This window comes from Dicentrarchus labrax, unplaced genomic scaffold (genome assembly GCF_905237075.1).
Source record: "Dicentrarchus labrax unplaced genomic scaffold, dlabrax2021, whole genome shotgun sequence".
In the NCBI taxonomy this organism is placed as follows: domain Eukaryota; kingdom Metazoa; phylum Chordata; class Actinopteri; family Moronidae; genus Dicentrarchus; species Dicentrarchus labrax.
In genome coordinates, this window is record NW_026136720.1 from 24,765,200 (window position 1) to 24,909,378 (window position 144,179).

At 40.2% G+C, this 144,179-nt stretch overlaps 4 protein-coding genes across 4 annotated transcripts; 3 read left to right on the forward strand and 1 right to left on the reverse strand.

The window, feature by feature from the left end:
* Nucleotides 1-9,193: 9,193 nt before the first annotated feature.
* LOC127352868 (myosin heavy chain, fast skeletal muscle-like) lies at nucleotides 9,194-21,478 on the forward strand. The gene is made up of 41 exons (XM_051381607.1): nucleotides 9,194-9,248; nucleotides 9,439-9,472; nucleotides 10,072-10,293; nucleotides 10,368-10,511; nucleotides 10,596-10,752; nucleotides 10,840-10,867; nucleotides 10,946-11,045; nucleotides 11,152-11,244; nucleotides 11,331-11,394; nucleotides 11,474-11,572; nucleotides 11,667-11,770; nucleotides 11,896-12,034; nucleotides 12,172-12,290; nucleotides 12,520-12,669; nucleotides 12,772-12,942; nucleotides 13,033-13,333; nucleotides 13,470-13,540; nucleotides 13,640-13,727; nucleotides 13,872-13,989; nucleotides 14,073-14,196; nucleotides 15,380-15,516; nucleotides 15,607-15,862; nucleotides 15,939-16,181; nucleotides 16,260-16,436; nucleotides 16,516-16,661; nucleotides 16,759-16,849; nucleotides 16,948-17,337; nucleotides 17,446-17,572; nucleotides 17,663-17,781; nucleotides 17,864-18,060; nucleotides 18,478-18,661; nucleotides 18,771-18,936; nucleotides 19,032-19,156; nucleotides 19,256-19,564; nucleotides 19,658-19,861; nucleotides 19,968-20,093; nucleotides 20,172-20,342; nucleotides 20,451-20,555; nucleotides 20,647-20,742; nucleotides 21,111-21,242; nucleotides 21,372-21,478. The coding sequence occupies exons 3-41, from the start codon at nucleotides 10,087-10,089 to the stop codon at nucleotides 21,390-21,392; spliced, it is 5,799 nt and encodes a 1,932-aa protein (XP_051237567.1). The 5' UTR covers nucleotides 9,194-9,248; nucleotides 9,439-9,472; nucleotides 10,072-10,086; the 3' UTR covers nucleotides 21,393-21,478.
* A 10,592-nt stretch (nucleotides 21,479-32,070) lies between these two features.
* On the reverse strand, nucleotides 32,071-107,559 carry hydin (HYDIN axonemal central pair apparatus protein). Its single transcript, XM_051381606.1, is given in 93 exon segments — nucleotides 32,071-32,541; nucleotides 32,947-33,228; nucleotides 34,013-34,237; nucleotides 34,367-34,597; nucleotides 34,684-34,834; nucleotides 35,239-35,402; nucleotides 35,564-35,773; nucleotides 36,543-36,765; nucleotides 36,961-37,070; nucleotides 37,361-37,531; nucleotides 37,697-37,849; nucleotides 38,200-38,398; nucleotides 38,513-38,682; nucleotides 39,021-39,242; nucleotides 39,343-39,550; nucleotides 39,819-39,966; nucleotides 40,995-41,160; nucleotides 41,764-41,890; nucleotides 41,989-42,189; nucleotides 42,527-42,755; nucleotides 42,916-43,010; nucleotides 43,222-43,382; nucleotides 43,478-43,702; nucleotides 44,209-44,351; nucleotides 44,505-44,744; nucleotides 45,113-45,221; nucleotides 46,526-46,727; nucleotides 46,881-47,029; nucleotides 47,119-47,351; nucleotides 48,071-48,278; nucleotides 49,017-49,122; nucleotides 49,447-49,599; nucleotides 49,871-49,953; nucleotides 50,575-50,743; nucleotides 50,929-51,022; nucleotides 51,240-51,333; nucleotides 52,879-53,077; nucleotides 53,254-53,426; nucleotides 53,580-53,739; nucleotides 54,871-54,990; nucleotides 55,611-55,793; nucleotides 55,901-56,103; nucleotides 57,146-57,352; nucleotides 57,472-57,675; nucleotides 58,365-58,523; nucleotides 59,239-59,342; nucleotides 59,459-59,552; nucleotides 59,691-59,847; nucleotides 60,460-60,601; nucleotides 60,744-60,927; nucleotides 61,061-61,135; nucleotides 61,325-61,515; nucleotides 61,845-62,018; nucleotides 62,153-62,323; nucleotides 62,511-62,651; nucleotides 62,766-62,895; nucleotides 64,067-64,306; nucleotides 64,456-64,605; nucleotides 64,740-64,820; nucleotides 65,446-65,559; nucleotides 65,646-65,773; nucleotides 66,350-66,486; nucleotides 66,846-66,973; nucleotides 67,647-67,777; nucleotides 68,324-68,498; nucleotides 68,598-68,759; nucleotides 69,942-70,151; nucleotides 70,591-70,759; nucleotides 75,332-75,552; nucleotides 75,829-75,921; nucleotides 78,635-78,778; nucleotides 79,303-79,446; nucleotides 79,524-79,547; nucleotides 79,549-79,822; nucleotides 79,936-80,174; nucleotides 83,041-83,193; nucleotides 83,377-83,541; nucleotides 84,528-84,663; nucleotides 85,313-85,413; nucleotides 86,066-86,304; nucleotides 86,508-86,575; nucleotides 86,648-86,871; nucleotides 87,903-88,021; nucleotides 89,555-89,654; nucleotides 90,525-90,702; nucleotides 91,028-91,229; nucleotides 99,924-100,048; nucleotides 101,283-101,482; nucleotides 103,192-103,326; nucleotides 103,640-103,759; nucleotides 105,602-105,727; nucleotides 106,898-107,011; nucleotides 107,463-107,559. Coding segments are annotated over 92 exon segments (14,877 nt in total). The 5' UTR covers nucleotides 106,985-107,011; nucleotides 107,463-107,559; the 3' UTR covers nucleotides 32,071-32,331.
* Nucleotides 107,560-109,237: 1,678 nt separating this feature from the next.
* pnp6 (purine nucleoside phosphorylase 6) lies at nucleotides 109,238-120,047 on the forward strand. The gene is made up of 6 exons (XM_051382471.1): nucleotides 109,238-109,420; nucleotides 112,869-113,047; nucleotides 113,156-113,259; nucleotides 115,749-115,924; nucleotides 116,010-116,200; nucleotides 117,779-120,047. Exons 1-6 carry the CDS (start codon nucleotides 109,386-109,388, stop codon nucleotides 117,973-117,975), a joined length of 882 nt encoding a protein of 293 aa, XP_051238431.1. The 5' UTR covers nucleotides 109,238-109,385; the 3' UTR covers nucleotides 117,976-120,047.
* Nucleotides 120,048-124,194: 4,147 nt separating this feature from the next.
* calb2a (calbindin 2a) lies at nucleotides 124,195-142,596 on the forward strand. Its single transcript, XM_051382428.1, has 11 exons — nucleotides 124,195-124,396; nucleotides 128,781-128,857; nucleotides 128,953-129,042; nucleotides 130,526-130,606; nucleotides 132,815-132,871; nucleotides 136,168-136,245; nucleotides 137,642-137,697; nucleotides 137,831-137,870; nucleotides 138,031-138,084; nucleotides 140,815-140,886; nucleotides 141,805-142,596. The coding sequence occupies exons 1-11, from the start codon at nucleotides 124,303-124,305 to the stop codon at nucleotides 141,919-141,921; spliced, it is 816 nt and encodes a 271-aa protein (XP_051238388.1). The 5' UTR covers nucleotides 124,195-124,302; the 3' UTR covers nucleotides 141,922-142,596.
* The last annotated feature ends 1,583 nt before the right edge of the window (nucleotides 142,597-144,179 follow it).

The window sequence follows — 144,179 nt, forward strand, 5'->3', positions numbered from 1 at the left end:
TTAACAACTTGAATACAAGACTTCTTAAAAAGAGGTCGGAACAATTTAACATTTTGAGAAATCCTTTTGTTCTCTGTTTTCTCCAGTGTCAGACGGAGAACAGCTTCACCTCTGTGCACCCTGATTCTCCAATTAACAGGTCTCAAAAAGTGGATACTTCACATAATAACTCAATATACATAATTTGCTCTCCTACAACTATACCACAGTATACCCACAGTACTTGGTTATGTTTAAAAAAGATTGTGCTCTTTGTTAAATATTAAAAACTGCAATTTATTCTGAAGCACAAGGCATTTATTACATAAAGTAATGATGATTTTAGGGTGAAACACTTCCAAACCCTGGTTATGATTAAAAGTTTTAAAATATTTTTTTAAATTACTGCTACACCTCTGTAATAAAACACACAAGGAACAATTTAACAATTTAAAAGTACTAAGAGGTCAGCTAATTTTCTAGTATGTAGGCCTGCGTATATGGCACTGCATCATGTTTTCTCCACTGCAGTGAGCACTTAATCATTTTACTTTATTACCTTTTAACTGAAACCACAATCTTTCACTAACCTTAATCAAAATGCTTTTGTTGCCTAAACCACAGTGGATGTGTTTCTGGTGTCATGAACTCTGTACTCCCACCATCCATCCTGACCACGTCCCCATAACACCTGTTAAAATAAATATGCACCTTGTTTTATGAGAAAAAACGTTCCCACTAAACATAATCTTTGAAGCAATAATCAATGATCTATTACCAGTTATTATTCCTTGTCAGGACCCTCAAAAAAATATTGTATTGGTTACAAAACCGACAAGGGCATGCAAACCTTCGGAACATACCCCTTTTGGAGAATACTTTGATCACCCGTGAAAACTTCTTGCACTTTCAATGAACCTCTGTAGACAGGTCTTGGCTAACGGTGAGTTTAGCATTACCCTCAAGGATTGTTCCTTTGCAGATTGTATTCTTTATCTATGAACCATAAAAAGAAGATTAAGATTTGTCCTGGATTCTTTCTCTGGATGTGATCATAGAGAGCAGCAAACTTGCTACAGCTCAAATAGTTGAGCTAGGGAGAGTCTAAGCCAGCTGGGTAATATCTGTTGAATATATTAAAGTAGTATTTGACTGCCATTAGTTTTTCAGCTAGGTGTGAATCCCATTTGGTAGTAAGGTAAGTTGAAATCCTCTTTCTGCTTTGTCCATGTGCTGCTATTGGTTCTTATGTACTTTGTTTGTTCAGTCAGAGCTTCTTTCATTGAGCAGTCAGAGCAGTCAAAGAAGTTATTTTTAACAGGTAAATCTGGCCATGGCCAAGGAGACTTTTCAAAACTCTCTCAACTGCATTACAAGATAACGATGACATTTCTTGCCTTGACTAAATATTAACTGTGATGAATTATCTCTGCAAAAGGTCCTCAGTCATTTTTCATTATAATTAACTAAAAATGATGGTGGCCCTAAAGGAAAGAAATCAACCAGAAAACTGACCAGATGAACATTTTATAGCAATGGCTTCGTTCCTTCTTGTCATTGATTTACACCTGATGCAACGGTGTTATTTCCTCACAGGCCGAGCCCTCACAAACTTATAAATAAAGTTTCCCTCAATTCAGTTTCAACCACTGGCTCAGATTTTTTAACCTCACCATAAACGACCACACCACCCCCTCCTTTATCTGAGCGAATATATTTGCATAATTTACTCTGGATTATCTCTAATTTATGCAGAAACTGCTTTCCACTTGTTAGGTTGAAGGTTTCCAAGGGGGCTAATAAAATTAGTTGTACTCCCACAGAGCACCCATTCAGGGATTTTTGGGAGCTTCCAGATAGTTTTCCATGACTTTCCTACAAACTGCACTCAGGGTGAGAGTGATTTTTCCCTCCAACACAAGCCTCTGACCTGAAGTGATCTCTAGAGGAAAACTAACAGGTCAGCTAGTGAGACAGATTTTATTTTCTCTTTCACCTATTTACTGTGTGACTCATTCAATAGAGCAGATGCCCAGCCCACATGATCAAACAGCAGAAACAAGAGCACAGAATATTTCCAGGACAAAACAAGCTTCTCTAAAGAGGGAGAAAATGGTTTGGTGGTTCAGAGTTTCGAACAGTTGTGCACAGATTATTGATCCTGCAGGGAGAGGAGAGGCAAACAGTCACTGATCAATCAGCCAATGGGCACAGGAAGTGAATGTGGTGCTGAGGCATTTGTGATGGAAGTGTTGCAGGTTTAAATCCTGTCAGGTGCAGACCTTTACCCTCCAGAGACCTAATAGAACAATGACCAAGCATCAGGGAAAAGAAAACACTGAATTTGTCAAAATAAAGAATCCTATTAATAATTTATGATTGTTAAAAATAAAATAAAAATACATAATACAGACAAAAAAGTGTATAAAAAAGTTCCTAAAATTTGAATATGATATGAAATACCCATAAAAAATGTCACTTAGTCAGTTTACTCGATGATATAAAAAAGGTCCCTTAAGGATAAAGGTTGGGAACCGCTGTTGTAAACAACAGGACATAGATGTAAATAAGTCTGTGTTGAGATTGTGATGCAGTCTTGTCCAGACTGTCCACAGTTACGGTGAACCAGTCGGTGAGTCAAATGTATTTGACCTGATTGGTCGACTGATAGATGTTTCTCGAAATGATGAACATAACTACAAAGGTAAAACTTGGTTTATATAAGTTGTAAATAAAAAGCAATAATACATTGTTTCAGTTGCCTTTTTTGGATTTCGTGTACAAATTACCTATTTTGTCGTTTAGGTATCACAACCTTTGGCCTTCTGGTCTACAAGACAAATCAGAGACCTTCCATCTTTGTTCCATTGCTACTGCAAGAAATAACATTGAAGTGATAATCAGTTTCCTTTTACAGTCACAGAAAAAGCAACAGCAAACATCCCTTTCAGATCCACAGGTTCCACCCTGATGATGTTACGTGGGAAAAAGTACCGGCCATTGAAACAAACAGACAAAAACAAATCCCCTGAGGGAAGGTTCCCAGGGCATTTTTCAGGACATCAGATAAGCACATCCAGTTTTTATTGTTGATGGGTTTCAACCTTTATTTTTACATAGAGGTTTGTCTTCAGCTCCGCCCTGCTTTAGGTTAATGCAGGTCAACACATTTACACAAACAAGCCAGATATCAGGATGGTACAGAGAAAAGTTCTTGGTGGTGAAACTTTTCCCTTAAAGGTCCAGTGTGAAGATATTTTGGCAGAAATGGAAAATAATATTCATAGGTATGTTTTCATTATGTATAATCACCTGAAAATAATGTTGAACCACTCCTACAAGTACGGACGCAAGTTCAGTTAGTTGCAATCTGCAACTTCACCACTAGATGCCACTAAATCCCACACACTGGTCCATTAAAGTAAATGTTTGGTTATTACAGTCAGTCCTGTAGGTTAGTTTTCCAGCTTCCTGTTTTTTGTGGATCACATGATCTTAATTATGTGATTCCATTTCCATTTCTTCTTTTCAAGTATGTAAATTTAAATATTCTAAAATATATTTTACATAATATTATATATATTTTTCTTTTTCTACAGTATTTCATGATTTGATTTGTACTGATTTGTTTCTGTCATAAACAGCATACTCATAGCACCTGTCCAAATATTGACAAAACAGGGAAATATTTGAAAAAATCTGACAAAAAGTGAAAAAACAAGCAAATAAGAGTGAAAAACAGAAAATACAAACATGGGAAAAAACAAGAAAAGGGTAAAGAAAAAACAAGAAAAACAAGCAAAAAACCCCCTAAAAAAACCAACCAAAAAGGAAGAGAAGTTAATGTATGTTACTCACAGCCACTGTCAGCTGCTTTAACTGGAGCGATCCACTGGAGAAATATCTGTTTATCATTTTGTGATTTGAGTGAAGTGACCCTCTATCAACAGCAGCAGTTGAATACGCTGTCAGACTAAGGATAATCTCCCCCCTCTATCAATACATGGATTGAGGTAATGAGGTCATGTCACACATAACAGACTGGGTGTCGTTAAACCCCCCCTTCCGTCCCCTACCACCCCCCTGCTACCACAATCACTGTAGGTCAGAGGTCGGGCTCCGGAGCTGGTAACAGTCAGGAGGCAGGTTCAGAGCCCTCTGGGGATCCTCATCGAAATCCACATGGTGTTTCTGTCACGTCACAAAGCGTGAGTCAAATCCATCGATCACATCTGCTCTCATCAAATACAGATATCAGTACAGAACTCCACCGGCTGCTTTAAACCACCACATGTAGTGAGCTTTTAAATTCATCATGTGTGAGCCTTGTATTGACAGGTACAGTATGTAATAGTCTGGTGGATTGTAGGAATTATGTGGGTTTTTTTTGTTTTGTTTTATTTTATGGTTATTATTATTATTTTTCTCACAGTCGTAATAACAAATAAACATGAAACTTAACATATATGTGAGTCATCTTTAAAGATTTACATCTTCAGTAGGAACCAATGGACTTGAGAGCCACAGACATAGTGGGCATGTCAGGAAGAATAGAGAGACTGACTAATATATTGTTGTTTTTGGCCTTTTTATGGGATTTGTTGACAATAACAAAAATATAGAATAACTCCACCAGACCTGTGCTTTAAGGAAGTCCTTTACAGCTAAACACAGAAAAACACACTATAATTGGATGTTAAATTAAGGTGTAAATGTCTGTTGTGGCGGCTTCAAAACAAGCTGTAACATCCGTATGGATGTGACTCCGTCTGTTAACTGCGTATGTTTACTTTCTGCCAAGGCCTTGTTGATTTAGGTGATGGGAACCGGCCGCTCTGCGCTCCCTCCGACTTTGAAGTTTCGTTGCCATTGTTGAAACGGCTCTGAATCGCAGCCGGCTGGTTGGTTGGTTGGTTAGTTGGTTGGCAGCCATTGAACCTTTGCAAAGATTAACTGTTATTAGCGGCGTCTTTGTGCGTCCAGGCTGCTCTCTGCATACCAGCAGTGAAACAAAACACTCCTCTCCAGCCTCTCCAGTGGAGGAGGCTTCAGAAAGCAGCAGGTCTGATTCGCTTTTATGTGCACACTGACAAGAGTATAGGAGCACTAAGTGGTCTCTCAACTGACAACAAGTTCCTTTTTAGGAGAGAAGAGGGCCGATATGCACTGTATTAGCCTTGACCACCACACACTCACACACACACATACAGACACAATGGAAAAACGTTCTATTCTGGGACAGACAGGGTCACAGATCACCTTAATAAAGAGGCAGGAATGTGTTGAGGCACTTCTGCATTCACTTCAACAATACGATCTCTGACTCTCCTCATACAGTCTGCTGCAGCACTAATGAGCTTTGCATTCAGCCGTTCATTCATGCAGTGCTGCTTGTATTCGAAACACATGGTGAGTTACATGCTGCCAACACACGTGACCTCTGACCCCTGCTGCACTCCACAACACCAGCATAAATGTTGTTTGAATCTGTTTGTGCTCAAGCACGAGAAACTGCAGCAGCTTGAAGTCATTTTATCAGTTTACAAAAAGCATAAATCAGAGCTGCTGTCACCTGAAGTTTACCTGGAAAAAGGTCAAATATTTAGTAGTTCAATGAGTGAGTGTCAATAATCTACATGGAAGTGTCTGAAAGAATTTTTATTTGTAATATGAAAATTTGGCCCAAAATTATATCACCTTTTACTGCCAAAAGTGGCACATAGAACCAGATTATAACACACAAATAGCTAAAGCAAAAGCAGTCTGATGCAACGGTCCTGCAGTAAATCTGCCTTCCTATATCATGGTAATAATGTTCAGTTTTCAAACTACGGCAGAGATGTGTTGATTCAGTTGTTTGATCATTTTGGAGGGTGCAGTCTGTTGTGCTGTTGAACTGTATTGTATTTTACATAGAGGTGTTTCTATTATTTAGTATACCCTTTGGTTCATCAAGTTCAGACTGCAGGCCAATGTAACTCAGATCAGATTTTTTCATGACAGTGGGAACAGTCCATAATCATATTGAATCTGGTCTTTTCAATTCTAAAAATCTGATTCAGGTCGAATTCTTTGCACTATGACCTCAGTGTTATATCATAGTCATTTCAGAATTCACTGTCACTCTAGGTTGACGTTCGTCATGTGGGTCACTTCAGGACCATGACCGGTTCAGACTTGAATAGGCCACATTAAAAAAAACAATATGAACAGCCAAACACACAAAAAAACAAACAAACAACAAAAATTGACAATATACCAGCACAGAATATGTCACAGACATGGAACAACTATAAATATAATTTTATATCAAATATAAAACTCAATACTTCCTGTATCTGTTTCAGATTAAAAGCTCTCTGGCCTTTCTGTGGACAGAATCCATTCATATGTTAACAAGGCTTTCATTGTATGGTATTTATCAAAGGCAAACTCAGTATAGAAAGATAGTGCTGGCAGCAGAAAGGCAGCTGACATGCTGCCGCTGTAAACACCACGCACGTGCCAGACACAGCTGTTAGGCACTGTAGCCGCCACTCGCTGCTCAGGTAGGCAGTGTGAACGTAGCCTTAAACTGAATCAACTTTAGCCAGGTGTACATTATAAACTGCCATCTGAGTGTTGATTTCTTCTTGATTGACTAAATAAAATACCTTTTGACTAAAGAATATAGAACATTTTCTTTCAAATAAAATCCATGTCCTTTTCCTTGACACTAAGTGTGTTTCCATCCACCTGTTTTATTGTGCATTTCAACTTATGCATTAAAAAAACCTCACCTCATTATCTCTTTGAAACAGCTCCTAATATTCAACAGTTGGATATTCACATGTAATTATATTTTAAGTTTCTGGAAAATTGGTTATTGTATTACATTCAGATGGTTACTGTCAAAACAGAAAACTAGTGTAGTGTGTGGTGCGGATTTGGACTAGCTTCAGTGTGTCTTTAATGGTGACCTCATGCAGGTGACCTTAAAATCATATATACTATATTTCAGAATATTCTTTAATTCCTAATCAATGCTAACTTGTAGTGAATTTATCAAAATTGAATCATTTGGTAGGTCAAACTTTCAAACGTCTCCCCTTGCTCACCTAATCATTTTGAGAGTAAAAAGCGTGTTCATCCTTATCTGCCAGAGTTTTTCCAACTTGAAATGGGATGGGGTTTTTTGAAATTTGTATTGCAACCCCATGTTTTGCAGAGCAGTACAATGAAAGTCCATTCACAAGTAAGGTCATTTTTAGCAGTTGGGTCTTGATTCCCTTTCCTGCTAACTGTGTCCCTGAGCCAAGTCCTGAAAACAAGAACACAGAAAGAATGGGGGGCACAAAACAAAACACAGATGGAGAGAGAAAGAAGATGATAAAAAAAAATAGAGAAAAGAAAAAGAAGAAATTTGACCCTAGCTCCATTAGTGCTACCACTTCCCATAGGTAGCTTTTGGTTGTCCACGTATAACTAATATGGATGTTAGGGTCCTTAAAACTTTGGTACCCTTGTCGGGGAAATTCTTCCATAATATCGAGAGTTGCTAGTTCTCTGAAGAGTTAAGAACCCAGTGTGATGAATCAAATTCCTTTACATAGCATAGGTGTTCCCTCTAGACTTCTAGAATCCGCTGCCTTATATGCCATCCAGTACATCGATGGGTGTGAGGTCTCTCACAGAAATAGTCCTGTGAACTACTGACCCTATGTCTATGACCATCTGCTGACCAGTCATCCCCTTCATTAACCCTCTATATATACATCAACTGCCCATCCAACATTTTCATCTACCACACCCTTCCCTTGATGAAGAACAAAACCACTTACAGCACATTTGGCTGATGAATATGTTGGATGAGCCTAGTCTAATCCTTTCCCTCAGTTTATTTCCTCTCATAAAATCTTAAATAGTAGAAACAAAACAAAGCAAAAACAATAAGAAGTATATAACCTTATCTAGTCTACTGTTTCATGAGATAAATAAATAAATGAACAATAAAGAGATTGCTATGTAATAATACAAAGGGAACTTTTAGTGACTTAAATGCAGTATATACACAATACAGAAACAGAGAGAGAAAAAAAGAGAAGGGGGGGCGCCAGGTTTGCTCACCTCATGTACCGACTCCTTGCTGCAGCGACCAAGGGTTCGAATCTGACCTGCAGCCCTTTGCTGCGTGTCGTCCCCTCTCTCTCTACCCCCCTTTCCTGTCTATCTTCAGCTGTCACTCTCAATTAAAGGCAATAAAAGACCAAAAATAAATAAATAAATAAATAAAAAAGAGAAGGGGGATAAAGATCATTAACACTCCCTTCCTTACATAGCAATCTTCCATTGAACTTAATTTGTTTATTAAAAATACAACACACAGAAACAAAGGACCTCAAAAGATTATTCTTAGTCTTTTCTCCCCTCCTTCCTGACTTAATTTACACCAAATTTTATCCTTAGATTTTTTAGCCTCCTCCCTTATGCTGAAGAATGATCAGTTAACTAAATAATAGACATTTTTAAACTCACTTTTTGGTGTCATACTGAAGACAAAAAAACCTCAACAAAAAAAGAACAAACAAGGCTCATATAGTTAAGAGACGAAGAAAAAGGGGATAGCTAATAAAAATGTATAATTCCCCCCCCCCTCCCAGGACCTTTTCAGCACCTGTTGTCTTGTGTCCCAGCTCCGGAATATGTGTGGGTGAGCTCCTGGATTGCTTGAGTGCACAGGAGCAGAGCGGTGTGCTTGGGTTATTTTTAGCACATCTTCACCTATTCCCAGTTTGTCCAGTAGAAGCACTTTCACAAAGTCCACTGTGTCATTTTCATCAGCTCCTTCTTATATGTTAATTAATTAATTAATTTCCTCTCTAGATAGTCCATCTTATTAGACATGTCCTTCTGATTTCTCAGTAAATGGTCTTCACACATATCCAATCTCTCCTCTGCCTCTTCCACCTGATCCCGGGTCATTTTTGAGCTCTTGTTTGAGTTCTTTTACATCACGACTCAGATCAGTAAAAGCTTCTTTTGTCTCAGTCTGGAATACTTTAAAGTATTTCCTGGAATGTTCAACTTCGTTGTTCGACGCAAAAACTGTCCACACTAACTGAAACCTGAGACATCCAAAGTATTTGCAGCACGTTTCTACTTTTGCTTTCTGTCTTGCCATATTTGGCATTATCCACATTTAACTTTGCCTAACTCAGCTAAACCCTATACAATATAAGGAGTTCTTGAGCAAATAACAGGGAGTCACAGACAACCTGTTGCTGCTTGTGGTAAATATGTCTTCTCCTATGCTTTAGACCACTTGAATGTGTTTAGGAAATTATCTCCATTTAGTAAATGATATTAATGATTCAAATGTTAGTGGAAATGTAAACATTTGATTGAATGTGTGTTTTTTAATCCATACTCTACATATAACAAACTGTTATATGTAACTGTAACTATAATTGTTTTGAACAGGACTGGTGAATACTGTTGGCAGAGAGGGGGTCAGGTAATGACAACTTTAAAATTTGAACTTTTATTCATAAGTGTGTAATATATGTGCAAAGGGTTTCTCATTCTGTTACATCCAGACCAAGAAAACTGGACTCAATAGCAAGACTCGACACACAAATACATGTGTAGGACAAATCAGTTTACTAGGAAGGTTTCAGTACACAGGTGATCCAACAAACACAGGCAAACAATTCAGGCAAAGGCAAAAAGGCATGTTCAAAAGCAGGCAAGGAATCTAAAAAAAAAAGTACAGTAAATATAAGAGACAATACTGGAACGCTCGGCTAAATAGACAAAGACAAAAAAAAGGCAAAGATGGGAGAAAAGGTTATTCATCCAAACTACATGTTAGTATTTTTTCTCAGGAGCAACTAAGTCTGAAAAAGACTTGGAATAACCCACCTGTAACACACAGACATGGTTTAAGTGTGAATATGTTTATTGTTGAGCAAAATTTCAAGCTCAAGTGTTGTTTAATTACATGGACTTACATTAGTCTAATATTGCAATGCACCTAAGTGATGTACAAAGTTTATTTTTATTTTTATTTATTTATACTTTTTTAATTGCAATAACTTTGTATTTGTGTAACAGACATAAGCCGCCACCATGAGTACGGACGCAGAGATGGCCCTTTATGGGAAAGCTGCTATATACCTTCGTAAGCCAGAGAAGGAGAGACTTGAGGCTCAGAGCAAACCTTTTGATGCCAAGGCTGCCTGCTATGTGGCCGATGTCAAGGAGCTGTACTTGAAGGGACTGATCACCAAGAAAGATGGTGGCAAAGTCACTGTCAAAGTCCTGGACACGGAGGAGGTTGGTATCATTAAGTCAGAGTCAGTTGGTATTCAATACAATCAGCCCTCATTGTGACAAATGTCTTGTTCCAGGAGAGGACAGTGAAAGAAGATGACGTCTCTCCAATGAACCCTCCGAAGTTTGACAAAATTGAGGACATGGCCATGATGACCCATCTCAATGAAGCCTCTGTGTTGTATAACCTCAAAGAGCGTTATGCAGCATGGATGATCTACGTAAGACAAGCTGCCTAACATTGAAAATGGCTATACCTGTACGAAACATAGAGTTAACTGCTGGATTTCTATGATTACTTTCAGACCTACTCTGGGCTGTTCTGTGCCACTGTGAACCCCTATAAGTGGCTCCCAGTGTACGATCAGGAAGTTGTAAATGCCTATAGAGGCAAGAAGCGTATGGAGGCTCCACCCCACATCTTCTCTGTCTCTGACAACGCTTATCAGTTCATGCTTACTGGTAAGTTGTTACCATAACAATATCGATCAGTATATGAAGTTTCTGTTACGGAAAAAAATTTGAATTTCTTTATTTTCCATTTAACAGATAGGGAGAACCAGTCTGTTTTGATCACGTAAGTTTCACATTTGTTGACTTGTTAACATAATCAAATATATTGATACAATTTTTATAAGCCTGTGTCTATACCTAGTGGAGAATCTGGTGCTGGAAAGACTGTGAACACCAAGCGTGTCATCCAGTATTTCGCAACAATCTCAGTTGGTGGAGACAAGAAGAGGGACACATCAAAGGTGTGTTACTGTATGATGATTACAGAATTCAGTGTTCTTCAGTTTTCTTTAATATAAATGACATATACATTCATTTTCACATATCATTTTTAAACCTGGATTATAGGGGTCACTGGAGGATCAGATTATTGCAGCCAATCCTCTGCTGGAGGCCTATGGTAACGCCAAAACTGTGAGGAATGACAACTCCTCTCGTTTCGTAAGTATGGAAGGGTTTATTTTGTGCAAGAGGCATTACACACTGATGTGTAACAACATTGGTAAAAATGAATGTGTTCCAAACAGGGTAAATTCATCAGAATCCATTTCAAACTGGATGGCAAACTGTCTAGTGCTGATATTGAGACATGTAAGTAACAATTCTCATAGTAATAACAAATGATTGGAATTGTATAACAGCCACACTGACCTATGAGCCACTTCTGTAGATCTGCTGGAGAAGTCTAGAGTGACATTCCAGCTTCCTGATGAAAGAGGCTACCACATCTTCTTCCAGATGATGACCAACCACAAACCTGAGATTATTGGTAAACAGATTTAGTTTCCCCACAAAATTAAACTTACTTACAGTTTAGATATGCAACAGTCTATTGAATTTGTCACTCCTTTTTTGATCTCCAGATCTGTCACTCATCACAACCAACCCCTACGACTTCCCAATGTGTAGCCAGGGACAGATCACTGTGGCCAGCATTGATGACAAAGTTGAGCTAGAAGCCACTGATGTGAGTCATCTTCACTTCAAAATATCGAAATGTGTTTTGTGTACAAGTGCAATATCAAAACTGTTCTTTTATACCCTTTTTTTTTAAAGCAGTTATCTTTTGTGTGGTCACCTTTTTAAAAACAGAATGCTATTGATATCCTGGGCTTCACTAATGAAGAGAAGATGAGCATCTACAAGATGACTGGTGCTGTGCTCCACCATGGTAACATGAAGTTCAAGCAGAAGCAGCGTGAGGAGCAGGCTGAGCCAGATGGCACAGAGGGTGAGTATTTAATGTCAGCTCAAAGTGAATAGCTTTGGAACAACAGCGGAAAAGTTCTTTATCTGGCTGGGTTCTGTTACATCATGATGGAAGGTCACAGCCCAAGACCGCATGTATAAATCACTAAACTTTTTCAGATGCTGACAAGGTTGCTTACTTGCTGGGTCTGAACTCTGCTGACATGCTGAAGGCTCTGTGCTATCCCAGAGTGAAGGTCGGAAATGAGTTTGTCACCAAGGGACAGACTGTACCACAGGTAATTCAGTAATAGTTTTTGGTTTCTATGCATTTACAAGCACTACATTTACATGTAGTACATGTGCATCTACCTTAAGAAAAAGAAAACTGAGAAAGTGAATTAGTCCCTCTTAGGTTCGTAACATCAGATGCATTGTGCAAGTTAGCTCTACTTTTGTATATCAGTAATCCAGCATTTTACAAAACATTTGACTGACTTCAATCAAATCATCCGTCCTTGTTTTTAGGTGAATAATGCAGTGCCTGCTCTGGCCAAGTCCATCTATGAGAGGATGTTCTTGTGGATGGTCATCCGTATCAACCAGATGTTGGACACCAAACAGCCAAGGCAGTTCTTCATTGGTGTCCTGGATATTGCTGGCTTTGAAATCTTTGATGTAAGCTATATTTTAAACGAGTCATCAGCTGATGGATCTTTTCATGACAGCATCATTCTTATTGTCTGCAAGATATGACACTAAATATTTCTCCCCTCACAGTACAACAGCATGGAGCAGCTGTGCATCAACTTCACCAATGAGAAACTGCAACAGTTCTTTAACCACACCATGTTTGTCCTGGAACAAGAGGAGTACAAGAAGGAGGGTATTATCTGGGAGTTCATTGACTTTGGCATGGACTTGGCTGCCTGCATTGAGCTGATTGAAAAGGTAATCATTTCATTTTGTGATTCTATGTGACTGTTCTTATTTTCACTTAATGTATGACTTAAATACGGAATTTTTTCTACTTTTTTCAAGCCCATGGGTATCTTCTCCATCCTTGAAGAGGAGTGCATGTTCCCCAAGGCCACAGACACATCCTTCAAGAACAAGCTGTATGACCAGCATCTTGGCAAAAACAAAGCATTTGAGAAGCCAAAGCCTGCCAAAGGCAAGGCTGAGGCCCACTTCTCCCTGGTGCACTATGCTGGTACCGTGGACTACAATATCAGCGGCTGGCTGGACAAGAACAAGGATCCACTGAATGACTCTGTTATTCAGCTGTACCAGAAGTCCCCAGTGAAACTGCTGGGTCTTCTCTATCCTCCTGTTGTTGAGGGTATGATAGAAACTACAGTAAATTTAAAAATATTTCTAAGGTTATAGATAATATATTTTTTACCTAACTATATATCATGTGTTCATGTAAAATTAATGAGTCTCGCTCTAACATGTCTACTTAAAACCATTCACAGAGACTGGTGGTGCCAAGAAGGGAGGCAAGAAGAAGGGTGGTTCTATGCAGACTGTGTCTTCACAGTTTAGGGTAAGATTTAACATTTCAAACTTTGGTATAAAATCTTATCTATGTTGAATTTTACAATTGTGATATTTTATGACAAGAGTTACCATTTTGGATCTACAGGAGAACTTGGGCAAGCTGATGACTAACTTGAGGAGCACCCATCCTCACTTTGTGCGCTGCCTGATTCCCAATGAATCAAAGACTCCAGGTACATAGAGACCATGATCTCAATAGAGTGTTTGAGGGGTGGTTTTGTTTAGTTGGTATGGTTTACTTCAGGTTGTGTTGCTTCAACAAAGAGAGTAACTACTATATTCATTTAAAGAAGTAATTAAGAAATATCCTTTTACAGGTCTGATGGAAAACTTCCTGGTCATCCACCAGCTCAGGTGTAACGGTGTGCTGGAGGGTATCAGAATCTGCAGAAAAGGTTTCCCCAGCAGAATCCTCTATGCTGACTTTAAGCAGAGGTATCAACAGATAGTCTAACACGATTATGATGCAGACTATTCAAAGAAAATGTTATCACTGACCACTAATTCTCTTATAAAAGGTACAAGGTACTGAATGCCAGTGTCATCCCTGATGGCCAGTTCATTGATAACAAGAAGGCTTCAGAGAAGTTGCTTGGATCAATTGATGTTAATCATGACGAGTACAGATTCGGACACACCAAGGTAAGCAATGTGATGTTATTCATATGCTTTAATGTGCTTACCAAGGAGCATATGTTAGTTTGTAATTTGTTTCTCTGTGAAATAGAACAGTATCCTAAAAACTTAAACCAGTTGTATTTCAATTAGAATCAGGCCAATATTTCTAAGAACAAGTGAAGGATCCAAAACAATATTGGTATCATAAATATTAGATTTTGCATTGTAACTACTTGTTTAGTTTTTATTTAAAATAATTTCTTCCAGGGATAATGTGGTTCTTTCTCACCTACTCTAAATTGAAGAGAAAATATTTTCTTTTCTCTTACATACTTATTTACTAAGAAACAAATTTAAATCAGATTATCCCCAAATACATTAATTATATAGGTGAGCCTGTAAAACATTTATTTATTTTCACAATTTTGTTATAAAATAAAGATTATGTATTAATACTAGTTGCCTTATTCCTGTATTGGCTATTTGGCCAAATTGTAGTACTTTGTGCATACATCAAAACTACAACCACATTTAGAAGCATATGTACACTAAGTGACCTTGTAAAACTTATTGCATTCTCTCAAAGGGGGTGCTTGTGGTTTACTGTTTACACAATGTTGATATAGAGTCTGATACAGATCAAAAAATAAAAAATAATGTACTAAATTTAAACTTAATGCTGTAAAACTAAAATGAATACCCTGTGCTTTTAAAACTCTTGCTCATCAAAGATGGGAAATAGTATTGTTTATTTAACCAGTATGACTATTACTTTTATAAAAAATTGACTATTGAATAACATATCAATTACAAATATTCCTTTGATCATTTGATACTTTGGTGGTGATGGTTTCTGTACAATAAATTGAACGACTGAATTGTGGAGAACTGATATAATGATGTGTGGTATGTCCATATATTCATATTTGTGTCGGCAGTCTAAGCAGAAGATGATTACAGAGTTCAAGTGGGCGACCCATTGATCTTTAAAAGATTTTATAAATCCAAAAAATGCATTTATTTGTCAAAATGTATCGCCGAACCAAGCTAGTAAAGGGGAGCTGCGTCTAATTGAGACCTACTTTTGACTAAGAATTAAATGTATACAACATTATGATGATTGTGTAGCGTACAAGAGTCCTTTCTAGTTTAATGTTTATTATACTGTATACTGCAGACAGTAAATTTAAAATTTCTGTTTATTTAGGTATTCTTCAAGGCCGGTCTTCTGGGTACCCTTGAGGAGATGAGAGACGAAAAGCTGGCATCTCTTGTTACCATGACTCAAGCTATATGTCGTGGTTTCCTCATGAGAAGGGAGTTTGTGCAGATGACTGAGAGGAGGCATGTTAAAAACAGCTAATTCTGAGTGCACAGTCATAGTATAAATAATGAAGAATTACTTTGTCTAAAACAGCAAATTCTTGTCCACAGGGATGCCATCTATACAATCCAGTACAATGTCCGCTCATTCATGAATGTGAAACACTGGCCATGGATGAAGGTGTACTACAAGATTAAGCCTCTGCTGCAGAGTGCTGAAACTGAGAAGGAACTGGCTCAGATGAAGGAGAACTACGGGAAGATGCAAACAGACTTGGCTACTGCCCTGGCCAAGAAGAAGGAACTGGAGGAGAAGATGGTGTCCCTTCAGCAGGAGAAGAATGATCTGCAGCTCCAAGTAGCATCTGTAAGTACACCTCAACAGCTGCTTTTTATGTTTTCAGTGTTGATCGGCTAACGTCTATTTTCATAAAACCAACTAGGAAGGAGAGAATCTGTCAGATGCAGAAGAAAGATGTGAGGGACTTATCAAGAGTAAGATTCAGCTGGAAGCCAAACTCAAAGAGACCACTGAGAGACTGGAGGATGAAGAAGAAATCAATGCTGAACTCACTGCCAAGAAGAGAAAGCTGGAGGATGAATGCTCTGAGCTCAAGAAGGATATTGATGACCTGGAGCTTACCTTGGCTAAAGTGGAAAAAGAGAAACATGCCACAGAGAACAAGGTTTGCAATTATTAATATTGAGCAGATCAAGTAACATTCATAGATTGGCATGTAATAACATGTTTCTTGCGAATGCAGGTGAAGAACCTGACTGAGGAGATGGCTTCTCAGGATGAGAGCCTTGCTAAGCTGACCAAGGAAAAGAAAGCCCTTCAGGAGGCTCATCAGCAGACTCTTGATGACCTGCAGGCTGAGGAAGACAAAGTCAACACTCTGACCAAGGCCAAGACCAAGCTTGAGCAGCAAGTAGATGATGTAAGTTTGCAAAGTCATTTGGATTGGCAAAACAAGATTGCTCTTGAACATGTAATAAAATACTCATTTTAATGTTCAGCTTGAGGGCTCTCTGGAACAAGAGAAGAAGCTGCGTATGGATCTGGAGAGAGCCAAGAGGAAGCTGGAGGGTGATCTGAAACTGGCCCAGGAATCCATCATGGATCTTGAGAATGACAAGCAGCAGTCTGATGAGAAAATTAAAAAGTAACATTGACTTTGAATTCGTACAACAACCATTCTCTTTAAAATTATGTTCAACATTAAGAAATCTTATTATTTACCAAATCTATTATTCTCACAGGAAGGACTTTGAAATCAGTCAGCTCCTCAGCAAGAATGAGGATGAGCAGTCCATGGGTGCTCAGCTTCAGAAGAAGATCAAGGAGCTTCAGGTGACACATTGTATTATGTAACAGATTACTGCATACATTTCCAATTTTGTGTATTACAAGAAAGAGTTTACTAAAGACAACACACCTACATTCAACAGGCCCGTATTGAGGAGCTGGAGGAAGAGATTGAAGCTGAGCGTGCTGCTCGCGCCAAGGTTGAGAAGCAGAGAGCTGACCTCTCCAGGGAACTTGAGGAGATCAGTGAGAGGCTGGAGGAGGCTGGTGGAGCCACTGCCGCTCAGATTGAGATGAACAAGAAGCGTGAAGCTGAGTTCCAGAAGCTCCGTCGTGACCTTGAGGAGTCCACTCTGCAGCATGAAGCCACTGCTGCTGCTCTCCGCAAGAAGCAGGCTGACAGCGTTGCTGAGCTGGGAGAGCAGATCGACAACCTCCAGCGTGTCAAGCAGAAGCTTGAGAAGGAAAAGAGTGAATACAAGATGGAGATTGATGACCTCTCCAGCAACATGGAGGCTGTTGCTAAAGCAAAGGTACACAATACATGAAATAGTATTTTAACACAAAAATGAATGTAGTAAATAAGAAAATGTATATTTTACATACAATCTGATCACTGATCTGATGTTTTTCCTCATTAGGGAAATCTTGAAAAGATGTGCCGTACTCTTGAGGACCAACTGAGTGAACTGAAGACCAAGAATGATGAAAATGTCCGTCAAATCAATGACATGGGTGGACAGAAAGCACGTCTCCTGACAGAAAATGGTATCTACAAGTTATCAGTGAATAATCTGTCGTTTATTACTGAGAACTGTGACACAAACTAATAAAGTATTATGACATCTTTCACACAAGGTGAGTTCAGCCGTCAAATTGAAGAGAAAGAATCTCTTGTCTCCCAGCTGACCAGAGGCAAACAGGCCTTCACACAGCAGATTGAGGAGCTGAAGAGACAGATTGAAGAAGAGGTTAAGGTAAGAAAACTTTAGGTCAGTAATAATGAACTTTATGTGTTAGTTACACATTTTGCACACTGAATATTAATTCTCACACCAGGCCAAGAATGCTCTTGCCCATGGACTGCAATCAGCCCGCCATGACTGTGATCTGCTGAGGGAGCAGTTTGAGGAGGAGCAGGAGGCCAAGGCTGAGCTGCAGCGTGGAATGTCCAAGGCCAACAGTGAGGTGGCTCAGTGGAGAACTAAGTATGAAACTGATGCTATCCAGCGCACTGAGGAGCTTGAGGAATCCAAGTGAGTACTTTTTTTTCACAATTAAGTGGACAGAAGTGTAACACTATAATATAGCTTAATTTACATGAATTGGTATTGCTTATATTAATACTTGCATTTAAACAAATGTATTCAAGCATTACAGTTTGACATTCGTGTCATATTTTATTTTGGGGCAAACATTTTAGATCGCAGCTCTGGACTCAGTTCTGTTATATAACTCCTGTTGTGAATACATGAACATCTGGTTCTCAAATAAAATATGAGCCCCACCTTTTAAAATGATATTTGCAGAAAATCTATTGTCTTATGATCAAATAAATACAGTATATGTATTTCATATATGGTTTCAGGTGACCGATACAAACTGTGGGTCTTGTTACAAAGGCTTCAGGTGACGTTATAGTTTTCAGTGAGTGAAAATTCTATTTCAAACAGGAAAAAGCTGGCCCAGCGCCTTCAGGAGGCTGAGGAACAGATTGAGGCAGTGAATTCCAAGGGTGCTTCTCTTGAGAAAACCAAGCAGAGGCTCCAGAGTGAGGTTGAAGACCTCATGATTGATGTGGAGAGAGCCAATGGGCTGGCTGCCAACTTGGACAAGAAGCAGAGGAACTTTGACAAGGTAACAACGTTAACTATGTGGCTAAGCAGTACAAACAATGAAATGCATGTCTTTATTTGCCCTCATCTTGCTCTATGACCAACTGAACTGTATTAATTCTGTAATTTAGGTCTTGGCAGAGTGGAAACAGAAGTTTGAGGAGGGTCAGGCAGAGCTTGAGGGAGCTCAGAAGGAGGCTCGTTCTCTCGGCACTGAGCTCTTCAAGATGAAGAACTCTTATGAGGAAGCTCTGGATCAGCTGGAGACCATGAAGCGTGAAAACAAGAACCTCCAACGTGAGTTCTGACCACATTATTATTACTACATTAAGTTAAATTTTAAGACTTCATCATATAAAACACATCTTGTAACACAAGACATCTCTCTGCAGAGGAGATCTCAGATCTGACTGAACAGATTGGTGAGACTGGCAAGAGCATCCATGAGCTGGAAAAGTCCAAGAAGCAGGTGGAGACAGAGAAGTCTGAGATCCAGACAGCTCTTGAAGAAGCTGAGGTACATCTTTTCTGGGGCTGTCTTCTGAAAATTCACAGACAAATGTTTTACAAAAGGTTAGAAAGCAAAGATGAATGTTGTTTTCTTTGATATCATTAGGGAACTCTGGAACACGAAGAGTCTAAGATCCTGCGTGTCCAATTGGAGCTCAACCAGATTAAGGGTGAAGTAGACAGGAAGCTGGCAGAGAAGGATGAAGAGATGGAGCAGATCAAGAGGAACAGCCAGAGGGTTACTGACTCCATGCAGAGCACTCTGGATTCTGAGGTCAGGAGCAGGAACGATGCCCTGAGAATCAAGAAGAAGATGGAGGGAGACCTAAATGAGATGGAGATTCAGTTGAGCCATGCCAATCGTCAGGCTTCTGAGTCCCAGAAGCAGCTGAGGAATGTGCAAGCACAGCTGAAGGTATTGTAAGCCATAAAGTTGTTTCACAGACTATGGTCAGTGCACCTACATTTTGGCTGTCATGTGAATATTTTGCTGATATTTCTTCACCAGGATGCACAACTGCACCTTGATGATGCTGTCAGAGCCCAGGATGACTTCAAGGAACAAGCTGCTATGGTAGACCGCAGGAACGGTCTCATGGTGGCTGAAATTGAGGAACTTAGAGCTGCTCTGGAACAGACAGAGAGAAGCCGCAAAATTGCTGAGCAGGAGCTGGTGGACGCCAGTGAGCGTGTTGGACTGCTGCACTCTCAGGTAAACAAGCACTGTCATTTCTTCAGTCATTCAGAAATCTAATGAGTTTTGCAAATAATGTGAAAATGAAGCATGTGATGACTTCAGTGATCTTTTCATCTTTTAGAACACAAGCCTTATGAACAGCAAGAAGAAGCTTGAGGCTGACCTGATCCAGATCCAGAGTGAAGTGGATGACACTGTTCAGGAAGCAAGGAATGCAGAGGAGAAGGCCAAGAAGGCCATCACTGATGTATGTTTAACTTTCTGATGTTCTTTTTTTCACGTCAAGTAGATATTTCTAATTAACATTTTATGTTGTCTCCTCTAGGCTGCCATGATGGCTGAGGAGCTGAAGAAGGAGCAGGATACTAGCTCTCACCTGGAGAGGATGAAGAAGAACCTGGAGGTTGCTGTTAAGGACCTGCAGCACCGCCTGGATGAGGCTGAGAACCTGGCCATGAAGGGTGGCAAGAAGCAGCTCCAGAAACTTGAGTCTAGGGTAAGACAATTCTGTTAAGATCGGCACAGTCGAACAAATCTAAGAGAACATGTCAAATAAATATTATATTATATCTAAACATTATCTTCACTTTCTGGGTTTCTAAAGGTGCGTGAGCTGGAGACAGAGGTTGAGGCTGAGCAGAGACGTGGAGCAGATGCTGTTAAGGGTGTCCGCAAATATGAGAGGAGGGTGAAGGAGCTCACCTATCAGGTACAGTCACTTTGACATTTAATATTTAGCCTAACATATGTATCGTTTAAAACAAAGATTTGGAAAAATTCCAATTTACTTTATTTCCCAGACTGAAGAGGACAAGAAAAATGTTGCCAGGCTGCAGGATCTGGTTGACAAACTGCAGCTCAAAGTGAAGGCCTACAAGAGGCAGGCTGAGGAAGCGGTAAGGACAACACATTCATTTTAAATACTGATAGGTAAATAATATGTCAGAATTATTTTGTGCAAACAAACAAACCCTATCCACGGATTCATTTATTAAATTAAAATAAAGAAAAAAACACACATCACAAATGTATGATATTGGTAGTTTTGTTTTTGCACTGCTAAACTGTTATATTTAAATATCATTTTGAATAATGACCAAAAAAATGACAATCAGCTATAAATTACAATAATGATATCATCATGAAGCAAGCAAGCCATTAAATGTTTGTGAGTGAGAGTTTGGTCATATTTATGTAATACACCCAATAGTGAATAAAACCACTCTCATTGTATATTAAAATGTCTATAACTATGTTTTTTCAGGAGGAGCAAGCCAACGTTCACCTGTCCAAGTGCAGAAAGGTCCAGAATGAACTGGAGGAGGCTGAGGAGCGTGCTGACATTGCAGAGTCCCAGGTCAACAAACTGAGAGCAAAGAGCCGTGACTCTGGCAAGGTAAATATGAAATTCAGTTTAGTCAAAAACAAATCAAATTCAGATTCAAATCTAATCTTAAAGAAAGTTATTATGAGTGAAAGTTGATTGAAATTAACCGGATGAAACTCAATTTTGTGTTTTTTTCAGGGAAAAGAAGCAGCAGAGTAAAACACACTGGAGGATCAGATGTTTCTAATCATATAATATGATGTGAAATATGCTATCAAAATAAATTATTTATTTTCACCCTTAAATTGTTGTCTGGCTGATATTTCTCATTTTATTGTGTCCTCTGAGAGATTCAAACTGGAATAATTGACTATCCAGAAATCACTCATAATTGTGTCCCTTATTGGAAGTGCTATCATCATATTTGTATAAGAACTAATATACTACACAGCTGCTCAAGCTTTATCAGCAAAAATCCACAAATTTGAATGAAATGGTTGGCTACGGCATTAAGTATGTTGATTCTCATTGTTATTTATGTCTTAATTATCTTCTACCTTCAAGTGACTTCTTTGACCCTTTACGTGATCAAATTTCAAGTCCAGTCAACATAGTGAATTTGCATGCAGCCATCTTGATCTAAAAAACTGGATGGATGCATGGTTTCAGAATATTTCTTGTTGATGTAACATGCTAAACTTGACTGGGAACATTTACATTCGATGTTTGAAGTTTATACTTCAGAAAACATGTATGGTTCTGTAGGTACTGTAGGTTGCTGTCTTGGTTTGTAGCATACCCACCCAACTATTCCAGTAAAAACTGTCCTACTATGTGTCTATACATTTAGGTCTTACTGTGATGATGCAATAATGAATCATGGCCAACTAGGAGAAATAATTATTAAGGTTCACCATTAATACTGTAACAACCCGGAATAATGGGCTACAAAGCACGAACTGGTTTAGCTGGTCTTTATTCTTCAGCTCGAACACAGGCTACTGTGGGCCGTAGCCAACGCCAACACAATAAATAGTCATATAGCTTTTGTAACATCTCTCCCCATACACACACACACACACACACACACACACACACCGGAACAACCACAACAACACAACACAGGTCCTCCGCCAATCCCAGGTGGCTATCTCACACCCATCATTGCCATGGCAACTGCCATGACTGACAAGCTTCACAGCCTCTGACAATGCCATCTGTCAGACGTCAAACCCATACACTTAGTACATCTTAACTGAATACAATCCAAACAACCACAGTATATACACGGCCCATTACACTACCCCCCCTCCTCAAAGTACCTCGCCCCTGAGGGTGCGAACAAAGTCTTTCAGGTGGGCAGGGGGTCTGCGATTTCTCCGTGGCCGTGTCGGACTTGGGTTAGGAGGGGAAAGGCCCGGCATGTGGATTGGTGAAGGGGAAGAGGCAGGGGCAACAAGTTCAGTTTGTGAGGGCCCGGATGACACATTCAAGTCACCAGAGGGGGCTTGTTGGGGGCTCTGGGCTATGCCCGGGACCCTTGTGTCTCACTTCTAGATCCCAGTGGAGCAGGTGCGCCCTGGTAGGGAGCCAGCCTGTCCCAATGTAGAGCAACTTTCCTTCCTCTTGGTGGTAACTGCACCCTGTACACGACCTCACCCAGTTTCTCTAGGACCCTGCAGGGCGCCATCCACTCACTGTCCAGCTTAGAGCATCTGCCCTTCTTCCTCTGGGGGTTATGTACCCACACTGACTCTCCAACCGCAAAATGGCATCCTCTGGCACGCACGTCATAGTTCCTCTTCTGTCTCGCTCCTGCACTCAGAAGCTGACCTCTGGCAAACTCGTGGGCGGATTCAAGGCGGTCCTGTAGCTTCCTGGCATACTCTGGTCCCGGGGGAACCACAGGGGTGTCAGGTGGTTTGCCTACCATCATCTATGCTGGAGTCCGGATCTCTTTGCCTAACATGAGGAGGGAAGGGGAGCAGGCAGTGGAGCCATTAACACCAGGGGGGATGTGTGTATCCCAGTCATGTTGGTGTTTAGCTGTCACAATGGCGAGCTGCTGTGCTACTGTGCGGTTAAATCTCTCCGTCGCTCTGAGGGTGGAGGGGTGTGGTGCGGGTCTTGTGGGAGCCAAGTTTTTCCACATATCGCTGCAAACACACGGAAATCAAAGTTCCTGCCTTGGTCAGTGTGGATGACCTCTGGCACCCCAAACCTGCTGAACATCCCCTCTACCAGTGCATCCATGATGGTCTCAGCCTCCTGGTCTGGCAGACTGTATGCCTCTGGCCACTTGGTAAAATAGTCCATGGTGTTGAGAATGTAATGGTTTCCCCTGTCTGTACAGGGAACATTAATTCCCACCCTTTCCATGGGGCACCCTGCTGGAAACTGCTGGAGCTGAGCATGTGATCTCTCTGTGGGACCCTTCAGTGCAGTGCAACTGTTGCAGCGACGACAATAGTCTTCCACGTCTCGCCGATGCTGGCCCCAATAGAACCCCTGTTGGAGGCGGCGGAGGGTTTTGGCTACCCCAAAGTGACCACATCCAGGCGCTCCATGCACTGCTTGGAACACCGTCTCCCGCAGGGCTTTTGGCACCACCACCTGCCACCGTGTCACTCCTGTAGCTCACTCCTTCCACCCCCTCTGTAGCACTCCATCACACAGGCACAGGGCTCCAAACATCGACCAGAGCCCCTTTGTGGCTCGGGAAAACATGGCAACATCTTCCCATGGAGGTTGACGCTGTGCCGCCACCCAAGTGAGCACAGGTCTGATGTCCACATCATTCCCCTGTTTGTGTGCCCATTCTCCATTCTATCCACAGCTGCCTCTGCTTGGTGGTCGGCCCCTCTACACCCACAGCCACACATTTCACATCAGGGTGTAGTTGCTCTCCCTCTAGTATCTCTCTTTTCTCACAGTACTGGCAGGACTCAGTGCTGCAGGGGCCTCTGGTCTGTGGACCACGGTGAAGTCATAGGCTTGTCGCTCTTCGATCCAGTGTGCCAGCTGACCTTCTGGTTCTCTGAAAGACATGAGCCACTGCAAAGCAGAGTGGTCAGTCCTGACCATGAAGTGGAGGCTGCCCAGGTAATACTTAAAATGCCGTATGGCACTGACCATGGCGAGCAACTCTCTTCTGGTGACACAGTTGTTGAATGTTCTGCTATAGAATGCCGCTACTCTCTCTCCTCCAGGCGTTGCCTGAGCCAGCACAGCCCGAGCCAACGTTGCTGGCATCTGTGTCGAGGATGAAAGGCAGAGTGGGGTCAGGTGGGGACAGAACCAGGGCCTCCACAAGAGCTCTCTGTAGTGCAGTGAATGCTGTATGGCATTCCTCTGTCCATGCAAATGTCTCCCCTTTTTGTAGGAGATGAAACAGGGGTGCAGCTATGCAGGAGAACCCCCTCACAAACGTCCTGTAGTAGGAGGCCAGTCCCAGGAAGCTCTTAAGGTCCTGCACAGTTAGTTAGGGTTGGGCCAATCCTTCACAGCTTGCACCTTCTCATCTGCGGTGCCGACACCCGCTCCTCCCAATCTGTGGCCCAAGAAGGTGACCTCAAGCCTCAGGAAACAGCATTTCTGGGGATGTAGTTTTAGTCTTGCTGCCTCTCTCCAGCACCTGCCTGAGTACCCTGAGAGCTGACTCGAAGGAATCACCATGGAGCAGAATGTCGTCACTTAAACCTTGACACCAGTCTCTCAAATTTGGCTGGCGCATTGCAGAGGCCGAATGGGAGGAGTTTAAACAGGTCATTAAGGCGGTCTTGGATCTGGCCTCAGGAGCGAGGGGGACCTGCCAGTACCCACTACGCAGGTCCAGAGAGGAGAACCAGGACGACCCTGCCACAGTGTCGAGGTCTCATCCTGATGGGCTGTGCATCTCCAGTATCGATGCCGTGCTGGATCAGGTCTGTCTGGCCCACATCCTCCTCAGACAATGAGAAACACAGCAGTAGCTGCCACAGCAGGCACCGTTCACTAGGGGTCAGTCCATCACATTGTTTCTGCCAAACCTCCCTCACGGCCAAGGTTCTTTCCCACCCGTCTGCTTGTGAGAGAGGAGGTGGATGTGTGTGTGGATCCGCTGTAGCCAGGGTGGAGGGTGGCAAGGGTGGTTGATTGGGGGAGGTGCAGCGGACGGCCATGTTGTTTGTTGTCGCAGCTGCTAGAACTGAGACAGTGTGGGTCACGGGGCAGCCAGTTTGGGACGGCCGCTTAGACATCTGGAAAGGTGAGTGTTCCTTTCCTGGTGTTAATAACACAGTCCAATGCCTCAAGAACATCCAGTCTCAGAATACAGCCCTCAGGGCTCGCCACCGACAGTGGGCAGCGAACCGACTGTTTCCCCAACCCCAGAGCCTCTAATGCTTCCCCCACCATTGGGGACGTTTCTCTGGTGACAGTCTGCAGTTTCACTACGGTGGGGAAAACTGATATCCCTGCACCCAGCACATTGGGTTTCACCGGTGTCATAATCCGGCTATGACAAATACGGCATAGGACACAATAGATGGCCAGAAATTAGTGAATTTATTATATTAACTTAAACAACTGGGATTATAAATACAAATGTGAAGTGTGTCAGTCAGTAACATCAGTAATATAAATGCAGATGTGTGAGCAATATGAAGTTTAAATGTTGCCAAGTGAAAACAAAGCAGAAGCTAAGAATGTGCTGCAGCTGCTGCTGCTGCTGCTGCTGGCGGGGATGCAGCCGAATGAGAGAGAGACAGTTCAAATTGTACATAAAAAGATTCCCAGTCAGCTTTGCCATCATATCTGGGGGTTTTCATTGTGGATGGGAGGGCGCCTCCGTGCCGCTCTACCTGTCTTCTCATGTCCATACTCTCGGCTGCTGCAGTTTTCCCGCGGTTAGCATTTCCCTCTCTGGAGCGGTTAGACCAGCCCAAGCTAGCCTCTGTAGCCATCTCTCTCACCCACTCTTCATGTCCTCATCAGATCCCTCCTCCCGCTTGATCTTGAAAAGTTCCCGCGGCCACATGTTGTTCACCCACAGAGACACTAAGCAGCAGTTAGCACGTCGTCAACCAGCTAGCGAGCGGTGTGGTAAGCTCTGTCGGCAAAGTCTGGTCACTTCTGGTTGTAGCGACCCGGAATAATGGGCTGTGAAGCACAGACTGGTTTAGCTGGTCTTTATTCTTCAGCTCCAGTCATAGCCAACGCCAACACAATAAAACAGTCATATGGCACTATCAACATTAGCCTTTGTAACGTCTCTCCCCATACACACACACACACACACACACCGGAACAACCACAACAACAAACACCCACAGGTTCTCCACCAATTCCAGGTGGATATCTTACACCCATCATTGCCATGGCAACTGCCATGAATGACAGGCTTCACAGCCTCTGACATTACCACCCCTCAGACGTCCCGCAAACCCATACACTCTGTACAACCTAACTGAACACAATCCAAACAACCACAGTGTATACACGGTCCATTACAATACTTTCACTTTGCATTGAGAGCAACATTATAAGTCATATTTGCCTATGTGGTGTCTCCTAAGACAACTTTTACCTTGCTGACAATAAAATCCATTGAACTCATGCTAGCTACTTATTCTATTCTTTGAACTGTAGCTAGCTAGCTGCAGAGAGATAACATAGGGAGGGTATAAGAGACTGGTTAGAGGTTTGTCTGATCTGCTCCATTTCTGTTTGTCAAACATTTGTTTACTGCATCCACAAAACTCCCAAAGTGAGTTAGAATTGATTAAGTTTTCAGCGTGTGACACAGAAACCTGTTTTACTGCTGACCACTCAGTTCACTTCCTCCTTCTCCTGTCGGTTTCCTGTCATCTGTTATGTTGGTTTTTTTCTTTTTAGATGAGTGGGTTGAGCTGGATCGTGCAGGTACAGGTTTGGGGAGTGATGAAGGTTATACCTGGCGACTAAGGATCAATTCCCAACACAGGGCAGAAATGATTGAACTGTTGTGAGATCCTTTACCAATTAATTACTGACTCTGGTCAAGTGTCCCCACAATGAACCAACACCTACCTCTTGTGGGCTTTCAATGTTGGTTCTTCTTTCAACCACAATCATTCTATAACCTTGGCAGCGAGGAAGTTCGGCTAACCTTAACAAAGTAACCCAAAACATGATCTTTTTCTAAACCGAACCAAACCTTAACCAGTGTTGAGTGGTGCTGACAAATCATGTTGTCCTGTCAAAAGGGTTTCCAGAACGAAGAACACGTACAGTATATGTGTCATTCAGAAGGGCCAAGGCAACACAACAGCCAGCTCACATGGACACATCATACATAATCTGGTGCATTCGGATGCTCCTTGGATGGTCCCATTTCTTGGGTAGGGAAGTTGTCCTTCCGACTTTGGTGTGTTTATGACCTTTAAAGCATTGATGTGGGAAAAAAAATGAATGCTACAAAGAAGATGTGTTTTTCATTGCTCAGAGCCTTTAAACAACACTTTAATCGCTGTTTCCACTAAAATATTGCTTTGCAGAATTTTTATCCAGAAAAGATGATGATGGAAAAATGAATAGGTGGCGCTTCCAACTTGTTCTTTACCGTTTTTTAGATCAGGATTGAATTATTGATTACCTAACAAATAATATAACCAAAATGTGTTTTAAGTACTTCACAAATGTCATCAATAGCCTGAAATTTGACAGACATACAGTTTGTCTTTTGGCCACCAGGGGGAGACCCTGTGATACCACGTTCCTCTGTCTCAAATGTGAGATTCGGTTGTAAACGAGGCATGAATTCCTCCCAAACAGAGCAATTTTTCAAAGCAGTGTTGGCTTTTTCTGAATAAACCTTCTCCCTGATCCAAAAGGACCCATTTGCTGGTGACTCCGAGCACAACAGAGCCACCTGACAGAGCCCCCGGCCAGTGGAAATTCACCTCAATGCCTTCAGAAAGCTGCTTTATGTGTGTCCTGCCGGCTACTGAGGGAGGAGAGAGGAGAAAGGCCTTAAAGAAAAAGAGTCTGCAAAGTGCAAACTCCGAGCTGTAACTGAGAGTTTCCTAGCAACATGCTCTGCAAGATGAAACTGAGAGATTTGCCTACCGCTCTGGATCAACTTTTTTTATTCAGCGCTGTTGTATTGTCTTTTCACTAAAGACACAAAGTTTGGTTTTATTCGGTAAATGCTTGTTTTTTATTGCCCCTTTAAGTGTTCATAATCCCCTGAAACTCACATCCAACCACACACACAAATTTCTCCCTCAATGAATTTCCAACAGCAGCATTTGGAAAAGCATTTGCATGTGTTGTTTTTTCACTATAATCTCTCTCATTGCCTCAGACCTGTTGAATCTTAAACCTCACATTCTCCCCTACCAAGAAAAAAAAAAAAACAAGACAAAAGCATGAATGCATAATTAATATAGTGAAGCTGCATTTTTAATTGTTACTGGTCTTCAAAGTTGCCCAGCGGCATTGTCTCTCGGTTCAGGCCGGCTGCTTCCGATGGCAGAGCTTCATTCAGGTCCTTTTAGGGCTCGAGCGCTGCAGAAGAACCGGCAGACAACGGCTCCAAGCTCGCCTCTTTTCTCAGGGTGTCTGCCCGCACAATGGACTTCCTTAGCCTGCACACAAAAGAGGCTGGCGCATGAAAAAAACATCCAAATTCAATGGCATTCCTCTCCACAATGCACTCCGAGAATATGTGCTTGTCCCTCGCCTTCTCCCTCTCTTCTCTTTCAGCACTGGGTGATATATTAGGATGATGTGTGACCATCAGGAAGGGATATATTCCTGCATCAAAATGAAACAAATTGTGTAAAATTGAGAATGGAGACTTGAAAGAAGACTAAAAGTCTACAGCCAAGCTAGCAACTCCGTCAGGCCGTACTTAGGGACAGCAATGATTTCAGCTAGTCAAGTGCTAATATCAGCATGCCAACATGACATTCAGATGGTGTGATGTACCTTAGCATAGCATGTTAGCGTACTGACATTTCTTACTTACTGTGAGTAGTTCTGTTGGACAAATTGAAATGTTGCCCTGATGATGGCACTAGATGAAAAGTTAAGGGATCATCAAACACTACAGTTTGTCCTGAGTGACACCAAATCGACTCTAAGTGACTCACTTGAGGCAATGTATCAGACTTCATACGCTGGAGACACAAAAGACTTTTAACGACCTTTTTCACAGACACGCAGAGGCACTCCCCAGCAGCTTTAAACAGACTTTGATGTATTAAATTAGTGGAGCTTTTCTTAAAATTGAATGTTACCTTGAGGGGTAGTGGGTCCCCACAGGTTATTGTTCTCACATTGTTATGGATCCATCAACACACACTGCCACACAGTTGATGGTCAGATGGTGTGACATTAGCTCCCCTATCACATCCTCTGTGTGTAGAGTTGCAGTGGGTGGGGAGGGGTTAGCTGGGAGTTGGTGGGGTTTGGGGGGGTTACTCCACCATTGTTGGGCGCACATTGAGCACCATTGGCACGCTGGCCAGCAGCTTACCATCCCGAGGCTGCTGGGAGTCACAAAGGGCCACGGCGGAGTGAGAGTCGAGCCGGGTGAACGTCACCAACACCCGCAGCCTAATCCTCCTGCCCTGTACATCTGCGCCGGGCCGGTTTCAAAAGCCAGACCCCCCCTTTTTGCTCTAAAATCCCCCCTCCTCTTCATCATGCACCACCTCTTTTCTTTTCTCTCACTGTTATTCTGCAGCAAGAGAAAGGATGGGCTTTTGTAGTGGCCCATAGTGTCACACAGACACAAGACCTGAGGCTGCCAGTCGTCAAATGGAAGCTCTCTCTGGGCTTTTCACAGTGCTCACTTTGCTCATGTCGACTTGGGGAATGAGGGGAAACTCTTATTTTAGCACGTGAAAAGGCTCCAGACGGGGACATGAAGGCCTGCTCTTCACATCGGACACAATTGACTTTGAAAGCCAGCGTTTCTCTGAGAGTAGTAGGGAGTGTTTGCCGAGATGTTGGCATCATGTTTTAATTGAATTTGACTGTCAGCAGGTCTCAAAGGGGCCCAAACAAGCTTACTATGAAAACGCTCTTCTAGGATCCTGCTGAAGCAAACCAGGGACAAACATGAAAAAGAAAAGGTCAAATAGATTTCACACACTGCTCCATTCATTCAAACTTTAGGCAAATAAATAAACAGTAAACAAATTATTATTATAACTATAACGTCCTTTCTATTTCATTCGATTAGCCCATGACTCTTGTCTTGAAGAATTACGACTTTATTAGGACTTTATTCTAAAAATCTTTTATACAAACAAAGGCCCTAATACTCCATTGTAGAGATTGGCAATTCTGAGCATTTTCAAGCCATAAGCCACCTACACAAACAGTAAAGCTGAGGTCCAGACAACTTTACAATGATCTGAAACTCACTAGAAAGCTCTATAGAGGAGGAGCTGCAGGTTCAGCTGATAATTCTTTGTATGTTCATCACTACCAGAGACACCTTTCACTTTCATTTGATATTCTGTTATTGTAAAATATTGATTATAGCCTCGTAGTAGAGAAGGACACGCTTGAAAGTTTTTGAACCACAGAGCAGAGCAGATGTTGGCTAAGGTGCAATTTCAAGTCCTATCTGGGAATTTTGGATGTTACTACCCCCTCTGTTAAATGTCTCTGTGTACATCAAAGCAGTGGTATCCTTGGGGAAAATCTACTTGATATTTCAAAAGAATATCAGAAAAAGTAAAAAAAATGTAGACATTCCAGACATTATAATTGGTTTACTCTATTCACCCAGATATCCACTTGTCTCCTGCTGCATGTCATCCTCTCTGATAGCGTGGCCTCAGCCAGCGCCAGGCTGTCTCTGACTTAATACAACAATATAACAAGAACAAAACCTGCAGCAGGAGGTCAATGCTTCTCTATAATTCATCTGTTTTCCAAACCCAAACACCTGCATGATGTATGAGTTTTGGAAGGAAAAGGTGGAACCTAAATGGACTGATCATGTGTAATGTAAAGCTTTTGTTATGTTTAGTTATGTTTGAGAAGGTGAAACCAAACTGGTGTTTGTGGAGAATAAATGACAGCTGAGGACGCCCTCTGGTGGAGCCTATAACAAACTGCAGCCTGATGCATGCTTAAACTCAAATGACTTCACTTTTTTGATTTTCAAAATCATTCATGGAAATAAAAGTGATAATTATAAATAAAATAAAGCTTTTATTAACGATCCCCTCCTCTTTAACTTTAACATTAAAAACATTTTTTGGTTAGAACTTATACGTTATACAGATCAGTGCTGTTTAAAGCTAGCGATCAGCAATAACTGACCTAAGTTAGAACTCTAGCTGGTCCGTTGCTCGGTAACTAAGGGCAAAGTTACATAGTTCACTAACTTTTTGTAGTTTTAGTTGACCCATGTAAAAAAATAAAAAAATCTCTCATCTACCCTATACTGACATGTGGAAAGTGATGCCAGCCTCCCTGGTCTCTTTGATCCTTAGTAACACAATTAGGTGCTGCATAGCTGACAACCAGAGTTGCTGCCCATAGGTGGCCATTGTAAACAATACCCAGGTAAGATGATCCCATGAGTTATTATGTAATGTCTAGGTGTCTATGGTGAGCATGTGTGTGCGATGTGACAGATCTAACCTTTGGCAATGAGTGTGTCCTCCAGCTCTGCCCTTTCAGCTGAGTAGCTAGTGTTGCCTGCAATATGTTGTAGGTCTGGCAGCAGGCTAGTTTTGACAAAGTAACTCTGCGTGATAATTTGACACTTTGACAGACAGGTTATTGGAATTGCCAGAAGGCACAGAAGTAGGGTAAACAAAGTATCTTCCCCCACCGCATGAGCATCAGAATTGGTAAACTCATGTGACATGATTGCATGAGGGAATAAGTGTCCAATGACAGAACTGGAAAGATTTTCTCTGCAGGATTTATTCACTTTATCAAAATATTTATGAACACATTTGTAAAAAATTAAATTTTTAATGAAACCACATTAATAAATACACACAGGGCAATGTATGCCTATATGGCTTTTATTTTAGTATTAACATGGAGATCAGGCATTAAATAATTTGTCTACTCTTATTTTGGCATCTAGAGTATGTTCCTTTGTGTGTACACAGCCAATTGCATGTATGTAAAAGTGTGTGTCTGTGTACCATATCTCTCCCTAAGATGACTCTGGGCGGTAGCCCTTCAGGTAATAGACCCAAGAACAAGGTTTTCTGTGGCCCTCAGAGCGCTGGCTGGAGATGATCAGCTTGCCAAACCACGGCCCCGGAGAGCCTCCTGGAGGGACCTCAAAGGATATCAGGATGTTTTGGGTCTTTTTGGAGATAATGGAGTCCACCCCTTTTACAGTGAAACAGGAGTTGTCCACCTAGTAGCAGAGTAAAAAAAGCTTAGATTATATCAATTACACATATTAAGTATATATTAAGTGAAGCCAATTAATCAAAGCAGAGGGAGGTGTGAAGAATCATCAATCACATGAGTCTGAAAGCCAGACTGCACCGCTCTGTTTACTGGAACTGGTCTAGGCTACACTTAAAGCAGTTAGCTTCACGCTAGTTGGCGGGACACTCTGTCTAAATGTCTGAAAGAAAATGATTTCTTTGGATTTAAAGAAATATATAAGCATTCTGCACAGTGATTGTATTGGGATGTTATGAATCACTTTTGTTCTCGGTTACAATAATGTCCCTCCAAAAATATCACATTTTGACCTTTTGTTCCACTCTTCAATCTGGTTATTTCTCTGGCCCTCAAGTAATTGGTCCTTTACCTGAAAAGAGAAAGCGGTGGTCTGCAGGAAGACATTTTTGAAGGGGATACTGATGTTGCGACCAGCCCTGATGCTAAACGGGCCCTGGGCTTTGGGAGAGAGGCAAATCCCATGTAAGGGAAAGATGTATTCACCACCGGCTGCTGAGAACAGGTTGAGCTGGCTTCTCACTTCCCCTAGCTGATGAGGTTCAAAACAAACTTCCACGCTGGCCTCTGACCCTGCCTGGAAACCCGGAGAAGCACAGACACGCTTGTCCACAGTGAAATCTGGGCAATCAATCTACAGGAGAGAGATAACAAGAAGTGGTTTTGTATGGCAGCATATAAATCACTGTAACTGCATTGGTATTTTTGTCATTTTGAAACTGCTTTTAAATGAGAATTTCAGTCACCACAACTCTGATATCCTAGGTTGGGTCAGATTTTTTTCCCTCTCCAATTTAAAGGCACCATTTTAAATGAAGCAAATCTCAACATGCGAGTCCTACAGTATATTTTCTGCAATTGATCTGCAGTTTATACAGTGCCCACTGCTCTTTTGAACTGAAACTGAAAACAGCATAATGATAACTAAGGCTACGTTCACACTGCAAGCCTTAGCGCTCAATTCAGATTTATTGCTCGGATCAGATTTAGTTTGTTTGGCTGTTCGCATTATTTTTTGAATAAGGCCCGTGTCAGATTTCAGTGTGAAAGGAATTGCTGGTATGACTATATTAGAGCTATATCAAACTTTATCAGAGCTTACGGCTTAGTATATCTATCCTGTATCTGATTGGGACCACATATGAAAGTGACTCAATCAGATTAAAAAGATCAGATTCCATGTGATTAGTGCTGTTCACACTCCCATGTCTTGTCACACAAGCAAAAAAGAGCAAAAAAACCCCATCTGATTTGGGCCACTTGTGAACACAGCATAATACTACTGCATTGCATCACAATTACATACTGTATTGTATACTGAAGAAACATTCTCCTTTTGTGTGTGCACGTAAATAAAACGAACAAAAGGTTTTAGACACAGTTATGGCTGAATACAGAATAGATTAAAATGTTCTTACCTTGCATAAGTACTCGGTTCTGAGGTGGGAGTAGTTGATGAATTTGACAAGAGTGGAGTGGTTGCTGCCCAAACACGTGCTGAAGTAAACGGTTTTCTCTGGTGCTGGGGGCAGAGCTTTGAGAAGGAGATCGTGGTGGAAGTGGCCCAAATCACTACTATACAGAGTCAACCGGGCTGTAGACTCGCCTGCATGTAGGGGCTGGTACTCAAAGCTCAGAGAACCCTAAAGAGAGAACACCCACCCACACAGACACACACACACACACACACACACACACACACACACAGAAAATCAATTAAATTTTGTTTGTGGGCACACAGCAGTTAGCGAATTGATGTACTGAGTATCCACCTTGGACTGTTCTGGCACAGTGTGCTGAGGTGGCACACTGATTTCGGAGCATTTACACTCAATGGTGAGGCATGCAGCTGTGGTCAGGGGGTTCTCCACCTCTACGGTGCTTGTGGTCTTCCGGCGAACAGCGGTCACCATATCTATGGTGGTTAGTGCTCCTGGGGATGTGGCTTTGAAGGTAACAAGGTAGAACAAGTATTCATCGGAGACCACATTACGAAACGTCACCTGAGGAGAAGAGTTCAAGGCTGACATGAGGACAAGGCTCTCAAATATACTCAGATCTGGTCACAGAGATGCGCGTGTTATCAAACCTTGGTGTTGTACTGCCCCTCTCTGTATGTAAAGAAAGACATCTTGTAGTCTCTCTTGGCCAAAGCAGGGACATCAATATATTCTAGACCCTTGACGGACACTGTAGCATCTGTCTTGTCAGGTTTCAGGATCTCTATCAGCACATGGAACCTGAGTACACAGACACACTCATGACTCTAATGTACTTCTGTCTTGACCGGGTTTGTGTATTTCCCTCATCACATTTACCAGTCATTCACATTTTTACTGTTATGTCCATTTTCCTATTGCTGGTGTGCAGCAATAGGAAGAAAGCATGACAGTTTAGTACCTTAGCTTGGAGAACAGCGAATGTGGCAAAATGAGTTTCAACTCTTTGTTTATCTGTTTGGCACAAAACTGTACTGTTTTGGTTCACTCTCACCGCTCTTATAGTTTTATTTTGGGCCTGTTTTCACCATAAAAGCTCTAAAAATGTCAAACATCTATGTCAATGTTGTGTTTACAACTTGTTTCCAATCAGTTATTTCAGGATGGTTTAAGACTGGTGACTTAAAGGTGTCAGTGTGTTTTACCGCTGTTGCTTGGAGAGCCAGTTGTGCACAGGGAGCAACTGTGTGTGGTGAGTCTTGGCAGGCAGTTCGTTCACAATGGTGTCCTCTGCTTTGGGAGGCTCAGCAGTTCCCTGTAGGGAGTACAGCATGCCTGTCCCATCAGGGAAGGAGAAAAAGACTGATCCCTGAGGCAAAAAGAAGACAAATTAACGTCTGAGATTAAGTTTATGTCACTTCATAGCTTACATCATTTTGTTTTGTTTTGTTATATAGAATGTACTGCACTGAATATGTGCAAAGGAGGTTACAGATGAATAAGTGTTTTTAAATAATAGGGCTCCTCTACCACATGTTTCTTTTCTTCAGCAGTCATGGTCAGTGGTCGGTAGGTGATCTCGTAGGTCTTGTGTTGGAGGGGTTCAAGGCTCACAGATAGTGCCGCGCTCCACTGGTCGCCTTCTATGACAGGTCTAATGCTGCAATGCTCATTTGTGGGGTTGCACACGGGCAGGGTTTGGGTGTGAGAGCCACGTACTGGGCAAACAAAATGTACTACCTAGAGACAAGATGTGAGAAGGAGGAAGAAGGAATTATGCAATAGTTCAGGGATAATCAACTACAGTATTTATCACATTCAACTTATTCTAAATACAGTAGAGTATCAGCCTTTTCTCATTCATTAGTGGCTAATCAGCTAATTGAAACTGACTAAAGGCGTTTCCAAATTTTCACTGATCTTTAAATCTGTCAACACTCTCTGCCTGTTCCAAAAAGGAGCCGAATCAATACCTCACATTATCTGATGCTGGCCTTTAAAACCTTCTCTACAATGAGAAGCTATACTGCTGACACGGCAGCTTTTATGCCTACTGGAGAAGTCTTGAAATCAATAACCAAAATACTCATTTACTTTTAAAAACCTTTTCCTTACATTACTTCGTGATATATGGTACATACAGAGTACATAAGATTGGAAATTAAACTCAGGTCTTTTGTTTTGTTTGCCATTGTTTCTTTTGTACCAATAGTCAAAGAAAATAGTACACTCTTACTGTTATAGTTTGATAGTACATATAGATATCACTATAAATAATGGTAATCATAATGGAAATAACCATGGGGACTTAAAAAATAGCTAAATAAGTGAGTTGTGTTTCCCTATTTTGGTGCCAGAGCACACACACAATACATAGAGTAAGTGTGATGCATCATTTCCCCTACTGTTCATCAGACACAAAACCCCAAATAAGCAATTTTTCGATCGTATACTGTAAATTTATTTTCTTCTCTACCCAACATTGTGTATAAAAGTGCTATAATCAAACCTCTTTGCTGGTGGAGGCTACGATGCAGGAGCCTGTCACGGTGAGGGTAACACATGAGGAGGAGCCCTCCACACAACAAGACAGGTTTTCATATCTTGTGTCATTACTCAGTTCTACAGGGGCAAAAGTCACTTCAAAGGGAACCTCCATGCCTGGACAGATATAGCCTTTAGTTGGTGCGATGGACAACTCTGGAGGAAAATTCTCTGTTTTCCACTGGAACCTGGTTACAAGGTAGACAGATAAATAAAAAGCAAACAACATGATGTACATCCAACCAGAGTTAACCATGAGTCCCAAAACAAAACAAAAAAAAAGTTCCATTACACACCAATCTGTAGACTTCTGCAGTGCGTCCGTATGAGGTTTTAATCTTAGATAACTAGCAAAACTGACTGGATCACATACACAACCTTACCTGGCACCAATATCCCCAGAGTTCATCATAACAATCTTCTTCCTGGCCTGGCAGCGCTGGACAACAACTCCAAAGGATAAGTAGTCCTGGTCCAGCTGGACCTCCACACCCTGATGGAACTAGTTGTTAACATGACTTCATACAACATACAATATAGAGTTTATATAGAGAACAAACCCTAACATTTCTTGTATAAAAAAAAGTTGCAATGCAGACTAACTGTTTCATTCATCTCAATGTATTCTAAATACTGTCAGTACTATTTTTTATTGACACCTGCCAAATTTGTTTGTGAAGATAATTCTGAAAATAGTTACAAGTGCTGCAGTAAACTTGTCAAGGCACAACAATACACCAGGCAAGAGCATAATTTGCAAAAGAAATGTACTTTACAGTCTACCTGGCAGCAGCCTTGGATGGTCAGCAGGGGGTGTAGCAGGCCTGCAAACTCCGCCTGCAGCTCAGCAGTGAAGGGAGGCATGTGCTGACGAGGTGAAAAATGGATCTCAACATTACATGAGCCACCACTGGCTTTCAGGTTCAGCTCACCTGCTGGTCTGAATGACAGATCCTGGAGGAGGAGAAGGAGACGCAGGTGGAGAGGAGAGGATGATTTAAGTGTTGCTTCTGTACATCACTGTTTATGAGAGTGTGTTTATGTATGTGTGAGTGTCTGTGTGTTTTTGTGTGTGTGTGTGTGTGTGTGTGTGTGTGTGTGTGTGTGTGTGTTTCCTACCTTTTGGTCCAGCGGTGTGTTGGTGTTAAGCAGCAGAGTAAAGGACAGGTCTAAAGGGCTACGGTTGACCAGAGTCACTTGTTTTTTTACCTTCTGACCCAACATCAGAGAACCCAGTTTCACTTTCCTCCGCCTGGGATCTTCCACCTCCAGCTAGGTCAGAATAATACATACACAGGATAATTAGATTGAAACCCAAAGCTGTGAACGTTTCTAAAGAACGAAATTCTGTAGAATGAAACAAACAATTACATGTTCCTTTCTCATAAAAAAGTTAGATTTTTAAGCAATACAAATATTATACCACACTGACTCTAACTCTATGTTTTGGCCACTACAGCCTATTTTTTTAATATGTGATGTGTCGTCTTTTTTACATCACTTAGAGACAATATTTCTTTTCCTCTCCAGCCTTGTGTTAAAGTCTGAGACCTGGTCAGTAGAAGCTACATAGCCCTTTGCTATCATCATTTTGGTATTATATTTTTGCACTTCCTACTTACCTTTCTCTCGATGCCTTGCCCAAGTATGTCCACCTGTTTCTTGACCGAGTTGTTGAAGATAAAGGTGAGTTTTTCATGGTAACGGCATGCGTCACGAGGACAGAAGATGACTGGTACTTCCATCACAGCACCAGGAGACAATATATCTGGTTGGAAGTCCATCTCTAGGTAAGAGGTGTTCCTGAACTGGCACTGGACACTGAGGAGGGGGAGATAGAGCACAGAAGATTTTCAAATCAAATTCCTATTCTGAGTAGAATAAAGTCATGTCTTTCTGGAGTAGACACACATGGATAAAAACACACACAAGTACCTGATGTCCTTTTCGCCTTTGTTGCTGATCATTAGAGTCTGTGAGGCCGGCTCCATGCCAGGACAGTACAGGAAGCACTTGCCAAAGTTGTACTTGGTGAAGGAGAATTCAATGCTAGGTGCCACAGCCCTGCCTTTAATTGCAAAGGTAAATGTGGCCCCATGCTGTACCTGACAGGATGAAACATGAGGGGAAAATACAGGAGAAAGAGGTATGGAGTGGACAGAGAAGGAACGAATCAATAAAAAATATCATATTATCAAAAAATCATATTTGTGCAGTGGCATTAACTAATCTACTCTAAACTGCTTTACAGTGTAGTACAGATGTAGCACTGCAATTGTATTTGGTGACTAGACATTAATGTTAAATGCATCTGATCAACCAGTCATTTACGTTAGGGGGAATAGAAACACTAGTGGCCATTTAATCACAGGAAGCCAAACTATCTTGCTGATCCTTTAAAGCACTGCAACTCATTAAATGTGATAAGAGATCAGGACCTCACCTTGATATTCAGTCTGACATCCTGCAGGTTACAAATGTTCTGGGGACAAAAGAGGAGTGACAATTGCAGCTGCTTCCCAAAGTCAACAGTAGCATTCTGTGGTTTTGCTTCCAAGTGTTGCAGCAGCTTGCTGGGACCTGTTAGTTCAAAGTTCACTTCCAGGCTGCATCTTGCCAGATTGGACACCAGGAAATTAAAGGTGGATTGCTCTGTAATCTCCACCTACACACAGTGTATATACACACACACACATAAAAGGAGGTGACACGTTAAGGCATGTGATTGTGCATGTATTGTGTCTATGATGTGGAAGTGCGCTGACCTTTTCAAAGTCCAGAGTTTCTTGGTGGTTGGGGTTGATTTCTCTGAGGCCTCCACCTGGCTTCTCAACTTGAACAGAAGCACTCATGGTGAAACAATTGGCCTTAACTGTGAGTGCAAGCGGTTCTGACTTCCTCTTTACTCTCAGAACCAATCTGAAGCTCTTGTAGCCATCGAGGCAAGGTGTGAAGGACACTGACAATGGCAACCTGCACCAAAGAGTTCACAACAATTGACAAATACACTGCTCACCATGACTTCCTATATCATGCTATAATAGAGTTGTACCAAAATTAATTGTCAGTAAACAACAAACAACTATCTGGTGCCAGATACAAAATATATCATGCGCAAGTCAGTGATTGTGTTTTCTAAATGACACTGACTCATTTTAAAACCTTAAAATGAATATATACCATTTTGGTATAGAGGTCTTTATATTGAGTAGTTTTTAGTGTATGTTACAGTGTCATTAACCTGTTTTTGGGTGAAACTGTGCCAGTTGTGGGCTGTAAAATGAGGCTGGACTGCTGGTCATTACAGAGAAGAGATGACTGCATGACAGAGAAGTTGAAGGGCTCCTCCTCTCCATTTACCAGATCGACTGTCTGTTCCACTTTGCGACCTGTGAACGGCACGCACACACACATTGCCTTTAGAATAAAATCTGAATCTCTATTAAGGTCAACTACTGCATACCCTATCCTTAAAACCCAACCTCAACCAATGTGGCTACACATCTGATCTTAACCTTTATCTAAACCCTAATCTTAACACAGATCTAACGCTAACCTTAACCATAAAATAAAGTCCTGGTGTCTTTTGAGGATCACCTCAAAAGACAGAGATTCAGGATCACTCATGTACAAAGGTATCAGTGGTAAAGCATCTTTACAGGTTTAGTATGTACCATAGAATTTTACTATAGCAGAGGTCAGTAATTAGGTTCAACCAAGGTTTGTTTTCAGATTTTAATTGAGTGCAGATGTCATTTTTTCCCATTATTACAGTAAGTGAAGGCTTTCAGAGTTAAAGAAGTTCATAATCATTTGTCAAAAACTGAGTCATACAAGAGAATGCATTAAACATGAGACTAGAGATTTAAACAATAAGTTATCCAACCACCCATGATAAACAGTGACTTGCTTCGTCAGTGGTTGCAATCTGTTAGGTCGCATAGACATTAGAACACTGCGTTTCAATTCCCATGGTACTTGTTCAATTATAATTGAAGTGGATTATATTATTTATCTGTTATTTATATGATACATTTATAGGACTTTATTTCACTACGCACAGTTCTAATAGCCCGGTAGCACAGAGCGAGCTTGGCAGTCTGCATGTCTCTCTAAATAATAAATACTAATACTATACTCACTTAATAGGCTATTTCTTTTGACAACTTTTGTTTTCTTGTCACTGATGTTTAGCCATCATTCTTTAGACAATTTACTACTCCCCATTTACTTTTCTTCGCAGAAGTGAACCAAATGTTGAGATAAAGGCCTAATGTGTGTATTTTTTAGGTTTTCTAGCACACCTAAAAGTCAAGAAAGTCTCACAACCCCCATGAAGCTATGGCGACCCCCAGGTTAAAGATCACTGCATGTATGGTGTACCATACACGGATGTAGGTGTAGGTATGTTACATACCAACAAGGAGTTCTCCAAAGTCAAGGTGTGGTCTGTCAAGATACACAAGTGGTTCTCTAGTAGTGCCCACACACAGGAAGGGGACAGACAGTGACAGAGTCTCAATCACAAAGCTCCAGAATGACTCCACTGCATCTAGCTGCTCAGCTGCATATTCAAAACACACCTGCACATACAGACACAAACACACACAGACCACAGGATTACAAATGGCTAAAGATTTTCGTGAAAAAGAGAGGACATTAAGAAATGTTTGAAAGAAAAAAAAAAAAAAACAAGGTTGAAAGTGAGTGAGAAGAGTAATGATGAGGAAAAGTGGAAGGAAAGAGTGATGAACAAATTAGAACAGATTAGATGAGTTAAGCTATAGGGATGTAACAATACACTCATTGGGTTCTTGACATTTTTTTTAACAAAGTAAGATTGAAGACTGAAGATTATAAAAAGTAGATACCACCCTTTGATGAATATCACAATAAATTTTTAATCTTTAGATATTTGTATTGCAATTTAACTGACTCACAATATTTCTTTACATTCCTTTTCAGCTATAAAATCATAAAACAAGATTTACAAATTTAAAATGGTATTATATTAAATGAAAGGAATTAGATTGGATTTGTTGTGATAAAGTGGGACATGGGGAGACTGACTGATGTGCAATGAAATAGGGAAGGAAGGGATGAATTAGAGGACAAACTCTAGTTGAAGGCAACTGGAAGACAAGCACAGCATACAGAGATTTCACTGCGTGTGTTTCTATCCTTACTTCCACTTTCTTCCCAGGCTGGATGGTACCACATGGGGTGAGGCAGCAGAATGGGCTGCCACCTGTGTCTTCACACCTCCACTTGAATGAGTATGGTTTACTGGTTGGGTTCCACACACTAAAACATCTGTGCAGTAAACCAGGAACACACATACATTTCAAAGTGTTAGGGCATACACTGTTAGAGATAAAAAGCTCTAATCTCTCTCCCTCTCTGTCTGTTACCTTGTCGAGGGCACAGAAAATCCAACAGCACTGAATTCTATGACCCTGGTGTTGGGGTCCAGATGGCTTGTGAATTCAGGGTTAGAGCGGATCCTACTGATATAATCTGAGTCATCCAGGTCAAAGTGGCAGTAGGGCAACAGGCTGCGGCCACACACCAAGATACAGGGAGCCTGATCCCCATCCTGCAAGTTGGGGATACTGAAAGAACAGTATACACATACAGACAAAAAAGTTTTTGGGATTATTCTTGTAAAGACATCCATTCACTTCCTCACAGATGCCTTCCGGGGGAGTATAAAATAAGGAAAGAAAACTACAAACAGATGTAATTTAGGTTGCAAGCGTCAGGCAGCTCAACTTATTTTTTTCAGTACATGTCTGGTGCAGCCAGGTAAACTTTGGAAAAGCAGTCAGACTACCTCATCCCTTTTAACTGTAACAATTTTCAGTATGGCTCGAGGAGCTCTGTCATAGAGTATTCACTTCTTCACTGTTATGTAACTTGGCTAATCTTTGTTCATTTTAATTTATTTACCTGCAGAATAGCCTGCCCTCAAACTGGGCCACCTCCAATGGTGAAAAGCGAATGCTGAAATTCTGCATTGCACCAGGCTCTATGGCTCCTATACTGGGCTCAATGCTGAAGGACGGGAGCTCAGGATTTCCCATTAGAAGAGACATCACGCTGGCCAGAGCGCTGGCAGGACGGGCTCCAGTTAACACTCCTCCTGACCTGCTGCCTGGTCGAGAGGTAAGGGTCCCATCTGTTACAGACAACACGTTCACATTTATAGCTTGGAACATACAGCTATGGCTAAAACAGTTAATTCTGATATTCAAGGTCAAATCAAATGCTGACAACACATGCTTGTCCTCATGCTATACAATAAAATTAAAGCAATATTGTACATATACTATATATACCTCCTTGGTCATGGTTGACAATGTTCTTGCTAGGATCCATGATGACTTGTAGGGAGAATTCCAGCTTGACAGCACCATGATTCTCTATCTGCAGTCTTCACACACGCACAAACAATAACAATATATGGATATGAAAAAAAATGTAATTCATGATTTGAAATCATTATACATGCTTTACTAAACACTATTGTGACTAGACACTAGTGTTTCAAAAAGGTGTGTTGGGTTAAAAAAAAAATAGCTATGGCTGTATAGTTAATTTTGGTTTAATGAATCAGCAAATTCTCTCCCCAGAGCCTGACTTACTGGTGGAGCCTGGTTTGGTAAAGCATGGTGTCTTTGAAGTGTATGGTGTCTGTGTTGCAGCTGAACTTCACATAGTCACAAACTGCACTGATACGCAATTCCAAGTCCCACTCGGAGCCCTCTACCACGGAGCAGCTGGGCTCAGGATCTGTCTTTACCACCTGCATGAAAAAATAAACATGTTTGCTCAATAATAATTGTGACTTGGTAACTGTCTCTTAAACATCTCCTTCACATCACCAGTCAGCATGTTTACCTTATTGTTCCCAGGCTGCTGTGGTGCTCCTGAAGCCTGCGTGGAAAGACTCAGCCACTGCACCGTCCTCTGTCGGTCGTCCCAGTCAGCCACCTGCTCTAGTGGCTGCTGGAACTCCACCTGACAGACCTTGCATATCATTGGCACTCTGGTCAGAGTCACTGGCTGATTGGAGCAAAAGGTGACAGTAACTTCCTTAGAACAGCCAGCATGAAGGTGTCCCACCTGTAAGAAAAAGCAGATTCTTTTTGATCACATACAGCAAAGTATCATCCAAAGCAAACAGTTAGAAGCTAAAAAGTAAATCAAATAAAATGTTCCCACAGATGTTTTCTGTCATTTTAGATCTAGCCCTGTTCTTATCCACTGATGCTCTTTTTACAGTGGGCAGAAATGGAGTTACTTTGTCTATCTTTATATATGTTAATGGGGCAGGCCCAGATTGGTGGCCTGGAGACACAAAACAACCACAACGACAGCAAAGAGACTAATCTGCACAAAGATCTAAAACCACACACACTATCCATTCATGAATTTAGGCGCATCATAAAGAATGTGGTAACCTAAAGATTTACTTGCTTTACTAAACTTAATTTATTGAATACCTTACTGAATAATTGATGTAAATATTATTATTATTATTATTTGGTGAATCTGTGCCCCGTTTATTAAAATGTTTCTCAACCTGAGCCTGTTCTTCAGTCACACCTGCATTTCTTTCTTTTCTATACCTGTGGTGAAAAGTACACATGGGTTCCAGCAGGAGGCCACTCAAACTTCACCACCTGGCTGCTGCTGTGATTGATCATGGTGAAACTCTCTTGGTAGGGACAATCTACATGGCAGTCACCAAAATTCAGCAACTCATAATTACCTGAGAGAGAGAAACAGGCCTTCAAAATCCAGGATAAGTAACAAGCTGCTATGTTAATAAATCACAACATTCTCAGCCTTTCTCTGTGCCCATCAGGGAGTGACTGCTACTCACTCAGGCTGATTCCATTCTTGCCCTCCTTTCTTCTCTTACCTCCCTCATCATCTTCCTGATCTATTTCCTGCGATGACCTGCTGATGTTGTCAAGAGATACGATTTCCTGGTAAGCTTCTCCAGTCACTTGTATTATGGTATTGCTGTACTGGTTGTCCTCCACCTGCAGTGACATCTTGGCCTTGGCAGTCAGAGGCTTATCAGAGCAAAAACTGACCTCAAACTCCACTTGCTCGTTCACATTCAGTCTCAGGATGGCTCTGTGTACCCACTGATGCCCTGTGGAAGAAGGGAAAGCATCACCAACAAAAATGCATCATGCCGCATGGGGCCACAGATTAGAATTGATCGTGAGCTACTGTGTGCCCCACAATTTTGTTTTCGAATGAAAATATTCTGTTAGTGCATCTTTCCTGTTGGGGAATACCACTGTATAGGTGAAAAAAAAAAAACTCAAATCTTTGACCCACATTAAATTGCATTGTGGGTAATGTAGGCACATTACTCTTTAGAGTCAATCCAAGCAATAGTCTGTCAGTAGTATAGCATAGATTCCACTGTGCAAATTTGCTAACTACTAATTGTTTAATAGTTAGTGAGGAGGTGATGCATTCTACTAGAGAGAGTATTACAGGTTAAGGTTTTACCTGAATCAGTGGCGCCCTCAAGCTGTGTGGAGTGGATGGAGCTGCAAGTGTTGCCAGGAGCAGCTTTGAGGATGAAAACTCCATGTTTATCCAGCATGTCAATCTGGACCTACACAACAGAGAGAGTCACAACAAACCCTTATTGATGAAATCCCCCCTTCTTTAAGAGTTCTTAGATCTTACCTCTTGCATTATTTTTCAAAAATGTTTTTGAACTTCACCAGCCAAAACATGTCAGGCAGCACAACTAAATATATATATATTCCTACTATTGATTTTAAGGGAACTCTTTAGTAAGTATCCCCAACAATGATTATTGCATTCTATTGGCAAGGTATTTAGTATCTTAAGCTTCCAATTTTACATTTAGAGACAAAAAAAATATTATACAAATACACAAAAGAATACATGCAGACAACATTACTAATCAGTAGAATGCTGAATAATTGACATTTGGCAAGTTACCATGGTACAAACAGGATAATAGCCTACCAAGAGTCCATGATCAGGAATTAATGGACTTTGCTGTGTGTCACACGGTTCAGGTCTCCACGTTGTCCTTAATTCCTGATAATGGAAACCTCGTTGGGCATTATCCCTTATAGATGTGCTTCTCTAGCAGCTGAATCACTTGATAGTGGCAATATAATGAAAAAGGTTTTGAAGTGTATAACATTGTTAACTTAAAACTATTTTAGAAGTGTATTAGATAGTCTTAGACTTTTAAATAACATTATTTATTTTATATAGTGACATTCCCTGCAGTTGTACCACCTGACTTTTGCAACTTATTTCAAATTAAGGCTTCTAATTGGGCACATGTGTTAGCCTTTGGCTTTATTAGCAAGTTTATACATTTCAAACAAAATAAAGAATTTTATGATAAAATAACATGTTCCTAATTTTACCACCTACTGGTTGTACCACACATGAAAACCTGACAAACCTATTTTGTTTAGCTATTTCTGTCTATATTTGAGAGAGCTCTAGAAATGTTTTCACTCAGCCATAAAGGTCACTTGGGGTCCTGCTCTGGCCTCTGCAATATCCAGTTAACTCTTATAACCTCTTTACTTCAAAATAAAAGTCCTATGGTACGGTTGTGTCACCCTGACATTTGATAACATACAAATTGCTGGGCAATTTTTAATTATTTTAATTTTAAAATGATTGGTATTTGTTAAATTTGGTTTATTTGAAAGGTTTCAAACATAGAGTCATGCCATGGTATTTTGCTTTGAATTTAAAACATTAAACATTAAACATTAAAACAATAAAATAATAAAATATGACTTTAAGTACTTTTCTTAGTAGAAAATATAATGGTGCTAAAAGAAATGTGTTGATTTGTTTTGCAGGCAGTCCAAATCAATAATAAAATAAAAGGATAAAGGAATATGTCTCTCCTCTTACCTGAGCTGGAACATTTCCATCATTTAGCAGCACCAAGGTCAGGGTGTGTCTGCGCCCTACCAATACCCGTCTGAACTGCAGCATTGGGCTTCCTCCCCTGTTCTTTAGAGCTGGACGCACCACACACACACTTGGCAGAGTGCCCTCTCCTATTAGCTCAAACTCCAGCACCTTAGACTTTAATGTGGGTGTCATTCTGGATCTGACAGAGAAAGGAGTAGGTGGGCAGTGGTCAACAGGCCAAAGCAAGATGCGATACTACTCACTTACTATACTCAGTAGTATTAGAAATAAAAGGACAAACAAGCAGCAAAGGGAACACTAAAGTAACATACACTTTCATGCACTCATATACCTGCTGCTTCCCTCCATTGTGGCCTCAAATACAGCACTATAGAGCTGCATCGTCTGGGGTGTGAATGTGACCACAGCAAACGAGTATGACTGGCTAGGAATGCTCAGTGTTGTAGCAGACAAATCAAAAACCTCCATGTTCCGGGATGTCTGTAAGAACATACAGAATATTTTATATTACCATCTACCGCAACATTTATCAAATACAGTATCTACCCACAGAGCTTTACATGTCTTACCTTAGCACCAACATATTTGATGGCCAAGCTGAGCACGCAGGGCACCTTGCTGTTGTTGGTGAGTTTGAAGCGGGCTTGAGCGGTTCGCCAGACCAGGACTTTGCTGAAAATAAATTTGTTCTCATCCTGGACGTAAATGCCTTCAGCATTGCAAAACTGCTCCGAGGAGAGCTGACTGCTGTTGTGACACAGATGGTGTTCCTCAAAGATGGAGGCCATGTCTGATGCTATGCCTGGAAGGCAAAAAGAGGAGAGTCATTTAAAGTTTTAGACAAAAGAAGAGCACTTGAAGATTAAGACAACTTTTGCCCTTGATGTAGGACTTCTAAATGTGAATGCTGTTGTGATCATCAGTTTTGAACTCATATTCTCCTATGACAGAGAAATGTAAACAGCAGTACGCACTGTTTTCCTGAATGGCAATGGTTTGTGGCCATATTTGTGATCTCAGGAGAATTCATGCATGTGACATGTATGGAACAGAGGTCAGGTTTATTAATCAGATAAGACAGAAAAACACCTGGTTTAGACATTGTATTAACATGCATCTTGGATGATCTGATCACAAGTGGACAATTCTAAGCACACCAATTCACACCCAATTTTGTCAGTCAATGTCCATTATTACTCTCATTTTGGACGTTCAATATGAAGATTTGACTATTCTGTCTTTTTTCTCAGTTCAGTGCCACCCTTAACTCCTATATTAATGTGAGTCACATGTTTTACCGGCGCTGTCAGTGTGACAGATGGAATAATGGGTAATACCAACAAGTCAGAGCAAGCAACAAATGCAACCCAGACCACCTCTGAATGTGGTCTGAGCAAAGGAATCTCAGTGTGTCCTGGGTGCAATCACACCTCTAGTTAGAGCTATCCACATGTGATCGGATCACCTAAGACACATGTTAATACCAGGTCTAAACAGGGCCTAACATCATACAGCTCTCACCTGGCTTGCAGACTTCAGCTAGAAGTCCGTATGGTATACCGTTAGGCTGGTCTGAGGGGTCACGGTCACTGATGTCAATGAGCAAACCCTGGTTCCAGTTGCCCAGCTCTTCAGCTACACATTCCACTGTCACCACCTGCTGAGATCCTGGCTGCAGGCTTCCTGTGCAAGGAGACACTGAGAAGACCCCCATGGTGATGCGATGATTCTGGAGAGAAACATGGGAGGATCAGAGTGATACAAATGAGAATACTGGGGAAACTAGTAATAACTCAAAATTCCCTGATTTGCTTCATCTGTTTTTTTTTACCTTTCCTTAAAAAGTAAATGTTTTATACTTAACATGTTGTTTTACTTTGTTGACCTGAATGAATCTTGTAAACCTGAACCATCACAGCACTCTTTTTTATTTTATTTAGTGTTAGTGTTGTGTAAATACAATGTCATCAGGACCTTTTATAACATAAAATACGGGCATATTTTCATCCCTGCATTCAGTGCTCATCAGTGGAGCTCCATATCAACCATACAACCTTTTTTGGCCACTGAGCTGCTTGCTGGATTGGTATGCTGCTGGAGTGAGCGGATGGCTAGTATGTTGCAACTCAGTTGTTTATTTTATTTTATTTATTTAATTATTATTAAGTATTTGCTGAATCTCTGAACTTTTGTTTGTAGTTAGTGTGGGTTTATGTTTGTTATTTTTGCCTAGGAGACCCTGACACCTTATTTGCTTATATTATTTTTGCCATTTTGGATGCTTTGGAAATCACATGCTGAAAAGAGTCTCCGCAACAGGGAACAAAACCCAACTCTGTCCCGCCTATGTGCCGTGTTGGGTCCGTATCCCATTTGACAAACATGTAGAGGATCGTCCAAACAAAACAAAAGCTGCATCAATCAAAAGGCACTTTCATTGCTGTCATCTCCACTAGCAGTCACTTACCTGTGGAATACTTGTGTCTTTGTGGAAGGAATCGTGTCTCACTTTGCTACTGGTACCAGTGGGCTTCACTGATTGGACCTCTTGAGGTATCTTCTTGCCCGGACACCTGAGACCAGCATACAGGGACACAAACATAACTTCATTTAAACATCTTTCTAAGAAGGACTTATGTGGTGGACATTGTGCTCTGTGGCATTTAATGTATGCAAACACAAATTTGTACCTTTAGGGAGCCATGACTGATCAAATGATTAAATGTTGGGATACATTTTTCAGGTCCACAATGCATACATTTTTTGAGAGCAATATATTTTCATTCCTTGTAAAATTATTTTAAATTATTAATCCTAGCACTCCAAACTCAATTTAGTTTTTTTGGAAAAGTGTATCCCTGTTTGTTTGTTTGTGTGTGTGTGCTCTGTTCTCTTACCCTGGTCCCAATGGAGCAGGGTCCATAATGGTGCGGCAGATGGTGAAATAGGTTTCAAAGATTCCATTGTTGTCAATAGTGAAGATCTGTCTTTTCTTGGCGCCATAGGCCAGTGGACCAAAGTTGATGTCACATGCAGGTGTGATCTTATACCTGCACAGAAATTCAGACAGAAATTCTCAATTTGTACTCAGGCGGAATTTAAGAACTGCCCTATATCAACAAACTAATGAAGCTTGCAGATTGTGACAAGATCGTAAGTAATACATTCTGATAACTTCAATAAAGCAATACATGCACTAACTGATGACAAATGGTACAAAAACAAGGAAAGATAATCATACAGAATCCAAAAATAAAGTTTAGTGTGGAGATTAAATAAATTCCAATTTCATATTAAAGAGACAGAGAATCAAGCCTTAACCTGGAGAAGACGGAGTTGACCGAGACCTTAATGGTTAAGACGGCGATGGTTTCTCCTCCATTTCCAATGTTGGGTTCAATCACCTGCAGAAGAGAAAAAAAATGAAATCTTAACTTGTGTAGCATCCAGGAAATCATCAGCAGATTTGATAACATTTTTTTTTTTTTTAAATCACCTCATTCCATAAAGAAATAAAATAGCAAATCTATTCTGGTTGCAGTTAAAATGTGCCTTGAAAGCTTCAATGTAAGAAATTGAGCCACATTCCATTAACTCATGAAGCAAATTGTACTGTCATGACTTTGTTTCTGCCTTGTGTCTCATACGAACAAACACCAAATTAGGAAAAACCAGACAAAGCACAGGCACAATGAAACAACAGCTTGGGAGCATCTTGTTTCCATATTTAATTGACAAGTGTGTACAATTTAGTGGCATCTAGTGGTGTGGTTGCGAATATGCCTGTGATATTTTAAAAGTGCACACTAAAAACTGCTGTCTTTTAGCTAGAGAAGAAGGCAGAGTGGAGGACATACCTCTTTTATCATTATGGTTATGGTAGGTATAGGTATAGGTAAATGCATATGGTATGGTATAGTTATGGTACCAACAATTATTTAACAAATCTTTTCCATTCTACTATGACTTCAATATATACAGTAGTTAAACTTCCAGCTGTGTGATAAGCAGTGTACGACTCAGACCTGGCATGACAAGAGAGTTTCCTCTCTGATTAAGACTTCTGTATTGGTTCTGCAGAGGATCTGCACTGTTGTGGGCTTCTCGTGTGGCATTAGAGTGCCACTCTTGGGGGACACCGTGAAAATGGAGTCTAAGTTTGGCAGGGGTGGGTTGCTCTGTTGAACTGTAAACCTTGTGGACAGAAAAGAATGCAAGTGAACAACATGACTAGTTCCATGGTGAGAGAAAGTTAACAAACAGTGAAGTGGAATTCAGACTGATAGTTTAATACTATGGTAAACTGTTAATACTTTAATATGATAATACACCCTTTAGTACTATGGTCCACTGTCAAAAACCTGGCAGTTCAAACTCACTTGTAGGCTATTTCATATTTTCCTTGGTTTTTCATTCTGAGACACAGTTTGGCTTCTTCAAAGACTTTGATGATTCCAAAGTCCAGAGTGCAATCTGCCATAGAAACAAGATTTTATTTTTAATTATTATGACATCACGGCTGCAGCTCAGTCACTAAGTGGGTAACACTGTCACCTCACAGCAAGAAGGCACTGTGTTCAAATCTCAGTAAGTATTCCATTTGCCTTAATAAATTAAAAGAGAAATAGAAAATTGGAGATTAACTTTGGATTTATGTGAAATGTTTGTAAGGGAGGCCACCAGTTTCTACCTGGTGAGATGTCCAGAGCTATATCATAGGCTTCAGCAGTGACCTGAATGTTTTCGGTGTGTACGATTCCTAGAATCTTCTCCACATCGGATACCTGAAAGAAAACAAAATGTTATGACTATAACATTTGTTTCCAGAAGGAGAGGAATGAAGTACAACACATATATACAGTATATAGTATAGGATATCACACCCCCACATGGCCTGACTGAAGATGGGCTTAGCCACCTGACATTACATTTCTCAACTGAACCTCTTAAATGTACTTTAAACTTGAAAGTTTGAGAAAGGACATCATGTCCCTTAACCAGAAAGGTGCTAATGGAGGTCTAGATGATTTCCACGAAATCAGAATCCTCCTTTGTCCTTTGAAAACGCCATAACCTGCCTATATGGCACGCACGTTCAGCATGTCTATAGGGGCCCCAAAGATGGCAATAAAAGGACATGGCTACATATGCATATTTTGAATGTTAGATAAAGGTTTGAGAATGACAAAAATAAAACATGGCTAAGATTGGCAGGGGAGTGACAACACCAGTCACATCTGCTATTCACATATGGGTATTTTCTGCTTTGGAATAGTGGATCGTAGGAAGGACCTTCAGTTGTAGGAGACTCAATTGTGCACATGCCTCATCCCACTAGTTGTCTGAAAGCTCAACATCAATTTCATTCTCCCAAGTAGCTTTACCATGGACAACACATTCATTGTTAAATGACATACGGGAAAGATAAATCAGAGAGATTAATGATTCCTGACTGGGCCTGAATTTGAATAGCTCTTCCCAGGGAAACGGAGTTGGCAGTGAAAGAAAAGAAAGGATTTAAGTGGATAGATCATTTTGTAACTGAAAATAACAGAAGAGATGAGAGAGTGGCAACTTATGTTTGATCAACTGGGATATAAAGCTAGAGAAGGTATTATTATGATAAAGGCTCGAAAACAGGTAATCCTCTGTCTTTTCCACAAGGAAAACAAGGAGTCCATGACAGAAGGGAGGAAATTACCTACATTAGAAGCAGTAATGGATTTGAAGTAATGCCAGAACTAGTTTTCCTTTCCTGTGAGTGCAGCTTTACAGTATTAGCATTGCATGTTGACAGTGCTGTAAGATGAAAGTACAACGAATGTTGAGGAATAGTGATATGTACAACTGGTACTGTTAAATTGTTTGAAAGGTGCATTGGAAAAGGGTTTGCTCAAATTTTGTAAATTGGTTTGGAGTGGGTTACATTGTGGGACTAACTTCTTTGTTGATTGTCAGAACTGTGTATGTCCTGTTTTTCTGTTTGTATTTTGTGAGTTAAGAAAACCGAAAAAAATAAATGCCAGAAATAATTTTAATAAAACAGTAATTTTTACTAAAGGTGTCACTAAGGTCATACTGGGGTGTGATATCTCATACTATATGTGTTGTACCGAGTGTCAACTGAAAGGAAAAGCTATAGACAAACAGATATATACTCACAAACAAATATCACTTTAGAAACTTATCTACTGTACACAAGCCTCATCCTTGACATTTGAAGGTTCTTTCTTTGTCTCCCTATATCTACATTGGAATATCACTTCCATAATGCATATTGAGGCTAGATGCAGATAGTACTTTTGTGCACTTGTATAGTTTTACTCTACCTCCAAACGTAAGATCTTCTTTATGTGGAGTGGCTTCCTGGCTCTGAAGTGCAAGCTCAGGGGGAAAGAGGAGTTAGGTGAGATAATGCCCTGATCCTGTGGCACACTGAACTCATCACCCAACTCCTCCACACCCTGCAGTCTCCAGGATACCGGAAGAGCTGTTTTATTATGCAGCATCACACTACGGGTGTCCCTCCTAGAGAGATGGATGGAAGACGGTAGGTTGAACAGAGAAAAGGACAGAGAGATAGAACATTTTGTTGTCAGCATTAGTACAGTATTTATCATGCAGCTTCTCACTGTGGGGGGAAGATATTGTGAAAAATACCCTAGAAATTGTCTTCCCGGATTTAGTATTTTATATTTTGGTACCTGTGCAGCAAAATCCTGTCAAAGTGCAAATGCTTGCTTTCAAGCTCCAGCTCTGGCCGAACGCCCCAGCAGGAGAGGTTGATGATGACAAGCTCTGGATTGTCCTTGATATTGCAAACAACACTGTCCTTCATTTGTCCAAGTTTTGTTGGGTAGGCCCACACTGTCAACTCCTGGCAGGACAGAAAAAAATATAAATGTACAAATGCTATTACAGTCATTTGTGTTGAACACAAAAATGATCTCAACCGGTATTTCCCTCTGCTGATTTAGTCAAAGATTTGAATAAGAAGTAAGATCAGTGTTAATAGACAGTGCTGTAGTACCTGTTTCTGGTTAGGGTTGAGAGTCATGGCTGGGGGGTCCAGCAGATATGTGGTTGCTTGGGTATCATGCTGGAAGTGGAACTGGACCTCAGCCTTCAGACCTGAATTGTTATGAATCACCAGTCTCTCTGTGTTCTCTGGGTACCTATTTTCCTTGTATCTACACAAACACAGACATATAAGGTAGCCAGGAGGTGTTGAACAAACTGCAAAAGCCACAACACACATTAATGCAAAAGCTTAAAGTGAGACAGTGGTAACAGTGGATCTATTTTTTTAATTTTATAACATAATAATAATTAATATTATTATGATATGATTTTCTTGTGATATTCAAGACAGATTTTGCCTGAAAAAGTTGCCTTTGTTTTTCAGAAAAATAGAAATAGTTTTCTCTTATATTTTCCTTAATAATTACATTACATTAACTAATTGCTCTTATTGTCTTATTCATAAAGGCTTTTGTTACACTTGCAGTGGCGTGCTGAGTGTGGCTGTGTCACCCTTCTACCGCAGAGGCAGCCCCGCCGATGGCTTTATCTTTACCTCTTCCACTGCTCACTGTTTAAACATACTGGCATCATATGAAACTAAATGACCTAATGCATCCATTGGTACCAACCACATCATGCTAACATGTTGAGAAGGGGTCTAAATAATGCTCCAAAGTTTGACTAAATTGGGCGATGGAAAAACTGGTATGGCCATATTCAATGCCCCACCAGACAAAAATCACCCCTGGCTGTCACACTGACACACAGAGTTCAGCAGAGTGGAGAGGTGGACAGTGGCTGACAATGGCTGCACCGTGCATGAAAGCAATGTGAGTAAAAACAGCCGTGTGACCGATGACGTAAAACAAATGATCGGATTGGCTCAATAAAGCTCAATATAGCCGACACTGAAAGGATGACAGGTGCTGATACCGACCTTTAAGAATGGATCAGGACATCCCTAATACCTATATATAGTATATATGATAAATAATACAAAACATAATAATAATCATGATAATAAACAGAATAACACTTAACAGAAATATTCAGGAAAGACCATTAGTGCACATTTTATTTCATGGGATACGGTAAAAGACCTAGACAATGGATAGGGGTGCGCTGGCCAAAAAAAAGGTTAAGAATGTCTGTTTCCACTGGCTTTTACATTCATGTTGTGGCTTTTGCAGTTCATTTGACACCTCTCAACCACCGTAAACATAGATACATGAATCTGTAAATTCAAAGGCAAAGACTAGTTCAAGTAAGCCATTCACTGCCATCACTCTGCCTCTCACCTATCCCTGGTCTTGCCACAGAGTAATGGTCCAAACTCAAAGTATCCAGGTTTGATTACGTAAGTCTTCTGGAGCTCCTCTTCCATTTGTGGCACCTTCTTACTGAGGGCAAAAATAGTCCTGGGAAAACCACATATTATAATTTTAACTCCAACTGAAATCACAATCAGTCAAGACAACTTTTGAGCAAGCATCAATGGCAATCAGAAAATGACACTGATTAATTAGATACAACATAAAAAGGAGGAGCTGGGGTGGAGTTGGGTTGCAGAACGGCTTGTAGAGGAAGCAGCAAAGATAGGCAGGCTTAAGCAGCTTAAATAAGGCGTTATGAATGATATTTGCAAATTGGATGCTTGAGGGAATCAGCTGAGCCATCAGCTGATGTGTGTTTACGATTAGCTGTGATCAGCTGATATAGCTGGAATTGAGAGCTCAGCCTGACTTTGTGGCCTGCTTGAACTAATGCTATGCTTAATATTACAAATACAGCATATGTATATGTAGTGAAGCTGACTCACAGATTGGATTGATTGTCTTTTTAACAACCGTTTTAAAATCCAAGAAATCAATATGTATACTGTAGCAGAAAAAAGTTTCAATTCAGTTGGACCTTTGAAATCTTACATTTGCCATAAGTGGCTACATTAAAGTAATATTGAGCACATACATATTGGGTGTAATATCAAAATGACAATAAGGTTATTAAACAATGCTTACTAAAATACAAACTTACTTACTTGTAGTCTTTGCAGATAGAGGCATAGGTGCAAATTCCTCTACAGAGGAGCTGGTAGTGTCTCTGGGTCCCCAGGAGCTCAAAGTTATATGTCTGTTCAAACTTCCCTGGCGAGTCTGAGTAGAACCAGATCTTCAGAACCACCTCACCTTTGGCTGGTACGACCCAGCGATATGTTGTCAGGCTGCACACAAATACATGCACAAACAAACACAAGCACTTAGTATAACAACAACAAAGCAAAAAAACACAATGCAGCCTTGTAGAGTTTGTCTGTGTGCTTGCCCTTGCCTTTGGTTGCGTTTCTGCTCTAAGGTTCCTTGGTGTTGGTCTTGTTGTGTTGGTTCGTTGCAGTCAGATGTGGAGGACACGTGTAACAGTGTTCGTCTCTTGCTCTTCTGACTCTCTCTGCCCCTTTTATCCTTGTCCTTTGTTACTGCACTCTCCTTAATGCTGCCCTTGCTGCGACTTTTGGAAGGTGTTGCTGCTTCTTCCTTTAGTGCACAAACACACAAAAACAATACATATGCCAGGGTTGGGGGAAGATCAATCCAGCACAGGATCCAACCAGCAGTTAAAATCCCTGCCAAGTATAATAGAGTTTAAACTTAGATCAGGTAAAGAAGACTAAAAATCCCACGTTGTCCATGTCTGGGGCATAGACATTGGTGAACACCCACCCTCCGTGACATGAAGCAAGAATTATGAGAACCACAGGTTAAAAACAACAATGCATTTCATCTTTGCAAATTGAAAGTACGTGCTAGTCTGAATATAGAGCGGAGAAGTGTGCATGTCAAGATACATGTGTAAACAGGCTCTTAGTTTTCAGCAAGTTAAATTAAGTCCTGTTGTCAGTTGCTAGTGCCTTTTGGTGTTGGGGCAGCAGCACAGACTCCATTGTTAAGTTAGCCGCATAATCAATGTTTTTCCTGGACATCCCAATCTTTCATTTACTCTTGTCATTTTGAGGCAGATATGGTTAAAAGAACAGAAAAGTGCCAAATACGCTCATCACTTATCATTTTTAAGTGACCTGCCATTTAACTTCAACCTATAGTTGTTCCATAATATAGTGGGAAAGTTATTAAAAGGATTATAAAAGGGTATTAATAGGTTGAACATGTTCTTACATAAGAGGCCTCAAGAACATACACCAAGCCATAACATTACGTTATGTTATGGCTGATTGGTGTTATGACCACCAGGGTGCCCAGGTGGTCATAATCGTATGGCTGATCGGTGTATTTAAGGAATGTTGGAAGATCTGACAATGGTCTGCAAAAAGAAATTTAGTATCATAAGCCTGTGTGACCATGATAAAGATAAGTGGTAGCTTGTACTTAATGGCTGGTAAGTTCTTAGCACTATTTATTCTTCAAATTTTGACCACATTTCTTGGAAATCATGTTGCTTCTTGCCATGAAATGATGTGGCTTCTTTGGACCAGATCATCACTTTCACAGTGCTAATTTGGCAAATGTGTGTTTAAGTGTATAGTCATGTGGTGTTAAAGTTAAGTCAAGTTACCATTACCTTTACAACTGATGTTGGTACATCGTCCTCTGCATCTTTTTTCTCCTCACCCTGTTTGTCAAGTCCCATGGGAACCAGGAAGGTGAAACAGTTACAGATGAATTCCCGGCTAGATTGCTCCCTGTTTTGGGGGAAAGGAACCATGGAGAAGGTGGTTGGAGGAGGGATGGGTGGGCCACTGGGTCCCAAACCCAAATCATCCAACAACTAATGTGATAAAAACAGAGATGGAAACAGATTAGGCAGTGATGATAACCTGATACATGCTACATGCTACATTTTGATAAGACACATACACTAAATCAGTTTAGAATACAAAACCTTACCTCGTCCAGTGGAGGCAAGGTGCTGCCTTTTAGCAGCTCTGTGGCATATGAGTCTTTCCCTGTTACATTCAGCGCAATGTGAGGGATGATGTCCTGTGGAGACACCTTGTCTCCTGCCTTGCCTGCTTCAGCTGGTGCTGCCATCTGACTGGTCATTGGAGACAGTGTCTTGCTGGCTTTCTTGCCCCTTTTGCCAACAGGGGTCTGTGTACACAGGGTGATGATGAATTAAATTGATGTGTTCCAGATTTTAGCTGTAGTAATGCTGAGATTTTCTTTGTCTATGGTAGCCATTTATTCAAACATAAGAAGGAACTAAGAGTTAATGCAGGAGGTTTGTACAGGTAGCATGTATGTTGTAAGAATGTGTACATAAGGAAAGGTATCTACCGCTTACCTTTTTAAATCTCACTCTCAGTATACAAACGTGCAAAAAATACCACAGAAATATTTGAGTATGACTGAATGCATGTGTTACCCTAAAATGTATGGTGAATAAACATTTCATGACTTTAAGTGCAAATAGAATCCCACCAAGAAGACCCCTCTAAGATACTGTACAGCATCCTGCAGAAGATCCCTTAAAACTGTAAACCGTCAATAACAAACATAATTAATTTCAGTCAGTAGTAGTGCACCTCTAAAGGCTAGCCGCACAGGAAACTGTGTTAATGTTTAACACTTGGTTTCACTTGGTTTTCTGTATCGTGATTTGATCATTCAGTTATTAAAGACAAAAAGCTAAATTATTGTTATTTAACCTATGTTTTTAATTTAAATATTATATATGTTCCTGATTTGTTTTGTTTTCATTTAGACATCTAAAATATCCCATGGCTACTTCAGCAGGCTTAATTTAATTATAGAGAAAATACAACAGTCAGCAGACTCACATGTTTCCCTGTTATGGCCTCCTCTGACAAGGTTTCCTCATTGGGGAATGGAACCAGCAACAAGCCCAGTGCTCGGTCCCAGTGCTGCAGGATGTGTTCCACCTGTTCCTGGCTCTGCTCATATGCAATAAACTGAGAATGCAGCTCATCTAGATTGGACTAGATTGGGGAGCAAACATGAACAGTAAAAACAGCAAGAAGGTTACAATTTGGATTAGGTTTAACAGTATTTATTGCATTTTCTCACATGGCAGAAGCTCAATTTAGATGTGGGGTCCGGGGTCCTTCCACAGATTAAAGGACTAAAATTGATGTGACATAAAATGTATGATGTTGTTTGTTTGTGAATACAGGACCCATTATGGCTAATGCTCCTTAATAAACCCACAATTTCTCCTTCCAGCTTGTCTGCAGGTGATCAGTAAACATAACCAGTCTTGAGAGACCGCACACAGGTCTTAAATAAGTGACCACTGACATTGGCTGGTGAAGTGAGTGTCAGCTGAGACTGTCATCTGTGGAGCTCTTGTTAAGAGATACTGTGGAGATGTTTTAAATAGTCATCGCCTGTGGCTTTTAGCATTAAGTCTGTTAAGTCTGGGATGCAAGTTGAAATAGTTTGAAGTTAGTTTACCAGTGGAAGAGACGTGAGTTTTCAAAGTCATGAAATGACCCATAGCTGTTACCTTGTTAAGTACATACAAGTATGTATTGGTACATACTGTACTGGTATACAATTACACCATAAAGTAGGGGGGAAAATGCTGCATGTTGCAGGCTGTAGTCTAAAGCTTTATGCTATTAACTTATAATGCAATACAATGAAGTTGTAGTGTGGAGTTTTGTCACTGCCTTTGTTTAGCAGTAAACCTACCTTTTCTCCTTCCAACTTGTCTGTGGATTGAGGAGACTCTGCATGTAATGCTGTGGGTTCTTCTGTCTGCTTTTGCACATTTTCAGCCTCTTTGTTATGATGTACTGTAGCAAAGAAGACCGTATGTCAACAACTAACCAATAAGATTAAAGTTTATACTATATTATTCACTACATGTTATTAACAGTTTCTGATATTAAAAAAACTATTTAAAGTGCACCTTCATTTAAATTATGTTGCTCTTTTGCATCCACTAGTGATTCTTTGGAGTTGTTACAGGAAGACATCCTCCTCCCATTCAATGCATCTGTTGACTGGAGAAGAAATGAAATAAATTAATTTCATTATCACCGATTGGGAGACTTAATAATTGTGTATTTTGGTTCACATGCAATTTTGTTCAAAGAGGATGATATTGATGTAGATGTTGGATGAGATGCATGAATACAGACCTGCTTTCCGTCCAGCCAGCTCTTCTTCCTTGAGACTTCTTTAGTATCCGTCTTTCCACCCTTTTTACTCTTCTTCTTCAACTCCTCTTCTTTTAACCTCTTCATCTCCTCCTGTTGTCTTTTTTCTTCCTGCTCTTTCACTAGCCGAGCATGCTCCCTTACACACAGGCACACACACACATAAGTACAAATATATGCAAACAGGTAATGTACACAACCTGAAAAATGAGGGGGTTAAATGAGGATTTTATCCAGGTATACAAACACATAGTACAATGTGATATCTATTTTTATCAAATGTTTTATTTATATTTTCCTATATACTTTGTTCCTCCATCACAACTGTGCTGCTTCTTTACTTTAATTGGATCATCTCTATTTCTTGGTTCACCCACTTGATTCCTTCTGCATCGGGGTTGCATTCATAATCACTGTCCAGCACCTAGGAGAGAGTGGACCTCATGCAAGAACCACTCATAAAAATGGATTTGCTCTTTAGTAGCAACTATGAGTGACTTGACACAATTTGTGGCATTCACCAATTAAATCTAATTTAGAATTTCTCTTATTTCAGTAGTTGTTGAAAATTCACTCATAGATTGTATTCACATTTAGCCTTTTTAGCAATTTTAGGGGCGCTCATTATGGTAAAGATGAATTCTCATGAACAGGTGACATTCATGACAAGTTTGTCCAGTTAAGAGAGTTGGTGAATCTGACTTGGAAATCACTAAAACAAGTTTTTGAATGAGAATAAATAAGGCACTACCTGAGTTTCCGCTGTCTGAGCTTGTCTCTATGTCGCTGGACAATACGCTCTTTCTCCTCTTCTGGCAGAGCGTCATACTCCTCCTCATCCAGCTCCTGCAGCCACTTCTCCTCCCTGTCAGCTTTCTCTTTCTGCAGAGCCTCTGAAGGACACACACACAAGTGGTACAGTGTCTATTCCTTACTGAACAGAAATAAAAATACAATAACTTTGATGAGTTCTGTCCTCTGCACACTCTGTATAAGAATTATGTATGTTGTGTGTGAGCTGGTGCATTTTTTTACCCTCAGCTTCTCTCTGTGCTCTCTCCCGTGCCTTCAGGGCAGTGTAGGAGTCAGACAAGTTGACTACATAGATGTGTTTGCGGTTATTAAGGGCCTTGAGAACAACTTGCAGTGTTTTTGCCGCTGATTGAGTGTACACAGACTCCAGCCCGCCAACCACTATGCCATAGTGACAATCGCTTAGCTGTTATCAAGATGGCAGCAGCAACAGCAATGACAATGACAAGACAACGAAAGCAGACATGAGAAGACACAAGTGACTTTTGGATGAATCTCAGCCTCTTTTGAGGATTAGACAAAACAGTGTGTCAGCTTACCTGAAATCTTTCTGCCAGGATATCAACCAGTAGTTGTTCAGGCAAGATATTGCAGAGTGTGGTCACATCTCCTCCCTGAGCAAAACCACACCAAATGAATTGGTCTATCACATTTAATTATTACACTGTTTGCATAATTGTATATAATACTTGTATACCCAGATTTAAACAATGTTTCTTATTCCCAAACCTGGACTACAATAGTTAAACAGCCAACATGACACTAAAACACTCCAGATGACCAGAGGAATATGGAAAATGTACCAGGCAAAGTGCAAAATGTGTGTTTTCTGCCTCCTGAGGAGGCTTTGAGTCATTTCTTCTGCAGTTGTCCTCGCTGTGTTTTGCAAGAACTTCCACAGTATTGTGTAAGGCTGGAGCTGATTTTGGAGCTGGATCTGAGGATTCAATATCTGACACAGGTCCTGGTTCTGTGGTTTTTTCAATGACCTGAGCTGAAAGCAAATGGACACATTTATTTTCATTTAATTTGCCAATTTAAACTGGACATTGTGCTCTTCTGCAGCAAGCACAAAGCTGCTTGGTTAGTACAGTCTTTTACTGCTGACGGCTGAGTCATGCTTGGGAAGTGGTTGGTGATTAAATGTCTTGTTGATTGACAATCTGTCAGTAAGGGAAAGCATTACTAATATGTTCATTCATTATAGATCCCTTCTCTAACTTCTAGGCTGCAACAGCTCCCCAAACAGACACACAAACACAAACCCTAACCATATGAATATTAAGACAAAATAGCACTGGAGTCACTCTATATTATGCTTACCAGCCTCCTCAGCATTCTTCTCAGCATATTGCGCAGCAGCACAGTCATAGAGTTGTCTTGCAGTCAGGCTAACAGGCGAAGTGCCATTTTTCAGCACATCTGTAACCACAGCATCAACATTGAAGCACGCCCCTCTGTAGTGATGCGCCAGAGCAGCCGCTGTGCTGCTCGTACCTGCAAAAAGTGGATGAATTGGACACACACACAATATTACACATACATACACTATCTGTGTTGAGTAATTTATGTTTTTTAATACTATCCTTGTATTTGATCTGCAGAACATAATTAGCAGTTAATTGCTTCACCTGTCAGTGGGGCTCCATATACAATAATAGCAATGCCTCTTCGGTTGCGTGCAGCCAGACCCTCTGGTGACAGGTCAACACACATGTGGCGAGCAATTGCCCTGGAGACGGGGGTCATCTCTAGCTGCCCCAGTCTCCGACTGCTACCCTCTTTTGTCATCTCCGAAACGTCTGCATGCACAAAAGGAAAGCATTAGAGAGAAAGCCATGAGTTCAATGTTCTCTTCTGGTACTGTAAGGTTAAACTAAAGCTAAAGTTAATCTTACATAAAATAAAACACAGTACCTGTGGAAATGATAGTGAATCACACACACCATTGATAAACATGCAAAGTTCTTCTTAAATTGTTGTACTCACATAATTCAGCTGGTTTCACACTTATAGTCTGTATTTCTTCCTCTTGGCTGCCTGGTTGGTTGGCATCGTTTTGCCTCTTTTCTTCCCCTTGTGTCTCACCTGTCCCACCTTCTTCTTCATCCAAACCTGCCTTCAGCTCTGCTGCACACAGGTAGATTAGATTAAAACAAGAGGGATACACGGATACAGTATGCAGACACCTGCATGTTTATGATTTCAGTGCTTGCACATTAACATGGGTGTGTCTGAAGCTACCATCATCTTCCAGCTGGGAGCAGTACTCCTTGTAGTGATCAAGTAGTTCTTCTGGAAGACTTTCTCCAGGGGCCCTGGGAGGCAGCAGTAATATGTTGTTCTCATCATAACCCTGCATCAGACGCAGGATCTACATGGGATAAATTAAATGGGAAATAGAGGAGAGAGAGAAAGAAACCAGGACAGTAAAAAGACACAAAATCGAACACACAGAAGAAAAATGTTCATAACTAGGTAAGGGGCCATGTGAGGAGACTGGTCAGGAAATTAGGGCAGCTCATCTTACGATCTTCTATCGTATAAGAGGGTAAGAGTGGAGGGACAGCTTTGGTAAAAATGTGTCTTTCAGATGCATTTAATAGGTAATTTAAAATGCCAGAAATAGTCTTAAAAGGCCTGCATATTTTCCAGAAGAAGTATTAAATAATACAAAACAAAACAACAATTAATTATTTAGTATTAATGTGATTTATACATAAGAACTGGTAATGGCATTGTGCAAATGCAAATGCCTCTCTTTGTCACAGTTCAGATCTCTTGTAACTGATGGCTTTGGACCCCCCGCCCCCCCACCCACCCACCGGTGGATGAATTGTGTATAACTTCTGGCTCAAGGAAGCTGGTTCTTGTGGGCAATATTGTGGGCGGTACTGGCCCAATAAGCATCCTTTGAGGAAGTACTGGCAACTACTGTGGTTAGCTGCTACAGAGGTTAGCATTTATGCGGCTAGCATCAGTTATATTAGAACTGGAGAGTATTTCTTCACTGAAAACAAAGAACAGCACTGAAAGCTTTTCTCTGTGGAAAATATGTTTTTGCTATTCTCCCATCTGGCTTCAGAAAGAGTTTGACTATGTTATAAAGTTAATTGATCCCGTGATAGACATGATAGACAGGTGGTTCATCCAATCACCTGCCAAGTATTTTATGAAAGTGTCTGCCCTCAACTTCCCAGATGGTCCTGTGTAACAAACCATCTGGCACAAGCAGGTTACATGAGGCTAACTCTTTACCCTAAGCAGACAGTCCCCTTTCAGGGGATGAATGGTACTGTATGTACTCAGTATTATATAGCAACAACCTTGCTTGCACCCTCTCATTATATTTGTCTCTCTCTTTATTATCCCTTTGCAATCATACACTGTTCTATTATTGAGACCAGAGAGGTCATAATATAACCGGGACAAACAGCATTTCACACTCAGATCTTGTTTGTGGCATTGTTTCTTGTCTTTCACAAATCTATTTTGCAAAATAAATTAGTGACATTATTTCTGAAACTTGAGAAAAAGAGAGCTACCTTTTCTTCCTCGAGATACTGTGTGTCCAACTCCAGGGAGTAGAACTCAATGGGGAAAGAACAGGGGTTTTTGACGGTGACCTCAGCTTCAACCTCAGTGCTGAGGGGCAGGCAAGGCCCCAGCTCCAGAACAGATGGGCAGAACTTGAGTTGTGGCTCTTCACCCTGTCCCTGGGCTGTGATGAACACCTGCTGGGTGCTCTCAGCAACACACACCACGAGCTGCCTGCTATAAGCATGCTGCAAAGACATACACAGTAGGTCTCTTGTCTTTATTTAACTGTTTGATGCAACATGTTTCCACCATTTCGTACAAGCAGTAGCCCATGTAACACCATGCTGCTCTGCTATGCATTGTGCCAAACTCTAAAATCAACAAAGCACTTTACCCCTTCAGCAGGGCTGAACTTTATCTGGACATTGACTAGTTCACCAGGGGACAGCATGCCAGAGCTGGGAATCATCTCAAACACCACTGGATGTGGTTGCTGCTCTTGCAAGACCTTTTTACGCTGGTAGAGAGGCAGGAACTTATCTACCTGAGTGAAAGCAAGACCAGGGGCAGATATTAACCAAGTGCAGCTGTGTTGCTATTTGTCTCTTTTACATAGTATTCTAAACAGATGCCATGTAGAAGTTCAATGAAATTTACATAAAAAGACAATTGATGTACCTTTATAACAGGCTTCACCTCTCCAGCTAAGCTCCAGTGGCAGGGCACAGACTCGTGATTCGACAGCTGTATTGTCCTTATCTGATGGGAATAGTTATATATCACAATTAAGAAGGTTTTTCATTTAATATTATTATATTATTATTTCCATGTCTGTTTGGCTTAAACAGAATCAATACATTTTCAGGTAATATGTGTACTTCATGTTGCTTTCACATAAAATCACTAAGCATAGTTTTATTTACTTATTTAAAAATGTGTAACCACAACCCAGTTTAAACACTTCAAGTGTATCCACTTAGTAATGCAAGTGGTGAAATGATAAACTTAACCTGATTAACCTGTACTGACCACAAGATGGCACCACAGTGAGGGAGCATACTGGTCTCTGACCAGTGCCCCTTAGTTGTGTGTGCACAAACTCAGCAGTGTTAAGCTGTGGACAGCATTTGTGCTTTCAACTACTTTCCTCTTCTCTACTTTTGCATGTTGAAAACACATAAAAAAATATGATGAGCAGTAACAGTAAACTTGATTTGAATTTGTGTATCTCTCCAATTTTAATCAAATCAGTGTAAGTGATTATATAATTACACAAACAACACAGAGCATTTTCATTTAATCATAGAACACAACACGAACGTGAGCAACGTTTGTAGGGCTACAAAACAGTATCTTGTTGTTCCATGTTATAATGCTGGATTACCTGACACATACTACACTGCACAGTGTCAAACTGCAGTGTATCCGTGGAAACAGTGATGGCCGGCAAAGTCACCACTGCACACAGCCGCACCTGGATCATTGGGCCACCTGTGACCTGTAAAACCAAACAAAATCCTCTTAGGAGCAATGGAGGACACAGACTCAATTATGTAGACATTTTTGTTGTGTGCCCATATGTACCTGTATTGGCATGACAACACCTATGCCCCCCTTCTTCAGGTTGGCTCCTTGGGGATCAAATTTAACTGTGAAAGTCTGCATCTCACCACATGGCAGGTTTTTGACTCTTTCAAATTCTGCACCGAATCCTTTGAAGAAGCAAAAACACACTTAAACTAATTTTTATCTTATAAAGGCAACGTGTAGGATGCTGACAAAGAAATAGAGAATAAAACAGCCCACTGAAAACACAGATTAGAGATTAATATCAGAAGATGGTTAAAATATTACCCCATTAATGATGTGACAATCAGCAACATTTCATTTTTCCAGTCTCCAGTATGGGTTAAGCTTTCAGCGTTCTAGCAGTAGTTGGATTTAAGCAGGGTAGTTACTAAGCTAACTGTCTGTTGGCTACAGCTTAATGCGCTTAACAAATTACATCTTCTTGTATCAAACTATTCTTTCAACTGAACTGTTTTATCTTAACTCTAAGAGATTTCATGTTCTTCTGATAATACTAATATGTATACTAATAATTGCACATACCTTCATGACTTCATGAGGCTGAAAATATTTGCTACTATGTTTATATTTCTTATGTAATTGCATCATCACACCACGTTCTTTGCAAAATTGTGGTACAGTAATACTGAGATATCACATGAAAATAAGAAGCAGAGAACTGAAAAGGTCACAGAACCTTAAGTAATGTATTATATTACCTGTTCCAGCTAGAGGTTTGCAATTGGCATGGAAGGACACAGCCACTGACCCAGTATTGGTGACATTTACAGTGTGACTGAGGACTTTGCCTGGAATAACATCACCAAAATCCAAAACATACTCTGGGAGCAGGAACCTGGGGGAGTGGGAAGAGGTGTATGTATATAAATATTAATAAAAATGCTTCCAATAAAACGATAATTTAAAACTGAATATATTAGTTATTAAAGTTTTTGCTTTAATAACTTTTTAAACTTTTTTTTGTATGTGTTTATTAATATTTTTTTTTATATCTCATAACTTGCAGCATACATTTGTTGAAGTTAAACACAGCCAATGCACACCATGACATCCATAAATTTGTACCACAGAACAAAAACCTACCCAGCCAGATATTATTTATTAACACAAACTCTTTGAATTACACAGTTCCCACTTCCATCCACTGAGTGGACCATCTGTTCAGCCAAAGTGTGCGTGTGTGTTTGAACATACTTGCTAAGTTTGTGCCACTTTCTGAAGGAACCTTGCGAGTCACTGAGCTCCAGCAGGCTGCCGGTCAGAGCCAGCGCATTCTCTTTGACCAAAATGTTCTCTATCTCCATGTGAAGCAGTTCTTCATACTAGAGGCAGCAGGCAAAAGAGAGAAAAGAAATAGGGAGAGGTGCATGTAAACACTCAAAAGTTACTAAAAAGTATTGAATGGTTACATAAGTAACTAGAGAATGTGATTTCTGAAACTGACTGCTGAAATGCTGACGCTAAACTGAATTGCTTTTTTGAGAATTTGTGTGTACCGTATCATTCACTCAATTAAGTAGCCACTAAGAAAGTGGTTAATTGGCTCAGGATTTGAACCTTGAACTTTTTGACGACACGACAACAGCTCTTCCTACTAAGCTATGCTACACCCCTCCACCACCTCAGTCGCTACCAAACCATTACTAAGCCATTTACTCAATTACCTACCCATTTACTTGGCACTTTACTCAGTTACACGGCCATTTACTCCATTTCTCAGTCACTTACCGAGCCATTTATCCCATTACCTTGCCCCTTAAATTAGTTTTAGTCGTTCTCGAGGCACTTGTACTTTCTTGTACTAAAATGAAACATTTTAGTTTCCACTACAGTACATACAGTATTCTTTCTAGTAACCTACATTGCCACAGTTTTAGGTCAAAAACCCAAAAATTTATGAGAACATGCTTACAAATGAGAATTTCAGAATTACTTAAAAACAGTATTTTGGAAGATTCAAGGTTTTCATTGCATTATAGAATTTTAGTCACTGACGGTGAGCGTGTGGTTGGCTTCTGTTGTTGCTCCTCCACCAGTGGTAAATCCAGTCATGAACTCCATTCTTACTCTGTCTGCCTCTACAGCTGTTTTTGCCTTCTGCACCACATCACTGTAGCACTCCTCCGCTGCAAGGGAATCATAGCATCACACCAGTGCAGAAAAAAAGAGCTGTACTTGTGTCTCAATATTTGTCAGCACAGAGATGTGATTATTAGGGAGACCTGTCCATGAACTGTAAGATATGGGCTCAAAGCTTTCTAATACAAAAGGTATCAGAAAACAAAACAACAAAACCTAGTTTTGTACCTACTATTGGCTAAATTAAGTTCTCGGGGAACACATCTGTTCTGTAGCTGACTGATGTCTGACAATTTCCTTATGGAGATCAATAAGCTATAACATCACACAGTAAGCTGTTTACTTAGTTTCACTAAGTTTCAAATTGTCTGTTCCCATGAACAGAGAACAATTCCTACCATAATTGCATTTGGTCAAACAGAATCAATATACCTTACAATATAGCTGCTAATCTGTTGCAGATACAGTTTGTGATAATGATAAACATAGTAATAGATAACAAAAGTGTATATTGCATTGTAAGTTTTCATCCTTTGGTTTGATGAGTAAGGATACAATCATGTCTGTGTGTATGAGTGCATTTCTATGCATACATAGGGTTTGTGGCAAGTTCAGGCGGATCCTTGGGAACACTCCCTCTCCAGTTAGAGTGATGTCCTGCGGTGGCAGGAAAGCCAACTGCAGTTGCAGTTTCTTCTCAAACACCCCTGGGATGCCTGGGAGGTAGATCACACGGAGACATTGCTCCGCACCAGCATCAATGTAACCCTGACACACACAGACACACACACAAAAATGGTTTAAAGGAAACCCTCGTACACATCAAATGTCTCGCCCACATGTGAAATAGTACCAAGATGAACTCACCATGGTGGGGATAACCACAGGCTGGCCAGGTCTGACTTTGGGTACTTGCTGCCATGCCTCTGACTCTTCATCCTCCTGCTGAGGGTCCATGAAGAAAAACTTGAAGCCCAACTTGCCTGTATTTCTCAGTGTCACCTCAGCTTCCCCTTCATGATCAAACAGCTGGAGGAAAAAGAGGGAGATTGAGAGGAGAGATGCAACAATGCTTTTCAAACTGTCAGTATGTTTATTTTCATTGAAGATAACATAAATTAGCTTCATTGCACAAAAAAAAAAAAAAAAAAAACGCCTTTGGGTGGAGTGGGTGCCTTGTTAAAGGTGATACAGTAAAAAAAGCTGTTTTCTAAAATTTTATAGATAATTTGCACCTCATGGTTTATGGTAATAATATGGTAATAAGACAGAGATAGGTCAAGGCAAACAAGAAAAAGTTAGTGACTTGAAGGGGGTTGTGTCAGGACTTCTTATCTAATATGGATAAATAAAATTTTTGATACAAGAAAACAAGACAGTGTTGTGAGAGAGAGACGACAAGAGAGAGAAGAAAGCAAGAGCAAAGATAGTGCTGAACAGACAGGAAGGTCAGAGAAATGTTCTGCTGAATCGCTCATTTCAACTAAATCAAAAATCAATATGTCCTTGTTTTGAATATCAATGATAACTGGTCTGGGTGGCTTGCATACCTAAAGAGGGAGGGGAAGTCCAAAAGATCAAGCTACAAAAAACTATGCAGTGACATTCAAAGTTGAGGTTGAAAACCCTTTGATGCCACTTTCAGCAGTAGATACTATGCCTTTACATTATGCATAACCTAATGACATACAAGCACTTATCCCATAATCTCTCCCTCAGCAGCAGATTATGTGATAATAGAAAGAAGAGGAATGGAGACGAGTACATTTTGATTGATAGTCAAAACATCAACAGTAAGCAAAAGCAAATAATCATGAAACACACTGAAAAACAAAATTCAGCAAACATATCCTCATCCACAATCACAAACACATCTGTCACACTTCCCCAGGTCTGTCAGGGCCATTTTCAAAATGGCAGTATGCATAATTCCCCCAAGTTTTGTAAAAATGGAATTAGTTTTGTCTCTGAGATATCATGTGTCATGCATGGATAGGCAAACAGATGGCAAAGGAAGAACAAGGACGAGAAAAGCAGAATAACAAGGAGGTAAATAAACAAAAAATAATGGAGAGTAGTTTAAAACACAGCAAAGGAGAGTTTTGCCCACATGAGCAACTCAAGCAGTGTCCTCTTTGCCACCACTAGTAACTCTAGTCATGGCCGTTAGCCTAGCCGCACACTTTGGCTAGACGAGCCCTGTATATGTACCTGCAGACCAAAGTCGATATGGGTTGAGTCAAGGCTGTAGCTGAGGACTGACGCTTCTCCTCTGAGTTTGATTTCGTATGTAGGCCCCTCCTCTACAAGGCACTGAGCCACCACCTCTCTGCTGACATTTTCATGCCCGTAAAAAGAGAATGTGACCTGCTGCTGGTCCCCAGGTTGCAGATGACCGTAAATCGGCAAGATATCAAACACCTACACACACAGAAAGAGAAGCAATCATTTCTTACGTGTTCTTCCAATGTGCTGCTGTAATACTCCCACTAAAGGAATAGTTGTGACAAGCAAAATTATTATAGTTACCACCCTAATTGCGTTACAAGTGCACAGATGTAATCAAATTATTCTCTGATTTTAAATAGTATAAGTTATAAATCAGGGAAGTATCATTAATAATCCTTGAAACGATTCTATCAAATCGAACATGAACAAAGATGTTCTGCCCACTGAAGACAAAGAGGGTAATCTCCTCAGTGAACTTTATACTCCAAAAATGTACGTATGTGCATGGGCGTGGCATATGTATGTCTCCCTCTACAGTAATAGCACTGCAGCATAGAGACAGGGATTGACCTGTGACAAACTGGAAATGTAAGGGAAACCCTGATTTGTTCACATGTGAGCATTTGTCTACCTGTTCTACTCCCACATGGCTCTGCGTGCTACTCTCTTCATCTGCACCAGCTGTGGCACTGACAGGAAATAAAAAGGAAGGAGACGCCGGTCTAGAGGAACTCAACCCTTCTTCAGTCTCATTTTCAGGATTTCTCGGCTCTTCCTCCGCCTTAAGCATCTTTGTCTCTCTGTGAGGACAAAAAGATAATAAAACATCTCTCACGTTAAATATTTATTTTCCCCACAAAGAAACATTAAATAAATTAAACATAGGAAAAATCTTGTAACAATAAGAAGATGCGAGAAAATTAAATGAAACCATGTTGCAGCATCATGATATCCTCAAGATGTCCATGAGATAATTATATAATCATCTATTGTACATCCAATATATCATTAACACAAATACCCAAGCGGAGAAAAAAATCTTTAGCACCCACAACCCAAAGAACTCTGACTCTCATTTTCTCTCTCTGTTCTACCCTCTCCTTCCCTGTGGGATCAGACTGGGTGCATCCATCAAGTTAATTAAACAGAGTGTTCTATAATTAAGAAGAATTTTAATAGGCAAGCAGCAGGAAACAGGTCAGGATAGATTGCAGTGAAGTGCTGAATAAACATGGAAGAGAATGAAAGAGATTTAGTGAGTGAAGCCATCTCAAAGCTGGCCTGGACAAGTTCTGTATTAAATCACCAAACACTGGCTATGTTATAGCCACAGTGTGTGTTTGTGTGTGCATGCCTGTGTGTGAGTTTCAGGGTATGCATATACATGTAAGGCTGAATTGAAGTCCGCACACACATTTGTCAGAGTTCCCAAGAATGCTTCAGTACTGGTGTGTCAACTTCTAATGAGTGGACAGTACTGATGCAACCAGCAGGGGGCACTGTTGTATGGTCAGTCTGTGATGAAGCTGTTTTAAGGGACAAGCTGGCCTGATGTCTGGCCTTGGGAAGATCACAAATTAGTACGTCCAGCAATGTAAGATATAAGAGTGAACAAATACTGTAGGTCAATGTCTTCAAAAATAGGGTCCATTTTTGGTAGATAAGAGTTTGTAAAAGCCCTTAAAAGGCATATCCCCCCTGTGGAAAAAAAAGGCTTTTTAAAACGTGGGTCCTCTAAGAAAGAGTTTAAAACCCACTGGTGCGGACCGAGGAACAGATGGTGAGACAGCAGATGATGACTCTGCAAGAGCTCAGCTCAAAACACAAATAGCCTACCCTGACATTCTCACATCTGTCTGTCTCTCATCCGTCTACTCTTTCCTTCATGCACATTGTGGGCGTGACTCCGTTTTTTCCTATGTTCTGTACCCTTTAAAAATCTACACATCAAAGACTACTGAACCACGATGCTGTAAAAATTATACTGGTACAGACAAATGGCTACTGGGGTTCCAGTTTGTGTGTGTGTGTGTGTGTGTGTGTGTGTGTATGTCCAGCTTGATCAGCTACATAATTAAAATTCTCCTTATTAAAATATTTTAAAATATATTACTGACAGGGGCCATTCTGCTGCATCAGTAGCATTTTTATTCGTGCTACTTTAAGTTCTGCTAATACTGCTGGACTTTCACTTAAAGGAACGGGGTGTAGGGTTTATTGGCAACTAGCATGAAGTTGCAGACTGATTTGAATACAGCTCAGCCTTTTCAGCAAGGTGGCCACTATACTTGTAAAAAAACGCAAAAGGTCCTATCTAATGTTTGGTTTTGTCCATTCTGGGCCACTGTAGAAGCATGGTGGTTCAATGTGGCAGACTCTGTAGAAGAGGACCCACTCCCTCTGTAGATAGAAATAGCTCATTCTAAGGTAACGAAAACACAACGATTCTTATTTTCATTCCATTCCTGCCAATATATCCTACTAGTACTGTAAGCTTGATGATACATGACAGGACTATTTTATATTGTCGTACTGCTACCTTTACTTAAAGACACAATGAAATGAAAAATAGATTTTTCATGTTCTAATCTTGTGACCCTATGTTAATTGTTCAGTTATTTCTTTACATAAATATACTCAATAAAATGTGGTTTGGGGTGAGTTAGCTAACCCCACCCATCATATAAAACTGCACTTGACCGTTAACTTGTGTGGGTTGCTAGCAGAACAATATCATAGTAGTGTATTTTGATTTCAGCTGGCAAACACACTATTTACATTTCCAAAGAATGTGGCTGACATCTAATTTAACGTTTATCGTCTTCCTCTTGATCTAACAATGTGGGTGGAGACCAAACCCTGTATTTCACTATAGCTCATACATAGTATAGCATAGGATAGTATAGTATATAGTAGTACCGTGTCACAATGCATCGAAATTTTAAGGATTTTATTTAAATTGTAATTTAAAAATAGGATTTGTAGAGTGAATAGGCTGAACGGCTGGAATTAGTATTCAGGGTTTCAGAAGCTGACCTTGTGCTGCAACACAGGAGTGTTTTCTTACCCATATACTGTTAGAAAAAGTAATATTCCAGGTTTAAAAGACTGCATGACAATGGAAAGTTGCTGAAGAATCTTTATCTCGCCATTGCGTTAGTTCGTCTGTACACCTTACACTCAACATCCTCTAAAGGATTTATTAGTTTGGAGTTATTAGTTAGTCATTCAGTTGTCCCAGGATCTGTTCCATCATGCAAGCAGCTACAGTGCAGTTAAGAAAGGTGGAATAAGCTTAACCTTTGCAATTTACTTCTTGCTGATATAGAGTCCTAAAGATGGAAAAGTTACAGTATTTAAATGTACTGTACTGCCTCTATCCATCAGTGGGATAGATGGATAGAAAAGAGTTAGCTCTATTGAAATTCCTCTCTCCAAGGGCTGTGGTGTAATTGCTGATAGGGATGTAATTAGCTGAACATGGCTAGATAGTGCAGGTTTTGTGAGGGAGAAAGAGATACTTTAGAGAAAGTGTGTGCTCGCAGAGTGAGGTCTCCATTTAATTAGCAGGATGGCCTATGAGACAGATTGTTAAGAGAGGTCACAATCTAAGAGGGAAAGGGTGAAGAAAGGGAAGAGAAGGTTGATAGGGATTTGGTAGAGAGCAGAAGCACAGGCAGAAAAGGCAGCGGAGGAGGAGGAAAGGAAGGAGGAAAATGGGAAAAAAAGATAAATAGGCAATGTAAAACCTGAAGATGAGCACAAGAAGGGGAGCAAAGAGGAAGAATACCAATAGATGAAAGAGGGGGAAGGGAAAAAGACAGTAGGGGGTGATAAATCATGTAGTGCTATAGCATTTAGTAGGTTCATGGCCATGGACAGACAGAGTAGTATAGTATTCTCAGTCCATTCTAAGGGAGGGGAGCCAACCTAAGGCTTGAGAGAGGCACAATGTAACGTTAAGTACACAATCAGTAGATTTGTCTTCCCCAGAGAATTTATAATGCATTTGGCTTTCAATTCAGGGGGTTAAATGTATGGCTACTGTACTAACTCACCGCAATGGAAGGTTTTAATATTTGGTTGAGATCCATTGTGTTCTTGTCTATTCAGGATGCTACAGTTCTTAGTATTTTTTATGTTCTACAACAAAGGTTGTAATACAGGAATCCAGGAGCAGCACTTCAGCAGGTCTTAAGAGAACAGGAGATTTAGCTTCCTTTAGTCCTACAGCCCAATGAAAGTAAGAATGAAAAAGCTGCATGTTCCATAGATACAACTTTGTGAAAACAAAGTCTCATCACTAAAGGGAAAAGCTATGCTTGGGAAATGATGTAAAATATAATCTAATCCCATGGCAAGGATCTGCCTAATCGCCACTTCTTTTTGCCATGACAAACGTTTGTATTGTATTGTATTGTAGTGTTGTATATTATACTCTGCTTAATCTATTCATACTACAAGTGTATATATGTATCATGTGTGTCTATTAATGTAATTCATTCATTTATTTATTTATTTTTTTTACTAGTCTGGCCTTTCTTGTTTGTTCTTGCATGTTGAGGCCTGGATGGGGCTAGTGTTTTTGTGTGTGTTTCTTTATTAAATCTGTATACAATTATTTTTACTTTGTATCTCATTTTGTCGGCATTAGTAAAAAATACCTTGTTTAAAAAAAGACAGTGTTGAGTGTTTTTTGCCCGATTTTCTTAACCTGCCTTGGTTATTCCTAACCTCATAATTGCCTCTGCTCAAATAGCAGAAAATGTTTTGTTACAAAATCCCAAATGTCTGTATATATTATTATTTTTCTGGTTAGTTTAAGTACACTTAACTACACTCGCCCAACAATAACACTGGAACAGATAACTGATATTTCCTGTCATAATAAATAAGATGTAATGTAAGATTTAATATTAGTGACACTGTGTTCAGCTTTTCTGGCTCAGATAAAATCAGCTGCTGGACAACATTTTCTTAAGTTAAGACTTTTCAGCAGGTCAAAAATGCATGATAAGCCTGTTTTGCATTTGTCCCTTCAAGGCAAATCCCAAGACTGCATCTGCTGGCACTATTCTCGAGCTAGGAGAGATATCAATATAATCAACATTGTAACATGAGACAGGCATTGTCAGGGACTCCAATTATTGTAATATCATGATATAGCTAAAATTGTGTTCTTATTGACCCAAATGTTGGATGGAATGAAGGAAAAATTCCATCTTCTATACTAATACTGCACGTAATACAGCATGCAACTGTACACCATTAACTATCCTTTACAGTGTATCAGGTATAGGGTGTGCTGTAAACACAAGTATAAATGTTAACCGATATGACAGTGTGTAGACATTTTTCATTGTATAATATACCTGATGGTAGAGTGGCTCTGGTCCTCTAGGAAAACCCAGTGGTAGGACACAGGCAGCAGGGAGCCGTTGGTAATCAAGATTTGTCTACGAGTCTCTGTGCAGTTGAGCACACAGCTAAAATCTACTGTGGTGGAGGAGAAGTGCAGGTTGGGGAAGTGGACCTCAGCATGCAGCTTCACCATGTCTTGCTGTGGATGTCCATGGTAGTGGACCTCAAGGAACTGAAAAAAAAAAAAAAAAAAAAAAAAAGTCAAAGCAAGAAATGAATTTGCCAAAAATAGCTTATATTACAGGTAAATATTTCAGTAAGTAAGTAAACGGAAAAAAACCCCGATAAAAACTAAGTAAATTATATATTTTTTCCCCTTATCCTGTTCATTATCTTGTGAACCCAATAGTCTTAAATCTTAGGTTTGGTACCACTTCCTTATGTGTTATGCTATGGTGTGCGGACACAATATGATCTAAGAAATTTTACAAAAGAAACTGCATGTTACCTCATCCACAACTCGTGACACCTGATCCTGACAGTAAGCTGGATTAAAGCATACCCACAACTCAGCCTTCCTTCCATCACCTAAAATCATGGACTGGAAAAAGAGCAGTTAGAATATATAACATAAAGTTATCGAAGGAATCATGCTGACTCTGCAATATTTAGGTATAGGTAGTATTTAGGATAGACTTGGTGATCTAATCAACAGACTTGGTAGATAAACTATATATATATATATATATATATATATCAACAGATATATATATATATATATATATATACTGCAGCAAGGACTCAGCCTTGGAAAATGGGGCACCACCAGTCCTACCAGATGAACTATCTGGGCACCCTAGGAATCTGGTTTTGATGAGAAATTATTACATTATGTTTTTTGTCTGATGATGTCACAACCCTTTTAAAGGTTCCATATGAAGAGCATTTTGAGTATTATTGTCATGTATTAATGTGCTAACGTTAGCTTGGAAAATTACTTAACAAGCCAATCTGATCCATGATAGTAACTTGTGTATTATGACCAATGGTGTTGATTTCAGCCAACAATAAATGAGCGGTACAAAGCAAACTACTGCTTTCTTCTAGCAAAGAGCAATGCAAGGCAGGGGCATCCGACTAGCTAACTGTAGCTTAAGCTGTGGTTGGCAAGCTTCTTAGTAGCATGGAGTCAATGCTACAAGTAAACTATAGGAACATTATAGACGTTATTCCAAATATGGTTAATAATTTATTTTCCAGCAATCAGTGTTCATTTCAGCATTCGTGTTTGTCACTTTTGGCCAATGCCCAGGATGATGTTTGCTCATGCAAAGGGACTGCCATTACTAAAAACTGTTTTCTCAAACTTACATATAGAACTTTTAAAAACCTTCCAACAGTTTAATGAAACCCTTATTGTAATCCTGCCATGGGACCCTGGCTTATCAAAATACTCTGCTACTCTTTAGCTTCATTCAGAGACATGCTGGGGGCTTGAAAACCATTTTAATGTGGATTCCACATTTTAATCAACTCTCAGAAGTCAGAGCGATGATGAAATGATACAATGGGTATTATGGGAATATATGAACTGAACTTCACAGTAAAAAAAAAGACAGTGTTTCTAATAAGTAATTCTACTGAGTAAAAAATCAACAAATCACTGCCAAGCAAGTCTTATTTGGAAGGTAAGGAACATACATCCACTGCAGACAAGATGGACAGTCGCACAGAATTCAAATAAACTTGGAAAAAACCTGTTTTAAAAGGTGCCCGTTTTTTTATTTTTGAGTTATTACAATGAGTAATATTATGCTTGACTATCTTATTAGTACCTCAGCAATGCTTTGTTTCTGACCCTTTTAAACACAGAAAACAGACTGATCAATGTATGCATGTGTGTAGACTGTTGACTCTCAAAGGCACATTTACTCAAGCACACAAGCAAGCAGAATTGTTACTTGAATATTGACATTATACTTGTGCGTACATACATTCCGGAGGACAATGTTACTCTACTACATTTATTTGACAGATGTAGTTCCTAATCACTTAAGATATGACGAGCTACGACAGGCATCAATAATTTAACACTGTAGAAGCACTTTTTTTCTGTTTTAAAGGTAACTGTTTTTTAAAGTCCCAGTCTGTGATCTAAATATCAACATACAGTGGCCCCACTACCACAGATCAAACACTATGTAGGAAACTATATCCCTCACAAATTGATTGACGGATTATTTAAAATATATAAAAGACAACAACTTTAATCTAAGGTAAAGTTAATCTAATTAAAAAGCAGAATATTTCCAGAAAATCCTTATAATATATAGTCAGTCCTTCCAGAAAAATGCGGAGTTTTTTTGTGATTGTTGCGGGCAAAAATCCTTGATTATGCGGCACGTTTTCTTAAAAAATGCGATGGAATATGGGGGCTATTTTATGCAATTTTATGCGATGAAATTGCGGGAACTTGCAAAAATTGCGGGAACTGCAGTTTGATGAAAAAGAGGAAAAAAAGTGATTCCCCCAATACCCTGTTCTCACTAGGCTACTACCTTAATGTAAAGAGTCATTTCCTATTACTTCTTATGATAAGCAAGCATACTACATCACAGAAAGTGCTGGGAATATTTAAGTTCTCATCTTGTTTTATTTCATTTTATTCATATTTATGTGTGCTTCCTGTTTTACAGAGGTAGCTATACAGAACAGACATCTTCTGTTAAAATAAGTGCTTCCAATGCACAAAGTGCAATCTCTTACTGTAACGTAAATTTACATACTACTAATATACTTACAACTGTAAGGTTTTCATCGCGGGGTTTGCAGCTTTTCGATGATGTTCACGTAGCGTAATTACGTCACTTCATAACGTTCCCATGGCAACAGGGGTAAATGGCTGCTCTTGTGTGAAGTAAACACAACATTTTTCAACTTTTCTGCTAAGATATATGTGACTTTTTTGCAACGAAAATGCATGGGTTATGAAATCATGTAAGCCCTGCATATTTTGCGCAAAAATCTGCAATTTATTGAGCAATTTATGCGGCGAAAGTGCAGCGTATTTGAAAAAATGCGGGCCCTGCATAAATATGCGGACTTTGGCTGATTATGCATTGAATTATGCGATCGCATAATCACGTTTTTCTGGAGGGACTGTATAGTTAGGGACACTTTGTTGGTAGATATCAACAATTTAAATTCATGATGGTTCCAGGGCAAAAATTAATATGACGGCAAAATCAGTATGTTCCTTCTTAAAAGAAAAACAAATAACAATAAAGAGTTAATTAAAAGGAAGAGATGTTTACCTTAGTAGTAGCTGAGCTATGGGTTCCGGGGGCCTCACACAGAGAGAACGGCTCTATAAGAGAGAGCTCCATGGACAGAGACAGTGATGACACATTCGTCAAGATTAGCTTCTCATATAGGGGCTTTAAAATCTTTCCTGGGACCTGTAAGACATATACACAGTTAAATCAACAATATGAAGACCTGTCTGAGAATAAGGAATCTTAAATGAAAGGTATATTTTTTTCACGCTTTTTCACTGGTATCAGATAAAAGGAAACACCATGCACTAAACTAAACCCAATTGCTAAAATTCTCTGTTATTCCTTTAAATTATTTACATTTCTGCCACACCAAACCCAAAAGGCATCTCACTTATGATATGCCTGCATAACAATTAGATGACACTGTATGTATTTAAGGACCAGTATGTAGGATTTAGTGGTTAAGTTTCAGATTGCAGCTAACTGAACACTGCTGGTGTCTGTATTTGACGACCTGGGAATGAGAACAGGCTGTGAAGTGTTTGGAGAAACTATGGTGGCCAAGAAACTTGCATATATTATATTACATAATATATTCCATATATAATATTCCATAGATCCAATAGATCCTCCTAAATGTTACACACTGGACCTTTAAATTAAAATATCCTGGAGAGAGTACTACTCATGATATTTTGATCAACCTTCTCTATGTGGAAGTTCAGCTGCTTGGAGGAAATGCTGAGCACAGGATCCACAAAGCGACAGGTAACATCTACAGACATGATGTGTTCATAACAGCCTTGGCGACCCACAATGGCATGGCACACCAGACTCTCCCCAACAACCTGGTAAGACAAGAACACATGAACTACAACATGCATGTACTGTCTATCAGTCTGTGCCTGTGAGCAAACTGTCTCACCTTGGGGGAGTCTGAAGATCCCTGTCAGCACCATGTCAACGGAAGAGCCTGGGAAAAGCTCCACACGAGAAGGGTTGAGGCTGAACACCGGCTTCTCTCTGCTAGAGGAGAGCAAAGATCCCCGGCCCAGAATCTCCTTCTTCCCGGGAGCAGAGATGGGGGGCAGGATGGTTCTGCCAGGTAAATTTCTCCCCTTGCTGGTTTTTGTGGAGGGCAGGAAGCCATCAGTCTTCCAGTACAACCGGTGTACTCGCTGGCCATGGTTGGTCAGCTTGAAGTGGTACTGGCACGACCCATGGCTTATATTGAGGACAGCAAAGAGGTGAATCATATATTTTTTAAAGTTCTAAATCACAATATTATCATTGTTAATTCAAAATTTGAGTTGTGAGTGTGACCGCTTTCATTCTACCTGAAGTATGTGCCAAGCTCAAGGCTGGGAGCAAAAGGCTTGTCACTGACAATTGTGGTACCAGTGCCTGTGGCAGACACAGGGACAGTGTGTGTTTGACTGTCCTGGATGGATACTTCCAGGCTGTCCTGGAAGTGAAGCGTGTCGTTCAGGTGTGCCACTACCCTAAGCTCCATCTGGCTCTCTGGTGGCACTTCACCCTCACTGGGCTCAACACGGAAAAAGGATTTTCTGTGGCTCTGAGGGAAAAGAAACACAAGTTTATGAAGTCTAAGTCAAATTCCTGCCTTTGCATCTATAGAGTGGAATATTAACAGTTACAGCAGCTAGTTGCAGGACTGAAATGTGATGCATGAAAATATCTCCCTTGTGGGGGGCACTTTCTTCTCTGTGCTGCACAAGCCATTGAGGTTTATGCTATGGATTGACCAGTAAAGATAGATGTGTATATCATATAGCTGCATAATCACATCATCATTTTGGTGAAGCATGAGATTCTAGAGGTATAAGTAGAGCAGCGGCTCCCTGCCTGACATAAGTAAGACAAAATATCTCCCTACTATGATGAGTGTGATATACAGATGTGCAGTAGTACAGACAGAGTTAAAATAAGTGTATACTCCCTAAAGGTACCCTAAAATATGTTTTGAAATGCACAAAAGCCTTAACACGTGGATAGTTTCAAAACAATTTTGTCTCACATACACTCTTTGATGTGAGCATAAAAAAGGGACAAATTCAATATTCATTCTATTTCCCAGCTCTGTGGATTGTTCAATTGCATTTATTTGAATAAAATCCAATGTAATCAGAAAACAGATGTAAATCTGATGCTCATCTCCAGTCCTTCAACACAAACCTTTACTGTGCTCACTATACTGTATATATATCTGACCAAGCAGTGGTCGGGATCACAATCAATGTTCTATACAGCATCTCTGTTGATGAATGGCTAGAACATAAACTTTTAATTGGGATTTTGAGAATGAGCTTCCTACAGATGCAGTGGAGAAAAATGACTTTCTCAACTTTACTAGGGCAACTGACATTTGTGTTGCCTTATTGAAATAGAGATGGCACTAAAATAATATTGAATATGACTCAAATATAAAGATTTTGTTTGATGTCTCTGCTCAGAGCCACGTCCTTACAGAAAAGTCCTGCGGAAACAAAGGCATTTAGAGAAAAATGCCTCACACAACAGGCAACCCTTGACCAGTGAGTGACTTTAGGAGTAATAGATCACTTTCTCAGCGCCTGCACGGTCGGGTGAAGGAGCCAGTGAAAGCGAACTTGGTGTGGGTCGATACTAGGGTGATCATGGTAAAGGGGTGGGTGGAGTCAGTAGAAGAGAAAGAGCAGTGGGTTGACTCCCTGGAGAGAAGAGCAAGATGACTGGAATCTCAATAATCACATCAAACCCGCTGCATCCCACAGCTTGATTAGCATTGATTGCTTTTGAATGCAGCAGGAGTCAGAAGGGCTTAGAATCCAAATCTGTGCTTTATGCTGTACAACTATCAACAGTACCATCAACCTACATTAATACTGCATTGGTGCTGAAGGGACTACTACAGCCAATTCTCCTGTAAAACATTATACAGCACAACCAAATCAATACATTTTAATGTGATTCTTATGTTTCTGGTTGCCAGCCAAAAAACTGTCAGGATTTTCAAACCAATCCCTTTTTACAGAGTGCAGAGAATTGTATTTTTGTCCACATCATGTATATATGTACTGTTTCTGTTTCAGTTTTTAGCTCTGTATCTCTGTTCATAATTTGACAACAGAAAAGTAAAATAGACTACAGAACATTTTGCTAGTAGAGTAAAGTGTTCGCTTGAATATGAATATGTTCATGTCAGAACTGCAGAGACATTATTGTTCACATTACACACTCTGGTGGCTTGGATATGTTTGACACGTTTGGCCTAGGAATTAAGGAGGAAGTAATGGTTCTTTTCTCACAGATGGTCACTTAGATGACAAGCAAGTGTCGATACCTTCCGCAATATCCCCGCAATCTTCAGTCATCAGGTCTATTTGTGTGGCTCTCTGCCAGCCTATTGAGCTAGATGTAATGAAATTCTAGGAGAATCTGCATCGATTGATGCCTGAGACTGCAGGGGGAAACTCCTTCCCCCAATACTGCCTCAGAGGAGAGGACAGGGTCACACAACTGCGGTTACACCGGGGTTGCCTGTGTGTGTGTCTGAATTTGTGTGTGTGCCCAGTCGTGTCTATGCCAGCTAAGGAAGTATTGAGGCACAGTTCCAGTCACAAGTTTGTTCCCAGTGGATATCAGGCAACACTGATAAGGTGCAGCTAAAGAAGGTTTCATTTACACTGAGTAAGCACGATACATAAAAATAAGTGGAACATAATTATTCAACCTTTCTGACACCAACACTTCTAACTGTGCTGACTTATGCTGAAAATTGCAGGTGCACAAACTGCAAACAAATTAAGATGCCTTAAAATGTTAATTGTTGATTGCAGTTGAACTGTCAGTTGATATGTAAGCACTGAAGCTGAAGAGTAGGAGATGAAAGTTGAAATGTCAGTTGAACTGTAGTTGTTGTATTGTAGACATTAAATGACCATTTTGTGCATAAAATGCTAGAAACAGTCCAAGTTGAGCATCGTTGAATCAGATCACACCCATATACTTCAGTCAAGTCATTCTGTAATGACTATCTGACTGGTTCAAGGGAGTGCACTCTGAGGAAAATCACCTTGCTACTACTAAGATTGAACTGGCAACTAATTATTTCAAGATCTAACAAGGCAGTGAACACATTAACTCATTAATTACATATTGAATTAGACTGAAAATCAATTAGTCACAGGAGAGGAAGACAGAAGGTTTCCAGAAGAAATCTATCCACTGAATGGGTAGATGGCTCATCAGGTGTGTATTAAATTAAATTCATAAAATCCATTAACCATTTCATTATTGTATGTTCCTAGACTGTAACATAATATCACTAGATCTCATCGAACACTATATCTCTCTCATGTAAAGTTCATCTCAATCTTAATGTTTGTTATTTTTTAAATATATTTTTTGTACATGTATGCCTGACTGGTGTGTGTTTGTACCATGCGAGTGGTAAAGTAGGCTGTAACAGGTGACTGGTTTGACAGGTGCAGGGTTTTAGTACTGTCTGTCAGAACCCAGATTTTGCCAAAGTCCATCTGTGGGCTCTGGACATGAACTATTGGTCCCTGGCCAATACATGACAAGACCACCTCCTGGAACAGAACAGAACAGAACAGAACAGAGGCGGATTAGAGGACAGAATTAACTGATTTAAAGAAAAACAACTATGCCTGTATTCAGACAAAAAACAATTACACCCACATGCAAACAGTATTCAACCTATAACAACACAGATATCCACACTCAGAAGCACACACAGACAGATTTCCACTGACCAAAGGCGGCTTAACACTGCCAAACACAGCAATGCGTAAAGTGTGATTCAGCCTTCCAACAGCCTTAGCAAGCAGACACACAGGGAGCTCCTCTGAACTGCGAGGAAGTATCACTCCTCTGGGTATGGAACTACCACAGCGTAGTGATGGACTCTCCTCATGTTCCTGAAAAAAGTGACACAGACAGAAAGGACTTTTGTTAATGCAGGCATAAAGACATAGCATCTATTGTAGATAGATGGTCTTGGAATGAATGACATTTAATAGTTGATAGTGATTTCAGTGTTGGTCATTTGTACCAGTACTTTGCAGTTTCATGCAGTTATTCTCCTCCTCCCGGTCATACTCCCCATTTAAAGATCCCTTCCGAATGTTCCATGCAAAAATGTATTTCAAAGTGCAGCAAAAGCTAAAATAAGGCTTTAGCATCAAGTGGATATCTTTGAAGGTTACTGTGTCTTTAGTACAATAAACAAGATTAGTTAATAAGAGATATGTTAATGAGTGATCTTTAGAGGTTCTGGTAGGCAGACTTTGTTACCTTGGTCACAGCCAGGCAAGCTGTTTACCTGAGTTTCCAGTCTTTATGCTTTATGTTGATTGAAGTGTTATTTTTTTAGTCACAATTCTTACCTCTACACATACATTTTGCTGTATTGAGCTGGAAATAAGCTACTGTCTTAAATATATATTGTATTGTGAGTATTTATTCAATGAGTTTGTATAAAGGTTACTGTTCTTTTTTTTAAAATATATTTTTGGAGCTTTTTATGCCTTTATTTGATAGAACAGGTGAAGATAGACAGGAAAGGGGGGTGAGAGAGCAAGAGCGGATGACATGCAGCAAAAGGCCGCAAGTTGAAATTGAACCTGGGCTGCTGCGTTAAGGAGTCAGCCTACATGGGGCACGCACTCTACCAGGTTAGCTACTGTGCGCCCCATGTTATTGTTCATTTCATCTGAATGTTATTTTGTCTTGTTTCTTGTCTTTCTTTTACATGTTTGAAATAAATATAAAAAAACCCCAAAACAAATATGCATGTGCTGACCTTTACAGATGTTGTGCTTGCTTAGCTAACTATTTTATGTGTACCCTGTCACATACAGTATACACACAAAAATAAATCCTCTATTGCAATGATGTACTTAACCTGGTCAAGCAAGCCGTAGAAGGCAGGCAGAGAGCTGGAGTTGATCAACCGCACTTTCTGTTCATATGGGTTATTGAGGAAACACCTTTTAAAGTCCAACACTGGAGTCTCCAGCGCAATATCAGGAACAACACACCTATTGACAAAGAGAAATTGGGGTGGGAGAAGAACAGAAAAAGTAACAGAAATTGCATTGCATCATGCCAAAACTGCAGTCTATTAATTACAACAGATTCATACATTTACAATGACAGTGATTGCCGTGAGGAAGTCAGATACCATTGCCCAATTCTGAGTGATGGCGCAGGTGACGTTCAAATGTATTATTATGCAAATTAGGTGCTGAATATTTAACACATGCTCCACTGATTTGTCGACACCTGTATGGAAGTTCAATGGACCACATTCACAGCTTGTCAAAGCATCAGCGACAGCCAGAAGCAAAGCAGAGGTTACTGCCAGAAAAAGGCACTTTACTTTAAGAGAAAGGGTGATAGGAAAGTCTGTAAAAAACTTAATGAACCTCTTCTGATTTTAACCATCTTGTGACAGAGTTTTAACACAGCTTACGTCAAAACATTTTCATATTTAACACTCATTTTAAGAAGAGATTCCATCTTATTAGAGGAGATGGTGATTCACTTTTTTTTTTCAAAATGGAAAAGATCAAACCGTGTTACAGGACAACTGACCCAATAAGCTGTTTGCGGCCTTAATGAGCGATGTATGTTTAGGAATGTTTGTATATTAAAGACTGTTTGTATTTTCACTCTAATATGTCTGACCTGGCATTGATAGGCAGAGTCATGATCTCCTCCCCGACACCCTCAACATCCACCACCAGCCCCAGCCTGTATCTCTTGACCGTGTTGGAGCACAGCGTCACCTGTACATGTAATACACATATATATACATACACATATACAGTATGAGACCAAGGTTCAAATGATGCAGTGACTATTACTCAAAGCCAACATCTGCAAACATGATTTCAGTCGGTAGTTTGTAAATATGAAGCAGGAGCCAGGAGACACTTAGCTTAGCTTAGCATTAAAATGGGAGACACGGGTAAAGAACTAGCCTGGCTCTGTCTAAAGGTAACAAAATCCACCAGTATCTCAAAAGTTCCTTGAAACAAGACTTCAGGAAGCTGCATTCAGCCAAAAAAAATGACGTGCTTTAGAGGTTCTGGTAGGGATTTTCTTTGCTTTGGACGGAGTCAGGTTAGCTTCCCCCTATTTAGAGTCTTTGCGCTAAACTAACTTAATCAACCCCAGGCTGTAGCTCTATACAATACAGAGACATGAGAGTGGCATCGAAATTCTCATCCAACCTCCCTTGCAATCTACCCTTTATGATGCAATGCTTATCGCTTTAATAACTACATTACATGAATTAGGCTGAAAATATGGCCACATTTCTACAAAAACATACAGCCTAGAACAGTTCTGGCATACATGTTTACAAAGACTTGTAATCCTATTAGGACAGCAAAATTTATTTAAATGGGCTTTCTTCCATTTGTCAATTTACTGTACCTTTATAGGGACATCGCACATGGAACGCACAGTGCCCGCAGCAGGGCTGATAGTGAACTCAGCAGGCCGTGCATGAAGGTCTCTAGTAGCACTGTCTTGCCAAGTGTTCCTGGAAAAGTCAGACACCTGTGTACAAGTCATACTCGGAGACCCTAACCCGTCTCCCAGGACACGCAGGGCAAAGGTCATAGGCACGTAGGAGGTGTTGAAGAGGGAACAAATCAATGTTGCTGGGAAACCTGAACAGAAAGAATGCCAGGATGAGAAGAGGAGAAAATGTTAAGATGACCAAATGAGATGAACAAATGAGAACATAAAGAGGAGGCTGGCATCAAAAAAGTTTTTCCGATATATATAATATAGAGTGTAATATAGGTTACGTAGCACCTTCAAAATCCATAAGCACAAGAAAAATAACTAAGTAACTCAGTAAGTAACTCACCAAAGGCTACATCTCCAAAATTGAACTCTGAAACATTGAAGTGGAATGTGGGACCAATGACACAACCCCTGAAAGAGAACGCATTTGCTTAGATAAATCTGAATGTTCAGCTACAATCTGAGTGACTACACTCAATTCACCTGAAGGTCAAGGTAAGGGGTTCAGGCTGTCCTGTGACAGTCAGCAGCAAGTCCTCAGAGAAAGTTCCTAAGATGCGACTGTGGAAGGTGACTTCCACAATCTGGCAGGCCCCGGGGGGAACAACACCTTCCTCGGGACTGAAGGAGAAACAACGTCCGAAAGCGGTGTTAGGGCTTGACAGTGTGAAAGGGGCATCAATCAGCCCTTTGTTGGACAGCTGCACCTGGACAAAAGGAAGGATCCATTAATACAAAACTCAAGTCATGTTTTTCTTGCATGAACGCTAATCATAAGGTAATATGCATGTATTGCATTTATGTTTTGTGACATTATCCACTTGGATTCTGTTTTAGAAGAAAACTAACAATGCAAACAGAGCTCTGGGAGCCTAATGTTATGTTGGTAATTTTAACTGTTAGTTTAGACTTATTTACATGAACAGACATCCAACAAGGATGTAAATACCAAATGTAACTTACGTAAATTGTTCATACTTACAACACATCTATTGTCACTGACAGATATAAAATAATGCCAATATTACATTTATGGACAACTATTGGCATAACTGTTAATACATAGTTCAGTTTTGCCAAATTTTATAAAACAAGTGTCCTGGCTGACTAGGTGGGGTACAAGATATGTGGACAGAATAACAAAGAAAACAATAACAACAGAATATCACAGACTGACAGTCTTGCTGCATTATAATCTTCACAAAGGTTGAAAATATATTGCATTGCTATTAAGTTGCATTACATTTCTATAATCATATTTTTGTAAGACTTTTTAGCAGCCTTAACTAGATGACACTAGACTAGATGTGATAAAAGGTAGGGAGATTATGCCACACACAAGCACTTAAATTAAGCTATAGAAAAACTTCAGTCAGGAAGACCATTCTGTTGTATATAGGCCTGTGGTTAATTTCTCTTTCCATCCATCCTGCATTCATTCCTCACATGCATCATCTTGCTGCTATATTTTTAAATATGATTCTCTCTCTCTGCTTTCAGTTCATTCATGCTGCTATTATAATCTCCCTCTAGAGTATACGCGCCAAAGGCTAAACTTTCTGTGAATACTTCACCATCACATGTCATGTTATAATAAACAATGATCTTTATTTCAATCACTTGTCCCTTCTGACTGAACTACATTCAGATCCACAGTTTGAATCATAAACTGTAAACATCAAGTTCACCATATTACCAGCATGGGACACAACTGTTCACTTGGCTTAACCTTTCTTACCTCAAAGCAGTCTTTGTCACCAATGAATACCTCTTTCATGTTCATCAAGTTAGTATTGAGCTGGAGCTTAGGTCCCATGCCCTCACCCTTTATTGTGAGAGGTAAATGAGATTCACGGCCTGAGTGCAGACACAGACAGACAGAGTCATAACAAAGTTAAAGACAGAGAAACCAAAATATATATATATATATATTGTAGGGTCAGGGCAAACAAAACAAGAAGATAGGAGATGTAACAACATAACTATATAGAAGGTGACAATTAAATGTATAGAGATAAAAAACTGTCGGTATTGAACATATCTTAGGATATCTTATCATATCTTTTATGGAGTCTACATTGGCTTTGCTGTAGCTTCTTTCTACTTCTCTCTGTGTGAACTTAATAAAGAGCATGAAAGGTCTATCCTTCAGTTTTGCTTAGTAAGCTTCTGAAGCGCTTTACAAAGTGAAGAATCAGGGTACAGTAGTCTGTAGGGCAGCTGTCATTGACCTAGACTGGTCAGGTCGTCACTTGCCTCAGAAAACATGGAAATTAATGTAAATCTTGTCTCCGGCTCAGAAGGCACACGTGACAGCCACATGCAAATTTCCCAACAACCTTTTACTACCACTGGGCTAAGATGAATATATTGGGACCGCATGACTGCATGGTCAATTATGAAAATTAAATTAAGTGGCAATGAGACGTCCAGTGGTGAAAGCATTTAGGCAGATTTAGGGGTTCTTCAACTGGTGGTGCTTCAACCAAGTTTGATTGTGGATATCATACACTGAAGGAGAAGGGGAACATAAAAGAGACATAGCAGAGAGGAGCAGTTGTCCTCTGACAATAAACAAACAGACAGACACGGTTTGCTACCCAGACTTGTCTGTCTAACCTTTGTCTGCAGCAACCCACTGAGGAAAGGAGAATCTTTTATGAGAAAGCTAAAGCTATTGATTTACACCAGGAGTGTACAGTCTGCTTGAAGTTGTTAAAACAATCAATTCCAAGGTGTTGGAGAACAAACAAAAGAAAAGAGTTATCCTCTGGTTCTAAGAGGGTTTTAGTTCAAGACACAAGCTATACTTTGAGTTAAGCATCGCTATACAATTGCTGTGAATGTAAGCCTTAATACACATTATTAGCTTGACCATCAACCTAACCTGCATTTGTCATAACTGCAAATGTATTATGGATTATGTATACAAGCATGTCTGCATGTCTGTACATTGCAGAAAAAATATGGTTGTTCATGCTGCTAGTGGCCAGTTGCAGAGGTTAAGCTGTCCAACCGTTGGCAATCCCACAGTCATGACGTCGTGCCCTAGCCTCTGTTCCACTAGCTTCTGTAACTCAATGCAATCTCTCAGTCAGGATTTCTTTCAGTGGTCTTTTTGAAAACACTGGTGTCTTCCTGGGGTTTACTTTCCATATTCTAAGACAACTTTGTGACCACAGAAAAAACTACATCTCCCATAAAAGATATCTTTTAGGCTTTTTGCCTTTATTATATAGGACAGCTCAAGATGGACAGGAAATAGGAAGAGAGAAAGTTGATGACACTGCTAATGGGCAACAGGTCAGACTTGACCCATGGCTTGCACATGGGGCACCATCTCTACCAGGTGAGCTGCCAGGGCACCCCTAAATCAGTGTTGTAACTGACCTGTGACATCACAATGTATGGTTTGCTGGTACAGTTTGGCCTCCTCAGGCTTGAAGACAATGATGAACTGTGCTGTGGTGTTGGGCCATATTTCACCCTCCTGAGCCATGTAACGTAAAGACAAGAAGAAAAACAATTGGTTATTTTACTTTAAGGATATACAGCAGACATCCACACACATTGTAAATGCATATTCTCTCACACAGAAAAATAGATGGGTTTGAGGATCATAAAACGTTTGTTTATGATGGACGTTTTTTTATATGGAAGTCTAACTGCAATCATTTCAGAGTAGAAAACAATGTGGGAGTTGATTGGTTCTTCTATCCGCCTCCACTCTGCACACACTAACTGTCCTACTAATACCTGTGTGTGTGTGGGTGGGTGGCTGGGTGTGTAAACTGCTGACCATTTCTCTCAAATACCCTCTCAAAGTTTGTGACTGGCCTAAAGCCTGTTTGCTCTCTCTCCCCCACTCTTTATGTGTCTCCCTCCTGCCTTTGGCCAGGGAACCAGGCTGAGTTGAGCAGAGGAGACACTGGCAGAAAAAAGGGAAGGTGGTGTCAGAACAGGTCAGGCTACCTGAAGGTCCCTGGGCAAAAAGAGCCCAGTCTGTGACCCTCCTGTCACTGAGGAGTCAGACAGGATTTAGATGTAAACCACAGAGAAGAATCCTCTTTGCAACAGATCTAATCACAGATCTGATCTTTTGGGGGGATCCACAACAGATCCTCATTTCTGTCCTTACAGTCGTAGGTGGCATAGCATGTAGTGTCCTTCAACGTAAGAACCCAACCTGCTCAGGTGTCTTTGGCTACTGACTCCCTGCACCATAAGAAGTTATTAACTCTGCAGCATAGTCTCAAAAAAGAGACAAACGTGGCTGCAAATCCATAGGTTGGATGCAGACCAACAATTAGTTGGTCGAGAGATACTGGACAAAACATAGCACAGACACACACAAACACACCGCTGGTTCCACAGTTATGCAGCTGTGTGAGAGGGCCAGGATGTGGTCCTTCACAGCCTGTCTTCTGCGTTCCTGCAGGGCTCTGGACAGCAGCGGGTGGCTATGGATCGCTGTCGGGTTGGACTCACATTGAAAACGCAACTGCTCCTTCTCCTCTTGCTGGAACACTGAGCTCTCCCTGGAGGAAGGGAGGAAGGGAGGAAGGGAGGGGAGGTGAAAGGTAAAAAAAAATAAAGCGAGAAACAAGGAGGGTCAGAGAGAAAAAGAGGCAGAGAGAAGAATAAGGAGTTGCTGACAGAAAGAAAGTGATGGACATGAGCTATTTCTGGCAACACATGCTGTGGTAAAGAAAAAAAAAAACACAGCAGGTAATTGTACTTGCTACATGTGCACAGTGAGAGTGAGAGGGGAAGCTTATACAGCCTCTAAAAAAAGAATCTTATCAAAACCCCAGTCCTGCATATTCTGAATTAAATCATTTTGGTTTGTGCATACATACATACCTCAATAAGCTCAGGGCCTCCTCTTTCAGGCTGGGCCACGTCGTCCAACAGTACTGGAGAGTGATATCACTCGTGTTGGTGAGTGACACTGTATGTGCGGTGGCTAGGGAAATGTAAGTCTTCTTCAACAGGACAGGATCAGGCTCAAGATAGACATTCAGTTCCTCACAAGTACCATACAAGCTGATGTACACATCTTCACCTGGGTGGAAGACATGTAGAACAAGCAGACAAATACAGAAGCAGCTAAGTGAGGAGACACTGTTTTCTTCATATATTTCAACCATCCAAAAATCAGTCAACACACAATCCATTAATGCAGTTACCAGTAAAGGCAGAATCTGTGTTGAAATAGAGAGATTTCCTTTTTTTCATATTTGTTGAAGTAACAGACATATTGTTATTAATATATTTGCATTGGAACAGATTTCACTTGGGACACTTGGGGCACATATTCCACTTTTTTTTAAGGTGGAAAGCTTTTTTGCAGTGTATATATTTATTCTTCAGCAACACAGACAATCTATGTCAGTGATTCTCAGACTTTTTAAACCATGTACCATCATTATGACTGATGACAGTAGCATAGGCCAGGTTTATTACTTTACTACAATATTGCCTATTCGTGTATAGCAAAGTAGGGATTATTTAATGCATGTAAATGTAAACTTTGTAAATAATACAATTCTGAACTGAACTGATGCAGGTATGTAGCTATAGTTCATATATTATGAAGCGAAGCACTCAAAAGATAAAAGACATATTGAGGCTTCAGGAAAACAGACCCTGCTCCCTCATCTTCTCCAAAACAACTCTAGACATGATGTCCAAATCTTCCCTTCATTGTCATAAATAGGATGTGTTCAGGCTGGTGGCCTTTGTGCCTATTTTATGCAAAATGTGCATGCCTGGTGATTTAGTTGACACGTTCCAAAATGAGAGCCATTAACCCACAGACTATAATGTAGCAGTGTGATTTTGTGTGACAACTTATCTATAAAAGTCTCAGTCTGAGATGTCCAACACTAGTCTTCGAGACTGTTTTGTCCTTTTTCTTTGCCTTAAAAGGGCTCAGATATATATTTTTCACTATATTTAACAAGCAAGTTGACTTGGAGCTAGTTCTTAATTAAACCATTGCCCTCAAGGTGTAGTTGCATGGGGGGGTGCACACTTACACACTGATATACTGTACACACATTTACTCAGTGGGGTGTTGCCCAGCACAACAACATTCTATCCACTGAGCAGCCACTGCTGTTCCTCTGGGAGTCTCAGGCCTAATGTGGGCAGTTGATAGAGCAGAACTCACAGTGGAGTCAAGGACATACTGCAAAGTATAGCTTTGAAAGACTGGATCCGGATCAAAAGGAGTCTCGCAGAGAGATTAAAATGGCTCTCAAAATATCCTGGAAACCTGGCATCCAGAACAACTGACTTTATTATGGTGCCAAGGCCCTTTTGAGTTGAAGTAATGTGAAATACATCATGCTGAAATACATATGAAGGACATGAGGTAAATATGACTTCCTAGCACAACACAATATGATTTCAAAAACCACAAAAGACAAAGCCCTTAAAGGTTAATGGGACATCTATTGACTCTCTAGTAACAGGGTGCCACCATCACATTAAGCATACATCCAATAGTGGCAGAAAGCTACAATAACCAGTAGCAAAAATAAGATGCAAAACAAGGTTTTGTTTAAAGCCACAAAGAACAAGGTGTCATGTAAATTTAGTAGAGTGTTTGTTTACATTCAAATCAGGACAGGAGTCTGTAGAAACACACTGCTTATTCTGAGATTATTTTTATTTGTATACCTTCAGAGGTTATATTTTTCAAATAAGGACAAACGTCTATAATTAAGTCCAACTCAACACACACAGGGAACTCTTTTGGATACAACCTACAGAATGTCTAAATTCTGATTACTGAATTTCTGGGCTCTCAGCTCCACAGGTTTCTCTTCTCCATGTGTTTCTGGTTGTTCATTATTTCTTTGATATGACATTTCCCTAGCGTGGATGGTAACAAGATACCTTGATCAATTAAAAATGAATGAGCACTGAAATCAAACTGGAATCAGAGAGACATGGAGGATTTTCTCATTCCCAAGCAGTGAAACTCAATGAGTCTAATGGGTATTTCATTTTGATGATGTTGTTGTACTTTTCAAAGCTTGTCTCTAGCCAAAACAATCACAGAGACTACCCATTAACTACTTTATGCTTCTAATTCGGAGTGAAAGGAATGAGTTACAAGTGCTCTAGGAATGCAGATTTATTCAACAAATGATTGATGATTGTTCCGCAGGATGGTGAATGGACTCCTGCTCTTGGCTGGGGATTAGAAACTTGACTCTGGTTTAACTGTGCAAAGATTTTGATATCTGAAATGGCATTAGTGAACAGATGTGAGTCCAACAATGATTAAATAAACAAGGACACAGTGTCATAGACACAAAGCATCCAAAACTAGACACAGCACATATTATCAAATTGCATTACTGCAGTGCCAGCAGGTTCAGGGCTGCAGTTCCACTCCAACTTATGGCTTGGAAACCAACACTTTCTTCTCCATGTAGAAACGTCAGGAAAAAAAAGAACAGGGCTCAGTAATTTTGACTGCAGTCAATGAGGGTTTTTATAGCTACTGTTAATGTTGTTTATAGCTACTGAAATAAATTATAAATACATTTATTAGCTCTTTACAAGCTAACATTTGGTGTTTTACCACATGCTGAAAATGAGTAATTAAGAGCCATGTGGCAGAATGGTGTTTCATTATGGTTGTTTATTTTATTTTAACTAACAAGTGACAGCTAACAATGTGAACCTCATGCATGCACATGAAAAACATGCACACAAATAAACTAGCAGCTTATTTATTGATTTGTTTGTTTGTGGTTGTTTGGGGAATGTCTTTGGCTTTTTCTCAGAAATTAGAGACATTTTGTACTTCCTGTTTTGGTTGAATTTTTGTAAATGGATGATATATATATTATATGATTGTGTCACTTCTTTATATTAGTTAGCTTAAAAAATGTTCTATATAGCCGATATTGTATTTTTTAAACCGATACAGATGGAGATTTTTAAGATAGAGATTTTTGATATTTGGTCAGAAATCTAATGAAAGCATAGAGGTCGACATGTATTTTTTTTACCACAAACAAACTTTTTTAATAAGATCCCTCAATTTGATTATTAAAGGTGGGGTAAGAAAATCATGAACGTAATTCTAATCCAATCAGCAAATAAAGCCTCACAGTCTGTTATCTTTGTGTGCGTGCTGAAAAAGCACACAGCCATGGCTCTCTAAATGGGAAACAAACAAAGTGGATTGGACCAAGCCACACAACACTAACTTGTTATCCCAGCCATTCTGTATTTTAGCTGTGCAGCAGCAACTTGTATTGGTCAGATTCAAAATAATGCTTTATGTATATGCATTATGGGTTTGCCTAAAGAAAAAAAAAACTGAATTGCAAAAATCGACAAAAACTGCAACTGTAACTGCTAGTGCTATTAGCTTCCTTTCCTATAGGTGGAGAATGTGTAGAACTAGTCTCACAATGACCCACAGCCAACAACTAAATTGTACTTAAACTCTTAAACCAGAGATCTTTCTGTAAATCACTCGAAAGGTAGTTATTAATTGTTCTAATCAACTTTAGTTACACTGTTTTCTTTTGTTTCCTTCAACATTTACTTAACCATGAGAGTCTACCAGAGATCAAGGATCTTTTTTTCAACTAAACTGGCCCATAACACCAGACAAGCAAATCAATGAAGAAACTACACTTCATGAGAATCTTCCCACTATCAAACAAAAAACAAGAGAAAGGGAATCAGACAAACAAGTGACTGTTCCAAAGAAAGAGAGGAGTAAGACTCAATGATGAATCAACCAAAGCACTGTGTTTCCTGGAGATTTATCTTCCACAATAATAAGCAAATGTGTTGCATTTTCATAAGATAAGCCACCCCATTAGGTTCCAAGTCCTGCTCAATGCTGCCCGCATAGAAGAGCTTTTAATCCATCTATGCCTGCGTTTGAACACGAGTGAGCCGATGTGATTAATTGGGACTTGAGATACCTCTTTGAGTCCCAGCAGTAAAAAAACTCTACCAATGTGACTTATTTAGCTTTTAGATCCATCGACAACAAACTGACCCTGTGAAGAATGAGGGCTGGTTAAATCTATACAATGACCATGCAGGCCCTAAAGTAAAAACACATATTAGAATGCAACGAGTGCTCAAGTTTGCGTCCAACACACTAATTATCAATGATATTTCTATCGTGTAACCAGAGGCAGAAAGAGGGAATACAAAAAAGCCTGAAAGAGTTCCACAGGAAGGCCAGGTCTTTTTTTCATTCTGCTAGAGAGGCTACCAAGCTGTGCGATATCATCGGATGGAGAAGAGAGAAAAGAAAACATAAAGGATGAGTGATAGAAGGAAATAAGGGAGAGAGAAAGAAGAGTTGGGGAATGCAGAGAGAAAAGCAATTATCTCCCAGCATGCGGATGCTATGACAGCAGCTGACAGGCAGGGAGAGCTGCAGCTTATTGCTAAGCTTTCATCATCACTGTCCACCAACCCATCTTCCCCCCCGCTCGCTTTCTCTTCCCATAATTTCTCTATGTACACTGCGAGAGAACTTCTGAACCCCTTCCGTTACCTTTGATTGCAGCACAAACAGCAGCTCTGCAGTATGTGCGTGGACACACATGCTTGGACTTACATTTTGGGCGTGTGTGTTTGTTTATGTGCAGCTGCTTCCTGTTCGTTTGTGTGTGTCCTGCTTTTGTAAAAGGCTGCTGTGCTGAAGTCCCCTCGGCGCAATCGCCCTGTCAAAGCAGATGCCTCAGTACTCCCTAAGAGCTGTCCGTCTTTTCATTTAAATCAGCAGCAGTGACAGAGGAGAGGGGTGTGTGTGTGTGTGTGTGTGTGTGTGTGTGTGTGTGTGATGGAGGGTGGGAGGGATTTAGGGTTATTGGAGCAGCACACAGACTCTACTCACTTTTAAGACAGAGCAAGACATTTCTAACACACCATGATGGAAAACAAGCAGGCTGAGCAAACTATTATTTTTCAAAGCTGCACTGGCTTTTAACTGACAAATAAAGATGCAGTGTGTATGCTGTGTTAACTACTATGGTGTTCATGCAAATTGAAATGCAACACACACGCAGGCTACGTCAGCCAGCTTAAGCTGAAGTCTCCAATGGCCCCTCAGCAGAGCAAAGCCTTTTGCTGCATGCTGACCTGAAACATACATGAGCGCGAGGGAGACAGGGAAAGGTGCTAAATTAAAAATGATAGTCTCTTGATGGGCTGTAAGTGGTGTTCGGGACCTGGGCTGGCCCTCCCATTATAAAAGCTTAATGCCACTGAGCGCCACTCCTTCAGCAGACCCGCCTGTTTACGTAGCTACACAGAACCCCTGCTCTTTTAAAGTCACACACACAGGTAAAAAATAATAAACCCTTTCACAAAACACAAAAAAGGATTTTTTTTGTATAGATCCTGAGGTTTTTTACTCAAAACAATAATCATCAAAGAGCTATACATAAGGTATCTCTCTGCTCTGGGGAACGGCATCAAAATAAAACAAATGACAAACTAAAAATGGATGAAAATTAATCCAAAGCCAGAACAGTTCAGCTCTTATCCACCATTATCCACTCATAAACAGGCAGTTTTTTCACAAGGTGACTTTGCCGTGGTAGATTTTCAGGAATACTACTGATGACAGAATGATTGTCGTGTCAGCATGCAACTGAATTTTCCCTCACATACATCCCATTTTTGGGGGGAAATTACAAGAATAAAGTCATAATATTAGGTCTACGAGAATAAAGTCGTAACATTACGAGAATAAAGTCGTAATATTACGAGAATAAAGTCGTAACTTTATGAGAACTGTCAGCCTGTTGGCTCAGCCGGCAAAACTGTTTAAGGACGAAATTATCTATACATCAGCTAACCTGTTGACTGTACGGTACGACTGAGACAAACAGCAACTGCTGGGCTCAGGCTGAGGCTGCTGCTTGGTTGAACTGGTCACGTCAGATCTTGATAACTCAATCGAAGCTTTTTTCTCATTAAAACATTTCTTCATTATTATTACATTATTCTCATATTATTACTACTTTATTCCCGTAACATTACAACTTTTTTCTCGTAATATAATTACTTTATTCTCGTAGACCTAATATTATGACTTTATTCCCGTAATTTCCCAATTAGTCTGGTCACACACACGGTGCTTCTCTGGAAAAATGGGGGTAAGGCATGGGGGAATATCCACCCAGGTGATGCATAGCTAACAAGAGTGAACTCAACTCCTTTACTCTGCATGGTGCACAGCTGTTGTACTGTATTTGTTTAACACCATGGGATTTTTCTACTTAGAAATCTTTTAGGGAGCTGTGTAGCTGAAATTAGCTTTAGAGGAAACTTTGATGTGGCTGGCTTGGCTCATGAGTAAGGCTGATTTGGTTTTGATTGAAGCATCCCCGTGGTTAATCAACCTAGCCAGTCATGTTTGCCATTACTATTTTCAGCTACTAATGTGAGAAAAAAAAAGTGAGACTTTTGCTCATCATAACAAACTACAGTGTACAATTTACTGTAAGCAGAAGTTCTTCATTGAAAAGAAGCCATTAAATGTTTGCCATCCAGCAAAGTGTAAAAAAAAAAAACATAATTTTTCTAAACCATTCACTAAATTAGTGTAGGATGTTCGAAAACGGGGTTAAGAAACATTTTCAACACACTAAGCCCCGGTTAAATCATCTCTTCCAATGTACCAATGTTTTCCAGCAACTTTTTCCTTTTACCTCTAATTGATCCCCTTGTGTGTCCACAGGAAAAGTTAAAAGCTTCCTCATTTTACCTTTGATGTTATAGAGTCTGGCTAATTGTGCATGCAACCAAGGCAACCCTAAAAAAAATGAATGAATTACTCAAAGAACACTGCCAGATGATCACAAATGAGCAGATTTATCACAAAAACATTCATTTGTGGGCACCATGGTAGATCACCTGGTAGAGCGTGTGCACCATGTACTAAGGCTGAGTCCTTATCATAGTGGTTTGATTGCAGCACAGGATCCCCTTTCTCTCTCCTTTCCTGTCTCTCTTTGGCTATTTATATCCCCCACTCCAAACCCCCTCCACAAATTTGGAAAGCAATCAGTTGTCATTAAAACAAGCATTTATCAAGCAATGGTATAATATAAAATACAATTTTTAAAATGAATACTTTAAAAGAACAGAGGATGAATGATTCATTAATTTACTGCACTGAGCTGAGTCCCTGCAGTAGAACTAACATAATATATAACAAGCTGTTTTGTTAAGTTATTCATATAACTTTTACTTCAATTGTTTTATTACCACTAGAGATACCTAAACTGTCATTATAGTGTCTGCCATGTTGTAAAAGCAGTGGTAGTCATCTGTTTTTGTGGGCTTTACTATGCAAATAATCAAGCTTTGAGTAGTGATTTGCAAAAGGTGGAGTCAGTCTGTCCAATTTTCAAATCCAACACTGTACTATGCAGAGACAGAGAGTTAGTGGGGGTTAGTGAATGCCCATTAAGATGCATTTTGAGAAGAAATCAGAGCTGAGACAGAGGAGAGGCAAGATAACAGGCCCTCAGGGAATGCTGCACTGAGCAGTAAATACAATACGTCACAGCCATCATGGTCGAAATCCCCATTCTGTTCGCAGCCCAACTCTCTAAAGAATTGTCGATTCTCCTCTCATTACCATCGCTTATGTCACCTTTGACTTCACGGCCCCAAGCATTCACAAACACACACACACACACACACACACACACACACACACACACAAGCTTCTAAGTACCTTGTTAGTATCTACTCATCACCTACATCCAGGTTAAAGTATCTTTCTAAATCCAAAACCAACCATATTCATAGGAGTAAATACAGTCGTACACACAACATACTGGGTTTAAATTCAGCAGCAAAAAGAACACAATTAGAAAGGAGACAATGCAGAGTTAATAGGACTGCAAATCTATTTGTGCTGGGATGCTACAAATAGGTCTGTGGATGGAAAACACTGATAAGGGCTGCATATGTGGCACCGACACTGTGAAACACAAACACTGCTATAATATTAATGTGTCTTAATAATTATTAATAATAATATTTAAAGTAGAGAATGGAAGAAACTGGCTTCTTATATAAAGCTTTAAATAAATAAAGTGAATGCCAGTGTTATCATCAAACTCTGAACTGCACTGAGAAAATTACAGTAACCATTATTTTGCGTGTGTGGGGTGTAAGTCCTGTTCAGCAGCCCTGTTCTGCTTCAGGGTCACCGTTGCTGCAGAAAGAGAATCTCATTATGGCGTTTACCTCAGTGATTATAGTAAACACATTCATCCTTTTAGTTCCACCCCATTTGACACTGCTGATTATGCAAACTCTTTTTGTGTAGACTTCTGTAGAAAATGTTTGCTCCCATCCGTGTGTATGTTTGTTGTTTGTGCATGTGTGTGCCAGACCATAACAGATGTAATGAGACAATGTACTTTGTTGAGGTGAGACCTCTCTCTGTTCTTTCATAGTAAGAAGTCTCACTGTGTGGGTTCCTGTTTGCTTGTCCATATTTTTATGTTACCAAAGAAAATTATAATTATATTGATACAAATGTCAGGTTTTGATTGAATATATGTACAGACAGAGGAACACATTCTCACAAAAACTCACCACTTCTTTTCTATGGAGACATTTAGAGTATACCTGAAGTTAGTTTCTTAAATGTGCTAGTTACTAGTGATTTGTTATTTGTGTCACTAGCTTGCTCATAGTTTCGTTTGTGTTCAGAGGCCTGACATTTTCTCACCAGTGTGGTAGTGCAGAAGCAGGTCCTGGCTATGGTCTCCTATGGTCATGGGGTTGAAATTCACAGTCACCTGCATGCTCTCGCCTACACCAAGAGTCCCAGAGGAGGGAGTCACTGAGAAAGGCCTGGAATAAAATACAATTCACAAGGTAGAAGAACAGACGTTGAATAGTTTTCACAATTAAAAAAAGGAATAAACATTATGTATGCAGAAGCAAAGGAAAAACATTTTTTTCAAGGAAACAGACAAACAAAATGAAAAAATAAAATAACTAGCAAACAACAACTACACCAAAACAATCATAGGCAATGTCCACACATCAGATAACACTGGATGACTGCAAGAGGCTTTGGATCTACTGGTTTTTCAAGGATCTTGGATTGAACATCAAAAATATAGAAAGTGTTGCAGGTGAGTTTTTACATTTATATTACAAGCATCATCATTCAACCGATGGACACTTCGATGAGATTATGTCTTTAGACAGACAGACGGATGAAGCCTGTGTGCCACCTTGATTTGAATCAGGCCATGCAAATATTGATGAGAAGTCTATATTTGATGATAACGGAGCAAAACCCAGAACAAGAGGCAGCTTCAAGCAGCAATCCCTGGCCACATCTGGCCACTTTTCATACCAAAATCTAAAAAAGACATCAGTTACATGATTTGAGTTACATGCTTGCTGTACCTCACAAAAAACACTGAAACACTGAAAACTTCTCTTCTACCCTCCACTAGCACACTGGAGCACACAGGGCTGATGATTTGGGGTTGATTGGTTGATTCGGGGCACAGAGCAAACCAGCCTGCCAGCCAAAATATTTCTGCACCTGAGCCAATATACGTACAGACTGACGAACTAAGGGGGCAGTGGAAGTGGAAGAGTGATAGGCTTTGCCGAATACAGCAAAGCTGGGAGGGATGTTAGCAGGCAGGCCTCTATCTCAATCTGCACCAAGTCAGTGGCCCCATCGTTGGTGAAGGATTGAAGAAGTATGCCAAAGGGTTACCAGCCCAATAGTAGAACTGGAAATATGGTAAAGCCATACCACCCACTGATCTAGGTCTTTTTAAAAATTCCAATACGAGGTGGTTTCTTACTCCAAATAATGCCAGATATAATCTTATTAATTGTAACTGATAGTAATTACTGTAGATGTTAATATAATATGTACCTCTCACCAAGTCCAGTAATATAGTTCTTGAAAAGGTTTTTAAGCAAAATGTTTGCTGTCAAGTTGTGATTCTGGGTTAGTGCATTGACGAATAAAAACTGTGAGTTTATTTATTGGGTATTTCATAATGGCCTTTAAGACTGAAACTATCTGCTGTAGAGTCAACCATAATACTCTCACCTCTGTGTGTGAAGCGTGAACTTGGCCTTGCTGTTTCCTACGTTGCGGACTAGGTGAGTCTTCTCTGTGGAGGCTTTCACCGGACAGGCGGGTATATGGAACTCATCACGAAAGTCAAGAACGGCACGCGGACCGATGGCACGGATCGGGACCTCAAACCGTTCTCTCTCTGTCACAAAAATCAGTCTGTGGTGGTAGTCCTAGATGGACAAAATGAAAAAAATGTGTTAATCACTCAAGCTCCATATATTATTGAAATATCTGTTAGATTCTGCCACCTGCATGTCCTTAGTGTTAGGCCTGGATGGATACACAAGCACAAGCACACACTCATGCACACACACACACACACACACACACACATTATGATTTTTGTTTTTTACTTAGGTACAAAACTACGGAAGCGTATTGCATTCACTTGAAAAAAAACCTCTTACTTATTTCTAATATTTTGTTCTGTTTTTCTGACTAATTTTTTCCCCTGTTTTTCTAAGTAAATTTTTTTCTGTTTTTCGGAGTAATTTTTTTTCTGAATTATCGGGATACTTCGAACTTCTGCGAGAACCTCCAACCTCGAGTGACTCCCAAAGTCCTCAGGTGCCTGCGTAGAGTCGACAAACTAATGATAATACCATCTATATGACTTAAAGACAGGACTATATCCCAGTGTCTTAAACCCAGATCAAAGTAAAACTTGATTGAACTAAACAAGCCGGTCATGTTTGTTTCCAAAATCGAGCTCTCAATAAAGGAATAAATGCGTCTATTGTTTAAAATGCTCTCTAAACTCAGAAAAAAATTAGTCTGAAAAACAGAAACAAAAAATAAATTACTCAGAAAAACACAAATAATTACTCCGAAAACAAAAAATAAATGTTCAAGTGAATGCAATACGCTTCCGTACAAAACCATTGTTTTTACTAATTCCTAATATAATGTGTGTACAACCCTTAGCAAGCTATAACCTGTAATAACAAAGAGTCTACAGGCATGCTAGGGGCTCTGTGAAGTGATGTTTTAAGCTAGATGTTCACATCAGCATGCTCAAAATGACAATACTAGTATGATGACGTTTTGCAGGTATAATGTTTCACCTCTAGTTTAGCATGTTAGGATGCTAACATTTGTTAATTAGCCTTAAACACAAAGTAAAGCTGAGGCTGATGAGAACATCATTAGTTTTGGGTAATAAATTAGTAGTATTTGAGTATTTAACCTCATGGAAGAGCTAGAATATCAGGGGATCACCAAAGCCATTAGGATTCATCTTATGGGGACCATGAATTTTTGAACCAAATTTCACAGCAATCAATTCAATAGTTGTTAAGATATTTCAGATATTTCACATCATACTGTGGAGCACTGCAAGCAAGACTAAAAACATGTGAGGACCACTGTAAAACAGCCATGACACACATGAGGGATTATGTTACCTTTAATATAATGTTGCTACATTTAATGCTGACCTTTGCTTATCACGTTTCACTTTCACCCACAGTATCAGTAAAAGAGACAACAAAAGGAAGTGCTGGTGTAACCTAATGCCTGACCCTTAACCTTCTGACTCTGACTTAGCCGTAGCCAGGGATTTCTGCACAAATTTTGAATGGAAAGTAAGTAAGTAATCATTTATGTCATACTATCTATTTAATCTATGTATTTTGCTGTATTATTGTCTTCAGTAGGAGTGCTTACTTAAAGTATTTTCTCTCTAATTTCACATTCTTACCCACGTCCTATCCTCTGCTTCCCTACAGGTCTGATTACAGCTTCATCTGATCATCTAATCTAAATTCTATATCAGCCTCCTAAGTGCAGGTTACCTTGATACTTCATTGTGCTCCCTGAATCTAGCCTTCTGTGTATGATTATTTTATGGAGCAATTAGACTCCCTTCTGTCTCCAGTACCTTTTTCTCCTGCGGGGTGAAGCAGACAGTGAAAGTAGCAGACATTCCTGGTGCAACCTTGCTACCTGCACCCTTTGGGCTGTCCACACTGAAATACTCTGAGTCCTGCAGTTCCAGCTTCACTTGTCGTGGAACCTTGACAAATAAAAATTACACAGACTTTGTAAAACCCCACACAACAACAAACACAGAGCCAAGAAGAACACACACAAGAGATAATTCAGTCATTATTACTTGAAGGTGTCTTGTACAACTTGCAGTGATAAATCTCTTCCAATCCCCCTTGAATGGTTCCAATCATCCCCCCCCCCCCCACACACACACATACATATGCTGTAAATCTTTCTTTTCCCTGTTGTCTTTTCAGCTGTCTTGGACTGTTTCTGTTTCACAGCTGTCACAATGTTATTAGTATAACTATTTACTTATTCATCACTCATTCCCACACCTTGTCATTGTTGAAGAGAAGTAGACGCAACTTGTAGGTCTCTGGTGGAATGAAGTTCTGAAATACCAGCTCAGATGGGTAGGGCTGTAAAAGCGGCTGATCCATATCCACCAAGGATGACTGTCACACGCACACACGCACACACACACACACACACACACACACACACACAAAAAGTATAAAATAACACCAGTCAAATGTATTTGCTAAAAAACACAACATATACAGGACTCATTAGCATTGACAAACGTAATGTATAAGGTATACTGTGTGGTAAATTAAATTAACAAGTTTTTTTTTCTACAAGGAATCGATAATGATAGATAATGATAAGGACATTTCAAGTTATTAATAACAACATCTTATTGTTATTTTTCACAAGGTAAGACATTTTGGGAAATAAGGATTATTTCATTATCGGTTTGAATGTGTATTAGATGAGAAGATCAACAACCACTCTCTTATCTCTCTGTTAAATATGAAACTACTTCCAGTAGCTGGTTAGCCTTGTTTACCATGAGGACTTGAAGACAGGTGAGAACAGCTCAATCAAATTGTTTTTAAACTTTTTGTAAGAATTAAACAAACAAGTTATAATGTGGTAATTAGTGAGCGTTAGAAGTGCCAGTAGGTAGATTTTGTTATCCTCGTTATCCCCTTTTCCAGTCTTAATGTTACAATAAGCTAACCGGCTCTCAAGCTTCATATTGAACAGACAAACTTGAGAGTTGTATCAATCTTCTCATCCAACATCATCCCTCAGCTAGAAGAGAATAAGCATGTTTCACAATATGTCGAACTATTGCTTTAATCTTTTTTTATGATTTTTTTTTAATGAAAATATGCCATCCAACTCACTCCAACTCACTCCAACTGAGTGATTTTCATCCAACCTCTATCATTGCATGATTGTCAGTTATAGACTGAAAAAAATACTCTGCTGTATATTATAAGTGTGCAATTTTTGGTTTTCAGAATGACCTTAAGAGATAATTTGCTCCCACTTATCACCTGCAGTGGCCCACAGTGGAGGTTACTCATATTACCATTTGCATATTTGACATGTCAACAAAATTTTTTAACAGGGTGAGATGCAAAGCGGGGTCCTAATTATGATGAAGGTGCGTTTATTAATTTTATAGGCATTTCACAAACTTTTGGTGGCATTTTTGCTCGAAGCCCCCGGTTAAATCTTGACTCTAAATGTACAGAACATTCAGTCACATTGGTTGCCCTCTGTCCCTCAATTAGTCCCTGCTGACTAAGGGGAAGCAGCTTGGGTACAATGTACATGACCTTAGCAGAGAACACATGCTCTGTATGCAGAGGATTAATGATGAAATAGTGACGAGTTAGAATGCGTCTTTTTTCTGGTCTATCCTTCCAATGAATCTTTTTATTTAGACATATTCAGCCATTTATATATTAGTTCAGTCCATATGGCCAGTGTTGTTGAACTAAGTTTGGCAACTGGAGCAATACAAATGCTCCAAAGGTACAGTATAAGTAACACTGGGAACATTTTACAGAAGCCGTTTTATACAGTATACCTTAGACATCCTTTATAGTGAGGAGACAGGTTGTCAAAATAAAATGTAGGTTTCAATGTATTTTTTGAGACTCAAATGTTATAGTGGACTCCCAAGGGTTTTCTCATAAAGATGAAAGTCAGCAGCTGAAGCTTGTCTGCAGACTTTTCTCTTTTGCTATAGGCTGTTGTCACTGTCACAGTTGTCACTGATGGTGCATATATGTATATAATAATAACATATTTAACCTGTAACCTGTACAGTAGGCCCTGCTAGTGATCAGTGTCTACTGTAACCTTTCACTATCACTGTGTCATCTGCAAGCATCTGTTTCTGGCTGCTCTTTCATAGAAGTCTAGCTGTATTTTGTGGATATTGAAAGCCTAGAAAGTTATTAGGCTACTGAGGTATCACGACATTGACTGGAATTTACTTTGTGATGCGTAGTCACGCTCATGTCGAGCAGTTCCAGGATGCGGGGCGGGTGCACCTCCTTGGTGTTAGCCAAACGCTCCTCTGTAGACTGCAACATCTCCTGGGTGTAAACAGATGGAGTCACCTGCAACACACAGTGGTGCAGGCAATTATGTTAACTGCCCTGATAGCCGGTTTCTAGTGTCTTAATTCAGCACTGACGAGGGACCACAACAAACAAGACTGTTAGCACTTATGGAATGGGAGAAAATATAATGAGCACAAGAGCTGTGGACTGTCACCTTAAAGCTGTCAGCTATGACAAATACGCACGCCTGCATCAAGAACATTTACATGAGCTGATTTTATATGCTCAAAGAATGTTAATATTCTCCCCTTCAGTGAGGACTATCTGCAGCATTTTGTGGTAAATATCATCTCCACACAATCCTCTGGCACCTCTTTATCAGTGCACCAGAAGCAAAGAAACATCTAACTGCACTTAGCCTATTTCAAGATTAGGTCAGGAAAGGATTTTAGCTTAAAATCAAAATGAATAATGTAGCAAAGGGGGTGTTATTGTATATGCAATATTCAATGGTTGCAAGTTAGTTGTGTATATATAATACATGTTCTATTATTCAGAGACAACAAAGTTGCTCGAGTAACCACTATTCTTAAATGGCCATAAAATAATTTGACTTACCTTTAGATGGTGATTCCTAAAATTATCCTGAAATGTAATCATTTGTTTTTTACGTGAAGAAATTCAGACATAAAAGACCACAGAACTTTGAATGGGATATAATGCTTGAACTTTTTTATTATGCTCAGCAATAGACTAATGGACTAGTAGACTAGTGTTTGCATTGGACTTCACTTTTGTTATCACGCAGACAATGAGAAAAACAAGGTTTGTTATGTAACTAAAAATGAGCTGTCACAAAACGTGAAATCAATAAAATCACCTGTAAGCGCAGATAATTAGTTTTATGTGCATTTTGAACGAAGAGAAATCAAGTAAAAGTACTTGCTTCTCTTGTCACCAAGCAGGAGCAGCCAAGAAGAGATTGCAGGCCTAAAATTGCTGAGCTGAGGTCTTTACAAGAAAACACTGCAGTCAGATATTGATTTTTGTTCCCGTTAAGAAGTCAATGTAATTATTAGGACAATCTGTCATGAGAAGCAGCTTCTTTAAAAGAATGGGGTGATATCCAAAACGTGGGTCACAGGAAATTGCCCCCCTGTTAATTCATGAGAAAAACCTGGTTTCAAAGTCTGATTAATTTCAGCCGGGAACCAAAGATATCCTCACCTTCCTTGGCTCGTCCTCCTGAAGAACAACTTTATAATTGCGAGGCTGAGGCAACTTTCTTTTTGAGGGAAACTGAATGGCTGTCATGTTGGGTGTGTTCTGAAGCAAATTCACCTGCAGAAAAGCAAAAGGACATGGAAGAGAAGAGAAGAAGTGTCAATGGACGGAGCTAATTAAGTGCCCATTACTCGTCACCAAATACTCTGTTATATAACAGTTACTAACTAACGTTAACGTTACGTTTGACGGTGCAACAAGTCCTCAAAGCCCCTTTGCTACATTTGGAGGACATTTATTCTAAACTTACTTTAACCTGGACAACTTATATGTTATTATACGACTTATAATTAGAAATACACATATATTACACACTATTATAAGCCCACTCTGACGAAATCATATTTCTCATTGCCGAGGTCCTCAAACATCCCGTCGACTCGCTGTAATGTCAACGTTACACTAACGTTAGGCTGTAAAATCTGCTCTACCTGGCTAACAACTTCCATTCTGTTACTGAACGTTACACTAAAGTTAACTGGTGAACATATTATCGTGCTGTACTTACAAAAAACAAGTTTTACCACTCCGAAGTTGAATAAAAGGTTACATTATCTGTTATCTGAAGCTCTCGGAAATTCAGTCAGTAGCGCTCGAGCGCTTCGTTGTGGTGTGTTGCCGTGGTAACGCACTCAGCAACCTGCCAGTAAACTGTTTCCTGGTTGGCCAACGGTTGCTACGTTCACAAAAACTGGTAGATTTGTTTGTTTCTTATTTCATAGGATGAATATCTATATCTATCTCTATATATATATATATATAATATTATATTATATTGTACTTAAAATCTTAATCTGGGAAATAAAGCTGTCAATTTTCTCTCCCTAATGTTAACTAGAATATAAATATGATTGAAACTTCAACAAATGCTTATTTCTGTTAATATTTTATGCTTGATTTGAACTTATTTGTTGTTCATTTCAAAAAGTATTTTTACAGTTCCTAAAATTAAACTTATTTCAGACATTGAGTTTGACTTGCAGCTTGTTTTGGCCTGTTTCAGTGAAAAGTGGTTCATTTAGAAAAGTCTTATTTAGTGGAGGTTGACAACGCAGTTAGTGTCTGCTATAATCTACACCACAGCTGAAGAAATACTCAAGGTAGAAATAATACACACACATGCAGGCGTACACACACACAAAAACAACACTAACTGAGCACTGTGTCTATGTATGTGTGTGTGTGTGTGTGTGTGTGTGTGTGTGTGTGTGTGTGTGTGTGTGTGTGTTCAAGAGGGTCATTATAAGGGCAAGTAAGACTACAAAAGGGATTTGAAAGCCCAGTGAGCATGATGACAGGGCAGGGATTTCTAATGTAATCTATAACTTACAAAGCCACTTATTTATCCCTCTCTTATCTCTCTGTTCATAACACACACATTTGAACTGATATTTTACAGAGGTTACTAATCCCCCCCAGTAGAGGGATTGATAAATATTTTCCAAAGAGTACACAAGTCAAGGAATATATTCAGTTTTTTTGTTGACCTAAACTAGTCGTACAGAAACATGAATACTAGCATCGGCTTATACAGTAAATACCCTATGTGTTATTTTTGCATTGTAGAACGTAAACTCCCCCACTTTGTTAAAACCTCCAAATTCCAAGAAAAAAAGGATGAGAACGTTCAGTGCCCTCCGGCCTTGGATATACTCATTCACATTGATTTAAATCATTAAATCTGGTAATTAGTTACTTAAACTGAAATTATAGTTTTACTGTGCACTCCAGATCTGGTTATAGTACACATTTAAAGAGTTTGTTTGATTATGCGTCATTATAGCTCTCCTGAGTCAAAGTTAAAACTACTGTTTCTGTGCTTTCTCTAACTATCACTTTCACTGTCTCCTTCTAACCCATGAGTCAGCTCTTTGAATTGTTGAGCAGTCCCTGTGTGTGACAGAGGGAGAGAGAGAGAGAGAGAGAGAGAGAGAGAGAGAGAGAGAGAGAGAGAGAGAGAAAGAGAAACTATTTGTACAAATTGTTGTAGTATCATGCAGAGATTCTGAGGATTTAAACTGTTTAACCACACTTGTAACATTAGGTCATTTTGTTTTTTTAATGTTCATACAAAAAGTTGTTGCTGATCTTATCACTTTCCTCATCGTTCTGTTTCTCTTCACCTCTGTTGCCCTCTCATTGTTTCTCCCTCCGTTCCCAGCCCTGTCTCTGTCACTGCACGGATCAGTGAGCTGCCCATCCTGGTAGAAAATTGGATTTAGTCTTTTTCAAAGGGACCGGCGGTTCGCGTAGGCCCCGCCCCTTTCCCCTCTGCGCAGTGACGTTGCGCGCAGGATGACCTCCGTCACTCCGTCCACGGCAGCAGAATCTCCATCAGCCGCCCCACTACAGTGAACTCAACACGGGAAGCATCTGACAAAACCCGACACAAACAACGTGTCATCAGTAGATTGTATGCTCATCATCAGATATGGAAGCGGCGTCCTGCTCCTCTAGCCAGCGCAGGTAAGAGCGATAAGGCTGGATGTTGGTGGACGGGAGTGAAGCGAGCCCTAATGGTTGTCAAGGCTACCCTGTATATTAAAGGGCTATCCAGTGGTGTTCAAAGCATATAACGCCTGTGTAATCAGTTTGACAGACGCATCTTGGCACGGACTGTGCTATTTGAGAATGGTTCAGAGAAGCCAAGGCAGCAGTAACATGAGCGCTTTATATTCTCAGGATTAGTAGCCTATGAGGGCTTTTCTCCCAGGATGACACCTCTGACGTAGTCGTGTATGTATGTGACAGGTTATGTATGTCGTAACTATTAAAGTCTGCTTTCTCTTTACATTGACAAACCTTATTTATTTTATTAATAATACCTTTGCCGGCTCACAACAGGCCCGTGTAGCGTTTCTAGTTCTCTGCCTCGGAGCTTAGCAGCAGCTCAGACTGGTCGGACTCGGTTGTGTTTTAGAGACGTGCTGTGTAGTGTCTGCCAAAAATGTGTAAGAAAGCCCGGGGGGCGTCCAACTCTTCTCTCTGCTCCAGTGTTTGAATACTCAGTTCTGGCAGCACCACGGACAGCTCCGCGCACAGCTGGCCGGTCCGTGAGAACCACAGAGGGGAGAGCTCAGAGTTAAATCTCTCACTTTGCGGTTACATAAGAGGCCTACTGTACGTGACATGCATGATCATTAAACATGATTTGGTGCAGGGTTTATCATTGTTTTGAAGAAAAGAAAAGAAGTGAAATTAACAAATGAAATTTAAATAAAACTTGAATCCCTATTGAAAACAATAAATAAGGACATCTAAAATAACATTTTTAATTAATAATAATTAAATAAATTAATAATTAAGTGAAAAGGCACTAGTGCTAAAAGAAAAAAATGGGAAAAATCTGAAGAAATTTCAAATATTCATATTCTTAAAATCATTAAAAAATGTTGCCTATAAGTTATGCCAGTTTTAGGGATGGGCCCATGAAATTAATTTGAACATTAAAGGACCAGTACATTGCAAATTGCAACCAACTGAATACCGCTCGAGAAACTCTAGTCTCCGCAAAACTCATGAAAAACATTAAAGGTCCTATCTAGAACCAATGTTGGGTTTGTCCCTTCTGGGCTACTGTAGAAATATGGCGGTTAAACATGGCAACCTCTGTTGAAGAGGACCCAAGTCGACCGCGTTCCAATACAACAAGTCAGAAAAGTAGAAATATCTGACTGGAAATATGGAAATCTCCGACTTCCCAGTTCAAATGTAATGCACCATAAGGTGAAGAAAACACAGTGATTCTTATTTATAGGTGATTATACACCAATGAAAACATACCTATTAATATTATATTCCATTTCTGACAATAGATCCACCCTAGTTGTTAAATCACACGAAAAAGGTTTCACTCTTGTTCAAAAATGAATCAAGTGGTTTTGAGTGGGACAACAAAATCCCTAAATAACACATAAAAATCATACAATCATTTATGATATCATTATCAGTATATCAGTAAGCAGGCTATGTATTATGTAGAGTTATGGTGTACAGTGTACAGACTCAGTTTCTATTAAACAACATAAAATGCTAACACAGTCTAATAGCAGCGAGCTAAAAAGTTAGCATCTGCACCTGGTTTTAGTTTTTAAACAACAGGAGAACTGTGTAACCAACTATTATAGACCAGAAATAACAAGATAGTCTTGTGAATCTTGTGGATATGAAATGTCACATATTGGTTACATAATGAAAGGGGGAAAAGATTATGTTGGAGGTTTAGCCCTGGTTCAAATGTCCTTTTCTTGGTTGTTAGCTGTTAGTAATATAAAACATTACAGCAGAATTACAGACACATGGGATGCCTTCATGTCTTTGCTGGATAAGCGACGTTATTTTTCTGGCTAGGTTACATATTGCACATTGATGTTGCTGATGTCTCCGTTTCTTGGCATTATGAATCTCTGATTAAAGAAAGATGTTGTTTAGTTGTCAGGTTAAATGACCTCAGCGGCTGCAATTCCTTCCCCACCTTCTACTGGCACCAACTCAAAGAATCTGTTTATGAATCAAACACTAAGAGAACAGTATGTCTGTTTTTCTGTGTGTCAGTGTGATTGTAGCTGTGTGTTTGTGTGTCACGCTGACATTACCACCTGAAGAACTATGTGAAGGGCAGCTTCTGCAACTGACAGGATTGTAATGACAGCCATACAACCATTGTGTCACAGTAGAATACGTGGATCACTTGCAGGGCATTTTTGAGAAACAGAAATACACGTACCGCTTTATTTTTTGTCTTGATAAAGTTTTAATGACTTCACACTTACTCATAAGAGTTCATCACTTTGACTTTACCCTGTCTCAGGTACCAACATATCTACTATAATAAAAAATGTCCCCGCTCCCTTTTAAGCTGGAAGGAAACATGGGGAAATGTAGCCAGATTGAACACCCAAGGCTGTCCTGCTCTAGCTGTCATCTTATATGGAAGCTCTAAAATCCTCAGATTGCTCTGGTAAAGGCTGCAGCCTGAAGTGTCATTGTGTTTTAATAACAAAGCTTGAGGCATAGAGGAAACATTAACAAGGTTATAGCTTTACAACCAGATTTATAACCAGAATTACAGACTGTTTCAGACTTTGTATGAAGTAGTACCTCGAGGCGTTTCCAATCAAATCAGCATCGCTGAATAATAATTTGGCTGCTACTCTTAAAATGGCTAAGTAAATACCCACAAGTGTGTTGCACAATGTATTATTTATTCTTATTTCTACACAATGTTCCTTTCCCATGTGCTTTTACTCCTGCATTTGAGTGTGTCTTACCCTCCAGCTGATCATTTAACTGGTATTTAACACGGTTGTTACAGAATATTGGATAATATTATCAAGACATTGAGCAACCACTTGGTGTGAGTTTCAGAAAGTGTATTTTTCATCACGTAAAGTGTGTTCCAGGACTGGTTATGTCATATCTACACATTATCTAACTATAGATCAAAAACCTAGGCTGAACTAAACTGACCCTTCTTGTCTGCAGTGTTTTAGTTATTGCCTAAAGGTTAAAAAATGCAACTGGTTGAACCAGTTCTATTCAGTACATATACTGCATTCATTACTGTTCTCTGCTGTTGTACACATCCCCCCAAAAAATATAATCTATATTATAATCTGTAAACGTACCTTCCTGCAAACACATTTTATTCAGACTGTCTATCTCACTCATATATTGTTAAAAGAGACAGCGCTTCTGTAGGCTTCCCATTAGCTGTGAGTTATTCCTGCTCGCTCTCCTCAGACAGTGATGACTCTTAATTCAAAACATGGGACTGATGTTGATTAGTATTTATGGTGTTTATTCCTTGGTGATAATGATGATGATAGCAATGGCGATGATTATCATAGAGATATGTAATTGATTTATCACTATCAGAGCTTTGGTTTAGTAACATTTGACATATTTTTTCCAGCACTTTCAGCTACAGTTATGAAGAGTATAAGGAGACAGCAGACTGGCTGCTCGCCCACACAAAGCAGCGTCCTAAAGTAGCCATCATCTGTGGTTCAGGCCTGGGCAGTCTGGCTGACCTGCTGGGTGACAGGACTGTGTTCCCGTATAAGGACATTCCACGCTTTCCCATCAGCACTGGTAGGTTGTCTGTGACAAACAGCTTTTTTATCTAAAAGTTATTATAGGTGTTTCTAAAATATACACAAGCATGTAAGCAGCTGCTCATAATGTATGTGTGCTGTGCAGTGCCGGGCCACACCGGTCAGCTGGTGTTCGGGAAGCTGCAGGACCGTGAGTGTGTCTGCATGCAGGGGAGATTCCACTTCTACGAGGGCTACAACATACACACGGTAAGCTACAGTACATAAGGCATATGAAATACTGCTAACTGGTAAGTCCACAGTGTTATCGCTCAAGGTGAGCTGTAAAAAATCATTAGAATGAACTTGTTCTGTAATAATGTATTTAAAGGTGTGTATCCAGTGTGTAAAATTTAAGAGGATCTATTGACTGAAATAGAATGTGTTTCTACCCCCTCTTTTTATTGATTTCAAGGGGAATCTGAATCGATGGCAGACATTGAGAATAACTACATAGAAATAGGCCATCTTCTTACTGGTCTCATGTGTTGATGTAAGTCATATAGAGGCATTAGTATTAAATTGAGACTGTTTGAAAACTCCTTGTTGTAAGTTTAATATATTCATTAATTCAGATGAAACTATCAATCAAATGATATCCGTGTGAACCCCGCATGGTGCAGAGATGCAGACATTTGTGACTACTCTAAGTTGCCTTGTGAGCATCTTTCTTGTCTCTATTTCTGTCACAAGCCAACTTGCTTCTGCATTTTGAAACCTTGCTGATACAAATGATATACTATACAGGAAAACTGAGCAAAAGCTGGCACTTTAAACTCTGACCTTGTTAGTGACTTTGAGATAAACATTCACAGCTTCTGTAGAGGAAGGCCTAATCTTTAACACCTACTTTGTTATTCATGTCACAGAGGGAGGCTCTTTAGACACAGGATTCATTCTGTGCAACATCTCTCAATTTTAAGTTCCAATAATGACATTGGCTTGGTGATAATGAGTAGATACAGTATTTATAAATAGTACTATGCCTGCAAAATGAATTGTAGAGTGTTTTTTGAAAATGTAACAACTTTAAATTCAACGGCTTAAACTGGACTTTCTTTCATAAAGTTTCAGATACCCATTCACAGCAAACTGTCAGCAGAGACACAGCTTCCTCATCTCATAATCAAATTATGTTAACTGGGTGTCTTCAGTTTCCTTTTGACTAGATTATGACTGGCCATAGTATAACTTTGGCTAACAATTTACTTTGTGTGTTGAATGATCAGCTGCAGTATTGTGATGACAGTAAGAAAACCACCCAGTGTTTCATAGTGTCAGTATGGGACTGGCCTTTGGCCAGTGGAGACACTGTCACCTGCTTTTATTTATTTATTTTATTACCAGCTCTGATGTACCATCTCCATATAAAATGATCCATATAACCCCGCTGAATCATAAAATCCATGTTCATACATCCAGTAATAGAAAGCCAGATGCATTATGACCCTCCTGTATACAGTTGGGACTTTAGACAGTGATACACTGTATGAAATGCCTCTAGCTGAATGACTATAAACTGAGCTGAACTCAAAAATATTTGACTCCACCCAAGCCAAGTGAGGTAAATTTCCCCCTGACAATATGTAGCCTATTACAATTATGCATTTATAGGAAGTTGTGCTGGACTTTGTCCTGTGTTATGGTCTGTAAGCCCTTCTTGGCAAACTGAACAAAATCCTCAACTAAACAAAGGATCAGATGAGATGAGTATCAGTTTTTATCAGCCACATAAGGGCGTGGCTCTGTGGATAGCAATGTAAGTCTGATGATTGGTTTGCCGGTCCACAACTAACATTTTTAATTTGTCCAATACTTTGCTTTATGACCACATTCATGCAAAACTAATGACAAGCCAAATGGCCATAGCTGGACTTTGTGGTTAGTGGTATTCAGCAAATCTTAACATGCTAAACTAATATGGTTAAACATTACATCGACATATAAATACTAAACATTAGCACCTAAAAGCTAAACCAAACTTCAACTTGTAAGTTCTGTCTCTTCCTGTGTGATTTTTTCTCTTCCTCCTTATAAGGTGACATAAATTGTCAGTAACAACTGAAAACTACCTTGACACAGACAAAAATGTATTGCCACCCAAGGCAAATAGTTCAATAAAGTCAAGTCATCATGAACATCTCCTGGCTTCAGTTTAACTGCTGTCAGACCTGTTATTACACATGCGGCTTACTATGCTTACATTCCATCCAACAAGGCCACGAGTCAACTTAGCACACAGTCCATCATTATATGCAAAACTCATATCAAAGAGGCCAATGTTCCAAAATGGCAGCGCTGACCTTATCAAGAAACCAGGGTACTTCAGAACATTCCTGCACTAACTAGCAAAACACTTTCCCAGGCAATTCAAGCTGTTGAGAAATGTGATATAGAAAAAGCAATTTCCAAATGTGACTGCAGTGAGAAGTAACAACAGTCATTTACGGGCCATCAGCTGCCCTATAAAGGTTAGTACAGAACCACAACTGTTCTCAGACATGCACAGTTCAACAAGAACCTACAGTAATAAAAAGACTAGACTCTATTGGCCTCAGTGTATGCAGAAATTGTCCCTCGTCTGTTGTTCCCAGGTGACCCCCATCGTGTAACTCCCATTTGCAATAATCTGATATGAATCAAAGCAATAAAAGAACAACAGTATCTGTCTCTAAAGAATTGCATGTGTGTCACTCCAGGTGACGTACCCGGTGCGAGTCTTCTTCCTGCTGGGCGTGGAAACTCTGATTGTGACAAACGCAGCCGGCGGACTCAATGGCAGCTACAATGTGGGAGACGTCATGCTCATTAAGGATCACATCAACATGCCGGGGTTTGCAGGGCAGAACCCGCTGTGTGGGCATAATGATGACAGGTACCGCACAGACACCAAAGCAGAACTATGGAAGTGAAACTAGTGCACTGGCAACATCCCATTCATTCAGTTAATGTCTCTCCAGGTTTGGAGTGCGTTTCCCTTGCATGTCGGATGCGTATGATCGTGAGTTGAGGGCTCTGGCCAGGCAAACAGCAGAGGAGCAGGGCTGCAACAGCCTCCTGCAGGAAGGCGTTTACTGCATGCTGGCTGGACCGACATATGAGACCATTGCAGAGTGCAGAGTTCTGCAGACGCTGGGGGCTGATGCTGTGGGTTAGTACAGCTGCCTCATGCTCACTCAAAGCAATTCTGATGTGGGGAAACCTCTCTACAGTGCATCTACTACCGATCATTTTTTAAAATAATTTTATTAATCTAGGTACCTGTTTAAAATATTGTTTTGCATATTTTGTTGGCAGCTCAATCTAACCTTTATGAATGGCAGTAGAAAACAATTTAATAGGAAAAACTAAAGCAATCTAGGTGATTTCTAATAGCTTCCTGTGTAAGCCCCATCCATACCCTTTATAAATTAATAAACCAAAGACCAACTTTGCTGCATATAGACAGAACACATAACCCTGCAGAGAGAAATTAAATGATGCATGCATGGGGTGGCATGGAGACATAAAAGGGTGGCAGAAATAGATTGACAATAAAGTTTTATTTCCATTTTTTTCTAAATACACATCTTTTTCTTACTGAACTTTCTTCTTTACTGAACTAAGTTCCAGTGTGTGGGATTAAGTGGCATCTAGAAGTGTAGTTGCAAATGTTCAAAAACGCAGACGCCCCTGTCTAGTGCCAGTGTTTGATTTGTCCCTTCTGGGCTACTGTGGCAACATGGCGGTTCAACATGGCAGACCCCATTGAAGGTGACCCCTGCTGCGTCTATAGACTCATTCTAACTAAAACGCAACAATTCCTATACTCAGGTGATTATACACTAATAAAAACATTATTATGAATACTATATTCAATTTCTGCTAACAGATCCTCCTAAATGTTAAACACTGGACCTTTAGGCATTATACTTAGTCTAAATGGTAAATGGACCTGTACTTGTATAGTGCCTTTCTAGTCTTCCGACCACCTCAGTGATGGTAAAGTCCATTGAACAGAAACTAACATTCATACACATTCACAGCATCGGGAGCAATTTGGGGTTCAATATCTTGCTCAAGGATACTTCGACATGTTGCACCAGGAGCTGGGGATCGAACCCACAACCTTCTGATTAAGGAACGACCCGCTCTGGCTCTGAGCCACAGCCATAACACATCACTAAATAATTTATTTAGCATTTGACACCAAAATGGGGTAGCAGCTCCCGAAAGAATACATCTTGCCAGGCTACGTCATGAGCTACAGGCATGGTTTAACACTAGGTGTGTGTGAGAAGTAACAACAACAATGGCAGCTGCTTAAGAGCTTAGCAGAGGCGGGGCCTGGGGTGGCCCCTGAAATCTGATTGGCCACCCTAAGTGCCATTCTATTATCCTTATCTCTTCCACTCGGCAGTGTCTTTCAGAGGCAATAGCTGGCTCCGCTTTAAAGCTAGAGTGAAGATCCAGCTATCATCAAAACTAGATAACCTAACGCATCCATTGGTACCAACCATATCATTCTAGCAAGTTGGGAAGGGTCTATGGGTATCCATGACTCCTAAATGTTACACACTGGACCTTTAGGCATTATACTTAGTCTAAAAGGTAGCCATAACACATCACTCAATAATTTATTTAGCATTTGGTCTGTGCTCCATCCATTTTGATCATTCTTTTTTAAATCTCTCTGCCAATTTTGTGAAAGTGCACTACTAAATCTAATCTAATTCTTCCCCCTACCTAGGTATGAGTACAGTGCCTGAGGTGGTGATGGCTCGTCACTGTGGCTTGCGGGTCTTGGGTCTGTCTCTCATCACCAACAAGGTTGTGACAGATTATGACAGCAATGCGAAGGCAAACCATGAGGAGGTGCTGAGGACCACCCAGCGCCGAACCCAGGACCTCCAGAAGCTCGTCAGCAACCTCATCACCAAGATCTAGTGCCTTCATCTGAAATCTGCTGGCAATTTTAATTTGTTGTCGATTCATTCATTGGGAATTAATCATAACTTCAAACAAAAGGTAAAAATTATGTGCAGGGGTTGAGCTGGTTTAGTTGGTGTTGATAATTATTTGAATATTGTAACATGGTTAACTGGGGTATGAGTGAGGTTTTTGAAGTAGAACGCAGAGTAAAGAAAACATTTTTGAGAATGTCAGTATACACTAGAGATGCTTGTAATAGCTGGAAATGTCCAAGACATTTGAGTATGTGTGTCTAGTTTGCTATTCAGTATTATCACAAGGACTTTAACAAACCAGGAGATGTTAGCTTGGACCCAGTCCTCTATATTTCTGACAGCTTCAGAGGTGCGAAGAGGTGATGGTATCTACACATTAAAAGAGCAACAGTTGTCCAGTCAGCCATTAATATGAACGTTATAATTGAGGGAAAGGATTGGCTGCATTTGTTTTTGGCTTAGCATTGTTAAATTTCTTTGGGCAAGAAATGATAATTAGAAGAGGATTACCAGAACCCTAGAAACACTTAGTATGAGGCTGAAACGCAGTGTTTCACTACACTGGGCAGAGTGACAGCATACGAAATGGCTGGGACCTTTCTGAAGGCTAACATAATAAATATAAGACAATTTAATGGTCAGTTTATGCTACTGGATGCTAATGACTACTAATGGATACATTAGATAAACTGGGATGATTGTGTCATGGTTAGTAATCACTCAATAGCTTCCTGTTCTTGTTGGAGACTCAGCAAATGTTTCCTTATCATGATTGTCTATCATTAAGATTTACACACTGTCACTGACAACCTGTCAATTAGAGTGATACCCTCCATTATTTATACTTACCTTGGTTACATGAATACATGCTATATGTCTAATCTGCCCTTAGCGAGAGCAGTATGTGCAACTACCACCTGTGAATGCATCATCTAGCCTACCATCTTAAGATTTGTTCAGAAGACCCAGTGCACTTATGCGTCGGCCTTGACAGGTCGGTGCAGGGCTAGAGGGAACGGCCCATTACTTCTCCAGTGGGGAATTAGACAATCCACATAATAAGAGTTCCTAATCAGGGAGCATATAGAATAATAAATGATAAATACTTGTTTTAGCTATAAATCAGACTGGGTATATTTACACTGTGATCAAATCAGAGTTGTTTATTTTTGAAGGAGACAAATCACTGGTTTTAATTATGTAATGTTTTTACTGATGAAAAAATGGGACAAAATGGCAATGCCATGTGAATCCTAATTCTTGTTAGATCTCCAGTGAGAAAAGAAAGTAAGGTTTTATCTGTTTCTGGAAAGCCTGTCCTATAGTTTCAGTAATCTTGTAGATCCGTGAATTGTTATATAGAAAACTAATAATAAATAAAAAATAAATAAAAATAATCTGAAAGAAATACCTAAAATCAAAGGCTAATCCGGACAAGCAGTAGTGATGTATGAAGGTTTTTCTGCGGTGGATTGCATTTGGATCCGTTTTATTTGTATACCAAGAGACCACAACACTGTAATATCAGGGAGAGGTACAATAATGAAAACTGGGCCTGCAGTTTTCAATCTTCACTGCGCTGATCTGGAACCTCCTGCCAGGTTCCCTTGACCGTCTCATTCATTAGAGCCGGAAATCCTAGGTCAGCAGTCCACCTCTTAGACCAACAGGCTGAACATCAAGATGCTAATAGTGCTCTTAAAGGGGAATTCCACTCAGAATGCATTAAAAGTAAAATATGGTGCTGCTACAATAAACTGGAAAACTTGTTATTTAAATACAATTCCTTAATTTTAAGACTATTTTCCTGAGTGAGCACAACTTCAGATTTAGCATTTTGTTTCCTCGTTGGTCTTTAGTTGTCTGGTTTGCGACGTCTTCCACACGTTTGTATTTAATAGACCATATATGCACAGTTGAATCATAAATACTGTACTGTATACTGTCTCAAGGCAAGATCTAACTGCACTACTATGTCTCTATTGACTTAGAACAATTTATATTTATGCAGATGTTGCTGTTGTCAAATAAAGGCTTACAAATTACAAATTACATTTGGCTGCTGGTATTTTCTACCATGGATGAGTGCACTCGTTGGTGTGTGTGTGTGTGTGTGTGTGTGTGTGTGCGCGCGTGTGTCTACTAAAGGGATATGTCCCTGAATCAATCCATATGGATGTGTTAAAGTAGAAAAAGGTTTTCTTCCACTTTCAGCGATAATGATGATCAGTGAAGGGAGATATCTGTGAAAAGCAGTAAGATTAAGGAGAGACCTCTCTCCTAACCCTTCTAAACACTCTCTCCCATTCCCTCTCTCTACCTTCAGCTTCACTCTCTCAATCCTTCACTTTAAACACACCTCAAACTGATGAAGACGTTGTGAGATTGAGATGGAGTGCAAATGGCTGTTCCGTGCCACGCTCCTTTCTGTTACATAATTTATCTACATACAGCATGTAGAGGTGCGGCCCACTGTGGAGCTGAAATATTTATACAAATGAACCAGGCAGCCCAATAACACAAACACAACCCCTATACTGGGCTGGATTGTATTTACACACACTCACACACAGATGCCTCACAGCTCAGCTCCACAGCGAAAAGTGAGACGTCTGTGTAGATGCAAATAGCAGGTGTTCTGCTTTGAATGGAGGGAAGTGGTAGACAGGTCACACAGATAATGACAGACGATAGGAGTGAGTAAAGAGAATAAGAGAGGAGAATGAAGTGTGTTTGAGTCGGCAGTCCCCGCAGGCTGGCGACAGGCCTCATCTGTAATGTAATGTTGATCTATCTATTGTCGGTGTGCCAACTGAGCCCAGAGGCCGCTATTGATTATTATAGGGTGAAAAGAGAAGCTGAGGAAACAGAGCGGGACAGCTCTGCTGAGTTTACACTCTTAAACACTGTCACACACCCAGGCTTTTTCTCTGTCACACACACACAAGCTGCTCTTATGCACTGTCATGTACCAGAGCTCACACAGTCTATGAGAAAACAGCAGTGCTCCTGTTAGTGAATGTGACTTTTACAAGCAGCAAGAAATAACGTTAGTTGGGGAATGTCTTTGCTGACTTTCACACGCTGCCTCCAGAGGGAGTCGTCTGCCAGCAGCGTGTCAGCACTGTAACAGCATGCGGGCTAGATTTGGAAAATTACTGCTCCACCTCAGAGGAGACATGACAGGTCAAGTTCAACAATGCATCTGTAGGCATAATGGTGCCAACTTGGTGGATCATCTTTATTATTTTCCCACACCACCTCAGCTTCAACGTGGGTAGCCTCATAGCACTGAAAATACAAAAGCTTAACTCCCAGCATGGTGATATGATGACAAAACATTACTAAACACCTGCAGTACTGAAACTGTTAGTCAAACTCACTATTTACAGAACACCTTGTTTTAACAGCATCTAACCTTCTAGCTCTAAAAGGAATGATTCAAGATTTCAGGGAAATACGCTCATTGATTTTCTTTCCAAGAGTGAGAACAGAGGTCGACTAAAGGTCCACTGTGTGGGATTTAGTGGCATCTAGTGGTGAAGCTGCAGATTGCAACCATTTAAATACAACTCAGCATTCCGAGCATAGGAGAAACTACGATGGCTGCAAAACTGGCAAAAATGGAAAAGGCCCTTTCTAGAGCCAGTGTTTGATTTGTCTGTTAGCTACTGCTACTGTAGAAACATTTTGGTTCAATATGGCGGACTCCGCAGAAGATGACCCCTCCCTCTGCAGATAAAAACGTCTCATTCTATGGTTATGAACCTACCTGTGAATATGATATTGCATTTCTGCCAAACGTTACACACTGGACCTTTAAGTAAGGAATTTGAGGACGGAAAACAAATGAACATGCATTTCTGTTTGAATCTAAGCTCGGCCACCATGGCACCAGCTTCACACTGAACACATAAAAGCGGTAACATTCTTCTCATTTAACTCTGGAAAAATCAAACAAGAGTACTTGCAAAATGTTAACAGCTAAAAAACATTTAAAGAAGTCAGCCCCCTAACCTTGCGAGGCAGCTGATCACAAGATCACTAAGTCACACAAGAATACATCTTGCCAGGCTACGTCATGAGCTACAGGCATGGTTTAACACTAGGTGTGTGTGAGAAGTAACAACAACAAGGGCAGCTGCTAAAGAAATAAGCAGAGGCGGGGCCTGGGGTGGCCCCTGAAATCTGATTGGCCACCCTAAGTGCCATTCTATTATCCTTATCTCTTCCACTCGGCAGTGTCTTTCAGAGGCAATAGCTGGCTCCGCTTTAAAGCTAGAGTGAAGATCCAGCTATCATCAAAACTAGATAACCTAACGCATCCATTGGTACCAACCATATCATTCTAGCAAGTTGGGAAGGGTCTATGGGTATCCATGAGTCTCCCCTTTGCATACATGCCCACTTTATGCTAATTCCATGCAGTTTTGGGCAAAAACCATGCAGTTTTTTGCAGGTGGTATAAATGTGTTATTTTTGCTAAGTGTATTTTAATATTTCTGCAGACTGGAGTTCCTAAACAGTGTTGGAATTGCATAAATTGGGAATGAAGTAAATCTAAGACACATACTTAATGCCTAAATCAGCGTCCCACTTATGCCACTGCAGTCCAAAAAGTCTGGAATGCCCCATTAGCGTTAGCATAGATGCTGTTAGCATCAGTTATTTAATAAATGAAGGGTATTACTTCATTAAAAGAAGAGCACAAAACGGCACTGAAGAGATGTTCTTGCTCTGCCGACCTTCTTCTGTAAGAGTTACATTTTTCATTCATCTGATTGGTTGACGGTTGCTAGTGAGAAACACTGAACTGACAGTCCATCCAGTCACCTGACGAGTATTTTTCTCTGCCCTTTCGCAAACAGTTTCCAACAATAACGTCTCAGATGGTTCTGTGTAACAAACCATTCCCTCAAGAGTTGGTGAAAACAAAAACAGAGCCAAAAGAGAGACGTTCAGCATAGGAACTTTATGAGGTGATAATATGTCATTGTTGTGTTTACAGCTTGTTGCGCTGCTCCCAAGTGGCCAAACAAATAATGCAAGTTTAAAGTTGCATAGAACATCCTCAACATTTTTTTTTAACCATTGTTTCTTCTCAGTAGGCCCCTTGTCACAGCAGACATTTTGACATGTTGTAGCAGAAAAAGCACAGGTGTAACAACTGCATTGTATTTAGGTGCTCCACTCAGGAACCATCCTTAATTTTATTAGGTACACGTGTTCCTCCTGCTATGATAACTCAAAATGTGAATGACCACGTAGCGCTTGTAAAACGCACCCACATTCTCTTCACAGAATTTCAACAGCAGTAGTCAGTTGAAAACCATTATTAATATTCTTCATGAGTGAAAAGCTGTCTCTTTGCAGATTTCATCCTACAGCAGGAACATGCTTCTAGGGATACTTGCCCTCCTGCTCATTACAGTCTTATTACCTCATCCTGAATATTATCACCGCTCACAGTAAATGAGTTGAAGAAATATATATGAGTACGTTTTTTTCATCCTCATTCTCCTAATAGGATCTGTAGCTTCAACTGCCCCTCTGCACAGTAGACTGACCCTTAATGAAAAGACCCCCCCTCCTTTTTTTTTTTTCCCAGAATTTACATTTATTATGTGGGCTAATCACTGGTGGCTGGAGGCAGTGTGGGAAATGTGATTAGTGTGTGAGTTCTAATTAAGTCTGTGAAGCCTCACACACTGGCAGACAGGCTTGGGGAGCTGCACGCTTAGATCACACACACACACACACACACACACACACACACACACACACACACACACACATGCACAGACATGCATTTCGCGTGCATACAAAAATCTGAGAGTTCACATACATGGATGTGGAGTGGATTAAACACACACACACACACACGAAGTGTACTGTAAAGCATGATGATGTAACAACAAAACACAATCTGCATCTCTCTCATCTTTCCCCTCTCTCTCTCTCTCTCACACACACACACACACACACACACACACACACACACACACACACACACACACACACACATCACTCTCTCCACTGCAGTACTATCACACAACTACATCAAGCTTGGAAGCATAGCGCGCGCACACACACACACACGCAGGGACGCTGACTCAGTTGGATACTGTCGGTGGCAGTGCGCCCCCAGCGGTGGTGCAGCGGTGCTGCCGCTCCGGCGCCGGGGTTAAAAAGCGGCGGGCGGCGCGCAGGGGCCACAGTGTGGGGTGTGTTTGAACAAGAGGCACAGAAAACTTAGAAGCGGATTTTGTCTGGCGTCTGATCTGCAGCAGCATCCGTCGAGAGCATCATGGCAAACAAACCACAGCAGCCTCCTCACCTCCACCTGGCCGAGGTCACTGCGTCCCAGTTCCTCGACATTTGGAAACATTTCGACGCTGACGGTAAGACACTTTCCTTAATTCCTAAAAGTTATTTAAAACTCACAGTTCATGAAAGATAACTCAGTTTTATGTCAGTGCTGTAAAATGCAGCCGACTGAGTGAAGGTTTTCTCTCTTTTCTTTGAGTGACTATAACGCATCCTCCTGCAAACCTAAAACCGTTATAAAGACAGACAATGTCACTGTGCACAAAAGTTTGTCGTTTTTCGCATTAAAACAATTTAGGAGACTTAGGAAGAGAAAAAAATACCATAATGCTATATATGGGTTTGTAAAATAAATTTTGCGTTGAATTTAAAGGGACTGTTAACCCTCTTTAACTAGTGATAATATTCTGTCTTCTGGCGGTCCTAGATTAATAAAGTAGCCAAAAGGAGCATTTCTATATTTTTGAGGAGCTGATATCAGACCAGATATTTTGGATGTGCAGAATTCCTAAGAAGCTTAAAAAAGTGAGGACCACTCCCGACATCAGGTTGTATAATTTTATTTCATTATTTCATGTTGATGTAAATACACAGATCCAGATCCATTATGTCTCGTGTAAAGCAAACGTTATTCTATGAAAAGAGACTGTATACTGAGATATCCTGCATGATCTCCATCTCTCCAGTGAGCCCTGAGTGGTCTGTAAACTGTATGCACCGCGCATGAAACGGCTAGTAAATGGAAGTTTGAAGGATGAAGCCTTTATTCTTGTGTGAGTTAAGCTCTATGAGCGCACTGTGCGCTCCCAGAGAGCTCCTCTCACGGTGCATGGGGTACACCCTGACGTTGGAATTTTCCAATAATGAAGGAATTTGATTGAAAAGCGCAATTAAAGTGTTATTTCGCAATCAATACATTATTTAATTAGGCGTTTCAGTGGGTTACAGTACGCTATCATCATCGACAGCTTGGATGTTACCTATAAGTAATTGGCTCTGACTTATGCTCCTTGTATTGATCTCCGTTTCCAATCAAAAAGTGGCTCATCAATAAGTGCAGTCTGTCAGTCTGTAAGTCACCCAGTATAAAAAAATTGATTTATGTGATATTGATATAAAATAACAACATAAAATTTCCCCATGTGCTAATTTGTTCAAGGACACCCCTCTCCTAAACCACTCACACACACACACACACACACACACACACACACACACACACACACACACAGAGGCTGTTTCTTCCCCAGTCTGAATCTTGATCAGTGCCTTTTCTTCTTGCATCCGTCCTCTGTTTGTCTGCGTTGAGATTTAGTCAGTTCAGTCTCATTCTGCAAATATCTGTGTATATGTGTGTGTGTGTGTGTGTGTGTGTGTGTGTGTGTGTAGTGTGTGGCAGTGTGACAGTATGAACTTTTTTTTATTCCCAACACATTCATTCAGGCACTATGTTGCTGCTGTCACGAAATCCTCATCAGTCTAATTATGGAAATGTTCATACTTAAATTCCACTTAAGGTCTGCAGACTCCTCTGTGGATTAAGGACATTCTGTGAGCTGATGAAAAACAAGTCCATGTCAGTCTGAAAAGGAGACCATTTTTTTGTTTCCTTAACTTTGAGAGTCAGACTGGGACATATAAGTGACCACTCTCCTGGCTGAAACTGGTCGTTATTCAGCAGAAAGCCCCCAGTCTCACTTGTTCAGTCAGCTTTCTTGAGATGTCCAGAATACAAGTATGGCGAGTATGTTGCACCTATTTGTTTTACACACCTGCTCCTGGGAATTCACTGGGAAGTTCATGCGAGCTGTTTTGACGCCTGCACATGTGCTGCAACTTATTCCACAGGGAAATCAAGGTGGAATGAGGAGTTAGGTGGGGTGGGGTCGGAGGCGCTCAGCAGCTCAGAGCCAGTGTGCAAAAAGGTTGTCATATCAGTTATTTTACTCTTTTGGCCTGGTTATAGATATCCATCTTGTACCAGGCAGGTCTTTAAGTCCTACTGTGGAGGTATTTTACATATTGTGCTTTGAAAGGAGCCACTTTGCAAATCAAATACAACCAGTGTGCATCAACAGATTTGGCTACAGGGTTTGATTTCTGCTCTCATTACTGGGAGTGTCTTCTGGCTCGGCAGAAAGAAGGGAGAGCTAATTTGTTTGCTCAGATTGAGTAAACATCTCTGAGTTGCAGATAAAAATACACAGGAGGCGATGCACCCGGAGATGATGAAACCACATATTCCCCTGTTGGGCCAGGCTCAAGTCTCATCTGGGTTGCATCTCTCACAGCTTCTCCGCTCTGCGTCCCTCTCATCTTTCTCTGCTGTCTCTGTCAGGCCTTTTCAATTCACTTCAAAGCTGAGAAAGGAAACAACTGCAGTTCCTTTTGCTAATTATAGAGCATTTGCTGTCAATTATTTTGATTAACCTGGATATGGAAATTTGGAATATGAAGCAAAATCCACCTCCTGAACTGACCCAGCTGTGATCTCAATACAAAATATTTGAATAGACAGGGCTGCACTCTCCTTTGAAAGGCAAATGCACTTTATATAGGCTTTAAATATGCACTTAGGTGGCACAGCTGCCCACTTTGAGAGTTTTCCTGTGTTGGGGTTGAATTTTAGCCGTCTTTACCAGCGTCTCCTGGGACTATAAAGGCCCAGTATTCGAAAGAGTGTGTATTTGCCATAAAAGTGTTTTTTTTTAAGCTTTTTATCTCACTGGTTGGTGCAAGCATTGAGTGCTTGTGCAGAAGGACCAACGCATGTGAAAGTAAGTTAGTATGAGGGCTCTCATTATGTCATAATAAAACTTGTTATTTGACATTTAAATTGAATGATCTGGAAGTGAGCTGAAGTCTGCCATAAAATGAATCCGCTGGCAGGGATTTCTTTCTTTCTTTTTTTTTTTTTTACATCTGCACACTTATATAGCATCATTGATGTTCAGTGTCACAGAGGAGTATGTGTTCACTTGATGCTGGATTTGGCAGTTTAATGCATGATGGACACTGTAATTAGGCTGCAGCACATTAAGCATGATTTCATAGAAAAAACCATAGGGTACTTTAAGCATATTGTGGTGGCTTGTGTGCTTAAAGCATAAAGTACTTATCCTGCCTGCACATAGGCACAGTACAAACAGATGCTCCCTTATGCACAAATATAATTGGGTGTATGGAATTATTGAATGTGTGACAGCGTTCCTGCATAATCTATTCATAAATCTATTTTTATTGTCATTTTATGCCATTCGCCTTGTAGTTAATCACATCTTACTCTGTTTAATTATCAAGCAGGCCATTTCTCTCCAGAGTGCTAAATGTCAATAAGACCCACAGGAGGGAGGCTCGATAGCAACGAGGCATTTTACTGTCCCACTTATTGAAAAGGCAGGGCTTGTATTCATGAGTTTTGATAACATCACTAAGGCATGCCCACACACACACACACACACACACACATTTCCATGGATAGAACAAAGACGCTAAGATGTTGGTTGGATAGGGAAAGGGAGTTAGAGAGAAGATGACAGAGAGAGACGGCGAGTTAGAGGGAGAGGAGAGGAAGTGGATGGCATAATAATCTTTGTTAGAGTTTAATGAGGCAGCTCTGCCTTCCAGGGTTTTATTGAAGCAGCTAGTCACATCGTTTGGAGCCATCTGTCCAGCCATTCAGCATGCTTGTTGATAGAATATTGGCAAGGGTTTACAGACTACCTGGGTGAAGCAGGCATGCTCATTTGTCCTCTGAATAACTACTGCCAGAGCAACAGAATACCAGGAGTAAGGAAAAGATAAGATAAGAAAAGAAGAAAAAAAAACTTTGTTGTCCACAAACTAAATTCATCATGACAGAATCCAGAATAATGTGATAGGCATCATCTCAGTATAAGGACCGTTAACTTTTATCTGTCAAAATGATTGACAGCATGCAGCAAAAGGATAGTACGAAGCTTCAGTTCCTTATGAGAAAATATCATCACTTTTTCAAGTCTATCTTTATAAACACAAATTCAGGGTGAAATTGTCACACTTCACTTTTATCCATATTTCGTCCCATTTGCCAAACTCCCCTGCTGAAGGCAGTATTGATCTCTGTGGAATAAAAGAAGCTGCCTGTGGATCATCACCTTCAAAATCCTAGAAAAGCAATTTTCCATATATAGCTTCTCCTTGCTTACAACCCCCGTGAACACACAGTCTTTGAGGAGTGATCAGTTTGCATCGTGTCAGTCAATAGCCTAATCTATTGAGCCAGAGGGGAAGGAAGAGAGTTACTGGTAAAAGGCTCATGTTTGAATCAATACCGAGGCAAAACCGAGCCATGCTGCGATCTGTTTGAAACTGTGACACTGTGACCACATCTGGGCTGATGAGCTTTTTGCATGTCAGCAATACTGAAAAAAGCCCTTTGGGGTGATAACATGTTGTTTTGGTCTGTCTGCCTCCCAGGTAATGGCTACATTGAGGGGAAGGAGCTGGAGAACTTCTTCAGGGAGTTGGAGATGGCCCGGAGAGGAGCAGGGGTGGTGAGTTCAAGGACCAGAGATGAATCACAGATAATGTATACTGACCACTTGGGTTTTACTTGTACTGAGTATGTTACTTATGTAATGTTTTCTAGGACCCTTCAAACCCCACATTCAGAGAAAAGATGAAGGAGTTCATGCAGAAGTTCGACAAGAACAAAGATGGACGAATTGAGATGTCAGAGGTAAGGCCTTGGAGGTGCTTGAAGTTTGGAAATCAGCGGTTTTCATTAAAGGAATAATTTGACATTTTGCTTTCTTATTGCTTTCTTACTGAGAGTTAGATAAGAACATTAATGCCACTTGTGGTTTTTACACTTGCTATTTTGATAGGCTAGATTAAACAAATGAGACATAACATGTTACTTTGTGAGTTTTATAGGTGCTGGGAGATTTTTGTTACCTGTGAACAGAGTTACGCTACCTTTTGTCCCCTGGCTTCCAGTGTTTTATCTAAGCTAAGCTAACCGGCTGCTGGCCAAGTATGGTTCATACTTAAAGGGCCAGTGTGTAGGATTTAGTGGCATCTAGCTGTGAAGTTGCATATTGCAACCAGCTGAATACCACTCACCTTCCAAGCAGGTAGGAGGTTTGGTTTGTCCGTTCTGGGCTTCTGTAGAAACATGGCCGTTCAACATTGCGGTCTCCATAAAAGAGGACCCACTCGGGGTGCCCGGTTAGTTCAGTTGGTAGAGCTGGTGAACCATATACAGAGTTGCTGCAGCGGCCCGGGTTTGAATCCCACCTGGGGCCCTTTGCTGCTTGTCATCCCCTCTCTCTCCACCCACCTTTCCTGTCTATCTACAGCTGTCTCTATCAATAAAGCCAACAAAAAAAATAAACTTAAAATCCCTTTGTAGATGAAAACTGCTTATTTAAGGTAACAAAAACACAACAATTCTTATTTTCAGGTGATTATACACTAATGAAATCTTATCTAATAGATTCCAAAATGTTACACACTGGACCATTAACACACAGCAATCTTCACTAACTCTCAGTATGAAAGCAACATGCATTTCCTAAACTATTCTGTTCTTTAAAATTTGGAAGAGAAGGAAGGAAACTAAATAGCTTATAGTCACATTTTTGGTACAAAAAGGGACAGGTGTTTATTTCACTGAAATGTGTCTCAAACCCAAAACCTACTACAGAAAAGGTCTGGGTTCTCTGCTTTCTATGGAAGGTGAGTAAAAGTTGCAAAAAGAAAAAGCTAAGCTAATTCATGGAGCCAGAGGGGAATACATTACAAGTGAGATGCTTCAGAGGCCTGGTCAATACTCCAATCGATGCATAAATACAGTCTTTATGATATGGAGTGTCAGTTTGGGATATTGCTTTCCCTCGATTTTACAATTTTCAGGGCCGGGATTTGAAAGAGATGCAAGGAGAGCTTCTGCAATATCAATAATCCACCACTCACATGGAAAATCTGCAAATACATTTTTGTTTCATTTGTTGATGAAAATCAGGTGTAAAGGCTTTGTCTGAACATCCAAAAGCGTGATTTTCAAAAATAATTCAAAGTTAGGCATAACCGGGCTTCTGAGGTCATGGCTCTCTATTATTGATGTCAGAGTTGCCCATTTGAGGCTCCCCACTCCTGCTTATCATCCCCACCATCTTGTGTTCTAACCACTCCCATTATCCTGTCATTTCTCTTTCTAGCTGGCCCAGATTCTCCCAACTGAAGAGAACTTCTTGCTCTGCTTCAGACAGTTTGTCAGCTCCAGTGCTGAGTTTATGGCGGTAAGAGTGTGTTTCTGAGTGTGTGTGAATTTTAATGCAAAGCTGCTGTCTTCTCTTAAAAACTCTGTCGTTTGATCAGTTCTGTACATGACTTTTTGTACTATGGCTTCTTGTTCACTAAGAAATGCCATTAGTCGGGACATACTTACTTAACCAACCATACACTATAGACAGAGGCAGTCAGCCGTGGAGGGGAGACAGCCTGCATGTTCTCATTTCTACCTACCAGCAAATTTCACAGATTAGTTCTTCGTGTATGGTTGAAGGTGTACTAATTAGTGAAATAAACTGGAGTAGTCTGGAAAGAGAACCACAGACTCTATGCCTCCACTGCACACAGCAGTTGTATTACAAATAAAGCAAGCAAAAGTCAAACAATGCACTTGAAAGAGTACAAAAAAGTAAATCCCTTTAGTAAAGTTTGAAAGGAGGTGTGAAGAGTTTAAAATGGTGCTGCTTTTATTCAACATTTTGGTTACAGTGATACAATAAACAAGTTTGCCTGAAAAGGATTGAGCTAATTTTATGTGACCTGTTAGTCTCAGTTAATTACTTAGGCAATATGTAAATGTCTCTGCTGGTCTATGCAGAGAGGTGAAGTTATGGGTGGTTTTGGGTAACCGTGAGGTTTGCAGAGGAACTGACATGCACACAATTCCCAAATCCTGATGTGCAATACGGACATGAACTGTTCAATTGATTTAACTTCTGTCGAGAGGCGGGTTTAAAACGGAAATAATAATGAATAAGTTCATACCTAAAAACTTTACAAGTACTAAATAAACATCTATGTGAATGTTTCTGAATTCCCCCCATGCACATGTGCCTGAAGTGGCATGTTTCACACTGAAATCCCCATTGGTAGAACTGGAAAACTTTGGCATCCCTTTGGCGCATTATTTGAAGGCATTGCCACTTATATGAGATACTAGATACTGAATACTGAAAATCTGCAGTAACATTACAGAAAGAAATCAGGTGCTTAGCTGTTCTTTAGCTTTACTGAGGCTAGTCAGGAACAGCTAGCTTACCTTAACCAGAAGACAAAGTCCAGATCAGCGATAGAAGACAGTTACCCCACTGGAAACTAGTAGAATATTTTCTGTATGTATGTCTGTTTGTTACAAGTTGCCAGCAAAATCTCACTGGAAATAAAGTCTGTTCTGTTACAGTATAAAAGCCAAGTTGTGTGTTTAAGAAACCATTTATAAAAATTCCCAAGTATGGTATAAATAAGTTTAGTGCTGCTGTGAATTATGAATAATGAATGATTGTAGGAGTAACAAAAGCCTTCACCAAGATGTGTGTTGAAAGGTACTAGAAAAAGGAAATAATTTATTCCACAAAATACTGTCAGAAGATAAGAAAATGGCAGATTTTGTGTTAGATCTGCTGCAAGGAAAGAAAAAGGCCAATTAGAAACCAATTACATGTGGGGAAGAGGCTGTCCTTGTCTCCTGTGTCATAGCGGAAAGGAATGATGAAACGATAGAAGGAGGATGAGTGAAAGAGAAGGCGTGTAGAGAGAAGGATACAAAGGGCAAACGAAGAGAATGCAGGAAGAGATAGGACGTAAATGAAACGTCGATGGGAAGTTGTGAGCCTGAGTTTGAGAACATAAAACAAGAGAGGAGGATTAATCAGTCTTTTTCGAAGGGTGCAGGGCGGAGAGGTTTTTAAAGGGTTAGAATGAGGAAGCAGAACCTTCTATTTTCAGAGTCATATATAATGGATAACACCACTGTAGCTCCTCTCTGCAGAGCCCAGAGGAGGAGCAGAGGGGGAGGAGGAGGAGGAGAGGGAGAAGGGGGAAGGCCATCCATCTTTGATAAGGAGCCCTTCTTTGGACAGGGACAGCTGCTAGATTAAAGCATTCATTAAAATGACTTTCTCTCCCTCCCTCATTTCTCTCTCTGTCTCTCGTTGCCCTCTGCTCTGTACGCGGGCGAACGGGATTGTATTGAAAACTGTGTGATTACAGTGATGGTGCGGGCTTTTGTGGTCGTCCCCTCTGGAACGATTTCTGCCCTGTACAAGAGGAAAATCAAACTCTTGGTGCAGTTAAAGAGCAAGCTGGGGTTCGATCAGTGAGGATTTATGTAAATTACTCTGGAGAAGACACTCTTCTCCACTCTTTGTGCTTTGTGCATCAGTGCTGAAAAACGGTTTTCAAGCCGATATGTCTTTTGTTCTGTTGATTTATTTTAGGCATGGCGGCGATATGATACAGATCGCAGTGGCTACATTGAAGCAAATGAACTGAAGGTAAGTTGTAAATATGTGATTCTCAGTGATAAAGCATATTGTAACTTATTCATGGAAATGGCTTTTATGTAATATTTCTCAGTATATCTACATCTACATCCCAAAGACTAGCATCACATGCAATGCCTATAATTATAAATATTACAAATACTTTTGTTTTATTTATTCATCTGCTTACATGGTCAAACTTATTCTTATTTTGTTATGTCTTTTGTTTTTTTCTCCCCCTCCCCCAAAAACACACATTCAAATGCACATTAACACACTTACACATGCTCACTAACAGACCACCTACCCCAAACTGTAACTATCAGACAGTTGTACTATAGCTAGTAGCCATATGAGTATCTACTTAAATGACCCCTGCCTTTTCCTATGATCATTTACATTTTATTTACATATATTTGAAGCCCTGTAATAGTTGTGTTTTTCTGTTTTTGAGTTCCCCTCAATGTATTCCCCATACTTGAGTGTAAAAGTGTAGACAAAACTTAAAACTATAAACTAGATGTCATGATGTTTTGCACCAATAAAAATGGAAAGAAAGAGAGAAAAACAGTCCTCTACAGTTTTTGTTTTGCAATCAGTACTGATTCTGTGTGCTGAAAGGAAGTTTCCAGATAGTTTAGCTTTCTTGCAGAGAGTTAGATGTTACCTCTCATGTCTGTACGCTAAATATAATGCTAGAGCCAGCAGATAATTAGCTTAGCTTAGCTTAAAGCAGGGGTAACTCCCATCAGCACCTCCACTAGATGCCTGTGAACTTGCGGAAGTCCTCCGTGTCTGGCCACTTGTTGCTACAAAATAGTACCTTGCACGCTTCCTGTAAAACCACAACTTGTCATTTTTACATTTCTGGATTAAACAAATCATATGTTGTGCTAGTTTGTGAACTTCAGATGTGCAAAGAGGCAGATTTTGTTACCCAAGATAAACTTATTTAGCGTATAAATATGACAGTGGTATCAATCTTTCCAGGGCACAAAGACCGATGTAAAATCGCAGTCTAATAGAAGAAAATATAGGAAATATATAGAAAACTATACACAAGGAGGTAGTAATAGGACAGCATCATATAAGCATGCATCAAACAGGCTATGCAAAAGCAGTTGCAATTCTCTAATGATGGGTAAAGGTCCACAAAACAAAATGCAGTGTAAATCCAAAAAGATTCATCGTATACAGTTTAATACACATTAATAGCACATCAATCCCAGTCAACCACAATATAGATATGCAGAATATAGATAGATTGTATTTTAATGCATTGAAATAGAATTGATCATTTAAAAAGACCTTTTTTCTACACACCTCTCTATACTCTCCTGGTTCACTGCATCTGGTAGAGAGACACATCAACAGTGTAAAGCACCAAAAACAAACAAAAATGGAAGAAAATCTGTAGATGAAAACCTCTCATTCTAAGGTAACAAAAACACATATTCAGGTGATTATACACTAATAAACACATACCTATGAATATTATATTCCATTTCTGCCAATAGATCCTCCCAAATGTTACACACTGGACCTTTAATCTTATGCTGCCTCAGTGTTCAGTGAGGTAAGTTTTTAGGTTGCCTTTCCAGTATAGGCGAGGCCATATGGGCATTTGATCATATAATTAACGTTCTTGGTGTTGCATTTGATGACACCTTTTACTTTGAGCTCTTTACTGGAGTGGGTGTGACTAAAAAAGTCACACTTAGAGGTGAAGTTACATTGTACTTATAATCATGTGCATCTAGAATTGCCATCAGGAACCTTGTGCAGACCTTTCTCCTTTGTGCCCCCCTTCAGTGGTATTTTTTTTCTAGAACCTGAATACTTTTGCCTGGATGTGCACACACTTGATCCCTTTTCTGAAGTGGTATCAATCAGCTAACGCTCAGCAAAAGAGCGAATAAGGATATATCCAGAAATGTCTAACTATTCCTTTAAAGCCCTCAAAACATCTGTAGGAAATATTGAATATAGGACATTCAAAGAAACTGCTAAGTAAAGATAAGAAACAGATATACTGAACACAACCCAAGTTGTAGCCATCAAGAGGCCTATTAAGTGACATATTAGTTAAAAACTTGATCAACATTTCAAAATGTTTCGACACTGGTTTATTTTGATTTGTGCGAGCATATGAGCGAGCAAAGCCAGGCAGCAGCTTTGACGGAGGAGAGTTAAGTGGCTACACAGGGAATTCCCCAATGACCATGAGTGTGTTTTTCAGGTGAGGATTCAGATGCAAAAAGCTTTGCAGATTGCACAAATGTTATTCACTTCAACACTTCTTGGAAATGTTGTGTCAAATGATATAAAAGGAAGTGCTCCTGGGGAGGAAAGCATTAATGGGGTCAGTGATTATGCGTCACCTACAGATCAGGCTGCTTTGGTTGTCATGGCGTCACATTTCTTCCAGCTGACCAGGTGCAGATGAGTTACTCAGGTGTGGCCTTTTGATAGCAGATGAGATCGCAGGCAGCAGACATGTGTCTCACCTCATGACTGTGAGCAAAGGTTGAAAATATCTGAATACAACGACTTCTGTACTGTAACAAATTATGTATAAAATACTTTTAGGATGATTGTACTAGAGTACCTTCATTCTAAATGACTACATTTTAACTGCACTACATGTCAGTGGGAAATTTACTTTTTACTGCATCACATTTACATTTACCTGATGGCTGTAGTTACTCTTAACTCTGCAGATAAAGATTTTAAATACAAAACCCAGGATACATTAATAAAATACCATTGATAGCATGGTTCTATCTCACCATCCTTTACTTCTTTCTGTCTTTATGTTTTTCCCACCCTCCTACTTTCTTTTATCTTTCCTTCAGTGTATCTTTCATTATTTTAACCTTTCCTTTATATTTTCCTTTCTTGAATTGTTCCTCTTTTCCTTTATCAGTCCTATCTAAAAACATGGAAATCCCCAAAACTGGAGAAACTAACCTTTGCTCTCTACCATAACTCCACTACCATTGCTTTTACTTTGGATACTTGAGTACATGTTACTGCTACTACTTCTTTACACAGCTTTTACTTAGTGTCAGTTGTGTGAGGGAGGAGATTGCTGTTTTGTATTAGAAGTTTCTGAATATTAAAAGAGGATTTCAGAATATGAAACTGATACTGATAAACAGATGAATAAGTCTCTAAAATCTATGACCTCTGTTGGTTGCATTGAATCTTCAGCTGCATATTTTATGCCCAAGCTCTTGCATAGCTGTATTGAGTATGTACTCCTGCATGTTCTTCCTCACTTCTTTTTTATGTGTCTCTGTCTTCAGGGCTTTCTGTCAGACCTGCTGGAGAAGGCTAACAGACACTATGATGACCAGAAGCTCCAGGAGTACACACAGACTATCGTAAGACTCACTCTTAAACACACTTATGCACACGCACAGTTATCACTACTCTGTTGAGCTAAACCTGATGCTGCTCAGTATCAGAAACACAAAAGTCATCGTTTTCATTTTTATTGATTTCCACCAAAAATGCATTGATTTTTAAAAGCAAGCCAGTCAGTTTAAAGTTTCAATGTTGTGTTCCTTGCTACAAGAAGACACTGTTCACCTGTAGTAAACAAGGTCCTGTCTCAGCTTTCAGTAACCATAAACCATGGAAAATAATAGGGAGAAAACACAAATAAAACACATAGTGATTTTCTATCAGTCTCTCAAAGTAATTTTAAAAAATCTAGAAATGGCTAAACAAAAATAAAAAGTAAAATCTTGTTAACGCCAGCAAATCCTACAGAAACACTGTGAGCCGTGTGCACTGTTTATGAAAGGTGTATTTCTATTGTCCATCTGGCCTGGAGGACCTCGGAGACCTTTCGTGCCGGTGGCAGCAGCGCTGTGCGGCTGAGTGGTCGTGACCCCTCATGTCCTGCAGGTTGTGTGTTTACAGCCCAGATGTGCTAACATCTGCTTCTTCCAGGAAGCCCCAAAGCTGACCTGACCTGATTTGCTGAAGCAGTTTCCTTAACACGCTCATAGACATACATGTTTTTATGGTTTCTTTATACCTTTTTTACAGATTTGGTAAAATGATAATTGAGGGAATACAGCAGGTGGTAGAAATTTGTCAAAATAATTCCCACTAAATGATGACATAGGTACCAATATCATACATACACTGTTGTAGAGGATTTGCTGTAGTGATTCCTGTGCTAGGAATATCCTATGCTAATGGAAATTCTCTAGCGAACATTAGAACTTACAGCAAAAGTAAATGATGTTTTTAATAAATCTGCAAGCTTCACAGTAAAATAACAGCTCAGTCTTCTTAAATTGGCTATTGTGAGTAGCATAGTAATAGCATATATCACACAACTGTTCCCTAATCCCTAATGTATACCTTTCATAAAACCAAATTAATGCTTTCATACCAAATATATTTGCACCAACACTGTACAAAGGTCCATCATTAGCTTTTCTTTGTGAGAAATCTAAATCTAATTTTACTCTTAACTCTGCCCTAAAAGAGAGAACCTTTAGGTTATTATTCTGTAAAAAATTCCCCATCAGCTGCATTGACAGTCCCTTTACTGCCCCCCTGGTAAACATCTAGAACTATGAAAAAAGGTGTGGATTTATGATAAAGGTAGAAACTTTATGGCTGTCCATTCTATTTCTCAGTCAATGAAATTCATGGAACCACATTTGCCTTCATCTTGACAGCATATACCTATAAAAAACCTCGCTTTCATTCTCTCTCTCCTCTGTCCCTTCCTATCTCTGTTCTGCTTCCACTTTGTAGCTCAGGATGTTTGATCTGAATGGAGATGGGAAGTTGGGCCTGTCAGAGATGGCAAGGTAATGTGCAATTTTACTTGCTTCTGTTCCCTATAGAAATGTTGGAACACATTGCCTGCTGATGTTCACCGTCATCGGATTTGAATCATTTAACACTTTTTATGTCCACTAATAATGGCCCTCTCTCCCACAGGCTTCTCCCAGTCCAGGAGAACTTCCTACTCAAATTTGAGGTATGGAACAAACATGGTGCATAACAAAATGTTCATCAAATGGGTATATTATACACAATTAATGTTACTAAACTACTTATACAGGAGTTTTGTCTTACTGTGACTTTGTCTGTTTGTCAATTTGTTGCCTGGTAATCAGAATTAAACCTTGTTTTTACAGGGTGTCAAGTTGACCACTGAGCAGTTCAATGCCATCTTCACATACTACGACAAGGTAGGGTTGTCGACTTCTTTCATACACACACACACACACACACACACCAAACACTGACTGAGGTCTGGCCCAACTTCTGGGTTAACTTCTCTTCCATTCGCTTTCAGTCGTCAAGGCATTTTGGCACAGGCAGTTTCTTTCAGCTGTCGTACTGGAAAACTATGATGCTCCTGGGATATTCTGTCTACGTATTCTGAGTTAAATTGGTATCTCCTAGAATGCTAGAACACTTCATCATTCATATTTAATTAGAAACAGTTAGCTGAAGTTATTTTGTTTGTAACAACTACATCCCCCATGAGTCATAGCCACGGGAACTATTAAAACATCATGGGAGCTGTTGTTTGGTTAATATAATAAGGTGTGTTTGTAGATACAAATTTAATTTAGCCGAGGCTAGTGGAGAAGAAGCTAGCTTGAAAAGAGGCTAGGGACTCTGAGTCAGGTAGGTTTGTTCGTGCATAACAGTGTACTGTAGTTGAAAGTTAATGTGCTAATGTGGCGAGAGGACTCGTGTATAAATGTGTATAGTACATTTACAATAAGAACAAATTGTAACATTGCACACATTGCAAAAAATAGACTAGACTCTTGAGTCAAGCTGTCTGGATGACTCAGCGCTGTTTGTTTTGGAGTTTCCCTTTTGTTAAAATCATAAATATGCAAATTCCTTGTTTTGTACCTAGGGCGCTCCCCAACTACCTAGGGAAATGAGTGAGGCTCGGCACACCTGTCCCTTTGTAAACAGCTCAGGGTGGTTGAGCAGTGGTTCAGTTAATGGCCACCTTTTCCACATTAGCAGTAGATTGGTGGGGAGGGACTACAGGGAGTGATATGATACAAGACAGACGGGAGCAGAGCACATTTACAGGCGAGAGTTGCGCATTGCACATCTGTTAAATCATTTTTCTTATTTATGATATCTTGTGAGTTTCTGTCAGCCTGGGGGACCAGCCATAATCTAGGTATCTATAAGGAGGCTGACTCACTTTTTGAGGAAATAAACAACTCAGCAGCAGCAGTCTCATTTGTATGGGCTAAATGCTATTGTTAGTTAGTGATATACATTCTAATTGAACTTAATGACACATTTGCTGTCTATCTACTAAGACATTTATAGTCTGCTTGGAAAAATAATGCATGTCTGACATTTTTTTCTGCCAAAAATGTCCACATTAATACCCTAAAAAAACCTCTACTACCTCATTAAAAGTTCCAGAATCTATAAATATGCAAATTTTGTTAATTTCTAAAGTTTTCTTGTTAGACACAAGATGTCTCCAATTTCACTGAAGTTCATTCTCAGTGGATGTGCACTGGTGACTTTCTACATCACACTGTACAAGTTGATACTGAACCAGGTTTGACTTCCAAACAGTTTGTGATGTCACAAATCATGCTCATAGGCCCCACCCCTTAAAATCTGATTCTTCTAGTGTCAAACTTGCACATACATCATTCTGCACAGTAATGGTCAAACATCCAGCTGTAGGAAGAGGAAGAAAAACATAATTATAATAAGTATAATAATACATACACCCAAATGTTTAGACTAAAATCAAAATTGAATTTTTAGTAAAAAATGTGCTTCTTCTGTATTTGTAAAGTTGCAAAGTTTTAAAATGGTAGCAATGGTGTCAGTGTAAGTGACATTGCCAAACAAAATGGCAAACATAACAAAATGGCACAGTGCATTTAGCACAGGGGGTGGGGGGTGGAGGGTTGCGTGCATGTTCATGTCTTGCATTGGACTGAAGCTAGCACTCTGTCTATCTCACTTGCAGAGGACAGGGTTGAACGTTCAATTATAGATGAGCCACTGCGGTCCATTCATGTAGACTCTCTCTGCGAATGGAGCACTACCATTTATGTGTGTAATTAGTTTCATCATTTTGTTATGAGCTCAGCCCCTGCAGCTGAAACACTGGCAGCGGCTGTCACTGGCACTGAGAGATGGTGGGCAGGGCAAAGTGTGTCGGGTCAGCTGAACACTAACATGGCTCACAGTGCTACAGCCCCAAACTGCGCGAGGCCTTGAAAATGTCAAAAAAGCAAAATGGCACGCAACTTAGACTGACTGATACCTGATGTCGCTCTGCTTTCCCAACACTCTGCAGAGTCGTGGGTCTTCAGCCTTAAAGTGAAAATAAATTGAATTCACACTTTATTCCCAAGATCTAGGACACTTCAGTCTTTGCAAACATCAAAGAGCATCTCCAAAAGTGAAAAATAAGACTGGCAAGCCACTCAGCTCTGAAGTCATCTTGAGACCGAGCCTAGATGAACAGAACATGGTTTTGTGCCTCATGCCAAGGGAACATTTCCAACAGTTTGGACTTATTTTTTGGACCCAAGCTCTAAACACTACTGTGAGACATAACTCATTAATTAGCAAAGTGGCTCTATATTGACTGTACAGCTAACCCCCTTTACAGAGTTGTGAATGGGAAGTCTTGTCTAAATCATCATTCATGAATGGCCATTTGGCCGGTGCATTCACGACAGCTGCCATAAAATATTGAATGAAGTTGAGCAGCAGAGCAGGGAATAAACATAGCTGTGGCACACTGTTTGGAAAGGAATTCAGGATTTGTCGATGAAAGATAATACAATCAGGTGTGAACAGGAAGCTAAATGTTGTTCAGCTGTAGTTTAAATGTCTAGAGATCATCCCAATGATCCCCCCTTTCCCTCCAGTCCGTTCTGAATGTTTCTGTCAACCTTTTTCAGGATGGGAATGGCTACATTGATGAGCAGGAGTTGGACGCCCTGCTACGAGACCTTTACCAGAAAAACAAAAAGGTGAGATGGGGGCTTTGGTTAAAGGTTTACAGGCTATGGTATACCAGCATAATGTGGCCTGGCTGGTGACTTGGAACAAGATACGATTTCTGTCTGCTCCACTCAGCTGCTTACTTCCTGTGCATTCTGTACATACCATGTATCAGAACAGATGACAACAATATGTGTGTGTATATGTATGTATTTTAAACATAACTCTTCGATATAACATGCTATGCTTGAATGGCAGCGTCACAATAATAGAAGTAGTAAACATGCCAAGTGAACAAGCTGCATGTGCTGAAGAAGCTTTATTGATACCATGAAATGTTCCAAGCGTATTAACTGCCTATTATCCCCATTCAGGATGTGTATATTGGTGCAAGCCTTGACTGAAAGCTTGTCAAACCACGGGCACAATCTCAGGATGAGATGAAGGTGCATTTGTGTCTTTGGTTGGGATGATATCACTGAAGTCCTCCGTCTTGTTGTCAGGATGAGGCCAGACAATGAATACAGGGCAAGGGGCTGCTGACATTGTGAGGAGAACATTAAATCACACACTACTATAACAATGTCCCAACAGACACAATAAACTCTTGTGTGGTCCTGATGTGATGATGACTAGCTCTACACTTCATTACCATAGTAGTGCTGCTTATTTAACACAGCTTCTTCAGTACATCTGGCTGCTTGGTGAGAGTGCTGACTTTTAGCCTGGAACATATAGCAATTTTAATCTTTTAGCATTATATAATATATGTAGGCAAGGCATGGTTTTTATTTTTCTGCGACTATCCGATTAATGAAAAGTGCGTCAACTAAGACTCTTCTCAGTGACTAACGAGTAAGTCTACTATTAGGGGTCAGACCTAAAAATAACAAAGAATTTCAACTGACAAACTCACTCTTTTTCATGCCTCCCTTTCTCTCATTCAGGAGGTGGACTTGAAAAACCTGTCAGGCTACAAGCAGAGCATCATGAGCCTGTCTGATGGAGGGAAGCTCTACCGTGGCGAGCTGGAAATTGTCCTCTGCAGGGAGCCAATTGCCTGACTCTTCCTCCTCTCTTGTTGTATATCTTCATTTTCTCTGCCTGCCCCGCCCTGCTCTCCTGTGACCACACCCACTTTCTGCTGCCTGGCAACATATACCAGGTGCATGTGCCAGACACCCCCCGCCCCACCCCATCATTGCCCCAACCCCTCCCCAAAGTTACAACTTCAGAATGAATGATAAGTGCACTGTCAGCACACACAGCTCTTCTTCCTTGAACCCTTATTTTCTGCAATCTGACCTCTCGATCCTAACCATGACCTGTCTGATACCTCTAGCTTTTCACCTTCTCAACTCTCCCCGATGTCCTTAACTATTTCTGACCTCATCCCTACCCATGCTGTGCCTGACATGCAACTCCTGACCAAAAGCCCAAACCCATTATTCCACAGAAATGACCCTTTGACCTGAACCTTGACCCCGGCTTCAATGATCCCTCCGTTCCTTCGCTCTTCCATCTTTGCATTAGATACAATATATAGTCAATCAAAACTGCAGACAGCTGTGTTTGAATTTGTCTAATTTATAGTCTGTGATGGAACTGGTATTGATTGTTCCACCTCTATTTGTCCTGAAGCCCTCTTGTTCCATTGCCATAATATGATTTACATTTTCAATGTTTGTTTTTGGCTGATTCTGTCAATTGAAAATATTAATAAACTGTACTTAAGATAAGTTTTGTATGAACATGATTTTGTTGAAGTGCCACTGGTGGTTATGCCTTGATGAAAAAGATTCCTTCCTGGACTTTCTCATTCCTTACAGTCTAAATATTTCAACCATCATGCAGTGCTGTGCCACTCTCTCAAAGTTACATTTCCCAATGACTTTTGGTTTGCTGACCTTCTGCATACCAACCTATTTATTTTATCAAGGCCTCCCAGCTTTAAACTGCTCCCTCACCTTCAATCCACTAGTGTAAGCAAAAAGGATTAAGGATGGATGCAGTCACAACGAGAGCAAGTTGGTGTACAATTTAAAGATATAGTAAAGTAAGCTGTTGTTGGTTTCCCGTGTTGAGCATCTTAACACCAGAGCTTCTGGTGCTCCCCCTGGAAATGTATTGCTGAGTGTGCATTGGAATCAAAAAGATGACAGAAATAATGTCTGTTTTGCTGTAGCACTGACTCAGACAGCTTTATTTGCAGCATGATGTCTCTCTCCCAGTTGCATAATGAAAAGGACTGAAGAAACAAGCAGAGTGATATTGCTGAGTTTGCACTGCAAGACACTGGCTGTGTTTTCCCCTCTTGTGAATGAAATGAGGTGGCATAACGAAACACTTCTCCCCTCACTTTGAGTTGCTGATAGCAATCCTGAAGTGCTCCAAAGACAAAAGCTGACCTATAGTTTCAGTTAACATCCCTCGGTTTCCAATGGATTTACAGATTATCTTCAGCCATTCACTTGTTCCTTGGGAAGTATATTGAATTAAAGTTTAATTGTCCAAAAGATTAAACATTTAAGCTTTAATAGACCCAGATATTAAAATGAATTTCAATAACATTACAATTTTAATTGGGAAACACTATAAAGTGGGTATGAAATACTAGATGTCGTAAGCACAGTTTACAAGATAGATTCCCACTCTAAATTACTTACAGGTTTAACACCTGTAAGTAATTTAAGTTAAAATGTTCAATCAAGTGTAGCTCCATCTTGTCCTAGAGTAGTCTGACTCACCGGATGTAGACTGTAGGAATAAGCATGCCATTGGCTGCAAGTTTTACGCAGCATTCTCGTCCCCTTCCTCTGCGTGTTACTGTTTTCAAAATCCCCTTTGCCGCAGCAAACAACCACCTCTGAGCTGGCATCCTACACACTGAAAATGGCAGGTTACCCTAAAGCCTTACCTGGTCACTAATGGTACAAATGTAAACAAGCTAGCAGCTGTTACCTTTTATTTAGCTGGGGATTAGCCACAATGCTAGCCAACCACATGCAAATGGTCCAGCAAAACAGGTTTCTTTTCAAGACTATTTTACCACAGCAACAATGAATTGCTAAAACAAACAATTTTAAGATGAAATAATATCCAACTTGTATTTTTCTTAATATTTTAAAATATTTTTTTTATCTCATAGTCTCCATCCACTTTAATTTGGACTTTAATTTGGAAAGTGGTAATCCACTCACAGTAGTATTTGAACTGCGTTGAGATAGTTTAACAAAAATTACCACAGCAACAGAATTGCTAAAACAAACAAAAGATGTTTCCAAAAAGTATGACATGTTCCATATTTGGTGGCCTATTCACA

Excerpts from the sequence above, each read along its gene's own strand:
- LOC127352868 (XM_051381607.1), top strand. The coding sequence starts at position 10,087 with ATGAGTACGGACGCAGAGATGGCCCTTTATGGGAAAGCTGCTATATAC. Across the intron at positions 12,943-13,032 it reads GCATTGAGCTGATTGAAAAG|CCCATGGGTATCTTCTCCAT; the intron begins GTAATCATTTCA and ends ACTTTTTTCAAG. Across the intron at positions 16,182-16,259 it reads AACATGCCACAGAGAACAAG|GTGAAGAACCTGACTGAGGA; the intron begins GTTTGCAATTAT and ends TTGCGAATGCAG.
- calb2a (XM_051382428.1), top strand. The coding sequence starts at position 124,303 with ATGGCAAACAAACCACAGCAGCCTCCTCACCTCCACCTGGCCGAGGTC. Across the intron at positions 132,872-136,167 it reads TTGAAGCAAATGAACTGAAG|GGCTTTCTGTCAGACCTGCT; the intron begins GTAAGTTGTAAA and ends CTCTGTCTTCAG. Across the intron at positions 140,887-141,804 it reads TTTACCAGAAAAACAAAAAG|GAGGTGGACTTGAAAAACCT; the intron begins GTGAGATGGGGG and ends TCTCTCATTCAG.
- pnp6 (XM_051382471.1), top strand. The coding sequence starts at position 109,386 with ATGGAAGCGGCGTCCTGCTCCTCTAGCCAGCGCAG. Across the intron at positions 113,260-115,748 it reads AGGGCTACAACATACACACG|GTGACGTACCCGGTGCGAGT; the intron begins GTAAGCTACAGT and ends GTGTCACTCCAG. Across the intron at positions 116,201-117,778 it reads GCTGGGGGCTGATGCTGTGG|GTATGAGTACAGTGCCTGAG; the intron begins GTTAGTACAGCT and ends CCCCCTACCTAG.